The sequence below is a fragment of the Aulonocara sp. 'chitande type north' Nkhata Bay genome, linkage group LG9 (genome assembly GCF_057382095.1).
Source record: "Aulonocara sp. 'chitande type north' Nkhata Bay isolate Kocher_YH1m ecotype deep benthic linkage group LG9, A_spYH_male_GT1.1, whole genome shotgun sequence".
NCBI classification, from domain to species: Eukaryota; Metazoa; Chordata; class Actinopteri; order Cichliformes; family Cichlidae; genus Aulonocara; species Aulonocara sp. 'chitande type north' Nkhata Bay.
Genome location: NC_141352.1, coordinates 32641534 through 32785712, shown reverse-complemented (window position 1 = coordinate 32785712; position 144179 = coordinate 32641534). Strand labels below are relative to the sequence as shown.

The 144179-nt window shown below is 42.2% G+C and overlaps 1 protein-coding gene across 2 annotated transcripts; it reads left to right on the top strand.

Moving 5' to 3' along the window:
* The first annotated feature begins 62212 nt into the window (after positions 1 to 62212).
* mmp16a (matrix metallopeptidase 16a (membrane-inserted)) lies at positions 62213 to 137661 on the top strand. 2 transcript variants are annotated; one of them, XM_086307022.1, is made up of 11 exons: positions 62213 to 62718; positions 83474 to 83622; positions 84825 to 84839; positions 85122 to 85244; positions 92009 to 92313; positions 110792 to 110953; positions 115243 to 115454; positions 126802 to 126940; positions 132097 to 132247; positions 132798 to 132913; positions 135334 to 137661. In XM_086307022.1, the coding sequence occupies exons 1-11, from the start codon at positions 62593 to 62595 to the stop codon at positions 135666 to 135668; spliced, it is 1833 nt and encodes a 610-aa protein (XP_086163148.1). In that variant the 5' UTR covers positions 62213 to 62592; the 3' UTR covers positions 135669 to 137661. The 2 variants fall into 2 exon arrangements, with proteins under 2 accessions (XP_086163148.1, XP_086163150.1); XM_086307024.1 differs by lacking the exon at positions 84825 to 84839.
* The last annotated feature ends 6518 nt before the right edge of the window (positions 137662 to 144179 follow it).

The following is a 144179-nucleotide window of genomic DNA, read 5'->3' as shown; positions in this document are numbered from 1 at the left end:
TTAACGGAGATTTGCCGTGTTGTGGTGTTAAGGTCATTTCAACGAGATTAACCTGAAAGCACTAGTGGGAACACAACGAATATGACTGCACATTTATGCCGACATCATCCTAGTGCAAAGACAAAAACAACAAGCATGCTACTAACTTTAGCCGAGTCATTTAGACAGCTGTTAGCACATGATTCTCCTTATGCTGCTGAGAATATAGCCCAGAAGAAGCGGACAGTATAGCTTTTATTTTGGAAAGAGACATTTCTCTGTAATAAACTCTCTTTTCCAAAGATGAGTGATTCCTCAATCAGATACAGGGCTTGCAATATCGCTAGCCCGACGTCCTGGGGCTAGCGATTTTTTCAGTCGGGCTATCAAAATCTATCTCTTCCCTGCCCGTCGGGCTATTGTAGGAAGGAAAAATATATGTCAGTGCTTTTGCATTCTTTCAGAAATGTAGCTGGGTAATTATGTCATTGGCATCGGTGAGCCACTGTCAATATGTGGCATATTGAAATCGCGTTTGAATTTGCGCTTGTTTTTTTGCTTTCACTTTGCAATCGTGCGAACTGTGTATAGAGAGCGACAGCACTGATCTGTGAGTGATGATAATTTGTGCACCAATTCCTCTGACATCGTCTTATTAATCGTTAGCTTACTATGCAAACATGACAAGTGAAATCTCCCGCAGCAAGCTTAAACATGTGAGAGGTTGATCGCGCAGAGAATCGCTGAGCTTATGTGAGTGCGTGTGTAAAAGCAGCAGGATTTATATTTCAGTTCTGCTGAGCCAAATAAGACAGGTCAAGGTGAAGAAGTGACAGCCAAAGAAAAGCTTACCACAAAACGGAGAAGTTATGACAAATCAGACTATAAGGCAAAAAGAAAGTGCAGCTTTATGGTTTCATGGACAAAATAATTTCTGTGGCTGCAATATGACGAGCTAAATAACCAGGGCTGCACATAAGTGGTCCACAGGTGCGCATTCGCTGTCAAAATAAAAAACACGCACAAGGGTTAGGGTTAAATTTAAAAACTGTACTTTTGAGTTAAAATATATATTTATAATTTTAATAAATGACAAATTAAAAAGGCATGAACATTTTTTTTGTATCGAAAAAATATCGAACCGTGACACCAAAGTATCGAACCGAACCGTAAATTTTGTGTATCGTTGCACCCCTAGTGGTCAGGGCTCATTAATTCACATGGGGTACAAAGGCTGGCCCGTGTGGTTCAGTCCAACAGACGAGCTACTGAAGCTCAAGTTGATGAAAAGGGTTAGTGCTGGTTCTGGTAGAAAGATGTCAGAATGCACAGTGCACAACAGTTTGTTGCATATTGGGCTGTATAGCTGCATACCAGTCAGGCAGCCCATGCTAAACCCTGTCCACTGTTGAAACCATCAACAATGAGGAAGTGAGCATCAGAACTAGACCGTGTACAGACAGTACCAGTGGAAGAAGGTGGTCTGGTCTGATACATCATATGCATGACTGGGTGTGTGTGCAACACTTACCTGAGGAACCCCAGGCACCAGGATGCACTATGGGAAGAAGGTAAGTCGGTGAAGGTATAGTGGACCTTGGGTCCTGCCATCCATGTGGATGCTATTTCACAACTTGGGACTTAAAGGATTTTGGTGCAGATACCACAGCACACTTTCAGGGGTCCAGTGGAGTCCGTGCCTCGATGGGTCGGGGCTGTTTTGGAGGTGGTCATAAAGTTATGTGTAAGCTGTGAAGTTGCACAGGGAATATAGGAACATGGGGGGAGGGGGGGGGGGGGGTTGATACCAGTGATAGAGGAAAATAAAAAAAATCTCAGTCAGTTTTTGACTTTATTAATTTGTGCATGCAACCTTTTTTAAATTTGTCTCACTCACTGATAATCAGTAATAGGGAGGAGGTAAGGGTGGATATGGATGGGTGTGCAGATCTCATCCCTTGTTGCTTTGAACGACTGAGTCTGACAATAAGACTGATGACTTTAAATTACTGAAATGACTCAACAACTCTTTTACAATTATTTGTTTATTTTTGAACATCAGCAAAGACGACCAGTAAACAGATTTTGACGGATTGAGGAGGCGCTCGACTTGGATGACGGCTAAATCTGTGTAAATTTAATAAACCTCAGCTTTAATCGAATGCCCACGCCGTGTCCGTGTTGGTGTGTTGTTCAGCCGTCTCGCGTCCAGTTGTAGCAGCAATGCAAGGCTTGATGCGGCTGATCATCCTAATGCACCCTCCTCTGCAGAGGTCATAAATTAGTCTGAAATACGGAGTGGGCCGCTGCTGCCAACCTCATCTGCAAAGTGAATGAAGTGAAGCAGAAAGAATCAGCCCGAGATGCAGCGTCAGGCTGTTCTCAGCACAGAAGTCTGGTATGTCTGCAGCGCCGGCCCTACTTTTCTGACTGAGAAATGAGATATTACATTCTGCATCTTCAGAGTCCTTGTTTTGCTCCACTGCCTCAACTGCATCTCACTCCTCCTGTTGATTATACTGACTGATTGCCTTCATTTTACAAACCCGGCATTAATTAGAATTTCTGTAAGTAATAAAATGTATTGGATTTCCATTATTATGGAGAGTGCAAGATAAGGACCTCTTTTTGTCTGAGAGGATTTCCTTGGCTTTGCGCTGCTTAAAGCACGGGCGACTCTTACGAACGGAGAGCGAAGAAGAGATACGACATGAAACAGATGTCGCCTTTCTCTCATTTTTGATTGTAATTTCATTTCCCTAACCCTTTCGAGCTATTGTGAAAATTGAAAATCGCACATTCAAAGAAAACACTCATTTCGTTTCAACCCAAGAGGCAACTTTCTATCTGTGTCCTTCTCTTTTGTTCCCAAATGGTTTCTTTGTTTGGTTTGATTGGAAGGTAATTTCACTCTGATTGATGTAAACCCAACAATAAGTTGTTTTATTGTACTTCTGGTCCAAGATGTCTTTTGAAATCTTTTAAAAAAAAATCTTTTTCATCACCGGCTATGGTAATGAACATGCAATTGAACTAAACGAACTCTACATCTGCCCACCACCAGCAGATATCAGTGTTTTAAAACCAATTTAAACAAAATGTTCCCGTCCCCCTGCTCTGCCTTTTACATGATTTGTGAATATTTTCCAGAAGCCTCCACATGTAAATTACGATCTGATCCCAAATCAGCACTTGGTTAGTTTAAAATGATACTCCTCCCATACAAAAGGAAAAAAACACCCCAGAAAACATTGACTGTCTTGGCTCGATGTGACATTTTCTCATCGAGTAGTACAAACAAAACTGATTAGCTTCCTTTTTTGAATAACAGCCCATTCTGATGATGCGCATAAATCAAAAACCTGTTTGGAAGTGTGCATCGCTGCCACATTCAAAGATGTTTGCTTAGAGTGAACAACAATCCTCTTATAAGTACACTCACAGCAATAAACAGTGCATTTTTTCAGGCTACAAAACACTTTCACCTCATTTGACTTTCGCTAATCTTCAGCTACTGCTGTTCTGAAATTTAACTCATATCAGCTGAAGGCTGGAATAAATGAAGAGCAAATTATTTTTCCTTTCCAAGTTAGTGGGTACTTTTACAAATGAACTGTATTGTAAGCATACCTCTCTCTCTCTCTCTCTCTCTCTCTCTCTCTGTCTCTCTACACACATATATATACATATATACACACACACACACACATATATATATATAATTTCCAGCCTGCCTTTTAGGCAACATTAACATTCTGCTGCTCCGCTGTAATTGCTGCTGCCAACATCATAATGTGACTGTGAGATCTTAAAGTTCAGTTCACTTTAGTGTAAATTAATTCAGAAATCGTTATTCATCCTCAGAGGGGTTTCTGTGTGTTAGGCCAAATGTCTGGAAAATAAAACTACGGAAGTGTTTGAACAGAATTGGAAATACACTTGGGCTAATGGTTATTACACACCAGAAAAAGAAACAGCTGAAAAAACGTACCTGCCTGACCTGATCTCTAAAAGTAGTGGAACCCAAACTCAGAGGAACAGGAGGAGGAGTGTTTGTTCCTGCTGGTTCCTAACCTGAGCAGTTTTAAGCTCTGCCTCTCTTCCACAACGTATCTGTTGTCCTGTCTCTCTCCCCTTACCCTAACTCGGTCACGACAGATGGATGCCTCTCCCCGAGCCTGGTTCTCCTGAATATTTTTTCCTATTATTACCATGTGATTTCTTTTAGGGAGTTTTCTGATTGTTGGAGTTTTCTCCCTCCATTACACTAGTATGGCGACTGATGTTATATAAATAAACTTTTCCAAGGCCAATGGGCTGGTACTTATATACAGCATTTCTACCCTTTTATCTTTTAGACTCCAACAGCCACTTGGGCAGTATCCTGTCCAAGGATATGTCAACATGCAGACTGGTGAGACCGAGGGTGGAACCACCAACCTTTCCCTGCACCTCCTCCACAGATTAAAGAGTTATCTGTGAACACTTTCCTGATCAGAATGACTTACCTTCCATTCATCCTGAGGGCTTTCCATTTAACTGTATACAGTTAAATGGAGATCTAATGTCAAATATACAAACCAGAATCAAAGTGGAAATTAATGCCGATGACCAAAAGAACAAAAAAAACTAAAACTTGAATGTAATGAGGGCGTAACATTGATGGATGAGAAGACACACCTAGGCAACAGCAGCCATTTAACATTTATGGCCTTTTAATCAGCAGAAGATGAATGAAGTCTGTTATAAGATTAGTGTAATCAGCTCCGACCTGCTTCTCTTCCTGGCTCATTATACAGTACTAATGGTCCGACACATGTCGAGGTGCATGTCCATAGGTGGGGCTGATCAACCTCAAAGAGCTCTTCATCAAGTCCTATCTAAACCATGACTCAGAGTCTGCTTACTTTCATTTATCCTATCCTGTATAACTTATCCTACAGAATTTAATTTGTACTTAAAGTACAGTAATTAACTGACTTTCAGTGATCACAGAAAACTGAAGCACCCCTTTGACCAAATTATTTATTAGACAAAAAACGAACGAAGCATGAACTGTCCAGCATGGCATGTTCTCGGTGTAGGATATTCGTATCTTTTTCAAGGCGCCACAAAAGATTTCCAGTTTAAGTAGTAGTAAGTAGTGCTGCTTTTCCTTTTCCATCTCTCTACACTCCAATCTGTTGTAGTGAAGGGTGTAAATATTCTCCAGGTCTGGTACTGATGGACCACAAATATCCCCTGGAATTAAAAACAGGAAATTTCTAAAGTAAAATTGAGGCTTTAAAATCAATTAGAGTAAAACGTGACTTTAAAATTCACGATTTAGACATGTCATTCATCTCAGAGGCATCATCACATCCTCTCATTCATTAATAGTGTCCTGTGAGAGCTTCCCTTTTAAAACGCTGCTTGCAGCAGTCCTTCCCATCATGCATTTGAATGTTCGGTGCTCACTGTCTGCAGCAGACACACTTAAGATAATGAATAGCTGGAGGAGGCAGGCGTTCTTTACCGCAGCCCAGTGAAAGGCCACTCTGTCTGGATCCACCAGGCAGAAAAAGAAAAATCTTTCCGGCAGCATCTGGTCGGACTGTGCAAATCAGCACGCTGGAATTCTTTGGATTTCAATGAATTCAGATGGTCGCATTAAAGATGTACTCATGTCATTTTCGGCTGCTGTGAAAGACACATTTAAAGGGCCACCTGAGAGCAGACAAAATGTCTTTATTTGTATTCGCCTTTCAATCAGTTTTCCATATTTCTCCTTCCTGTAACTCATCTGTGACGCACCACAGGAAGGTCACTGGTGTACAGAAGCAGACTGGAGCGGCGTCTGTTCAGTGCCAATAACTAAGATAACTAAAATAAGTAAATGTCAATCCGAGGCAGACCGGGGGTTTGGAGGAACTATAGAAGGGGGGCGATGAAACCGTTGGCTTTTGATTGTCATCATGTTCATCTGCCAACAGTTTTTGGCACCATGTTTAAAATCTGTTTACTAATGAATTCATCTCAGCTGCGCCAGCTAGTGACTACTGGCACTTCAAATTACCATTTGAGCTGCAACAGAAGCAGTCACAAAAATATGTTTATCAAGAGTTGTGTTTGTCTTCTTTGGTCTCATGTAAAGACCAAAGATGACAAACTCTCACAGAGTCATGTTACGTGGCAGCGGATCAGACCGTAACCCCAGAAAACTGAGTCTGAACTAGCTTTAAGCCTTTTTATTATCAATGTCGTCAAACTGTACAGTTTAAGAATTAAAGAAATGTCCTCCAAAAAGAAGTGTTCAAACTTGGGTGAAAATAGGACTCATTGTACATAAAATTGATTAAACTAGACAGTTGCATGTAGTGCGAAAAGTGTGACATATTCACATTGTAAAAGCTAAATATTAAAGGCTTTGACCTTTATCTTCTTTCAGCTGCGTTAAAATCAGCCGTTTATTATTGAAATCATATTAAATCAGTCAAAAGGTCCACAAGACATACAAAGTAACCAGTCACATTCCTACATTGATGCGCATTAAAGCCTTCCAAGACTAGAGAAATAAAAGCTGTGGTTTTGACACATGCATACAGGAGGCCTAACTCATAATTCCTTAAATACAATGATAAATCCTACTTTTTAAATACTAATAACTCAGCAAGTATCAACTTGTCCACACATAATAAAAACAGATTTAAAAATGATTTCAGTTAAGTCATATTTATGAATATGACAGTGTATTTATTTATTTCCCATTTACATTGGTGGTGTTTTTATATTCATTATTCAATAATTCAACTATGTGAGCAGATTTTACACCAATCTGATGCAGAAAAGTCAACATTTTTGGATTTCAGATCAAGGATCCAGGTTTGATTTAAAGCAACTTATTGACTGTCCAGATTTAACAAATTCTAACATTTTTCAGCACTTCGTGTGTCTCGTGTCTTTGTTCAGCTGTTTATTGTGCAGCCTTTCACTTACTGCCACTCTGGCCCTGCAGACATCTTACAGGAATCAGCTTAGCTATGAATATGAACAGTCAAAACGTCAGACGTTGACACAGCAGCTACACACATGAAGGTAAAATACATAAAAGTTTGTATTTGACTTTATTTTGTAGTTTGGGGAGTGGTTTTTTTTGTGGCATTTTAGATCTTTAGATCAGGGAGTCCCCACATCCCAGACCCTGATTGGAAGGCCAACACCTCTGCCCAGCCCCTCCGCCCCGATGGCTAACAGAGAACGGGGGTGTGTGAAGACCCCATACCTCCATTAGGTACACTTGATCGTTTGCTCTTTTTCTTCCCGGTCTGTTTCCCCGGTCATTTCTCTGTGCTGTGTCTCTGTAGTCAGTTATCTATCCATGACTCGAGAAAATAGAATCACCAATTAACCTAACCCCACTAACTGCATGTCTTCGTACTGTGGGAGAGAACCCACACAAAGACAGGGAGAACATGCAAACTCCACACAGAAAGGCTTGTTGGTAGAACTGAATTCAGGACCTTCTTGCTGTGAGTTTTATCACTGTTTATTCTACCATTGTCAAGTATGTGTGTCTCAGTGTTAGTTTCCTGTTTTATTTTGATAGTCTCTTGTCTCATCTGCGTTACGTCCTTTTTTACTTCCTGTGTCTTGTCAGTTAAATTCAGTTCAGTTGTGTTTCCCAGGTGTGTCCTCCCTTCCCTGATTCCCTCTTCTGTATCTATTTTCTGAGCTATTTTCTGAGTTTTTTTCACCTTGTCATCATTTGCTGTGTATTTGTCAAGTAATCTTAGTCTCTCAGCCAGTCAGTTGGTTCCTGCCACGTTGTTCATTTATTAATTCATTTTGTTACCTGCAATAAAGATGCATTTTAAGCCAAATCCTACACTTGTCTCCTCGCTCTGCCACACAACCACCACTTGACCTGCACAAACAAGCTTCATCTCTTTTATTTGCTTAAATTTTAACAGTTATTAAAACGTAACAGTTTTCTTCACATCTCTATAAACACAGTTGGGGCAGATCAACCCCTCAGACTGTTGACATTATTACAGCAACTAGCCCAGACTGCCTTTTATGCAAGACAGTTTAAACTGTCTGCAGCGAAAGCCTGAAGTGGGTCAGGGGATATTTAGGGACAAGATGAAGCGCAGGGAATGAGGAAGGGAAGCTTCTTCGGGATCTGAAGAGCTGTTTGTTGATGCAGAAGGGATTATGGTGCTAGGCTTGCATTTTTTTTTTTTATCACAGTTTTAAGCATTATCGAGTGCGGATGTTTACTATTTCCATCCGAACTGGGCCAAAAGGGCAAAGCGCTGTATAATGCAAGAGATTCTTTTGAGGTTTCCAACTTTCTGTAAGCTATTTACATAATGAGCTGCCTCGATAGTTAGTGTTGCCAGGCTTCTTTGTGCTATCTGGGGCTGCACATATAGACTCCAAAATTCTGTGAGAGGACGAACATACAATAAATATACAGTACAAATGCAAACCCACCTCTTTACTTTATTAAGCTTCTTCTTGGTGTTGTCACGTTTGAACTATAGAAATTGATTCAGTTTCAGTGATCCAATTAGATGAAGTCATTCGGAAAATTAAAAATAAACCAAACTGATTTGTCTGTGTGCAGATGCAGGATTGGTTTCTTAGAAATAGTGAAACAAACAGGTCTTGTTTAAAAGGTTGATGTATGCCTGTGGTCCTCAAATCTGCACATCAGTTTACAAGGCAAATTTCTAAACAACAAAGCTCAAATAATCAAGTTGAAGTTTTTCACCCACTCACTAAGCAGCTCCGGGTGTTTCACGTATCGTCAGAACCACAGATGTGTCCCCATTGACTTGTTTCACTGTATGTATACAGGTCAGGCAATGACACACACTGTAGCGCCAAAGGGCCATGTTCACGTCACACGTGCACACACACACACACTCACACTGAGACTGTATGTATGATTGCATGCACTTGCAATCAAACACAGACAAACAGGCATGTACATGCACAAAAACACACATTCACAGCCTTGCACTTACATACACAAACACATATACTGGGTCAGGTCTCACGCTGGCACTCTTCCACTCTTGCAAACACACACACACAAACTCGCGCACACTCACACGCTGAGCGAGGAGGCCAGATGGAGTCACAGCGTGGGCTGTTGGCCTTTCACACTCTGGAGACTTGATTTCTCACTGTTTCTTCTCCTTCACCGACCCTTATTCCTCTCTTCCCTCATCCCACTTACCCTCTTTCTTCTTCACGCTCTCATCTATGTCAACACACTTCACCTTGTTTTTTCTTTCATTTTGTTCTCAGATTTTAGCCCTTTACATTTCAATAAACAGTAGATGTCAGTTATCGATGCATCTCAGTAGCTTGTTCGGTTTGCCATGCCATTAAATTTCTTTGACGATCCATTCTGCTAAAAGTACAGTGAAGATCACATTATGTCACATTGTGATGCTAATGCTAAAATCCCATTGTCCTGAGCTACAGTGTAACCAGGAAGCATCCTTCCCCTCTAAGCTACAGTTTTAATCAAATCAGAGAGAAGAGGGAGAAACGCTTAGTCCTCCAAGCCTTTAGGTTGCCTGTGCCATAAATATTGATTACAGGTTCAAGTCAATTAGAATAATGGAAAAAAAAAACCCTGTATCCTCTGCCAAAATGTTCTTGGCTTTGGTGGGCATTTTATTGAATGAAGCTGGTAGAGAAAGCTAGCAAGCAGACTGGCTTCTGATTGAAAGAGCTGGAGTGTCTTACCGAAATAAGCCCTTAATACTTCTTACAGAGGATAATGCACATTATACACCGCTGATCAGCATCCTGAGCAAGGGAAATCTCCTGCCAATACCCAAGAGCTGAACTTAAAAGCAAAGGTGTTAAGTCCCAGTAGTCTATATGCAGAAGAAGAGGAAGCCAGATAAAGATAATGTGTAGCGGTTACTGTTTTCTTCGTCTGTACCTTCACAGTGCTATCCAATAAGACTTTAAATCTAATTCTGAATAGCTGTTAGTATTAGTTAACTAATATTTACTTTATTATAAAATACTGTAAAATGCTTTATAGTGTTTTAGATCATCTCTTCAACTACTGTTCACTTAGCTTTGTCGCAATTATTAATTTTCTTTATGCTAACTAGAGATGGACCGATCCGATATTACGTATCGGTATCGGTCCGATACTGACCTAAATTACTGGATCGGATATCGGAGAAAAATAAAAAATGTAATCCGATCCATTAAATATCACGAAAGCACCTCACAAAACTTGCAACACGCCGTAACTCACCTCAGAACGTATGCATCACGTGATAGAGCAGCTGTGGCATGCAGGACCTGTCGGTGGTCTGGATAGCATGTGGAGCTTCGCTAGCAACCTGGCATTTCATCTCCGACAAAGTTATCCCCGAGAGAAGTAAAGCAAGTGTGTAAGTCCATCTCTGAATGTTTGTAAAGCATTCCCACGTTAAGCTTAACGAGCGACTGCCTCTCGCTCTCTGGCTGCTACTTCAATCGTGAAACTGCTTAAATCAGCTGAACGGCTTTTCTGTCGCGAGTCCATCTCTTTTGTTTGTTTTTGGTCCACTTTGCGCCAGAAAGAGGAAACCAGCGGCTGAACAACAGCAGCACGTTTAAGCTTGATAAGCTGTTGTTAGAATTTATTTAATATTAATTTCTACACCAGGATCTTTTTCTACGTAGCTGACGGCTGGTAACTGTGCAGGGGCAGATCTAGCAAAGTTTAGCCAGGGGGGCCGATAGGGCATTAACTGGGAAAAGGGGGCACAAAGACATACTTTTCTTTCTTATTCTCATTTAAAATGTCTAGCTTTTAATAAATAATTATCTGGCACCCAAAGTTTTAATTTGATGTAAAATGAATAGAAGTCAATTACTGTACATAGTGACTATTAAGTCTAATATATATACCCTAGTAAGCTATAGTACTTTTTACTTTGGGAAGGTACCATCTGTGCAGTCTGCAATTTTGTTGACGAAAGATGTTGAATCTATTTAATATTTCTTGAAAAATAATTGATTTCTGTGCATTTTTTTTCACACTGCATCAAATTAAGGTTGATTACGTCGATTAAGCATCATGAGGTGGCGCGTGAGGGGTGGTTCCCTATTTTTTATTTATTTAATTTTGTTGTTGCTGGGAGTTGGAACCCTATTAGTTAGGTTGCTTAATATTTACGCTAAGTACTCTTTAAAATACCAGAATAGGGAGGATGGTGTAGGTCTAAGTTTATTAGATTGATCAGTATTGCTGAACTATGAAATATTTTTTTTGTATACAGGTATAACAGAATAGCTTTAGTGTAGTTGTTGTTTTAAACTTGAGTATGAACTTGCAGACTTGCAAAATGCAGCAAGATATTTTAAAAAACAGTTTTGTTGATTAAAAAACACTATATCGGATTCATATCGGTATCGGCAGATATCCAAATTTATGATATCGGTATCGGACATAAAAAAGTGGTATCGTGCCATCTCTACTAACTAGTGCTTCTGTTAGCTCGCTTGACTATAACTACGAGCTGTTTTACTTTTGTTTCCATCCATCCATCCATCCATCCATCCATCTTCATCCGCTTTATCCGGGGCCGGGTCGCGGGGGCAGCAGCCTAAGCAAAGAGGTCCAGACCTCCCTCTCCCCAGCCACCTCCTCCAGCTTATCCGGGGGAATACCAAGGCGTTCCCAGGCCAGCCGAGAGATATAATCTCTCCAGCGTGTCCTGGGTCTGCCCCGGGGCCTCCTCCTGGTGGGACATGCCTGGAACACCTCACCCAGGAGGCGCCCAGGGGGCATCCTTGTCAGATGCCCGAACCACCTCAGCTGGCTCCTTTCGATGTGGAGCAGCAGCTGCTCTACTCTGAGCCCCTCCCGGATGGCCGAACTTCTCACCCTATCTCTAAGGGAGAGGCCAGCCACCCTTCGGAGGAAGCTCATTTCTGCCGCTTGTATCCGCGATCTCGTTCTTTCGGTCACTACCCACAGCTCGTGGCCATAGGTGAGGGTAGGGACGTAGATCGACTGGTAAATTGAGAGCTTCGCTTTTACACTCAGCTCCCTCTTCACCACGACGGACCGGTGCAGCGTCTGCATTACTGCAGCTGCAGCCCCAATCCGTCTGTCGATCTCCGGCTCCCTTCTCCCATCACTCACGAACAAGACCCCGAGATACTTGAACTCCTCCACTTGGGGCAGGAACTCATCCCCGACCCGGAGTGGGCACTCCACCCTTTTCCGGCTGAGAACCATGGCCTCAGATTTGGAGGTGCTGATCCTCCTTCCCGCTGCTTCACACTCGGCTGCGAACCGTTCCAGTGCGAGCTGGAGGCCCTCACCCGATGAAGCCAACAGAACCACATCATCTGCAAAAATCAGAGATGAGATTCTGAGGCCACCAAAGCGAAAGCCCTCCGCCACTTGGCTGCGCCTAGAAATTCTGTCCATAAAAATTATGAACAGAACCAGAGACAAAGGGCAGCCCTGGCGGAGCCCATCACCCACCGGGAACGAGTCCGACTTATTGCCGGCAATGCGAACCAAGCTCTTGCAACGGTTGTATAGGGATCGAATGGCCCGTAGCAATGGACCAGACACCCCATATTCCCGCAACACCTCCCACAGGACACCCCGAGGGACACGGTCGAATGCCTTCTCCAAGTCCACAAAACACATGTAGACTGGTTGGGCAAACTCCCATGCACCCTCAAGTATCCTGGAGAGGATAAAGAGCTGGTCCAGTGTTCCGCGACCAGGACGAAAACCGCATTGTTCCTCCTGTATCCGAGGTTCGACTAACGGACGAACTCTCCTTTCCAGCACCCTGGCATAGACTTTCCCAGGGAGGCTGAGGAGTGTGATCCCCCTGTAGTTGGAACACACCCTCCGGTCCCCCTTCTTAAAGATGGGGACCACCACCCCTTTTGTTTTTTGTTTCTTCTTTTAAATTTTTTAATTGTATGTTGTTAAACACACCTAGATCACTTAAATTACACAATTGAAAGCATATGTGTATTGTTTGTGTATTTATACACAAGCACTCATATATATTCAAATAATTTAAAAAAAATGTTTATTTACCAGTTGCTACCACACACCAAATCCGGTCGTTGGTACTTGCTGGCTTGTGTAGCCTCTAGGTAACAAAAGCTCAACACTGCGCCCAGCATCCTGAAGCACTTCTGTTGTCTTTTGTACGTGCTTTGTCTGTAGGGGCCACCGTAAATATACTTTTATTTATTCACTCCACATAAAATGTAATAAATAAATTATATAATACAAAAACCAACTATTTAACTACTGTGTAACTACCCCTCCCCCTTCTTCCCAGCGCAAAGCACAAGGCTCGCATGCAGAGTGAAGCAGAAAAAAGGGCGAGAGAGAGGGTGAGAGAAAGAAAAAAAAACCCCACAGCTCCCAATAAGGAGCCGGCTTGCGTCGTTCACTTCAAAGAGCCGGCTCTAAGAGCTGTTTCGTTCGCGAACGACACATCACTGTAAGCATGACGCTGCTTTCACTTCAGTGCTGTGCAGCATTACTGCCGATGTACAAATCTTTGTATATGAAAATCAAACTGACCCTAATCATTCACCTAAAACTAGTGCAACACATTCTCATTCCAACGTGTAACATACCAACTCTCTGTGACAAATAGTCGTTACAGGTTTGGAGGCATGAGAGCCAGTTGGAATGAATCTATACATGTTGTTTTACGTTCTGATCCTGAATCACTTGGAAAAACACTATGTGACAGGGTTAAGGTTCGGGTTAAGGTTCGGGTTTGGGCTGTAATGGACAGATGCTTGAAGCATGTCTTTCGGCAGCGAGCAGCATTCTATTGGATTCACATGGGAACCCAGAGCGTTTCATAAGGACGCAGAAAGGGACCTTTCGCATTACTATGAGACGCATAGGAGCGTGACAAATCGTCGGTACTGCTTAAAGTTTTCCATTATACTACATTCCTGTTAATTAGTCTATGCAGCCAAATAAGGTGTTTATTCACCTGACCTAACTGCATATCCTAGAAGTAAAATATAATCTTTTACTTCATTCACTGTACCTGCTCTCTGGATGTGAATAAAAGTTGCAGTAAAGTACTCACAGCTGTGAGATCTCTTTCTATTTCCGTGCACATTTTGCACTTTGGAAAAATAATTGCATTGGCGGAAAACTAATCTTTTTCCAGTTGTTGATCATTTTCCTGAAGCCATCATTACTCACTCTGTTTGCTCACATGCGATTGGTTAGTGATTTCAGCGTGTGAACTTGATGCTCCGTACACGCTCATTATTATGGATGTTTGAGTTGGTGTGGTACACGTCATGTTAGCAACCACTGCACTGTTTGATCTTGGCCTTCATGCACTCTTTATACTGGAAATTGTGGCGTCTTTTCAGGCGGCTGACTAACTTAGTTGCATTGTTTTCCTCCACAAACACAACTCTGCAGCACTTGTTGCTTTTCTTCTTGGTGATTCTATGTATTATTCTATGTATTAGTGTTTTTATCTCAACTTCATTCATCCACCCATCTACTGTATGCACCCCTGGGTTGGAATAGATGCTGCAGACACTGTTAACGGCACATGCTAGTGTTAAGATGGGACAGGTCATAGCCAGAGATCAGGGTACATACTCAAGGGTGCGTGCTGTCTTCAAAGGAGCAGTAACTGCATCCCCGATGGCGCTTCATGACACAATGTGTATAAAGTATGCATTGATGCCAGGGTGCAGATGGCAGACACCCCAGGGTCCTGAGTCAAAGCAAAGCCTGGCCAGCAGTCCAGTCATGTGTTACTGTGTCCCCACACAGCTCAGGGCAAAGCCTGTATCACCCCTCCGAACACACCGCCTCTTTCGATGCCGGCTTTGTGTCAAATGTCATATAAATATTTAATGTGATCAGGGGACGTTCGGGTGGTCAGAGAGCAGGGGCAAACAGAGATTCTCGAGGGGGAATCTGTCAACTCCCATTCCTACCTCTCAATGCAATCCATTGGGATTGCATTGCATTGCATTGCTACCTCTCAATGCAATCCATTGGGAGGTAGCAATTCTCCACACATTCCCACAGATTTCTAAATGTGACCGGCTCTGACACACTTTTCCATCAGTTTTTATCCAGCCATTCAATCAACAGCACAGCAGGACTGCTCAGTGGAATATTCTTCAAAAACCACATGCGGCTAAAAAAGAAAAGAAAAAAATGTAGTCACTGGAAGTTTTTTTTCTTTTAAACCACTACTTTTTTCTTGTCTTTGGAGCTATCTCTGTAAATTTCATTGTACAGATGTAAGTAAAACAGCCAGGCCCAGAAATCAGCAGGAGAGAAAAACTAACTCTGCTGCTGATTAACTAACAGGCATTCCTCTTCCAGTATGAAGTGTCCTTCTGTGAGTGACTGTAGTAACTCCAGTCACTCACAGAAGGACACTTTTTTCCTGCTGGGACCAAATAAAGAATTTTATAAGAAGATCCGCTCTCTGTGCCCACAAAAGTCCTACAGACCAGCTCACTGGTTATGAAAACAAATCAGTCCTGCTTGTCCATTCAGTCTAAGCAGGAATGTAAACTGAGTGATGTTTTCACCTTAAATAAACATGGAGACCCCTGTGGCCCTTTCAGTGCCTCCCATAACCTTTAGTGCGCCCTGTGCAGAGGTTTTTAAGGATAACCTGATGCATGGTTAGTCTCAAACTGACATGTTTTTGGGGGTGTGCATATTTGCTCTATGTCTATAGAGGCTAATATTTTATGTGCCTACTACAGACACCCTTAAGATGCATCATCCTGAAATGAAAGTTTTCCTTGAAATAAATCTGTTATGCCTTCAAAACTGCCTTAATTATTCGTGGCATAGACTCTGCAAGGTTCTGGAAATATTCCTCAGATAGGAACGATCCATATTAACATGATAGCATTTATGAGCTGCACATCCATAATGCGAAGCTCCTGTTCCACCACATCACTAAAGGTCTTTTAGATTGAGATCTGGTGACTGTAGAGCTCATTTGAGTGCTCAAGAAACCAGTTTGAGATGATTTGATCTTTGTGATGTGCCGTATCACCCTGCTGGATGCAGTAATCATGGTGACAATGGGCATGGTCAGCAACAATATTCAGGTATGCTGCAGTGTTTCAGTGATGCTCAGTTGGTACTAAAGGGACCAACATGTGCCAGGAAAATATCACCTACACAATTATGCAACCAGCAACCTGAACTGCTGGTACAAGATAAGGAGGAATCCATGCTTTAATTATTGCAAATTCTGACCATAACTACCAAAAGTTGCGACATAGATTGAGATTCAGAAGACCAGGAAGTGTTTTCCCAGTCTTATGTTGTCCAATTTTGATGACTCCCATTCTTAGGTGATGGGAGAGGTGTGAGTTTCTGCATACCTTAGTTGTAATGACTAGTCATTTGAGTTACTGTTGCCTTAATTTCAGCCTGATGCAGTCTGGTCATTCTCCCCTGACCTCTGGAGAGAATGACCAACTATCTTACTGATGCCAAGATATTTTTGATGTCTTGGCATCAATAAGATAGTTTGGTCAAGACATTTTTGCTCAGAGAATAACTGCTCGCTGGATATTTTCTCTTTCTCTGTAAACTCTAGAGGTGATTATGTGGGAGTAGATCAGCTTCTGAAATACTTCAACCAGCTTCCCTGGCACCAAAAACCACGCCACATTTAGAGTCTCTTAAATCACCTTCCTTCCCCATACTGACCCTTGTTTTGACCATGTTTTCATGGGATTAAGTTGTTGGCATCTCACTGGCTGAGTAGATACTTGTGTTAATGAGCAGCTGAACCCACCTAACAAAATGAGTGAATGTATATTTGAACATTTTTTGGTGAGGACTTAAGTAAAACACTTTTAGCACAATGGTATGCTAACAACATTATGCTATGAGTCTTCAACTAGCAAGCAATATCATAGCTTAGCATAAAAACTAAACTTAAAAAACAAAAAAACAAAAATGCAAACCATATTCCATTCTTTTAAGAAGCATGTTTCAACTCGTTGTGTTCTGTTTATATAACATTTTATCCCACACTGATTAATCTGCAAAAACAGAAAGTTAAGAATTTAAGCTAGGCCTACTACAAAGCTACTTCTCCCACTGCATACCAACAGAAGCAGACATTTCCAGTTGTCATTCTCTTTATTTAAGCATGCACACTCTGTCACGGGGAGAACACCCGTGTTCTTTCACACACAGCCCTCCCCGGTGCACAGAGTGAAAGTCCATGCTCTTGCAAAACTGGGCTAACAGCATTTCACAAGCAATCAATGAAACAACATGTAGTTATTAAATATTCAGCTTGAGTCCCATCCAGCACTGCCTTACAGAGACCTTGGGAATGAATTTAAAGTAACCAGGTTGCATGCAAACTAGACCACTCTGAAGTGTAATTTTGTATATATTGTTGGTTCATAGAGGTTTTCTTCAGAACAGTTATGACTTACCACTGTAGCTCCTTATATACGTCCCTGTTTGAGAATATACAGAGCACAAAATTGGGATGCTTTTTTTTCAAGCTATGCACAGAGAATCTTCTGGCTTTGTTAAAGTTTTGGATTTGGAAACAAATGCCATGCTATCAATTTTTCATAATAATAATAATATAAATAGTTCCATCTTAACCTGGGTTGTTACATGGACAACTGGCAAACATGTTTGAATTTTTTAAAAGTCCTTGAAGTGGATCTAATTGGAAGGAGTTTGATGTGTCCCTGTAAATATATTGTCATTACATATATACATAGGCTAGGCTTAGGGATGGGCTCACACCTGTATCCAAAAGAAGATGGATGGATGGCTTCTGTGTTTAGTTTTTACCTAACATGGTGCCGTGCATTTTGGCATCTATAGCAGTGTTGTGATTTGTTCAGATGCAACACTGAAAACCTAAGCAGTGTTGTAATGTTCTTTTTAGACAGGAGTGGGGCGGCTGTAGCTTAGGTGATATCTACTAATCATAAGACTGGTGGTTTGATCACTGGCTGCTCCAGTCCGCATGCCAAATATTCCAAGTTGTCCTCCAATGCATCCATCGGACTGTGTGAATGTCATGATCCTGGGTCTTATGACCCAGCGTTTTGAGTTTTAGTTCATTTTGATGTTTATAGTATGTTTAAGCTCATTCGGTCTCCTAGGTTCATTTGCTTAGTTCCCCCTTGTGTTTCCAACCCATGTTAAGTCTCCCCTGCTCTTCATGTGTTTCATGTCTGTGTCTTACGTTGTCAAGTTCTGGTTGTCATGTCTGCGTCTCATTATGTTTCCTATTTTATTTTGAAGAGATCTTGTGTTTTTATATTATGGTTTATGTCTTGAGTCCTTTGTTGTACTGTTTCTTGTTTCCCTAGGTCTGTTATGGTTATCATAGGTTTAGTTCTTTGGCTTTGTCATATGGCTTCCCTGTGTTCCATGTTATGTCCACTGTGACGTTTTTGTACCATGTTTCAGGTTCCTATGTTGTCTCCCCAGTTGCTGTTAAGTTTGCATGTTTAGAATTCAGTCAGTGTTTCCTGTTTTACTTTGAAGGTCCATGTCTCATGTGAGTGTTTCTAGTTTTGCTTCCCTTGTCTCGTCCAGCCTGATTACTCCCAGCTGTGCTCTCCTTCTGTGTCTCATTCCCTCGTTATCCCTCTGTGTATTTAAGCCCTGTGTTTCGCTTTGTCAGTGTCGTAGTCTCCCTCATGCTGTGTGTGATTCTTCCCGTGTCTCCTGGTATACTTTATGATTAGCTTTCCCAGATTAGTTTTGTATTGCCTGTGGTCTATTTTTCCAGCAATTAAAGCTGTGCTTTTGAGTTCAAGTTCTGTCCCCGTGAGTTTGCGTTTGGGTCCTCTCCTGCCTGCCACACAGCCGAAACATGACAGAAGACTACGACCATTACATGGACCCAGCAAACCGCTCTCAGCTGTATGAGCGCCAGGAGGCAGCCCTCGCCCAGCTGGAGGAGGAGCTCCGCTGGAAGCCGTGGCGCACTCCGGATTTTGAGCACATATTCCACGGAACTCGGCTGGCTTTTGGAGGTCCCCGAAGTTGCCAAAAGCCTCCGCCTGTTGCCCCGCTCGCACCCAAGCCTCGGCCGCTTCAGGTGGGAGTGCTCCGCTTTTCTTCCGATGCTCACGCTCCAGCCTCTGCATTGCCGTCCCGCAAGTCAGAGGCTCAGCTGTATGCCCCGTCAGCTTCCTCACCCCAGAGGAAGCGACGCTCACGTTGCCGTCACTTTTCACTTGCTGAGCAACTCCCAGGGGTGAGTTATAGTGACTGCCTTTCACACATCCCACCTGAAGCCATAACTGAAAAGAACAATAAACTCACCCCAGACACTGTTGGAATCTCTCTTTTGGACGATGACATAGACTGGGAAAAGTTTTTTTCATTTTGCTCCCTTTGAACAGGGAGAAATCAAAGACAATAAGCACTCGCCAAAGGCTGTAAATGCTTTTAAAGGAAAAACTGTGAGCAATGTCACCAGGTCTAAAACACTCAGTTCAGGTTTTGTCAAGTCTGGCTCAGTCATCCCCAAGTCAGCTCACTCTAAAACTGTTAACCCGAGGATGTCAAAACCTGCTCTGGTTTCCAGGCCGGCTGAGGCTCTGTCAGTTTCTGCACCCGTACCAGCTCCTCGGGTGAGAAGGGCAGTTGCCCAGCCGTTGCCGGTGCCTGTCCCGGCTTCCAGGGTGAAGGGGGCTGTGAACCAGTCCAACCCTGCACCCATGCCGGTCCCCAGGGTGAGGTCAGCCAGGATACAGCCCGTCTCTGCACCCATACCTACTCCTCGGGTGGGAGCGGCTTGTGTCCGGCAGGTGCCTGCACCCGTTCTTGTTTCTGCTGAAGACTCAGTCAACCCCGCCCAGCAGTCCTCCCTGTGTTCCAGAGGCTCAGGAGAGTACAGTCCACAACCATCACCACCATCACTACTGCATGCTTTTCAGTCTATAGCTCGGTCATTAGCTCTGTTAGCAGCCCAGTCCAGAGTTCATTTTCCTGTGTTTCCGTTAGCTCAGCCCTTAGCCCACTGTGAAGCTCAGCCAGCTCCCCAGTGTTTAGCTCAGTCATTTGTTCCATCACCCGCTCAGCCTTCTGTTCAGCCAGTAGTCTCTGCACCTACTGGTCCTGCCACTGCTTCAGCTGGAGGGCCCGAGGAGCCGGTCCAGCCTCATGCCTCGTCAGCTGGAGGGCCCGAGGAGCCGGTCCAGCCTCATGCCACGTCAGCTGGAGGGCCCGAGGAGCCGGTCCAGCCTCATGCCTCGTCAGCTGGAGGGTCCGAGGGGCCCGTTCAGCCACCTGTCTCCGCTGGAGGGTCCGAGGGGCCCGTTCAGCCACCTGTCTCCGCTGGAGGGTCCGAGGGGCCCGTTCAGCCACCTGTCGCTCCACCAGCAGCCTCATCCACGCAAGCTGCGGCCTCCGTGTCTCTGCCCACGCAGTCGCCTGGTCCGGCCTCGGCCTCTGCTTCTGCCATGCCTGGTCCGGCCTCGGCACCTCGGGATCGCCGGCCACTTTCCGGGCCGCCACCTGGACTTCACCGGCGTCGAGGTCGGCCCCCTGAACTCTTTCTACACCGTTGCCGTCCGCACGGTCAGCCCCCTGAACCGTTTCCATGTCGCCACCGTTGCCGTCCGCATGGCCGGCCCCCGGAACTGTTTGGCTATGAACTCCTGTGCCGTCAGCCTCCGGGCCGGCCCCCTGATCAAGTGGACTATGGATTTCTGGACCGTCACCCTCCGGGTCGGCCCCCTGAGGAGTTGTGAACTGTTCCCTGTGCTCCTGTGCTTTTGATGGACATTTTGTTTTTGTAGCCTTGTTTCTTCCCGTGTCTCCTGGTATACTTTATGATGTTATATCAGTGTTTCCTGTTTTACTTTGAAGGTCCATGTCTCATGTGAGTGTTTCTAGTTTTGCTTCCCTTGTCTCGTCCAGCCTGATTACTCCCAGCTGTGCTCTCCTTCTGTGTCTCATTCCCTCATTATCCCTCTGTGTATTTGAGCCCTGTGTTTCGCTTTGTCAGTGTCGTAGTCTCCCTCATGCTGTGTGTGATTCTTCCCGTGTCTCCTGGTATACTTTATGATTAGCTTTCCCAGTTTAGTTTTGTATTGCCTGTGGTCTATTTTTCCAGCAATTAAAGCTGTGCTTTTGAGTTCAAGTTCTGTCCCCGTGAGTTTGTGTTTGGGTCCTCTCCTGCCTGCCACACAGCCGAAACATGACAGTGAATGTTAGCTAGAAGGTGCTAAAGTGTAGAAAAAAGTGCTTGTATGAATGGGTTTTTTTTGGGTGAACCAGGCATGTTGTATAAAGCGCTTTGTCTGATTGGGTAAAGTGGAAAAGCACTATATATAAGTCAGGCTTTTTTCTTGGTAACACTTCCAAACTGTCAGGGTTCCTGGGTCGTTGACCCAGTGATTTCTGTTTTGTCATGTTCAGTTTATTTTCACATCTATGTTTTCCGTGTCAGCATACCGCCTGCGTATTGTGTTCCAGTTATTTCCATGTATCATTAGTCAGACTAAGTTCAGCTGCGTACTCACCGGTTTCTAATCATTCATCACCCAGCGTGTATTTAAGTCCTCAGTTCCATCCGATCGGTGTCGTGTCATTGATGTTCATGTGATGTTCTGTTGTCGTTTCCGCCTGCGTTCAGCCAGCCATTCAGCCTTCCAGTCAGTTGTCCAGCCAGCCAGCCAGCCATTTTCTCCCTTTGTTCTGTTCATCCACTCCTCACAATAAATCTGCACCTACCTGCGAGTCCTGCGTTTGGGTTCCTTCTTCCTCGCCTCCACACGACGCCTGACAGAATGACACGACCCGTGCCACGAAGACACGATTGGAACCCAGCGGACTCGGACCTCTACGAGCGGCAGGAGGCAGCGCTTTCCCGTTGGGCAAAGGAGCTCAGGGGAAAACAGCGGCTCTTCGCGGAGCGAGAGCACGTCTTCGAGGGCACTCGCTTGGCTCTGGGCGGGCCTCGGAGACGCCGCGTTCCCCCACCTGCTGCCTCACCTGCACCGGAGCATTTGCCGCGGAGAGTGGACGTTTCACGCTGCGTTTCGGCCGCTCCCTCTCTCGCCGCTCCGCTCCTCGCTCACACACCTGCCGCCTCATTCGCCGGACCTCCACCATCGCCACGGCACAACGGCTACGCCTCCCACCTCGGCTCAACGGAGGCTACCGCGCCAGAGGCTCAGCTGTTTATCCCGGCCGCTTCCTCTTCCCGGAGAAAGCGGCGCACACGCCGCCATAAAATGGACTATTTTCAGCAATTCCTGGTGGTGAGTTCCAGCGACTGTTTTCCACCCTCGTTTGACTCTCCACTTCAACCCAATAATAAACCCATCTTTGATTCATGGGACGTTTCCCTCCTAGAGGAGGAAGTGGACTGGGAAGAGTTTTTCTGCTCTGCTCCTCCAAAGACTGTAAATAGTGGTGGCAGGAAAACCCGAACATTCTCCCATACACCTGCCAGTAACACACACACCGTCACTATTTCCACACCCATTATTCAGCCATTTCCCACCAGCATGGGGGCCCAGTCTACGCCCACACCAGTGCCAGCTCCCAGGAGGAGGGCAGCTGCGACCCGGTCTAACTCCACACCCGCTTCTGTTTCTCAGGTGGGGGTGACTGGTGTCCAGCCGCCTCCTGTGCCCGTCCCAGCGCCCAGGCTGAGGGCAGCCAGAACCCAGCCTGACCTCCCTAGAGACTTAGAAGAGCTAACCGGTTCACCTGCTACGTCACCACTTCATCCACTTCCTGACCCAGCCTTTCACGCCCTCGCACTATCCCTAGTTAGATTAGCTGAACTGTCCCCTACCCAGGCACCAGCCCTACTAGCCCAAGCCGTAATTTTATCTCCGTCACTAGCTCAATCTGTAGCTCAGCCAGTAGCCACACCAACCTCAGTTCCGTCGTCAGCCTCACCTACCCCTGTTCATCCCTTAGCATCTCCACTCCAGTCAGTTCCCTCACCTGCAGTTCAGTCTTCTCCTGCCCTCCAGTCCCCTGTAGTCCAGTCTCCTCCTGCCCTCCAGTCCCCTGTAGCTCAGTCTGCTCCTGCCCTCCAGTCACCTGTAGCTCAGTCTGCTCCTGCCCTCCAGTCACCTGTAGCCCAGTCGCCCGTCTACCATCCTGTTCAGTTCCCGGACCTGCAGCCACAGCACCCAGAGCCAGCTGTGAGCTCTCCTGCTCCTCAGCCAGGGGTTTCCGCACCCGCTGGCCCGGCCGCTCCTCAGCCAGGGGTTTCCGCACCCGCTGGCCCGGCCTGTCTCCAGCCAGAGGCTTCAACTTCGCCCGGCCTCTGCCTCAGCTGCACCCACACCCGGCCCGGCCTCTGCCTCGGCTGCACCCACGCCCGGCCCGGCCTCTGCCTCGGCTGCACCCACGCCCGGCCCGGCCTCTGCATCGCCTTCTGCTCCGCCTGATCCGGCTCCAGCCTCAGAGCCTTTGTCCTCGTCTGGCCCAGCCTCAGAGCCTTCGTCCTCGTCTGGCCCAGCCTCAGAGCCTTCGTCCTCGTCTGGCCCAGCCTCGACTTTGGCTTTTATTTCGCCTGCTGCAGCTCCAGCTTGTGCTTCGCCTGGTCCGGCCCCGTCGTCGCCTGGTCCTGCCTCGTCTGGTCCTGTACCCGCCTCGTCTGGTCCTGTGCCCACCGGGCCATGGCCAGCACGCCTAACACTGGACAGCCGCCGTTGCCCTCCGCACGGCCGGCCCCCGGACCGCCTTCGCCGGAGTGGCCGCCGTTGCCTTCCGCACGGCCGGCCTTCCGAACTGTGTCCACGTCGCCGCCGTTGCCTTCCGCACGGTCGGCCCCCGGACCTGCGCTGTCGTCGCCGCCGTTGCCTTCCGCACGGTCGGTCCACCGGAACAGTCTCATCTCTACCGCCGCAGCCGCCCACCGGACCGGCTCAGTGGTCGCTGCTGCCTTCCCCGTGGCCGCCCACCTGAACTGTCTCGTCTCGGCCTCGGGCCACGTGGCCACCCACCTGAACTGTCTCTGTGTGGGCTCCGTCCCTCCGTCCTGGGCCCCCTCCGCCCGCCCTGTTCTGGTTCTTTTTCGTGTGGCCGTCGGGTGCCGGCCTTTGAAGGGGGGGGTACTGTCAGGGTTCCTGGGTCGTTGACCCAGTGATTTCTGTTTTGTCATGTTCAGTTTATTTTCACATCTATGTTTTCCGTGTCAGCATACCGCCTGCGTATTGTGTTCCAGTTATTTCCATGTATCATTAGTCAGACTAAGTTCAGCTGCGTACTCACCGGTTTCTAATCATTCATCACCCAGCGTGTATTTAAGTCCTCAGTTCCATCCGATCGGTGTCGTGTCATTGATGTTCATGTGATGTTCTGTTGTCTTTTCCGCCTGCGTTCAGCCAGCCATTCAGCCTTCCAGTCAGTTGTCCAGCCAGCCAGCCAGCCATTTTCTCCCTTTGTTCTGTTCATCCACTCCTCACAATAAATCTGCACCTACCTGCGAGTCCTGCGTTTGGGTTCCTTCTTCCTCGCCTCCACACGACGCCTGACACAAACAAGTCATACTTGTTAAGTCATCTTCTAACTGTACTGTCATGAACATTTTCTAGGGTGTAAATTTACTACGACGTCCATTCCTGGGTTAGATTGTGTCTAAACTGCCAAAAAATCTGCCTTTGTAAAAAAGCTCACATTTCTCTACAAGCTCCTACTTACCCTGTTAATTTCTATGAAAACAGTAAAGATATACTAAGTTTTCCACATAGTGTCCTGTGGAAACATTCTTTTTTCACGGGACTGCATTTTAGTCTGCAGTTGTGCACTCACTCAAGCCTAAATTTAATCCACATGGTGCAAAATGTCTTAGGCAACATCTTTTATAGTAAATATTCATCTGTCTACTTTGCTTCAGCCACACTGTTTTAAAACACTGGAGTTTTGAAAGTGGGAGTGGTATCAGCTGACCATAATCTTAATGGAAACGGTACAAGTTCATCATCTTATGAGTGGCAGGAGGTCATCTCAGACTTTCAGACATTCTCTAAACCTTCTTCACTTTATTCCTGGATCCTCATCTGGCCTCGTTCTCTATCCAAAAACCATAAATGGGTCTTTAAAACAGAAACATGTCAAGCAGATCAAAGGGAAATCTCGGAGAGCTACAGAGACTATAAAGAAGCAGAAATACTGTATAGGGACCACGTGTGTGTGAGTAGACAGATCTATATATGCGTGTGCAAGTGCATTACAGAGATCCTGTGATATAGGATATGCCTGTGAGCGTAGGGAAAGAGAGAGACAGAGCTGGCCAACCCATTTTGTTAAAATTGCTTCCAGCTTAGACAGAAAAGGGGAAATACCATTCTAGGAGAGGGATCCTCTGCGTCTGTGTTGAACATCATCGCCATTGTTCGTGTCTGCAGCTTTTAAGCTAAAACACCTGCTCAAGCTGAAAAGCTAGTCTGACGGTGTTCGTCACTGAGATTCATCTTTCAGAACGGTTTCGAGTGGAGAGACTTGTCATATTATGTTTTTGGTCAACCTGCCGAGCCAATTTGCATTTAGTTCTGCTCGGGAAGGTCAGAATGTTCCATGCACTGAAACACGCAGGCAGTTTGAGGAGAAACTGACAATGATTTGCTTGTATTGAAGATGTGCTTCAGTCAGAATTCTGCACATTTGGACATTTTTTTCAAGGCTACTAACAACTGTTCTGTTTTTACAACTGGATGTAGAGCAGTGGGCACACAACAAGCTTACATAATCCACAACTGCTGAAGAGTTATTAACCCTTGTGTGGTGTTCGTATTTTTGTTACTCAGCCAGTGTTCATGGGTCTGGTGGACCCGCTAGAGTTTTGGCTTTCCAAATTAACACTATCAAACAATTTTATGTTAAATTACTCAACAGATGTTTACTTCATCCCAATTACAAGACATATGAACAGCAAACATGGTTAATTTTTTCCCTTTACCTTTGTTAGATCACATTTATGAATTAATGTGCTTCTCGTTTTTCTTTTATATAAAATGTTATAAATAAATCAGTTATAATCAAGTGGAGTGAGTGGAAAGACACAACACATTTACACGTGAAAAAATAATTAATTGTTTAATTTTTCTTTTGAAAAAAACTGAACACGGGTCTCACAGACCCGAACACCATACAAGGGTTAAGAGAGCAAAAGACTCATTTGGCACATTTCTGCATAGCACTCGTTCTCTCAGTTATTGATTTCTTACCAAAGTTTGGTGCTCTTATCTGTCACTCAGAAGTGGAAAGCTGGTTGCCCTAGTTTGGAGACACTTGTGTCCACTGGATGTTACTTTTGGCTTGTTATTTCAGCACATGCTGAGTCACTCACAGCTTTCTCTGAACTGAGAAGTTTAAGTATCGTCTGCTAAAACACTGCACTGCTAGTCAGAAACAAAAACAAAAAATAATGCATTCCACATTTAAAAGAAAACCCCCCCTCGTCCGAAGGTACTGTATTTAACTGGGCACAAATATAAAATTCAAAAACCCTGACCGCCCAGCGTTAATTACTCATCTTAACTGACGCTGATTGAAGGGACCCATGAAGGCTCAGCGTTTCACGTGGAACGACTGCTCCAAAGTACAAATGCATTTTTGTGGTGAAGCATATAGAAAGCAATTGAAAGGCAAATTCCATGAAATAGTCCTATGTAGGCCAAGAAAAAAAACAACTCCTAAAACATTTCCTGAAAAGCAGTTTGTTGCTGATATAATCAAACACACATGCTGTGTATACTGCATTGTGCCAAATACCGAGTATAGATGTAAAGCCATCAGACTGAGCTGAAACACTTTGGCCCAAATGTTCTGTTTTTGATGCTCACTGGACAGGCCGTGATGACTTCACCCACCCACCTTGTCTTATGTATGATTCCTCGGCTCTTCGTCTCTCTGTCTCTCCCCGTAGAGTGCACAGTGCAGGCAGTATCTCGTCATCGGCCGTTTGGGCCCAGACTGCAGCACCAGATGGATAAAACAAGAACCTTTCAGGCTGCGAAGGAGAAAAAAAGGAACATTTTCTTGCTGCTGAGATAAGCAGCAGAATGTTTTGACACTTCCAACTACTTTTTTACCAAATGAGCAATTATACAACCAGGAGCGATGATTATCAAAGATGTGCTTTTCCAGAAAATTAAATAGAAACCTTAGGGAACAAGGTCAGTAGAGACATGTGTAAGGTGTAGGTGTGGTGTTTGTTCTGTTTGTTCAATCAAATGATGGATTCATCAAAACGAGTGTGTTAAATAACCATATTTATGAGAAAATGACTAAACACGTATGCTGTCATAACCTTTGACTGCAGTGGGAGTGAAATATTTGAATAACGAACAACGGAGACAAAATGTAATATAGTCACAAAGGGAGCAAAACTCGAGCAAATTGTCTGAGAGAAAATGCACAGAGTATTATTACAGTTTTGAAATTGTCCTAAAATATCTTTATATATGTATTATTATGTAGTATAAGTATTAGTGAAATTACACACCAAAGCCACCACCAGCAACAATGAAAGCTGATCGTTGATTTAACAGCAGCCAGCATTTGCCACCACAAACTATGTGTATATTATTACTGATATAGTAGGTTTAAGCTTTTATTTAGATTGAACCACATTCCTGTTGTCTATCATATCCTGAATTCTTAACCACCCAGAAAGAAAAAACATTAGCAAAACTCTATTGATGTTAGTATTGTTTTTTTATTGCAGTTCTGACGTGCAGACATTTGCTAAACTACTCGTTGAGCACCTTGTGGGTGAATTACAGCTGGATTTGGTATAGCATTAATCAACTACCATCACCTGGTTACTTATGTGCCAGTTATTTGCAGTTAGAATATTTTTATCTGCTGTTTTAGCTGAAAAACAGTGTCAGAAAAATCTATATAATATTTTAAAATATTTTGATATTTTGTATATGTGATGGTATTTTCATAATTTTAAAGATGTTTTGTGAAACAACATTTAAATCCAGTATTTCAACAAGTTCCATACACATGCATCCAACGACAAGAAGCCAAAAATAAGAATAGAACTGGGATGATTTAAATATCTGTTTTTTCTCCAAAAAAAGCAGAACTTTGTAAGACTGTGAAACATCCTGACAGGTAACACTTCCCAACACACAACAGGGACAAAAATGGATTTTAACAACTAGCACCTCGGCATCTGCATCTGAATATCCAGAATCTATTGGTAAGATCCAGGCTTGTTAGTGCAGAAAGCTTCCTGGTTTTCATTTGTAGCCTGTTGGCACTCCAGTACTATTGGTGTTGGATCTACACAGGTAAATGCTCTTTGTACAGAGCATAAGAACTAATTTACTGATATGCACTCTCAAAATCATCAGCTGTCATTTGATAAGCATTTTATCAACATTATAAATGTTTCGTCTTTCCTAAAAAATATGTGCACAGGGCGGTAAGGATGTCTGCTGGCTACAGTGTTGCACATGGAGGCAAATGCATCAGTCACACTGCAGTCAAAACAGGATGGCGACCTCCCTCGCAAAAGGAAAAATCTGTGGTTGTTGGTGTCTGTGACTGATTACAAGTTACTGAGGCGACCACCTAGTTGCCAAGAGTCTTCAACTTTCTATCGCAAGGTGACTGCACAGGTAGTCCTACTCAGAGTGACTGTATCCAGATCGGTCTGTGTACATGACTACAACTCATCTACAATGCGTCGATTTGCGGTAGGTACTCGACTCTGAGCTGGGAGCTACTTATGATCTGGTTATATTCCTATATAAAAGCAAGGTTGCTGAGGTCCTATGCCATGTTGCAGTTAGTCACTATTTGAAGGGTAATTTTGTAATTTCTGAAGTTTTGGCAGGGCTCTGAATGTAAGCCATTAGTATGAATTTCTGTATACACAGACAGCAACATATTGTGAATTTATCACAGTTTGTCACAGTTAATCACCGTATTACCACAAACAGATTGCCAACTTGAGCAAATCGAATCACAAACTGATAGCAGACTGACTGATGACAACAGCAGTCGCAAACCACATCCCCATCTTTGAATCAGCCATTTAAACGGCAACAAGACGGCAAGTTTATTTCACATAATCACAATAATTTTGTTTGTGCTGCTGTTTCTAAACACTGTTTTTGATGTGTGACTGTAACTAAGACATCAAATAAAGTCCTATTCCTCTCCGTAGTAGAAAATACACTTTACAAAACTTGGCAGCATGTAGCTAAAATCCAGTTTCAGTTCTTTGCTCCAATTGCTCCAAAAAAGAACTACTGCCATATTACAGAAAAAAGCTCTATTGAGTGAATCTATAGCCTGACTTCCCTAGAGTGTCGTCCTGTTCACCTCGAGGGGCTTCTGAATAGATGGCATTCTTCACTGTCTCACTGAGCCAGTCACTCACTTGAAGAATAAGCCATTTGAAGGCAGGGTTACCCTTGAGAAAGCCTGGAGTTACAAACAAGGATATAATCAAGAACATGTACAGTAGTCTCTATGGAAGCACTAACCTAAAGAGATTAACCATGAGCACAGATTTAATTTGTGCAATCAGTGAGACATATTATCACCTCCATTTCTTGCATTCTTGTGGAGTTTTGTACACAAAGTTTTGGTACCTTTTCTGCATCACTGTGTAGTAGAAATATAATTATATGTAAATTACACATAACTTGTACTGGAGTGTCATACAGCAAGACTCTGGTATTCTGTATTACTTTTAAATAGTTATTCCGAACTCTTTCTATTTAATAATATCCCTGCCGAGTCAACACTTTTACAAGGCCTGATTTACCATTCTCTCCTCTTTTGTGTTTGCCCGGCTTCAGACATGAAAGTCAGAGCGTAATGAGATGTTTCTGTCTGTCTGACACCAGGATATGTTTGCGTCTTGTGACTAAATCTGCTCATCAGTTTCTGGTCTATCTGCCCACATTTAAGACACTTTTGGTACGTGTCACACATATCTGTGCTTTGGGATTTAAGAGGAGAGTGAGATCAAATGAGATGCTGTCAGTTGGCCGAAGCCCTCTATCAGAGACACGAGGGCTATAACTCAAGTGTAGAGCACAGCTGTGAGTGCCACATACATGTTATTTAGCTCTCCCACGCTTGACAAACCAAGTCCACACTGAAAATTATCAGGAGCTGAGTTTGAGTCTGTTCAGCAAAGTCAACGCGACTACTCCGAGCAAGACTCGTCACTGAAAGAGATTCTGTCCTTTTGGCTCGAGTGCAGTTCATCGCACATATTGAGCTAAATCGTAAACTGTCTCAGTTGACCTCCCCCTGAGACTCAGAGTAGCATTTCCTACCTGGTGAGCGGCATGCTTGTTGAATCAAATTCTACTCAATTACTTGCTCCTATAAGTGCTCCGCGACCCCGCTGAAAATCTACAGTTCTGCAGGACTCACAGAGGAAGATGGGGCTTGTTCTGACAATCTCCGTCAGAGTGTCTGGGGTTGATAACACCCATAACCCCCCAGCGTGTCCAATTTTTCAGGGTTTGGACATAAAAACACTCCCCTAAGGCAATCATACCAGCTTGATTTTTATGCTGCAGCATACTCTGGCTCCATAAAATCTTCATGTTCTCTCATAACTGGCATTGCTACACAAGCAGTGGTGTATAAGGATTTTATTGATGATGATTAGGTGTTTTTCTTTCTTCGAGACACTTTCATGGCTTCTTCCTAAAGCAAGTGACACAAACAGCAGGGGGCTAATGTCCTATTACAGCCCTTCTCTGCATATTAGGATGAGGATTATTATTATTGCTCTCATACTTCAGGTGCACTGTCATCGTAAAAGTTTCCACAATACTGATGCGCAGGCAGCAGTTATGGCTGCAATGCAGGGATTCAGCAAGTTCTGAGTGTACCTTAGACAGTTTGCCTTAGGGCAGAATAAAAAAAATAACTGAACAGCAACCTGTTGTTTTATGATCCTTTTCATATTTGTAAGAAGCTCTGGAAGACTTCCAGTCCTATTGCAATACAACATTTTCCACTGAAGTGTCGCTGGCTACTTGCAAGCACTTTGCATGGTTCACTGGATTTAATGTCTGACTTGTACTTCTGTTGGAAGAGGTCCTGGCTGGAAAAACTCTTGAAAATTGCAAGAAAATTAACATCCTCTTGGAACTACACACTGAAAAGTTTGATGTGTTGTGTTGTGCGTTGTGAAAAATGCAAGGGAACATTTTGAATCATTCTTATTTCTCACCATCACCCGTCAGTCAGGTACATTATTACTGTGCTTATTTTTAGCTGCAAAGGAGAGCTGAAAAAGGTCAGTCCTTCAACATTTGTCTACCAGGAGGCTTCACAAACTACTTCTCTGAGGAGGAACAGCATATGAATCTTCCAAAAGGTTGACAAGGTTGACTTGGCATCGAAAGAAGCTGGACTGGAATACTGGAATACTGGATATCTGCCGGCAATGTGAGACGTTGCTCTGGATTTTCAAACTAATTTAAATGTATTATTGATACTAGATGTAGTGCATGTAATTATGTTCCTTGATTGTATTCTTGATTAATGGGTTAGTAGTTCCATCCATAAAACAACAGGAAGTGATACTAAATCAATTTCTCATTCTAATTTAAACTCACATGTTCAGTGTAGTATAAAGGATGAGTGGTGACAGCCGAGAAGCATTAACTGTTTTAGTGTCTGGATTAAAAAATGTAGCAGTGATTAGTGCTTGATCTAAAGTAAATTACACCTTTGACTAGTCGCAAAAAAATTGCTTGAAATTTGGGGGAATATATTTGTTTGGTTGATGTGAGATAAGACAGAAAAAATATGAAGCTGTGGATAGCAGGTATTTGCTTTATTTAGCATAAATACTTCAATTCAGGAGTAAAAACAACATGGGGGGCTGTTAAAGGGGATTTTTGAACAAGGTCAGACTGGATGTTCGCCTTTTTCAATACTTGGTGCTACAGGCTTTCAAGTCAACCTCTTCAGAGGTGTACTTTCTTATGTACCTATATATAAAGTAAACAAGCTATACTGAAGTTACAGTGCTTGAAATCTCACCTCTAGATAAGATAACCTTTATTAGTCCCACACATGGGAAATTTGTTAATTTGTTAGATGGTACTAGACTGCAGAATCCAGTGAAATGACTTATGCCTTTTAATGCTCCCAGTTTAAGCACATAAACCTAACTACAGCAGGCCGCTGTTCATGTGTAGTGAGTGTGGGCTGTCATTTTAATCTCACTTCTGTCTGATAACAACAGTACTTAGGTAGTTGTTGAGGATATCCTAAGTGTTTCTGTTAGCCACTGTTAGCCTCTGTTAGCTGTGGTTAGTTTGGGTTAATAAAAATAGTGGATCTAAATTTGTTCAACTGAGACACTTAATGAACAATATCTCATATGATTTGAGAGTGTAAAAGTGTTTATAAGATAGAAAGTGTAATTTTTTTCTCAAGCCTTACATTGGCTAACATATTGTTAGCTTATAATCAGCTATTGTTGTTTAGCTAGCTCTTTTAGAGCAGGTTGCATGTCCAAACCGCTGACAATACGTAATTGTGACAACACAGGGAATTTGCAAGTTTTCATGTGTTAGAGCCCTGAGTTAAGTTCAGGAGATTAGACTTGAAGTGAGGAGGGAGAAGATGGTGTTTTATCCAGTTACCAGTTGGTGGCCAGTGGCCAGTCTCTAGCCACATACATAAAATGAGAACAGCAATGTCCATCTCTGCCACTGTATTCAAGATGGCGGAGCGATATAAAAGTGTGACTGTACCTTTAAAGTGGTTGATTTTGTATTCTTTTAGAAAAGCCCTGTTTTTAGAATTGATTCTAAAAGGTCTAACCAGACACTGGTGGTAGGTTCATAGATTATATTTTCTCTTGTGGACATCACTTACCTTAGTGAGTGCTAGTGGGAGGAGCAGTCTAGCTCCCTTTCCCTGGCCATGACTTACCTATGGTCCATGGCCATAGATAAGCATGTGAACATAGATCAACCTGTAATCTGACAGCTTCACTTTTATGCATTCACCTAGTTCACAGAACACATGTTGACTAATTGGGTAAAATCCTACATGAACTTGGGTTTTCTTGGATAAAGAGTTGCTGCACTGTTCCACTGCCAGTATGAAAACTATACTGTTCCTCCTGATTGTAAGGTGCGACCAACAGACAGAAACAGACACAAACGATTGTTTTATTGCTTGAAAATGGCCAAAATATAAATATTTTTGTCAATATGAAGAGCTATAATATGCATTCAGTGCACTAATTGGTCTTTGGAATTGCTAATCTTGTTTTGCCATTGTCCTTCTCCAGGGGAGTGTTGACATTAGAATAGAGTGTAATTCAGGCCAAGACTTTATAAAAGTTTAATGAGAACCTGTCTAAACCAGGTGCTTTGCCAGAGGGCATTAAGAGAATAGTATCCCAAATTTCTTCCTTGATAAAATGAACATTTGGAAGAGCTAGTGTCCATCTACTGACACAGCAGCACGCGGGCTGCCATCCAAGTAGGCCATTAAATCTTCTCGGGAGTCTTCTTTCACTTGGAGTTGAGGAGAGGTTTCTAAGAACCATTAATGACCTGGAGAGAGAATCAGACCCAGAGAGAATAAGAAATAGGTCTCTTACTCTGTTTTTATATGTATTGCATGTACTTGGGCCTCTATCCAGGTTGGTACTATTGCTGAGTTCCTCACTTGCATTGTTGTTTATGTAATAAAAGTGATACTCAACAATGAGCTGTTTCCAACAAAACTAAAAAAAAAAAGTGTAAGGAAGGGTTTATCCAGTCTGTGGGAAAGCTGCAAACATTAATATGTTCAGCTATTCTGCCTATTAACCTAAAGCAAAGAGAGTCAGGGCCACTGGACTATTTTGTGGGCTTTTTCAGCATTTATTTAAGAAAGTACTGTTCACAACAAGCAGAAGCATTTCTTCTCTGTGTGGGATGTGGTTCTGGATGCTATATCAGAATGCAAGACAATGTCCAGCTCTACTGCTGTTTCTCATTCCAACAACTTGAGCCAAAGTTATTATCAAAGATCCGTTTTCAAAAAGAAACATTTACTTGTAACATTAAAAGTGAACCACATAATGTCACATGAATATGACACAGAGTATGTTTGTATGGGCCTGAGCATCCCAGTTCTGACAATGTTTCGGGGGTGTGCATATGCCAAGTTCAAAACTGTGGCACCATATTTATAAAAGTTATCTAGGATTCTGAGTGCTGTCAACTACTGGCACAAGCATTACTCAAGCTGAGCAACATAACAGCATCATGCCATGTATAAATGTTCCAGATAAGGTGTCTTAGACCACAAAAAAATGTTTGTGAGTCCCTGATGACTCACATAATACATGGCATTATTTAAGTACTTTGAGCATACGTGGTGATAAATGATTCTTATTGAAGTGATTTTTAAAGCCATGACTACAAACTCATTTGTCTGAATGTTGATCCAAAGATTTCAGAATTTTAGAGAGAATATTTTCAGTATCATCCTTTTTGTCTGTGTGGTAGTAGCTTATTTAAAGCAAAATGGAAACAATCCAGTTATTTAATAAAAACAACAAAAGAGCACAATACATTCAACTAAATCACAGTATTTATTCTGCAAGCCAGTAGAGAAATTTTCTCATAAAATTGTAAAAAAAAGAAAAGAAGATACTTTACAGTATAAATGTAGCGTTAAATTGCATGTAGTATAAAATTGCATAGCTATTCAGCCATGACACTTTAGAAAGCTTCCTAACAAACAGTTATACAAGTGATATTAAAACAAACTGAGTGTTGGAGTTGTTACTCCAGAAAAGTAATATATTACACATATTACACAGAAAACTTTTCTTAGAAGTATTGCAGCATGTTTGTTAATTACTCCCAGGATAATGTGGTTTGTTATACTACTTGTTACATTACATTCACCTTTCTCCATTAACACCTGCAAAGCCAGGCTTCTACCTTTCTACCTTTAAAACCCGGAGAGCAGCCAAATGGCTGGTAGGCTTTTAGCTAAGCTTTAGCTTCAGCCAAGTGGAAGCTAAATTGGCTAGTCATTCATATGTAAATTAGGTTGTTACCTGGGAATTCTGGAGGGAGGGGAGTGGGGGTGTGTGGATGAGGGGGTGGGCGAGCTGCTAAAAGCTGTGAACTTCCTTTTGTGTTCGTCTTGATGCATTCTCAATCATCCAGGGAAATAAATCTCCAAAAGTCACCAACTTGGAGTGTTTCAGTTTGCCATCTTAGGGAGAAATCAACACACATGGGTGTATGTCCTTTGTTGCTGAGATTTATTGATAAAAACAGTACAAAAAACCAACCATTTGTACACATATTTACAAATGGCCTGCTGAGTGGTGCACGGAGCATGTTCATTGGTTCATGGACCTCCCTGAACTAATGGCATTTATTGCAATTGTCATCTTGCGGGGGGTTAACATTGTGGTCTGCATTTACCACATGTGTATCTGTTGCAGTGAACACATCGCACAGTGGCATGATTGTTCTTGCATTTGTGTTTGACCTGACACATGGCTCTTTTTCCAGGGCTAGGTGTGGAGGGTTGTGTCCAAAGCAACTGTTCTTTTCTTGCCTTCTTCGCAGCTACATGAGAGTGAGCCAACTCTCATTACTACATTTTCAGAAAGTCTCTCCCCAGTGGGATGATTGGGGTCCTTGCCAAGATATGGGAAGACATCGCAAATGTACTTGGATTTTAGGTCGCAAATAAAGTCAAAGACTCAGCGGTCCTGTTGCTCTATTTTCACCTGTAAAGCAGGACTACGGTAGGCGGAGGTTTACCCTGGTGCAGGTGTGCAGCGGTCAGTGGAAGAATCCGCGGGTTTCTCTGTGAGTTTCCCATTAAAGTTTAGGGGTTTTTGTCGCTGTAAAAAGAAGTTTTCTTCCCACGCACAGCGGACACTAATGTTTTTGTCACTTTTTATGGAATTAAACTCAAAGTAAGGTCAGTACTTCCACGCTTTAAACGCTGCACGCTCATACTCTCTCTGCACTCGATATGTGATCCATTGTTGATCTGTACACAGCTGTTGTCACGAACGTCACACTCGCTTACGTCACTGTCGTGAGACACTCTCGCAAAAAAATCACGGTTTTAGTAACGCAGTGTTCCTACGGGAAAGTAACGGTAATCTAATTACTGTTTTTGCAATAGTAATCCCTTACTTTACTCGTTACTTGAAAAAAGTAGTCGGAATACAGTAACGTTACTGCCCATCTCTGCTGATGATGGTATTAATGCAGAATTGAAAGCTCTGATAGGAAGACAGTGTTTACTGTTTCCATTTACTGGAAGAACAAAGCCAATAAGCAGCATATCTGTAATTTTCATGTCCACAACCAAAGGAGAAGACACGAGGATATCGCCTCAGCTGTGATGCTGAACACTGCAACCTTTTCCTCCTTGAGTTAATAATTCCATAAAGTTCTGTGAAGTCAGAACCTACCAAAGCTTACCTGAAAAGACTGAAACAGACTGTATTCGGGTCTTTAGAGCCTCCGGGCCCAACTCTAAAAATGCTCACATCACTGTGAGCCAAAATCTCAACGCTCAGACTAATTTTTCTACTCTTGGATCAGTGTGTCAGGGAGAGTGTAATTCCTTATACATGATGCCTCGGTCACACAGCTTTTGGTTGTCAGTACAGATGCTGTTTGCTCGTTTCGACGCACCTGCTGTCGAAACGAGGGGCAGCAAATCAGAAACAGGTTGACTAGGCGGCTGCGACAGCTCGGTTCAGACAGTAGATGAACTGAGAGGCCGCTCCAAGGTCCAATACAAAATTCATTTTGAACTGAAAATACTGCGTAGATTCTCTGCTACAGTCTCAGAATATGTATTTGTAGCTGGAAACAAACATACTGGGTCCCGTTAAAGACATTAAAAGACCTGAAACACACTGTTTTCTAATTACAATACAAACTTATAGGCTACAGTCCCACACACGAACACAAATCCCTGTCCTAATGCAGACACATATGATCTTTCTCTTACTAGATAGGTATGAAGACAAAGTCAACAAAACAACAAAAACGGAGAAAACTAACCTAAAGAGATTTTAAAGCAATCGCCACGGTGATTCCACTTTAGAAACATGAGCAGGTAGAAATGGAAGCTGCAGCCTGACTGCTCATCAGTTTGTTATCTGTTGAAGTTCAGGCTCTGGTTGCCGGTTTGGGAACAGCATGCACTCAGTTTTAGCATAACTATGGGTTCTTGGCTAGCTTAGCATTAGCATGCTGACTGTGCAGATGGCTGCAAAGAGCCAAAGTTGCATTAGCAGCATAATGTAGTTACGTCTATTTCAGTTTAAACTTCATCATCGTGCTTTCATCATTTTGTGTAATAAAAATCAAATTAATATCCATCTCCACACTGTAGAAATTTGGCTAATAAACGGTGAAGTATTTAGCGTGTTATAATCACTATTTCCTCTGCTTTTTCCAGTTCAGTATCACCAGTGTATTTTCTTTAATAAATACATACATTGCAGGAAACATGTTGAGAAAGTCCAGAGGAACTGCATCCAGGAGTTGACTGAGCAGTGCTCCTTCGAGGCCAGATTCTTGGCCTCGGTTTAAAGTTGCATGTTGTCGAGTGAGACGAAAAAGCTGTGCGGGACTATTTTTCCCTGAGAACCTGGGACGTACAGACTGTGAGGGAGGATACGTTGTGCGGATGACCTGTAATCCAATCCAAGCTCCTCGGTTCCTCCCTGATGGGATTCCTTCGATGGGCCTCTTGTTGTTTTTGTTTCTGACAACATGCTGAAACACATTTCATCTCCACAGTGAGCGACCCCCCTTTACAGGATCATCCAAATCAAATCAAATCTTGTGTGCGAGCCCCACAAGCAACAGAGATGTGCAAACACAACAACACAAACGAGCAAAATACAAGAATGGCCAACCTGAAACTAATAAATATATGTACAATATATAATAGTGTATGCATTTCTGGATGTGTATACTAAATATTTTCCTACGTGTGTGTGTGTGTGTGTGTGTGTGTGTGTGTGTGTGTGTGTGTGTGTGTGTATACACATTTTTACAAATTAAATAGTAAAAAAAAAAAAAAAGAATAATAATAATAATAATAATAATAATAATAAAATATATAAAATATACAGAGTTGAATATGTGCAAAACAAGTGGCATTTATATACAGTGTGGAGTGCATAATGTTGAAGTTCCAGTAGTGAAGGTGAGGTGTCTATGACGTGTTCAGCAGTCTGATGGCCTGATGGAAAAAGCTGTCTCTCAGTCTGCTGGTTCGGGACCGGATGCTGCAGAACCTCCTTCCTGATGGAAGCAGTCTGAACAGTTTATGGCTGGGGTGACTGGAGTCCTTGATGATCCTCCCCGCTTTCCTCAGGCAGCGCTTCCTGTAGATGTCTTGGAGGGAGGGAAGCTCACCTCCAATTATCCGTTCAGAGCACCGCACTACTCGCTGGAGAGCTTTGCAGTTGTAGGCGGTGCTGTTGCCATACCAGGTGGTGATGCATCCAGTGAGGATGCTCTCAATGGCACAGTGATAGAAGGTCCTGAGGATGCGGGGGCTCATGCCGAATCTTTTCAGTCTCCTGAGAAAGAAGAGGCGCTGCTGCGCCTTCTTCACTGTTTTGTTTGTGTGTACTGACCACGTAAGATCCTCAGCCAGGTGTACGCCAAGGAACCGGAAGCTGCTCACTCTCTCCACAGCAGCGCCGTTGATGGTGATGGGGGTGTGTACTTCTCTGCACCTCCGGAAGTCCACTATCAACTCCTTTGTCTTTGCGACGTTGAGGGTGAGATGGTTGTCTTGACACCAGTGGGTCAGGGCGCTGACCTCCTCCCTGTAAGCCGTCTCATCACCGTTGGTGATAAGACCCACCACTGTAGTGTCGTCCGCAAACTTCACAATGATGTTGGAGCTGTTAGTGGCTGTGCAGTCGTAGGTGTAGAGTGAGTACAGGAGAGGGCTCAGTACACACCCCTGTGGAGCACCAGTGTTCAGTGTGATGGGGGATGAGGTGATGCTGCCCAGTCTGACCACCTGGCGTCTGTCAGACAGGAAGCTAAGGATCCAGCTGCAGAGGGAGCTGCTCAGTCCTAGATCCTGCAGTTTCCTGTCCAGCTTCGAGGGAACGATGGTATTGAATGCTGAGCTGTAATCTACAAACAGCATTCTCACATACGTGTCTCTCTTCTCCAGGTGTGACAGGGCAGTGTGTAGTGTCAGGGCTATGGCATCATCAGTGGACCTGTTGTGGCGGTATGCAAACTGTAGAGGGTCCAGTGAGTCGGGTAGTGCAGAGCAGATGAAGTCCCTGACCAGCTTCTCGAAGCATTTGCTTACGATGGGGGTCAGGGCTACAGGTCGCCAGTCGTTCAATGAGGAGATGGTGGAGGATTTGGGTACAGGGACGACGGTGGCCATTTTGAAGCAGGCTGGGACTACAGACGGAGAGAGGGAAAGGTTGAAGATGTGCGTGAACACTCCAGCCAGCTGAGCCGCGCATGACCTGAGGACGCGGCCGGGAATCCCGTCCGGACCAGTAGCTTTGCGCACGTTCACCTTCCTGAAGCACTTCCGCACATCCTCCTCAGACACAGTGTGCGCACTGACGTCATCCGCGGTGCGCACACTGTCCGGTCTCATGGTGTTCGCTGTGTCGAATCTAGCGTAGAATACATTTAGATCCTCACACAGAATGTTGTCGTGATGCTCCAGAGCCAGTTGCCCTTGTTCAAAGGAGAACATGCATTTTCAGCAAAGCTGTCTCATGTGGTGAACAAACCACAGGCTTTACAATAACAAGCTGTATCGACTGAGCTACATGGAGCAAGAGTGTTCGTAGCTGTGTGTTTGATTATACTGTTATTAGCCTTTCACACCATAAATGAACAGAAGTAGAAAAAGGCTCTGATCTTGTATTTAAGGCCAGGAATGAGAATGAAGAATCAGAACAAGATAGAGAGCCTTATGAGATAGCAAAAAGTTAAATATTCCTGGAGCTCTAAATATCTTCCTCGAGCAGCCTCTGTGTTGACATTCTGAAAATGTTCAGTATGAATTGCAGATATTACAGTCATGCATTCACACTTCACAAATTCACCTAGAAGCCTGATTAAACAACCACTCAAACAGTTAGTCATCACATCTAACCTAGAAAATGATATAATGTAATTATACAGTGACACACACCGTGTAACATTTACTCCTCTGTGAGATTTAGTTTGTAGCCTGCTTAGGGAGGAAGGTTTAAAAGTTTAAAACCTTCTCTCATGTATATGGATGAATTATTGTGCAATACTAAGGGCTAAAATTTAATAAAGCACTATTAACACAAACACAAAACCCAGGGAATGAAACGGTAAGTACTAATGCACAGTACTGCATTTCTCTATGTGAAGTCTTGAATATTAAGGTGGAGCGCCATATGACAGATTCGGAATTTCACCATTAATTTATTATAAGCCTGTGGGAAGAACTGTGGCACCAGTTTGAAAAAGTGCATGCAACTCCTTCAGAGCTGTTTGCTGAAACAGGTAAATCTCATAAACTCGATTCTCCGTGTAAACCTAGAGTCTTTTCGTGTGCAAGTAGCGCCTGTAGAAAGCACCGTGTGGCATGTTTATCTTCAAGTTTCTTTGGTAAAACTTTCATTTCAAAAGGACACAGTGGAGGTTCTGAACCTAACTGCTTACCCTACTAGACACAGCACTAAGTTTCTCATTGATGTTGCCCCCCACTGCCCAAACCCACTCTTCTTTGCCTTGCAGCAGATTCTTCATGAAAAAGTAGGATGCACAGCTAAAGCTTTCCTTCGCCTGCAACGTCTCCATCTGGGCGCCAAATGACAAGTGGGTGGAGAGAGGGGGAAAGCGAGAGAGAGAGAGAAAGAGAGAGAGAGAAAGTGTGTAAAGTGACCAGAGGTCCTCCCCGATGTCAGCCCTGTAACAGAGACAGATTGCAGTGGGAGGGACACGTCCCATTTCTGAGTGTGAGTAACACTGAAAGCAGATGACAGCATGATCTCAATCAAAGAGGCTGTCAGGGATGAAGAGATGAGCAGAGAGACTCAGAGCCAAAGATCCCAATGTAACACCAGACACACGGAAAAAACAAAGTGTTTGTTTCTATTTTTTTGGATCCCTGTGAATGTGGTTCATCTGACAGCTCCTTTTGCCTTGACATCGACGTGAAACTCTGTGTACTGTACTGATCTGGCAGCTGTTGCTATCATAGTTCTGTGCTTTTCAAAAGAAGATGCCATTGTTTTTGGACACTTTTCTTTCTTCTTTTCTTTGTGAAAACTGTCTAAACCTTGAACACTTTAAAGATTGTGTTTTCCAAGGCAGCTGTTGACTGACACTTGAGATCTCATGTTGCTAGGTAACATGCTGTTGGCTTGTTAGTGTGCTACTGACTGAAGCGTGTCAGACTCTGTAGCCTGTGAGTGTCACAGGAGCACTAGCTGACAAGTTTAAACTGAGCGGCAGCCTTAAGGACTGGAAAAACGAAGCTGGGGTGGAAGTGCAACATAAACTGCAGTTTCAATATTGACCACACGAGCCTGGCTCCAAAAGTGAGACGATCCATGACAAATTCCATGTGTCCATCTGGCAGGCTTCTCCCCACTTGAGCAGTTTTGAGGATAGTTTCACAGGTTGAAATTATGTTTAGTGGGTGAAATTATTTAGGCTGTTTTGTGATCAATTTGGCATTTTTTAAACATAAATGTAAAAGTGATGTGGAAACCCAAGAATCCATGTTTTACACCCAATTAGACATCATGACCTTAAAGATAGACGCACCCACTCAAAAGTCTGCTTTCCTACGGTTAAGGTTTTATTAGTGAGAAACAGTTTTTAGTGAGTTTTAGTGAGTGAGTTAGTGAGAAACTCAAGTTTAAAGTAAAAACAACACAAATAAAATGAACTCTTCCTGATATAAAAGCAAAAGAATAAAAATGTTTTTTTCAAACGTGTCTAATGTTGGAGAGGTCCTGATGTGAAAGGGCAGTTTATTCCACAATTTGGGAGCACCATCTGCAAACAGCCGATCTGTGTGCTTGAATCTGGACCACGGGACAGCCTTTGCCTTTGCAGAGCTGATCTCAGTAATCTAGAGGAAATGTGCAAACTTAAAAGATCAGAGAGATGAGAAAGCGTTAACTCTTGCGGCATCAAAAAATAAAATAATTACAATTTTAAAATTTTAAAGACTGTCAGCTAGTCAAGTGTAAGCTCACATGGGGCATGTATAGTTTCATACGTGCGTGCCAGTTAATAACCGGGCTGCAGCGGCTATGCTGGTGAAATATGACATAAAAGACCAGGTTACATATGTGGGCAGGGGTACAATTAATATACTGCATTGTTTTTTTATATTGAAGGAAATTACAGATTACATCTTTTTACACCAAAGCCATACAAATTCTGCTACTGCTGCTGATCTGACCACATATGTTGTGGAAATACACACAAAAAATGTGTTCATTTGAAGAAAAACACAGCTTCAATCCTGGATTTTAGTACCTGTGTCCAGTTTGACTCTGTGTTTGCATGTTTTTGAGCTTATGACCTTTTGTATCACAGGCACCCACGCATCCCCTGAAGCACCACTAGAGCAATTATGCTGTTGCCACTTGGAACATACACCCTGCAGCTGGCTAAAGAGCTCACCAGCCGCCTAGACAAATTGCAAACGACCCAATCAGATAATCCAATTGCACCTGGCTGTCCAAACGACTGGCTGGGCTGGCTGAACGGTTATTAGCCATTGATTACAGCTCACACAGATTGGCAATCATAGCTTCAGATAAAACTTTAAGCTGTCATGTGCTGGAAGCCCATACTGGGGTGACGTGGATAATAATGCAGACAGCAATGTGGGGCAAAGATAGTATGATAGCAAGCTGATGGCAGCAGCTGCTTGGCTCCGCATCAGGCCACCAGTGGCGGATGACATGGACTGGATTAAAAGAAAACAGAATGGGAGCTATTGAGCATTGTTTGCTCTTGTAATGGGGATTAATGATGATGGCGATCTCAGCGGGCCTTATAAGTCCATCAAGTGTGCACACAGAAAAGTCCAGACTCACACAGATTTGCAATATCCTCACATGCCTCAACAAAGAGGCCAATAGGAGATGCATATTGCTTAAATGAGAACTATTCCTGCTCTCATTAGGAAGTAAATAATAAAAATCTAAAAACCACAGTGTTGGATCGGGACATGGCATCCCCAGGGGTGGATCAGCCCTCTTCAAAAACAGACAGTAGCTGTGGTTGTCTGCAGATGTTTCCATACATTCTAATCTCCAGAGGTGGGACCAAGTCATTGTTTTGCAAGTCTCAAGTAAGTCTCAAGTCTTTATCCTCAAGTCTCAAGTCAAGTCTCAAGTAATGTCAGGCAAGTCAGAGTCGAGTCTCAAGTCACTGGTGTAAAAGTCCGAGTCAAGTCACAAGTCTGAAACTTTGAATTTCAAGTCCTTTCGAGTCTTTAAAAAAACGAAAAAATAATGTTGCAGTTATGCTAAATGTAAATATTAGACCATGTAATTTTTAAATCTGTGTTTTTCTCAACACATGACAAAATAGTGAACTTAGAAAATATACACAAATTGTGAAATTGCACCTCTTTAAAATGCAGCTCAATTAAACCTAGCTCCAAGAATAATTTTCACCGACAGTTCTGAGATAAGCTGCATGTTATTCTTGGATGCGGTTGTAGGACCAGCTTTAAAATCGCATGACAAAAATATCATACACATTAAAAAAAAACTGCATCACCAACGTAGCCTGGACAACATTTGCTAGTTAGATGAAGTCAGCTATCTCATTGTAGCATATTTATATGCATATTTATAATCATACGGTTCTTGGAGTGAGTGCATACACTCGTGAAGTTTAGTAACTTCCGGTCACTGCAACAAGCCCAGGTACAGTTTACCGACGGATGGGTACAGGACCTTGAAATGCACCGTGTAGAAAGTAAAGACCATCGTACCTATCATAAGTTTACCAGTCTCACAAATTGTCGTCATAAATACACATTCATTAACCGTTTATTAATAGGACCTTTGAGCTCAACGGTAATTAATTAGTAGTGGAAATAATTTCTGGTACCCATCACAGAAATGTAGCAGTGACAATAATATTGTATGCTGTAATCGTACTGGGCAATTAGTGATACAAAACAACTGTTTTACCCTGTGAATAAAAGTATATGTTTTTGTCAATGTACCATAATAACAGAAGCGAAACGCAATATTGTGTCAGGACAATTCACTATTTATGCACAATAAACAAAGGAGCATAGCGCCACAATTTCTGTTCAGCGCCAGACTTGCTTGTAACCTATATCACTAATTATGTTATGAAAATGACGCATTAACTACAACAGCAGACTGACCTTCGTGTAAATGCTTGGAGCAGACTAACCTGTGAGCTGGAGGGTTCTGGGACGTTATATTTGATCTTTGAATGGCTGCAATCCAGGCCATCCGTCGCCTGTTTGTTACTTCGGAAACATGGCTCGAACAATTTCTCTTCAACGACGTAATCCGATAACAACCGATCTCTTTACCCGTCGGCTTCCTGTGGCTGTCATGCGACCGGCTATTGCAGTTAATAATACAACAGCTTCTTGCCATTTTTGTGTTTCTTTTTATCGCTGTGTGACTGATTTCAATTGAAAGCCTGCGTGCGCTAGTACCTCTTGCCACGAGTTCCCAGAATCCTTTGCGGTTCTACCCGTGAATGACGTCACATTTTCAATCTCTATATAATATGTATGTTAAATTTTATATTTGGGGTGAAATATCAAGTCTTTTCAAGTAAACCGGTTCAAGTCCAATTCAAGTCCCAGGTCATTGGTGTAAAAGTCCAAGTCAAGTCACAAGTCTTAGAACATTTTTTCAAGTCAAGTCTAAAGTCATAAAATTAATGACTCGAGTCTGACTCGAGTCCAAGTCATGTGACTCGAGTCCACACCTCTGCTAATCTCCCTTTTCCTTTCTGTGGACTTAAATAAGAAACAGCTCAAACTTCGAGCCTCCGTCTGCATGCAGAGGCCCACCGCTCGATCGGTTGACTGCACATTTGTTTATCCAGCGGACACCTTCCAGCATCAAGCGTTTCAATACATGGATAATGTAATATTTGCAGATATCTTCAGCTGCCTGCTTCAGACAGGTCTGACCTTTAAAATTAATATATCTTCTTATCGTGAATATGTTTTCGATAGATTTGTTTGCTGCTACAGAGAACACAAACAAGAAGCCTGAATTTATTTGCGGTGGCATTTTGATGTGCCCCTGCCTCCACGCTGCGAGCTGCCCATCAAGGGGAGCTCATTATCCTCCAGGGGAAGATTGCTGACCCACACCACGCATTTGAGACAACCCAAACTGAGAGTTAAAAGTCTGCTTTCCCACCTGTGGTAAACCTCTATGGAGTTACATAATGAAAGATTTACAGTGTGAAATCGACTGTCTGTCTGCGTGTAAACACATGGTTTAGCCCAACACCAGCATCTCTCCTATCTGCCCTTCAAAAACAATCCTGTTATTTATCCATATCTAGTGAAAGGGAATGACGTTGAAACTCTACTTTTCGGAGTCTGTGGAGTTGCGTAATTAAACACCGGAGATGTGTTTCATCTTAAAATTTCATCCTCTTCTCCCGGATGATTGTGTTAATGAGCTCTCTTAAGCGTTTACAGCAATTAGCCTTAATGTATCATACTCATGTGTATGCAGCACCTGAAGATCACACTAGCTGTATATGACTTAGAATTAAAGGTCAATTTATTGCAAATATCAAAGGATGTGACCTATAACAGCCTTGGTGCAGGAATCCAACTGGTGCAGCACACACATACGGAGGTTGTACATCATCCTCACCCCAGTTGGCAGTTTGGTTTATGGTTCTGGTTTATGAGTCAGGGTCAAAAGCAGCAGGTGAGCTTCCTGTGATGCCGTCACATGTGTGTGTAGGAAGGGTTGCCAGGAAATGACATGTTGTCCGGGGGGTGAGGCTGCCAGGTTGTTCCCTGACAAGCACGTACACTTTGTCAGTTTGTTTGTGCATGTATCTGTAAAGCTCCCATATGTTTCTTAATACGATCCCTGCCCTTCTTTTTATTCATGTCCGCTCCATATGGACCCTGATCTCAGGTACTTAAATGTTGTGGAGGCCATTGAAGGGCGTTTAAATTAATAGTGAGTTTTTGTCTATGCAGAGACCAACTGGCACATGATTTTTGATGATTTACCGCAGTTAATTGCTGTATTATCAGAAACAGGTTGCATGCAATTACCATCCTCTTCCCATTCAATTGCAGACTGGTATCAACCTGGCTCCGTCTTATGACAACAGGTATTCATGACAGTGTTGGTGTGCTTGACAATGATAACTTTTTCTTATTGGATCAAACCGATATAAACAGTGTGAACTATGAGTACATCATTCGCAGTTGAAATGTGATAAACGACAATATTGTATATGTCATTGCAATAGTCTGCAATGCAATAGTCAGTTATCATGCTTTCTTATTTTTACTTCAGATGCTAACAGATAAAATTCATTTCCAGCTTGAAGTGATTTGAAACAGCTGTAGATTGGCAGTCTTATGTCCAGTTTAATGTCTGAGCTGCAGGTGCACTCTTTAAAAGAGGCATTTTTTAACGAGGTTACATTATTTGGTGTTAACAAGCGCAGCAAGCCCACCTCTTTTCCTCTGAACGCTCCCAGTTGTGTTTCGTGCTGCACCGTACAAAAGACGGAAACGTTCTTGCATTTGCTGCCCAGTGAAACATGATTCCTCTGTCTGCTCACCAGAACTCCCAGTTCACTCAGCCTAATAGCAAGACTCGTTTCCCTTAATGATCGCAATCTGAAAGTCCTTCTGTCTTCAGTTCATATCAGCTATACTGTACGTCTGTGGCCTTCCTCATGAAGAGTTTGTTAACCGCTGAAGCAGATGTGCGTTTAGAAGCCCAGGGCTTTTTTTTGCTTGCAATTAACATTTTTAAAGGCCTCTAATGTCATAACCCTTTTGTTTAAATATGGTCATTCATCTGAGAAGCATCTGCGGGATAATGGTTTACCCCACGGCATATTTCAGCTCATGCTTATTCTTGGCCTAGGGCTAATTTACCCTATCATGTTTTTTGGTTGTTGTTGTTTTTTTTGTTTTGCTTTTTTCATTTACATACATTAGATGTACTGTTAAAACTTGTACCTGCAGCTGTGCACAGTGTCCACTGAAGCAGGGTTAAATTGTAAGAAAACCAACAGTATCAGCAGCAAATTAATTGTAGGCACTGAATACGACTGTCATTTTTATAATACTATTGATAAAACTTGTTGCCTCAGGATTGAGCTTAACAATAGCTAGATCAAAGCTGCTATGATCACAATTTTTTTTATATTACATAAACAATTTTTCACTCAGTGCTGTAGGTCCCATCACCATTTTAGCTCCTTTCAGCCTCTTATTCTGTTCTGCAGATGGAAAATTCCAGACTACCTGTAGGCCTCAAAGGAAAGACATACTGCACAGTTTTAGTGACAGAGGTAAAGCAGTTAATTGACTGATGTAGGAACAACACAGACATAGAATTTCTCCTTGGAAGCTGGTGGAAATGAGGCTATAAGAACGTAAATGTTAGACTTGAAACACAATTCAAAAGAAATAACATTGTAGCTCTGTGTCAGCAAGCTGTTTAAAATGGACACCTAGCTAAATCTATAAGTAATATACAACAACAAGTTGATGTTATTGCTGTTAATTGCTTGTTGTGCCTGCTGCAGTTCGGGTTAAAATGGTTATTGATTCAGTTGAGGCAGTTCTAAAGAAACAGCTTGCACTGATGGATTTTCAGAGGCAAAAAACTCCAAATGATGCAGAAATTAACACGAAATTTGTTGAGAATCTCAGCAAAATTGTAACTTGCGGTAAAGTACAGTGGATACCGATGAAGAACACTTTTGTTGTAGACAAATGTCTAGGATGCTCTGAGGCTGCTCTTTTCTGTGCAGCCTCCAGGATTCTACTGACGCATCAAAACAAAAAAAGGTGTTTTACGGGAAAATGTCAAAATATAACTTGTGCATGAAATGACTGACATTATTTGAAAAGTCATTTCTCCACTAAGGCAAGAGCTAATACGGAATAAGTGATTGTAGTGTGATCGTAGTCATTTGTCTGTTAATCAGCAAGTCAAGACTCGGTGAAGATGTGGAGGATGTGCAAAGGAACAAACTATTCAATTTTAGGGACATTAGCTGTGGTGTAGAACGCGCTTTCTGAGTTATCTTTATTAAGTTTAATGCAGACTGGAGCAGACAAAGCTGGTTCAAACTTTCAGTGTGAGTAGTACTGTTAAAAATAAAGTCATTTTTTTCCCTCCCTTGAGCTGAATGGACAAAAAAACTTGCTGACTGTTAAGTCTTGTACTTCACACTTCACGACCCCAGCCAGTCTGAGCCAACAACTGAAACATTCGAAAAATCTTATGGGGCCCAGACTGGCCCCAAGCTTAATCAGCAGTCCGAAGGGTCTAGGTGTTCACTGTTCAGCCTGTTCAGTCCACAGACCACAGTCACACTTAGAATAAGAATAAAGCTCATCTAACATAACGTAGCAATAATTCATATGCTAACTGCGAATGCTCTGGGCTTACCCAGTTCTGTAGGCTACAGTCACTCCTAAAGTGGCCCTGTGTGACATGCTGCTTTGCCCAGAGCAAAAACCCAATTTAGTGCTTGGAGATGACCGACACAAGGACCGCTTTAGGAAACTATAATCAATCATAATTACTCACAGTAGCGTGGTGAGTGCCTTGCTCAACTTTCATGCAGTCACAGTTCTCTAACTGCTGAACTTGCTTTAATCCAGAAGTTGTTTTGTGCTGGACAACAGGCTGGGAATATCATCCAAAGTCACAGCCAGCATATATACTGTATTAACTGGAAATGAAGAATGTAGTGACCAGTGTTGTGCAATCCACATTATGTCTTGTGCAGTGCAAATATGCTTAAAGTGATTTAAGTGATGAAGTGAAAACAATGTCCAGAATGTCCAGTGTGTGTGTAAGAACTATATGTGTGGGTCAGTACTGTGTGGTGGTGTGATTGAGAGACCGTATTGCCTGCGGGAAGAAGCTCCTCCTCAGTCTCTCTGTGTTGGTCTTCAGGGAGCGGAATCGCTTTCCTGACCTCAGCAGAGAGAACAGTCTGTTGTTGGGATGGCTGAGGTCCTTCACAATCTTCCTGGCCTTGGTCCAGCACCGCCTGCTGTAGATTGAGTGCAGGTCAGGGAGCTCGGAGCGGATGGTGCGCTCAGCTGACCGCACAACCCTCTGTAGAGCTCGTCTGTCCTGCATGGTGCTGTTCCCGAACCAGGTTAAGATGTTCCCCGTCAGGATGCTCTCTATGGTGCACGAGTAAAAGTTCCTGAGCACCTTGGAGGGTAGTTGGAAGTCTCTCAAGCGTCTGAGGTGGTAGAGACGCTGACGGGCCTTTTTCACCACGGTGTTGATGTGACAGGACCATGACAGGTCCTGCGTGATGTGAACTCCGAGGTATTTGAAGCTGTCCACTCTCTCCACTGGGCACTCGTTGATGACGGGGGTCTGGTAGTTCCTCTCCTGCTTAGTGCTGAAGTCCACTATCAGCTCCTTTGTCTTACTGACGTTTAGAAGGAGGTTGTTCCTCTGGCACCAGTTCTCCAGATTCCTAATCTCCTTCACGTAGGCCGTCTCGTTGTTATCAGAGATCAGGCCCACCACGACGGTGTCGTCAGCAAACTTGATGATGGTGGTGGAGCTGGTAGTGGCCACACAGTCATATGTGTACAAAGAGTACAGCAGGGGGCTCAGAACACACCCCTGGGGGGCTCCAGTGCTGAGAGTGGTGGAGGCTGAGACATGTCCGCCCATCCTTACTGCCTGTGGTCTGCCAGTTAGGAAGTTGGAGATCCACTGACACATAGATGAGCTGAGTCCCAGATGCTCCAGCTTGGTGGTGAGTGTGGAGGGAATTATGGTATTAAATGCAGAGCTGTAGTCTATGAAGAGCATTTTAACATAATTCCCCCTTCTAGTGTCCAAGTGAGTGAGTGATGTGTGGAGGAGATGAGAGATGGCATCGTCTGTGGAACGATTTGGACGGTAAGCGAACTGTAGTGGGTCCAGTGTGTCTGGTAGTGAAGAAATGATGAAGTCTCTGACCAGGCGTTCAAAGCACTTCATCACTACTGAGGTGAGGGCTACAGGGCGATAGTCATTGAGAGAAGCAGGGTGGAGTTTCTTCGGGACAGGAACAATGATGGACTCTTTGAAGCATGTGGGGATCACCGACTGAGATAAAGAGATGTTGAATATCTCAGTGAACACAGGAGCTAGCTGGTATGCGCAGTCTCTGAGGATACGACCTGGGATGCCGTCTGGTCCTGCTGCTTTCCTGGTGTTCACTCTCTTGAAGGCTCTCCTTACTTCATGCTCGGAGATGACGAGCACGTTTCCGGTGCTGGCAGTATCTTCCTGTCTGCAGCCGTTAGCACCGCTAGCACTAGCATTGTTGGAGTCCTTAGCTGCAGCCTCGAAGCGAGCATAGAAAGTGTTCAGCTCGTCTGCCAGAGTCACGGCCGCGTTCGTCATACCGGTTGTTTGACGTTTTTCTTGGTTTGACCTGCAGACAGAAACGGGCTAAAAAGGAGAACAATCTGTACTACTTTTACAACACATTTTATAACGTTTTATAATACGGCAACAAATAAACAACTACAACATTCTCTGGGGGGTGGATACCTCATACATACTACATACTCTAACTCCCCCACCTAAACTGTTGAAGCTGGAGGGTGGTCTCTGAAAGTATAACTAACCACACCTAGTTCTCTTTTCATATTTGCAATAATAATTGTCAGTTTATTTCAAGACAGCCTTACTAGTCTTGAAATATTACTACTTTAAGTACTAAGCTAAAGTTAGCTGCTAAGCTACTGTTAGCTACTCTGACAGTAGCATAAGCTAACAGCATGTAGTTTAGGTTAATAACTTCAACAGGTCCTAAATATAACTTATTAAGGGGAAAAAATGTTTTACTTTCCTTGCAGTCCTACAGCAGTAGAGCCTGAAAAATGTAAATATTTTCTACACTCATTTGGTTCATTTTATTTATTTCAAATATTCTGATTTCCTGTCCTCACCGAACCCTTATTTTTAAAAAAAATCCTCGAACCCTGGTGGAAACACAGCACTCTTGTTTAATTTTCTGGGGCATTTTTCTCTGCTTCTTCATTATAACATATCAAAAGTAAACAAAAAACTCTATCAATAAATAATGTATACAATTCTTTTTTGTTGTGTCTATACAAAACACATTCATTGGTGCTGTTTGCAATATTAATGGCTCAGTATGAGAATAAATATATTAACATTTTTTTGTAGCAATGATGAGAAGCAATACAACTCTGGCCATTTATGACAACACTACGCCAATAACTGGTTACAGTTAACATTCAAGCTGGAAACATTGGGAAACACCCCGGTTCTGTTCACAGTTAATAAAATCTACCGACAATAACAGAGGCTTAATCTGTTAGATGTTGTTCTTGTTCCATATGTTCCCATTAGTGTCAAAAAAGATGTTAAAGCAGGGCTTCCTTGTAATTTATAGGGCAGGCTTGGCCATCTCCAGGCCTCGAGGTGTCCTGCAGGTTTTAGATCAGAGGTGGGACCAAGTCATTGTTTTGCAAGTCTCAAGTAAGTCTCAAGTCTTTATCCTCAAGTCTCAAGTCAAGTCTCAAGTAATGTCAGGCAAGTCAGAGTCGAGTCTCAAGTCACTGGTGTAAAAGTCCGAGTCAAGTCACAAGTCTGAAACTTTGAATTTCAAGTCCTTTCGAGTCTTTAAAAAAAAAACGAAAAAATAATGTTGCAGTTATGCTAAATGTAAATATTAGACCATGTAATTTTAAAATCTGTGTTTTTCTCAACACATGACAAAATAGTGAACTTAGAAAATATACACAAATTGTGAAATTGCACCTCTTTAAAATGCAGCTCAATTAAACCTAGCTCCAAGAATAATTTTCACCGACAGTTCTGAGATAAGCTGCATGTTATTCTTGGATGCGCTTGTAGGACCGGCTTTAAAATTGCATGACAAAAATATCATACACATTAAAACCAAACAGTATCATCAATGTAGCCTGGACAACATTTGCTAGTTAGATGAAGTCAGCTATCTCATCGTAGCATATTTATATGCATATTTATAATTATACGGTTCTTGGAGTGAGTGCATACACTCATGAAGTTTAGTAACTTCAGGTCACTGCAACAAGCCCAGGTACAGTTTACTGACGGATGGGTGCAGGACCTTGAAATGCACCGTGTAGAACGAAAGACCATCGTACGTATCATAAGTTTACCAGTCTCACAAATTGTCGTCATAAATACACATTCCTTAACCGTTTATTAATAGGACCTTTGAGCTCAAGGGTAATTAATTAGTAGTGGAAATAATTTCTGGTAGCATCACAGAAATGTAGCAGTGACAATAATACTGTATGCTGTAATCGTACTGGGCAATTAGTGATACAAAAAACCTGTTTTATCCTGTGAATAAAAGTATATGTTTTTGTCAATGTACCATAATAACAGAGGCGAAACGCAATATTGTGTCAGGACAATTCACTATTTATGCACAATAAATAAAGGAGCATAGCGCGACAATTTCTGTTCAGCGCCAGACTTGCTTGTAACCTATATCACTAATTATGTTATGAAAATGACGTATTAACTACTAAAAAACACTGACCTTCGTGTAAATGCTTGGAGCAGACTAACCTGTGAGCTGGAGTGTTCTGGGACGTTATATTTGATCTTTGAATGACTGCAATCCAGGCCATCCGTCGCCTCTTTGTTACTTCGGAAACATGGCTCGAACAATTTCTCTTCAACGACGTAATCCGATAACAACCGATCTCTTTACCCGTCGGCTTCCCGTGGCTGTCATGCGACCGGCTATTGCAGTTAATAATACAACGGCTTCTTGACATTTTTGTGTTTCTTTTTATCGCTGTATAACTGATTTTAATTGAAAGCCTGCGTGCGCTACTACCGCTTGCCACGAGTTCCCAGAATCCTTTGCGGTTCTACCCGTGAATGACGTCACATTTTCAATCTCTATATAATATGCATGTTAAATTTTATATTTTGGGTAAAATATCAAGTCTTTTCAAGTAAACCGGTTCAAGTCCAATTCAAGTCCCAAGTCATTGGTGTAAAAGTCCAAGTCAAGTCACAAGTCTTAGAACATTTTTTCAAGTCAAGTCTAAAGTCATAAAATTAATGACTCGAGTCTGACTCGAGTCCAAGTCATGTGACTCGAGTCCACACCTCTGTTTTAGATCTCACACCTGAATCAAATGATTAGTTCATTACCAGCCTTTGGAGAACGTCAAGACATGAGGAGGTCATTTAGCCATTTAAATCAGCTGTGATGATCAAGGACACATCTAAAACCTGCAGGACACCAGCCCTCCAAGCCTGGGTTTGGACACCACTGTTATAGGGTTTTACCATATGAACATGCAGTTTTCTTTGGTCTTCAGTCAAACCTCATTATATCCACTTTCAAAACAACAAGATGGCAACAGCTAAAAGGCTCAGCTCAAGGCTTTACAAGGTCCATCTTACTGTCGCCAAATTTACAGTCATCTTTTAAAATTTACTGACCACAGAACACAAACTAAATATGTTTTTCATATACCACCATTACGTTAATCCAGGAAATATGAAGTGGCCTTTGCCTTCTTGAGTGTTATGCTTCTGTTCCAGTTTTTGACACTGAACTTATTAACAGCTCTGTTATGACGTAAGTCTGCCTCAGTCCCAAAAGAGCACGTTTGACAAAGACATTTTGGCTACTCAGAGCATGTTTGCCAACTGCACCAACTGACCCACTTCCAATTTTATGGTGAAAATAGGTTTGAGGTTTTTGGCCCATGGGTGGCTGCGCAGTTGGAATTATTGCCCCATAGAAGAATTATGAAAACACTCGGTGCAGGGCAGGTACAGGATTTCAGAGCTGCTGTAACCACAACCAATCACAAGGGAAAATCTCCCCAAAGCCATTTTTGTGCTGTGTGTGCATTGTAAGCTTCCAGTGCTGGGACTTTGAAGATTACAGTGTCTAGCCTTATCAGATCCAAAAATAATTTTTTAAGTACTGTTTAAAGTTAGTCTTCAAGGACAATTTAAAGTGGGAACCCCAAGGTTAGGTGCAGTAAGAGCCTACTACATTTTACAATATTTAGACCCTTGTTACATTTGCCATTACTGGAAGTGGAAATTGGCAAATGTTACTAAAGAACATGATGCACTTAAATTCAAACTCATGACTGTTTCTAGAAGTAAGACGTGCTACATCTGAGCACTAACATTTGCACCAATTTCACTGTCACTTAGCGAGTAGTTTGCAAGTATTTACCCTCTGTGCCAACTACTGGTCACTATGACAACCCTACTATCATCCCTGTATATGACTGTTAGCATCCTCCAGCAGCCACTCACCATCTGATCATGAAATATAAATGTTATTATTTTTTCTGGTATGTTTTTCCAACATTTTTCCATGGTGAGGTTGCTAGCCCCACGCCCAATCCTCCTTTCTCATCCTGGACTTCGAACCAGGCAATGGCGGTATGGGAGTGTACATCAGTGAAAACATTCTAGATTAAAGGTATGGATGTCCTGTGTCCATTTTTTGGTAAACTGGATAAATATAATGTATAGATGTGCTGTCTGTACTTCACAGATTAAAAGGTAATTTGAAAGTTCTTAGATAATGGCAATGAAGTCACAGCCCCAACTTGCGTTGAAACATTAAGTCCACACACAGCGTGCAGTGTGTGCTATCCCATGCTTTGATTTTCACAGCCCTCCTCCACACCTTCTCTTTCTGTCTCTCTCTCACTCTCTCTTCTATCTCCATGTCCCTTTCACTGGGGTTTATGCTTTTATCAGTTTAGACTGCCAGGATTCAAAGCCAAAAAAATCATTGTCCTCCCAACTGACTCACTGCCAAATCTACTGACCACCCTACGACTAAATAGTTGATCTCATTCATAGATATCCATCAGGTTATGGTTTTTGAGTCAACTGGTGAAGCATGCTGCACACATGCACATATTTCATATGTCTTAATACAGATCGCTGGAGCCCTATCATTTCTTGGTGGTGTGAAGCTGACTGCATGACTACATTTATTATGCAAATATCCAGTCTGTTTTAGCGATGGCAATGTGTGGGCTGTAATCGGGTTATTTTTATACCAAGCTGACCCATTTCTACTGTTTGCCTGTGTCCAAAGTTTAAACAAGCCAGTGCCCAGCTCTGATGGAGCCACATGGCACGGATAGTAACATCACGGCTGGGTTAATGGAGATCAGCTGTCTGCCTTATGTCAAAACTTCCTAGAAGGAGGTGCAATCACATCATTGATGGGCTACGACTGGAGCCAAGGACCCAGATGTACTGCTTTCCTGTGTCATTTGCTCTTGAATGTCGATCTAGGCCATAATTTGCAATGGTAAAATTAGAGGTTTGGTGAGCATAATGTGCAATGTTCTGTGCAACTTCCTATGTAGGCATGCTGCCTACGTTTGTCTCACCAGAAATTTCTAACTGTATCTTTTTTTCACGGGGGCGGGGGAATTATTGCTCATAAAACTAAGCTTTCAAGTAAATTAAGGCTCTTTGTGGATTTCGAAATATCTATCTATCTATCTATCTATCTATCTATCTATCTATCTATCTATCTATCTATCTATCTATATATATACACACACATATACACTAGGGGTGCAACGATACACAAAATTCACGGTTTGGTTCAGTTCGATACTTTGGTGTCACGGTTCAATATTTTTTCGATACAAAAAAATGTTCATGCCTTTTTAATTTGTCATTTATTAAAATTATAAATATATATATTGACTCAAAAGTACAGTTTTTAAATTTAATGTTGCTGAAACAAGAAAATAATGAAAAAAATAAATCTATCTGATCGAGAAATCACTCATCTCTGGAAAAGAGAATTTAATTTCGTTTAGCGTTGAGGCAGTTGCCATGTTGCAACGAGCTCTCACTTGCGCTGCGCTTAGTGGATCTGCGCTCGACAGTGCAGCCTAGGCGGAGTAGTCGAACGCAGATCCACTGAGCGCTCAACACAGACAGCATCGTCAGAAGAAAAGTTGATCAAATAAATTTAAAATTTTGTATTGTTCGATATATATGCATACCAAACCGAAAACACTGTATCGAACGGTTCAATACCGATACGAGTATTGTTGCACCCCATATCTCTGCTAATTAATGCTAAGTAACAGCCTAATAAAATACAAGCCTTTCACTCAAAACTGAGTTTATAAAAAAATCACCATACACTTGTTATGCTTCATTGTGCTTAGGCCTCAGTCATGACATCAGAATCAGAATACTTTATTGATCCCTAGGGGAAATAATTTCAGTCAGGAACCCCCTGGAAACTTCCAGTCTCTAGGGAAAAATAAATGTTCCCGATGGAACTGGGTCGTGGTCGCTGGAATTTGTTGGCAGTCGCTGAATGCAATCAGTTGGTTGTGGGTGTTGCACCAAAAACCTGTTTATGATTGCTTTGGCCACTGGAAAATTGCAACATTTGACCATGGTTTACATGGAAGATGCTGATTTGTCTACGAACACTTTCTAGCTAATCACCAAGTACGAGCATCCTAGAATATTTCCTTTGATTGTTGGGTTTTCGCTGGGCTTTACATAAAGGTGACAAAACCAATGTACAGTTAACATGCATTTATTCACACACCTGCCACAACTATAAGGCAACACAGCAGCTTAGACAAAAACAGCAGCTGTATTTTATGGTTGTAATGTGAGATGCATGAGATACTCTAAGATTAAATGAAGTAATGCTGACATTTGTTTATGAGTCGGATCAGTTTTCATTCAAAAGAAAAGTAACTGTGAGAAACACCCCAAAATGATTCTGGGTTCAGACACTAGTAAATTGGTCCAACTGTGAAATAGACTGTTGTTGGAACACATGAGTTATTTCTCACTGGAGAAGTTTTCCTTCTACTTGGCTTCAGTACCATATGATAACATAGTAATCAATTTGAGAACTTGTTGAAGAGTCGAGTCCACGCTGTGCTAGGCTGACCCAGAGTTTCATCTGGAGAGGGGATAGGAGCCAGTGTGATCCCACCCAACATCAGGAAGCACATCACAAATTAAACATGTCATGAATCCCAACAAAGTGAGGGAAATACCTGTTTCAAATTACATTTTGCTGATGAACTGTGGTCTATTTAACGTCTTGGCCAATTATCCAATGTGGAAGTGTAATGGGATTACTTATCCCCAAAGGAGATTAGAAACTCTTTAATTACCAACTACTGCTCTCTCTTCATCATATCTCTTTAAAAATTATTATTATTGTTATTTTGTTCCTTGAAAAAGGGAGACAGACGGGCAGCTTTAAATTCATGCTGCCAGGAGATCCAGGAGGTCTGACTGGGAGCAGATGCAGCAGTTATGAGACATAGTCGTGTTTGCATAGGGAGGCTTTGAGGAGCCTGGCAGGGCTTTGCGCTGGTGGGAGGACCAGTTGGAAAGGGCCAGAACCTTTCAAATAGGGTATTCAGGATTATTGAGTGAGAGAGGAAGTCATTAAGGAGTGGAGAGGAAGAGAGACGTGAGTGCGAAAGAGTTAGCCAAAAGAGAGAGGAAGTGTGGATGAGCGAATGATTTCAACCATCCAACAAACTTCTAGATGAGCACAAGGAGGACAAAGAAAAGACTTCATATTTTTAACACGGTAAAAATCATTGTAAATTTGCATCGTTACAAAGTGAGCATGAAATGAGGAAGTTATTTAACTCCCACAAAGAATGAGTGACAGAGCAGTTCAGCAGGGTTGTGCTTGTGCAGTTTATTCAGCATCGACTATCACATGCAATAAAAATTACACGTCTTCACTGATTACACGAGTGGTTTTGAGTTGTGGAACATACAGTCAATATATTCTAGGAAAAACATGTATTCATACTGTTAGTAAATGACACCACAATGGCCAACGAGAGAAGTTGTTTTTGTGCTAATAACTGCACAGTGGATTTATGAATGGAAAATGTTCAAATTGAGTTCAGTTGAACTCATAATTTGCCATTCATCTTTAGCAATTTTGTCACAGCCCTGGATTTTCAAAAAGAGGTGGATCCTATATGAACAGAAAAAGATAAACACATGTCTGCTACCCAAGAAAGGACCCAGATACTGTGGAAAGCCACTGAGTTCAAGTTCCACTGTCTGTGCTCTAAAGATCGCTTGTATTAGTTTAAAGCCTCGGTAAAAGAAGCCTCGACTGGTTACTTTGCAGACATAATCTCTTCCTCAAAAATGAATCCCAAGAACGCCTTTGTTATTATCAACAACTGCATTTTGACACCTCTTTCTTCTTTACTGTATTTTTCTGTCAGAGGCAGTGATTACTGCCTTCATTACTAAATGAAGTTAAATGAAGTTAACCTCTAGCCCACTGAATGCAATACCATATTATACTATAACTATAACTATACGTATACTATAGTAGTAACTATGGTTTTTGGTGATGCCAGGGTGTGCTGTGATCTTATTCTAGAGAGGTTTTTACCAAACAACAAACTGAAAAAAAGAAAAAGAATATGGGAAGGAATAAAATAACGACACGTTTAAGTCAGAGTTTGGGAGGTCGTCTTCTGAGGGTTTGCAAGATAGATCATCACCTTAATTAATTTCATTGACTGAGGTTTCTTCTTTTGTTCTGTAGGGTTTTCATCAGATTCCTCTCCGCTGTCCTGTGGTGTCCAACAAGGCTCAGTTCTTGGGCCTTTGCTGTCCTGTATATGTCATGATAAAAAGAAGGCACATCTTCTGTCAGTTCTAAGGTTTCTAACATTGTTGTGGATTAATTTTTAGCCCACTCTACAGCTTTGGTTTGGTTTGCAGGACATTATTTTTGCACAGTTCTAACAAGGTCCTTCCACAGCATTTAAGTCAGAATGAGGTCTGGATTTTGACTGGGCCTTTGCAACAACTTCATCCTTTTTTTTTGGGTAATTCTGTTTTATCTTTGCTGATGATCATTTTCCAGTTGCACCTTCAAGTTTGGACAAAGCTTTAACTGTCAGATTTAGCTAGGATGTTGGCTCTACATTCGACTTTATAATACTGTGGTGAACAGAGGAGCCTCTGGAGTGAGAACGGGCTGTCTGAGGAGTTCATGGCTGACTCAATAACTGCAAGGTGCCTAGGTGGCCTTTTTCTGTTGCCTTTGAAGTACTCATTATCAAAAATTTAGATAGATATTTAGCTTTATTTTTCATCAAAGTCATTGCAGCTTATCTCCTATCTTGGCTTCTAGAATGCCTTAATTTTATGATTTACCATTTTTTATGGCCTACCGCTGAAAAGACGGAGGTTCAGATGAACATAACAAACCTCAGAAAACTGAGACTAGAGCTTTAAATGTGCAGCTAAAGATGCTCGTGTATGCCTTCATATTGTTGTTTATCAACAATCGTAGTATGCTTTTACTCTCTTAGGCAGTCTTGTGGGTTATTTTAAATACTTCCTCACGTTCAGGATCCAGTTTAATATTTTTATTCATGCACACAGAGCATTGTAGTATTGTCTTTTACCCTCAGACAAATATGCTAAATTTGCTGTTTGTCCCACACACCTGCTAAAAGACTTGGTTTCATGGATTCTTTTAAATGGAAGATAAAAACATATCTGTTTAGACATGGGACAGCCTGGTGGCATAGTGGTTGATACTGTTAGTACTGCCTTAAAGCGAGAAGGTTCTGGGTTAGAATCCACTCTGTCTTTTGTGTGGCGTTCTGGTGTCCTTCCACAGTCCAAACACATGAATTAAGTGGGGTTAGGTTAACTGCTGATTCTAAATTGGCCCTGAATGGTTGTTTGTCTCTCTGTGTTAGTCCTGTGACAGATTAGCGACCTATCCACTTTGTAACCCGCCTCTCACCCTGTGACAACTGGGCTACACTCCAGTCCCCTCATCACACTGAATTGGATAAATGGAAGAAAATGGATGGATGGATGTTTAGACACGTGTGGCAGATTTGTTTTTTTTGGGGGGTTTTTCCATGTATTTATGTACTTTGTGTACTGTTTTGAAATAAAATGTTACATTTAAGTGTTTTTCAATGCATATTTTTTCATCTCTGGATTGATTTTTATTACATTTTATGCTTTGTAATCACACTGTAACATCTGGCCAAATGTGCTCTACATAATTATGATTACATAAATATATTATGTTATCTTTATCTAAATTGGAGCTATGCTTTTTATGATTTTATGCGACCTGTAGAGACTTTAAGTACTCTGAGTCAGCTCGTCTTTTTTTTAACATTCTCTTTTTTATTGCCACTAGCTAATTCTTCCTGGAATTTGTGAGTCACATTAGGCATCTACCATAACTGTGCATCTAATTTTATCTTTACCTGGTAATTTCACTGCTTTCCAGGAAGCTGCTTTTTTTAAAATTTCATAATATACATGCATGCTTTCATGATGTTTCTACAAGTTATTAAACAAGACGTCTGTCTGTAAATTAATAATCGTCATCTCTAAAGTTTGCAAATTAAAGCTTGTTACATTAATTTTAAAATACTCTACTGGGTGTCTACATTCTCATCACTGACGAGGCATCCTAACCACTTCAGAACAGAGCTGTGCAAAAGAAGAATCAATAATTCATGAGTCCGAGCTTCACCTTGTTAGACACACAATAAATTTTACCCTTTCCTATGAGCTGACACAGTGCTCCAAAGTGTTTGTCATTTCCTGTCCAGATACAATAAACTTACATCTGCAAACTATAATTAATACTTCCTCCATGAAGTGTAATAAGCAAGATGATGTTTTTTTTTAAGAGTTAGCGTGACATGATGCCCTGCAGAACTCACGTGGATCACACGGGGTTCAAGCCAAACTGTGCCTGTTCTGACGCTCCTAGTGTTTTAGTGTTTTTCAAAACTTTAAATGGAGTTTTATCCATTTAGTGTGAGAATTTGTCCCAGGATAAAGCTGGAGTGTGTGTGCAAAGTCAACTCTCATTAATAGCCTAATAGTGTGGCTCACCTACCTTTTGCTGTGGCACACATGCTGCTTGTTCCTCGTCCCCTGGTGTTAGTTTAAGTAGAAAATCATTGACCTGGGTCATTATGCCTGCCCCTTCTTTATTATACGAGGAGATTAAACAGAGGCTCTTTAATGTGGCACTTTTTGTGTATTAGTGAGGACCCAAGTGCCATTGCAAAAGCAATATAACTCTGTTTACCAATAATAAATGACACAGATTTGTCACAGTCTTTTATTAATGCAAAGATGAGACTTTGATGAAAGGTTTCTTTGTAAAAGGAGCGCTCTTAAACCGTGAACACATCACTTTCTCTACGGTGACAACACTCCTGATGGCATCATTACCTTATACTGGAAGCCAAGTTGACACACAGGAGATATCGGAGTAGGATTACACACCCACACTGAGGGTGGTGGTTGAACATTGAGCCTGTCATCGCCCTCTATTGGCAAAGGAGGGTTTAAAACATGGATACAGAAATCCCATACGCATGGGCACAGGAGCACATTACATGTAGCTTGGCTGTGGCTGATAGAAATCATAAAAATAAGAATGTAAATCTAAATATACATAGCAGTATAGGGAGAAGGTATTAAAAACGATATAAAAACCATGTAAACATTTTATTATTTTTAAAATATATTTAACTTGCACTTTTATGCTACTCAGTTTAATATTTACATCATAAAAGCTTATGGGGCATTTATGAACAGTCACAATTTTCTACTCGTCTCAAGTTATGAAATAAAGTTGGTTATATTAGCACAATAATAAGCTGTCCCTGCTTGTTGCCATGTGAAAAATGCCATGGAGCCAAATACGGAAGCCTGCGTGTTTATTTACCCAAAGAGAAGAACAATAGCAGAATACGCTGAGTGGGAAAATAGCGCTTCTTACGTTTGTGTCAAACTGCACTGGCAGGATGAGGACTGTTATGTTTTTATCTGGGATTTTGATGAGGATGGGGATGGGAGGGGGCGCTCGTGCCAGTGTGCACATGCGCATTCGGTGGGAAACACGATTGAAAACGGGCAGCTATGCCGCGCGGTGCAGAAAACGGGCTGGACGCGTCCGCTTGGAACAACGGCCGGTGTACCGGAGGACTGACCCGGGGACTGTGGGACCAGGAGGCGCCTGAGAGGCGTTAACAGCGATTCTTTCCCCGGGGATAACCTCCTCCCGAAACCGCGGCGAAAGCAGCGGGTGCAAGGGCTCGACGAATCCGCTCCTTCGCCCATTTCACTCCCCCGTCCTCTGCTTTCGGCACCGCAAGAGAGACAGCGAGACATCAGCGATGTTGCTGCCAAATGTGTAGGATTTATTCCCGCTGCCCATTTCTCTGTGTCGCCTGTAAATAAAACTGAGCGCAGACAATAAGCTCCAACAGCGGGTGTCACTATGGTTTTATTGGCGCTCCGCAGTAGGAGATGTCTTAATAGCTGCTGTATGGGGACGTTATGCTTGCAGTTGTTGCTGTGGATTTTATGTGCCGTGAACGGAGAGGAGCAGTCTTTCAGTGTAGAGGTAAGAGGACTGATTTGTTGACATCCAAGAGATTTTCCCGCACAACAACAGCTTCACGGTTTTTGTTAAATTAAACTGTGTTATTTTTATCCTCATTTAAAAGAATGATAATAATAATAAAGTGTTAGAGTTGCTCTGTAACTCCAGTCCCTTGTGCTGATGTTTCACCGACCACAACAACAGAGCCTTTGTGAGATGCCCAGCTGGGTTGTAGTTCTACCCAGTTCGTTAGCCGCTTTTAGACAGTTTCCCAAGGAATGTGCATTTCTGAATGGAAGTGCAGGTATTGTTAGAGGGTTTCAAAGCTTTATTTCCCTCCCCAGCTTGTGCTTGTTTGTGTTCTCAGAGTGCTGAAACATTGAATTTTGGATTGAAACAAAATGTGGGCTACCTTAATGTAAAAAAACAAACAAAAAAAACCACACACAAACAAAATAACATTTCCACTCTTATCTAGGTATGTAAACAATGCATAACCCTATGATTTTAAAAACTGAGCCAGCATGAGCAACGATGTCAGAAGTCAATGGGCAGACATTCAGAGTGGGTATGTGCGAGATTATTGTGTTTTAGTGGTTTTACTGCATTCGCATACCCCGTGTCTGCAAAAACAAACAAAAAAACAAACAAACTCAGGTCTAAGGCTTCACTCTGCAGGAAGGAGATCTTATGGGGTCACAGAGAACAATGTGGGCAGCCAGATGAGAATTTAACAAAGCAGGGAAGGTTCCTTCACAAAGGCAGCTTGTATTCTGAAACGACCGCCCGGCTTAATGGGTAGTTGAACGTCTTCAGGCTACAAGTGTTGTGCCAATGAACTCTGAGACTCAGACTTTTAAAAAGAATCTCTCCAACTTCTGCTAGTGTTTCTTTCAAGATGGTGTGCAACTTAATCTGTGGCTTTTGCCGTGCACGTCTGCCCCTTTTACATCCAGAGAAGGCTGTGACACTGCGCTCAGCAGCCCCTTTCCTGTCTGTCTCTCTCACACATGCACACACATGCAAACAGGAGCCGCTGCACAGGATCATCCTGGCATGTGTACTGACAGTGACTCGAGTCCCACATCCACATTTCCACATGATTTGCAAGCTGGGCATGCCAGAGGCAGAGAGGCAGCACTGACCTGATCTCTGGTAAAAAAATAAAAATAATAATAATAACCCGTGCTGCTCGGTACCATTTAACCTGGTGAAAAACGCATTATTAGCGTTAACATCATCGTTCTCTCGCAGAGCGTTCCCTTCTCCCACGTCGTCCACCTCCACTTGAATCTTATTATCCACCTCCAGCCCTTGCATCTGTTGTTTCTTTGTGTCACTGAATTGTGAATGTGCTCAGCGGTCGTGGCTCTCTTTTTCTTTTTTGTCTTTTTTCAAAGTCTCTCAACTTTAATAAGTCATTCTCAGGAAGCCAAATGGTCTGGAGCTGATTAACTTTGACAACCTACAAATAAATGCAACAGCACCAGTGTGCATATTAATGCAAAGTACCTCAAGATGAGCCCCTGCTGTGCCTGTCAGGTAAAGATGCCAGCGAGCTCACAAGCGTGCTTACAGTAGTTTGATATCTATGATTTCTGTGTTTTCATGCACGTGTGGAGGACTGAAAAAGCCTCCACACGTTCTCATTCATTTGCTAGTGAAAAGTGGGCTTTCTGCTGTAATGCGAGACATTTTCTGGTCCCTAATTTAGCTGTCGTCTTTGTCACAAATGAGACGAGAGAGGCGTCGAGGCTGCCGAAAGTTGCACTCTGCTATGCACAACAACAACAAGTTTGATTTAAGCATCAGGTGGGCTTTAAACTGACAAGTTGCTTCAATTGGGAATGCCCGGCATGGGAGAAAAGAGCAATGAATGAGGCTTAAAGAAAAACCCCCAAAAGAAAGTGTTTAATTTGATCCTAAGGGGTATTCAAAGAAAAGCAAAGTCACAGTAAAGCACATGCTGTGCAGTCCCACTCCAGGCTGGTAGAATTTGGCTGCAGTTTCGCAATCTTTCTAAACAGTTTCTGTTTGGAGACTGCTGCTTTCACTGGAGCCACTCGCTCAGCTGTTAGGGCTGTGTTTACTCCTACACCAAGTGTTCTAGAGAGTAGACACAGATGAGTATTTCCTCTAATTAACAGGTGTGGTTTGAGGTGGGAGGTCATCCTGAGCCTGCCCTGTGATTACTGGTCAGACTGCGGTCTTTTAGAAAACCTCACCCTTTTGGATGGAGCCTTTGCTGCCGACCTTCCTGGATTTGTCTTCACAGACAAAGTGGCTGTAATGCTGTCATTCCCCCACTTGTTTCTCCTGTTTCCTCTTGCTTTGGATGACATTTTCACAGGAAGGACAGCCTGTCACTCGGTGATAAGAGTAATTAATAGGAACGTGTAACACCTCACTTCAGCACTATACATGGCTACTGCAGAAAGATTTCTGAAAGCTCTTCAGCTTTCGTCCATTCGATTGTCTCCCCTGAAGTAATTCTCTCTGCAAATTGGACAGCGCCATTAACAATGGCTCAGGCTCGACTTAATTTTGTTTATCTCCTTGTGAGTATTATTTTCTGTTTCAGTCCAGATTGATTTTACATGGATGAGCCAACGTTTTTTGTGCGACAGCCAATAAAGTAAGTGCTTTCTCTGCGAGGCGTCATGCTGTAGGTGGGCCTTGCAGGCAGTTGATTTATCTCAGGTTATTTTTATCATTAGCTCTTACATAATTCAGAGTAATTAAAACAGAGAGATTTCCCCCCTATCCCTGTTTGACAATATCAGACAGTTAGAGGGAGAAATGTAACTTAATATTTTATAAGCGTTTTCTCCACTTAGTGTCACAAATGCAGAGACATGCCGAGCTGTGCTCGGCCACGCTCCAAGTTTGTCTGAAGTAGAGATGCACAGATCGATGGGCCAGTCGGCTGTTTTCAGCTGATTGGCCATGATGGATGACTGGCTGATCAGCCTCTGGTGTATCTGAGTTCATGCTGATCTTCTAACACACATACCAAAATGTAACTACACTGGAGATACTCATTTCAAGGAAATGTATGATTCCATTTTACACTGTTATACTTCCAAGATCACCTCCTACCCTTAAACCCCCCTTAAATGACTATGTATAGTTGTGGTACTCTTGTCTTCTGCTAGCTGTACCTGACACAGTTTGGCCTTGAAATAATTTTCCTTCCTTTTCTTTCCTAAAGTTGAAAGTAGCTGTCTGTATAGTCTCACAGATGTTTCATCAATCTGTCACTTCGCAGTTAATCGTGTATTCTTCTTCTGTTCTGTTGTTTAATAGTGGTCGGTAAATAAAGCCTCTATATGCTTTACCACTACCTTTTAGTGGCAGTGCTTAGCATGCTACCAGGTAAAGTAAATGTATATCATTTAAACAAAAAATAGTTGCATAAAGTAGCTAGTTTTCTTACAACTCGATGCTTATTCAGATAATCAAAAATCATCTTAGCTAGGGATACACCAATACCGATACTGGTATCGGGTATCGGGGCCGATACTGTAAAATGTGTGTGTACTCATACTCGTAAAAGTTAACCGATACCATGAACCGATACTAACTTATTTCGTTAATCAGAGGGTGGCTTGTCATTTTTGTTGTAGTTTTCTAGATTGGCCACTAGGGGGACATCCTGCATTAAACAGGCACAGGGTTAGACGAGTCAGACTGGCAGCTCCAGATAAAAAAAGAGAAACTGGAGGCTGCTGTAGCTAGGCTAAACAAAATGTCAGCAGTGTGGACTGGGAACAGCCAACTTTAACTCAGGTTTTGGAAAAGCGATGAAAAATGTCAAGAGAAAATCCACGGGCAGTTAAAATAACAGAGGCTCTGACTCATTTTATCGCTCTGGATGACCAGCCAATGCCAGTCGTGGAAAACATAGGATTCTTCTCAGCATACCCGAGCTGCGATATGAAATTCCCAGCCGCCCACACATCAGGGAGATAATGGTGCCAAAACTTTCTAAAGAGGTAAAGACAAGCAGTGTGTGCGCGATGTCAGTCCTCGGTTTAACGGCAGAGTGGACTGATGATCCACGGGCAGATGGGGAGTTCGTCAATGCCAAATACTTTCGTTATTTTGTTTGTTTGTTTACAATATGGACACTCTGCAACAACTTTAAAGTTTATTTTATTCTCAAACCTAATTTGTATTTATTTTATTCCAAACAGAAGTGTTTATTTATTATTCCGAAAGCTCGAGACAGTGCCAATAGTTCAGTGATATTTTGTTAAATTTCAATTTGGAGACTCTGCAATAATTTAACAGAAGTGCTTATTTGTCACTTGAAATTTTTTTGTGGTCATTTTTATTAATATATTATTTATCGGCAGAGAATAAAATAAAACCTGTCTTCCAATTCATTGCATTTGTGTGTGTGTGTGTGTGTGTGTGGTAGAAGTATCGGTTTTTGTACTCTGTATTGGCAAGTACTCAGATCCAAGTATCGGTATTGTATTGGTTTGAAAAAATTGGTATCGTTGCATCCCTAATGTTAGCAACATGGCATGCAAGCCCCTGAGCCAACTTTAACATGGTATGCTGGAAGATATATCCATGACACAAAGTGCAGTATCTAAAAGGACTTTGTCTGGGTTCCTTATAATGCTAATGCTAACGTTGAAGCCAGAAGTTTGCCAGTGTAGCATGTGTTGATTCCTAATTTTCTTTGCTAATCTACATATTTTTGTTATTTAACCACTGTGAGATTAATAATCTGTTTAGTTTCACAGTACATTTTCAGTTGAATTATACTGTACAATAAAGCTGTAATATGGAGCACTACAAATAGTCACTCATTTATTATGTACATAACATAAGTTTCCACTGGAGAAGCCTTACAAAGATGATTATGTGTCCTGTCAGTTACAGGAAGAAAAGCAGAATTTTGCCGAAACACTGGAACAACTTTAAGAGAAAAGTGTGTCTGAAACATTTCCTAAGTGTTTGTTTTTCCTCTGGAATTTGAATACTTTGAATATGTTTATATGAATATAAATATGTTATTATGTTATAAAAACATGACCATATATATTTCCATCTGTGTCCAAAGATGGCCGAATCACTCAAAATGTTAATTGTATTGCTTGCAGGTATTTCTGTGATCTGTGATTTACATTTGAGATTCTCTTGGAGCACAACAACACCGATGTGCACCCACTAAAGCCTCGTGAGCGTCACGCTGCCTTGGTTACACTCAGTGTTTCACTGGGAGGCATCAGGTGCAGAGCTGCGCTCTGAGTGTTTGAAGTGTTTGAATCATGCCACTGTGCAACTAGAGACAAAGACAAGTTGCTTAGTCAAAGATAATCTACTGTAAAACAAAGACAGCGCAAAGTTGTACTCCCATCTGTTAACACATCCTTTCTCAGATGGATGAATGAATTAATAAAAGGTGGTTTGGCTAGACTCTGCTGACTGTCGGCTGTGATTATTAACTCCAACCAAGAGTTCTGTCAGCTCGCTCTGTTTGCTCACCTGTTAGTGAGGAATCGCGAAAGAGCCGATCATCATCAATCATAAGGCAGAACCGAACTTTGATCTTTTGTTGCACAGTAATGGACCGGCCATAAGTGTAAAACAGAAGCATACACTTTACATCTTTGTAACAAATATAAACGCTTGTTAGCTTAGCATAATTGAAAAATGAAGATGGCTTGCTTTGTTCTGTCCAAAACTATAAATGCATCAATCAGCATCAATAAACATCTGTATTTACATGTATATTAATTATCCTACAAACTTGAACTGGAATGTATTGTTATACCTAGAGCTGGGCGATATAAGATTTTTTCATATCACGATATGTTTTTTTCATTTCAGGCGATAACGATATCTATCACGATATAAGCCAAATAACTATATTTGTAAGATTTAAATGTGCCGTTGCTCACAAGTAAAATGTGAAATAATCAGCAGCTTGTTTTTATTTAAATATTTATTTCCCATAATAAGTTCAACAGGGTAGATGTACTTAAGGAACATGAGACTTTTTCAGATAAATAAAGGCAAATATTGCAAACTACACAAAAGGCAGCCGCTAAAGCGTTTAAGTTTCAAAATAGAACAAACGAAACAGACTAAATTGTCAATTCCACTTAGAAACAAAATATTAATTCTAAAAATAAATCTTAGTTCGTTTTACAGAAGAACAGACAAAATTGACTAACTTTTGTCAATATCAAATAAACTGAGAACTAAAAGGAAATTCTCAATCTCTCCTTGTTGTATAGCTGAGCTTTTCAAACAGTTTTAACAGTTACTTTAGTCTGACAAAAGCCGAATGACGAATTAGCGCTTCCAGTCAGAGACTGAGGCTACGTCCACACGTACACGGGTATTTTTGAAAACGGAGATTTTCCGTTTTAAAAAATAATCCCGTCCACACATAAAGGGAGAAATGAAGGAAAACGCTGCTATGAACATGCCAAAGCAGCAGGTGGCGCTAGATTCCTAACCGTGGGAAAAAGTAAACAAAGCTGGGGCATAGAAGCAGAACAGAGTCGTATGTGTGGACGGACAGTAACTGTGTGTATATGTAAGCATTTAAACACTGCAGAGAGTAGAATTAACAGTAACAGTATTGTAGAAATTCATTTCACTGAAACAATAACGTGGCGCACAGTGTGACGTCAAAAAATGCGCACACCTTTGACGCTGCGTTTTCTCCGTTTTTCTGGTCCACACGTAAATGCAAAAACTGAGTTTTCAAAAATCTTCGTTTTCAGTGACCAAAAACGCAGTTTACGTGTGGACGAAAGGTGCAAACGCATAGAAAAATCTGCGTTTTCAAAAATACCCGGGTACGTGTGGACGTAGCGCATGCACCAGTTTATTGTATTTCCAGACTTGCTTTCGGCACAATTTACAGTGCACGCTACTGTTTTTTGTCAGACTTGAAATAGCCGAAATACCTTCACACTACGGAACTTCTATGGCTCTTCCGTTCGACAATCTCTCCGGCATTGGAATCATCATCAGTTTTCTCTTCGGTCACGCTCGGTTGATTTTTCTAGTCGGCGCACTCATTTCCTCCATTACCCGGGCGGTACGGTGGCTGGCTGCTTCCCAAACAAATACACATGTGCGGCTTGGCACTTGTGCTGTACGTAACAAGTCACGTGACGTGACGCTGCGGCTGTGATTGGTTCGGCTCTGCGCTACGTAATTTGGATTGGCTGTTCTTTTTTTTTTTTAAGTGGACAAGAGCGGCGAGGTCTATCGCGATAGTTAAATTTTTCTATGGAGAAAAAGTTATATCGCGATACATATCGTTATCGTTCTATCGCCCAGCTCTAGTTATACCTATGCAGTGATTAAATTTTTTTTAATACCAACTTGCTAGTTTAACATTTAACTACATGGCTGTTCTGAATCAGCTTCAAATTCAGGTCAGACTACATGAATTGAGCCTGATTATGACCTGCAACAAACAAAGTAGGGTGTTGCTTTGCATCAGGAATGAAAGTGCAACTTGATCATTTTGTATTTCATAGTGTGTCACAGCAACTGAAAGTCAGAGCTGCAATCAGAGGAAGTAGCTTCTTACAAGTTTTCAGAGTCTTCGATGGCAGTTCCTTCAAGTCTGTGACTGAACTGACCGATGTGGTGATTGGCATTGGTGTTGGAGCTGAAATTGAGCACATCCAGTGTCACTTTGTTTTCTGCAAATCTCTAGCTAGAGTCTCCTCCCTGATGACCATCGCACGTGTCCTCAAAGACAGCGCGCACAGAAGGTCACAGAAAGGAAAGATTTTCAGATACACATCCCCCCCCCCTAATTATAAAGGGCAAAAATGTTGTGCAGTCTGGGCTAGGCATTATGCTAATCAAAGCTTATTGTCTTCTGTATTTAGCGTAATTTTTAAATGGTCACAAAACAAGAATGGGATGAGAAGTTCTCATCCAACTGTGGCAACAAAATCATGCTTGACAAACTATCCCTTGAGTAAGTTTACAATAATTAAATAAACTATTACTGTGTTATATTCTTTACATAGCTATGTAGGCAGTGTAGCTGCTTTCAGCACTGGGCTAAAGCCAAGCTCAAGTGCTGCCCAGTGCAAACTACTCAGTGCTGTTGTCACTGTGTGAGGAATGGGAGAGCTTCATCCCCACATCTCAGCTCATGTTACCAGTTGGCATGCTCAGCCCCTGAGTGGCATCTGAATAATGGAAAACAATTGATGCGAACGTGTGTGGATGACACACCATGTGCCTGTGTGTCCTGCAGGTCATAGAGAGAATTTATGTTTTAATATAACACCATACACTAGAAAACAGTGTTAACAGACCTCATTTGCTATTTTTGGTGATAATCGTTCACTGTGTGTTTTTTTTTTTTTTCTTTTTTTATTTCCCAGAAATTGCTTGGCACTCAAACAGTGTGCTTAGTACTTTGGTGTGTTTTTCCTTGAATTTACAGTTAATGAAGACTGAATGTTTCTATACTTTCCCTGCGCCACGGTGGTTATCAGCACTGATATTAACAACTTAACTACACAGTTCTCCAAAATAGCCCCCAATTGAAAATGCATCACGTCCTTTTGCGGCACAGGCTTCGTGTTCCATCAGTGACTGGGCTGGCTATTCCTTAACAATTTATCTTTAACAAAGTCAATATTAAATTGTTGCTTTTGTTTCCCTGCAGCCGTATTTTCCTCCTACATACAGTACACTTAGTGTGCATGAGCTCACCTCCTGTGTCTGAGTGCACGCAGGCATATTTATGAGTGTATTTATATTGGTGCGCTTCGCCCTCGTTTCTCACTGAGGAATCATATGGATTACACACACACACACACACACACACACACACACACACACACACACACACACACACACACACACACACACCATTTCTTGACGTCATTTGGCTTTGGTAAGAGAGCAGATTTGTGAGCCACTGGGGTGTCTGTGTCAGTCTGTTCACCCAATCCTGGAGAAATACAACAACACCTGCACAGACGTAAATGATTCATAATCATGCACACGTACACAAGCAGACACACACACACACGCACGCACACCTGACTTTCTCTGAGCAGCCACTTGTTATTATATTTTGTTCAGAATTTTTCCCTGCATGTCAGTCTCCTTCTTTCTAAGACACGTCTTTGGTCACAGCTTACTGAGCTGTTAAATCTTTAATGTCACTAACAACAGCAACATTAGATGATGCCAATGGGGCATCACGTGTAAGTCTGTCAATTAGGCTTTTGACAAACGCTCAGGGGTGTGTTGGGGTGTGTGTGTACATATAAACGTACGCATAGTTTTGTGAGTCATGACAACTGTTTCAATCTGTTCCTGCGTGCATGTAATCACATTTCACTGTGTTTAAATTAGCGATTGGGCTTCATCGCAGAAATTAATGTACTTTGAAACCTGAATATCAAACAGCCTCATGGAGGTTTTTGTCTTTTAGGATTGATGTCATACTGCAGCTCCTGTCACATGCCATAATCTTGATGTTTCTTGCTGTCATTTTTCATTATCTTAAGTCATTAAAATACTTTGACAAGCTCCCAAAAGATTATCCACTTAAAGCCCGCTGTTCTGATCAGTATGTATGATCAGACTCTGACATTTTTCCATGACATTTTTGTGACATTTCATCCTAATGGGGCCACTGAGAGGGTGGACATGGCATGCATAAAGCCATTGTGTGTTTGTGTGCGTGTGTGTGTAGGCACTAGGGGCTAAATGTGCTGCAGCGCCCTGCTAAGCCTCTGCAGTCATCGCATCGCATTGGGGTCATGAGGTGCAGACGATGGTTTTGGTTTCATTAAAAGTCAGGTTGATTCTTTTTTCCCTCGTTTAAATTTTACAGTATGAATTTCAGTACGGCACTTTGAATCATGTGGGTATGTGGTTATTTGTGTGGGCAGGAAAAGGCTGCGGTTGCCTTGACGACCCTGGCATACTCGCAGTGGTCCGGCATGTAACCGATGAATAATTCAGGGCGGTCAGAGGTGGCAGGCTTCCCCAGAAGGCTGGGATCTTGTTCCCACAAGTCACCTGTGCTGAGAGATGATCACTTCTAGCAGCTCTGCTCCAACTTGCAGCACAGATTGAGCCACTTCATACCATCATCACTGGGTATACTCACAGGACATTTTGATGTAATGTCTCTACTCTGCTAAATGTTTATTAATGAATCAAGTGGCTGGATGTGCTCAACAGTAATGCTTGGGCACAGGCTTTCTTAACAGTTGCAGCTGAAATCATTTTTAAAAAAGTACATTCATTCTCCTTTTTAAAGTGTAGAGTAATTGGTCAGCGTGTTATTTGTAGTGTAGAAAAGGCTCTGGGCAAGGTCTTCCAATACTGTTTTTCTGTCCTAGCAGGGAGCTAATTGTATTCTGTCAGCATGCCGGGGTGTAAATCATTCACATTAGACGAGCAGAATAGAAAATAGAAGGGCTTTCAGTGTCTGAGGCCACAACTGACAGGTGCTGCCCTTTAACAGGTTGTATTTCTGTCTCGGCAACAATTTAACTGACACACAGAGTTCCATTCTGCTAATGCAGCTACCTATTTGTGAAAAGGCGGGTTGGCCATTTCTTGACAGCTAGATCTCAGTTTGATCACAGTTTCGACATGTGGACCTCCTGAATAATTAAAGACTAGTTCAGCCACCAGAAAAATTGTTTAATTATAAAATCTAATTTAAAAATAGCACTACCACATTTTAAAAAGTATCTTCAAGCTGAGGCATACTCTGTGTCTATCCATGGGCCAGACAGAGGTGAAGGCTTTTAAGTTCTGTTCACACAGACTGGTTGGAGACTAGCTGACGACCACTGGTTGCAACAAGAGAAAAATGAATATTCTCTCACTAGTTGCAAATGGTTCATGGCAGCTGCTGTGAATTTGACTGCTAGAGCCTCGATTATGCAGGCCTAGAGATTGGTCAGCAATGCTATGGTAACCACCTGTCGCTAGGAAAAAAAAAAGTGACTGATTGACAAGTGGTTGGTGAAGGTTGCTGCCAGCCGCTAGCAGGAAATTAGTGGCAAAGCGATATTGGGTGTAATACCTAAATTCTCCTTACAGTTTCTTTGACTGTTAGCAGGTGGCTACGATTGCCATTTCTTTGCATAGAAGACTGCAGACTGAAAACTATAACCCCAAACTGGAAACCGAGACCACTTGTCTTCAAAGTAAAAGTTGCACTTTTTGAAATGTGTTGATTGTGTTGATGTGTTGACCTCCAGAGTAAAGTTGTGCCTCAGAGATCTGAGGCACAACTTTACTCTGGAGGTAGATATTCTCCATTGGCAGGAGGGTGCAGACCGGTCTCTAGGCCTGTGTAATGAAGGCTAAACACATAATCAGAGAACAGTAGTTATATCCAGTAACAGCTGTTTTCCACGAGTAACTTTTAGTAACCATTTCTCTGCAACTCTCACTCCCATGTGGACACACTTGATGAGCACAATCACTCAGCTAAATTCTAATGCGCTTGTGCACTTTATTAATGCTTAATAACAACATTTTCACAGCTACTGATCATAAAATAAAATTACTAAATGTTTCTTCGTGGTATGTTCTAGATGGATGTCATGCTTGTATCACCAAATAGTAAAAGTAAGTGACCAAGGAAATGCGTTACTTAGCCTACAGAAAAAAAGATAAAATTAATATAAGTGATGTCCCACCGCATTGTAAGAAATGCTCAGCACTTTCTTGCTTCGATTAACATATTCTGGCTCTATCACTGTCTGTATATAATAGAATATCATTTCTTATAAATCTCCAGCAACAGCATGTGCGCTCAGCCTGACAAAGTTCAATTAAAATATGATGAACAGTTGATCTCTTCTGTTCCATCATGCCTGTGAAATTTCTCACAAGCTTGTAAACAAACTCTCTGGCGTTCGCTGAGGGTCTGTTACAAGCCTGCTCCAAGTAGGAGTGTAATTCAGAGATTTGCAGACAGGCTGAGAAAATGTTGCTGTCCCTTTATCACAGGGACTAAGGTTGAGAAGCAGAAAAACCTACAGAAAGTTAGAATACCATGAAATCCACGTGGGCCATATCTGTAAATTGTTCATGAGACAAAATCAACAACAACAAAAACAATTGTATTGCACACTAACTGTAGCTATTCTACAGCCCTCATCCTCTGACTGAAGCTCACAGTGAACAGCTAATGCAAATGTGGTCTCCAACATAGGTCACATGCCGTCTCTGTAACCTGAGGGGACCAAGCCCCTATCAGTTGATCAGTCACAAATGCCAACATCAGCAGCTGCTGTGTGATGGCGGTGTGTTGCCATGACGACCGGGCTTCCTGAGCCACATCTCATCCATAATGGAGTGATCCCGTCGCCTTACAAGGTGGCCTTTTGATGGCACCCATCGGCTAATTAGCCCGCCTTCTGCTCGTTAAGTCACAGGCCAAGTCAGCTCGTTGGAAGGTGGTCTGATGAGACGAAGTTCACCTCAGTTCAGCACTCGTGTCGAACATCTGGATGTCTGAGCCTCTCCTGAATGCTGCCCAAATTCACCTGAGATGGCTTTACTAATGATAATACAAGTTTTAGTCTCTGTTTGAGACAATTCTCTAACTGAAAAGTGTAGTTGAAAGTAGTTGAATGAGAGGCGTAGAGAAACAGGTAAAGGTGTAAAATGGGACAGAAGAGGCTTTTTAGGGCAACTTTGAGGATGGAAATTTGAAACCGTGAGATGTGTGTGTGTGTGTGTGTGTGGATTTCTTTTCCTCATAATGTGACAAGGGTGAAAAAGAAATGCACTTACCGTGAAGAAGTGTGCAGGCAGGTTAGGGGAGGCCAGGTTCTTCTCACATCTGAAGCATGAGAGAAATCTACTTCAAAGTAAAGTGAAATCAAGTGTGGAGAACCCAAAAATAGACACTGATGCATTTCAGAGATTTTAGCCTCTGTCAGGGCACTGCTGGTTGACTCCTTATCCTTCCACTTCAAGAGGGACTTGATTTGTGAAGAAGTTTAACCTCATTATAGCGCTTTTGCTGCCTTCTGCTTTCAGGGTGCGCTCAGTTAGAGCGGCACGATTAATCGTTAGAAAATCGCGATCTCAATTCATACTTATGTCCGATCTCATTTCCAAATGACAACGATTTAAAAAAAAGAAAGAAAAAAGACGATGACAATTGTACCACATTTTGATCTGGGACGTAATCTGCATGAAAACAAGCGCTCACAAATGACAAGGGCGGAGCCTTATACCACGTGATAAAGAAGCTGGCTGCTAAAATTGGCAGGGAAAAAAACAACGGAGAGCACGTCAGGGATGACGAGAAAGTGACAGGAGAAAATCCGTCCGGTCAACCACCCAAACATCAATAACGGGAACCGTATACAGCGCTTCCCTATGCACGTCGAACTTCCGCAGGCACAAAGAAATTACGGAGGCTATCACTTATCACCTGACTAAAGATATGGCTCCCATCAACACTGTGCAAAATGAAGGATTTAGGAAAATGATCAATACCCTAGACAAACGCTACACAGTGCCGTCCCGCAACTATTTTTCTATTGTTGCGCTACCTGCTCTATACACGCAGTGTCGAGCAACGATGGAGACGGAATTTCAAGCAGTTCAACATTTTGCGGCAACAACAAAATGTGAGACATTTGTTGTTTTTATGTTTATTTATTGTTTTTATGTTTAGTTTCAACTGTTACGAAGTTGATGTGCAGTTAATAAGTGCAATAAATATTTATACTGGAAAAGAAAATCGTGAGAGAATCGTGATCTCAATTCTAAGCCAAAAAATCGTGATTCTCATTTTATGCAAAATCGTGCAGCCCTACGCTCAGTACTTAAAGAACAATGCTTGGCTGGTTTGGAGTGAGTGCTCAAATTGATCGACCAGGTATGATGATTAATTCCAGTTAGTTTGTGGTGAAAACTGTGAAATTATCACCACAGTGCACCTCTTGAGCTTTGTAACTTGGAGCTGTCACAGCTGGGGCACGAGTGTACGATCGTGCTGGTTTTACATTGTACATACCGGTACATTGGCACCTTAAAGCTGCCAAATCAAACATGCCGAGCTAGCCGTGACGGTGTCCCCTTGTTAAGGGGAGCAGCCATAAGTGGCTTGTTTGCTAAAAGTATCATCTTTTGCCAGGATAAACTTGACTCTGATCAGTCACGAGGTCCAGTCCAATAACCTAAATTAGCTGATTAGCACAGAGTTGTAATAGAGGTGGTAATTAGCTGTACACACCACTTTAAACAGTTTAGTTTAAGACATTTTAACATAGGGATCTAATATGAGAATTGACTTTGTGTTTACGCCCCCTTTGCGCTGATTCTAAAACTGTTAGTTTGATCTCTCTCCAAACAATATTGACCGAACCAGCAGCAAAAGAAGATCCAAACTAAGCTTCACATAAACATTGTCATGGACTCCCTCTTACTTTTGCTGTTTTGCTTCCACCACAATAAAATCACACTTCATGCACAGCTCTCTCTCTCTTTCTCAGTGTACTTCAAGAACAGTTTCCCGTCTATCCCCGAAATATGTTTTCTGCATTATTCGCTTGCTTGTTACGCACAAGACTACCGTTGTTTACAGCGCTGTCGGCCAATGTTTTTTTTTTCCTTTTACTTACTTCCGAAATGAAAACCTAATTTCTGCCGTTCAATAAACTTCTGAACAAATTTAAACTTTTTAAAATTATACAAAATGCAAAACGCTTAGCCGTGTCTCTAATAAAACCTCTGTAACTTCAGAGGTAATGTTCATAAGTTGATTAATGATTTTCTTTCGTTTTTGATGTACTGCAGAATATTTTTATAAAATTCCAGGCCAGGAAAATCACCATGTTTTTCTGTGATTTATCTTCAGCTACTTTGACACAAAGGCATCTGCTGTGATGCTCACACCTTTGATAAAGTCTCGAAAGTGTCAGCTTCCTTTTTATAGATACAAAAATATGTAAATGTCCTGATCTGAATTATAATATTTCTGACTGTCTGAGGCAAAATTTCCCAGATTCAAATCGAATTGAATCAAATCGAATCATGGATCGAATCGATTCAGGATCTCGTGAATCTGAATCGAATTGATTCTAGAAATCAGTGACGATACCCAGCCCTACTCCTGAGCTCAGAAGGTAGGGCATGTCAGCTCCTGATCGGAAAGTTGGTGGTCTGATTCCTGGCTCCCCAAGTCTGCATGCCTGGGAAGTTACTAACCCCAAGTTTCTAACCGATGCATCCATTGGATGTGAATGTGTGTGAATGGCAGATAGAAAGCACTTAAAGCATAGAAGAAAGTGCTTGTGTGAATGGGTGAGTGTGGCATGTTGGAGAGTAGGAAAGCTCTATATAAGAATCAATCCATTTACCATTTACTCTCTTTTGGAGACGGCAACAACAGACCTCTAGGGGAACTGGGCTCCTTTTCTTTTTATTAGCTATTTGGACATTTTTAGTCGTAAAAGATATCTTGCAAAAAATAACAAAAAAATCCAAGTTGAAAGGTGTATTTATCACAATTCAGAACTGTTCCATCAGTGCTCCAAATATTTCTTTGGATTCTTTGTAGCTGCCCTTTCTTGAGCTCCCTTTGCAAACACTAAAAGCGTATGAAGTAAAAAGTGTTGATGCTTTGATCTGGGAGCTGAATTACTGATGTGTTCATGGTTTTACCATCTCCTGCTCATTTGTCCTGGGCTCTATTTCTATCTGCAATCCCTGTGACTACAGAAAGTACGGTTACTGTTCTGTGTCCCTGTTATTACACTGACAAGAAATCCAAATTGCAACTTTATTGAACCAAACCATCTAGGTTCACAAGCTCCCTCGTTATCCATTTTGCAGAGAGCAGGACGGGGAAGAATTTCTGTCTTATTGAATAAAGGATGCTGTCGAAGTGGAGCCTCCTGCTCTCAGGAACCCTTGCATCGGCAGAACCCCGGGAACCATAGATCACAAAGGGAAAGAGTAAATCGATGAGGATGAGAAGTGGGCAGCAGCAGAGAGGGAGGATAATGAAAGAAAACAGAAAGAGATAAGGACAGATGGGAGAGTGAAATGTAGAAAAAGTAAAGTGCTCGGCACTGATTCAGCAGAACACGTCTTTAGATCTTCAGTTTTTTCTCTCTCTGATTATAAGATCTCCATCGTGAAGGTTGTAAAAGTCAACTCTGAATGAACGAATGGACATAATACTCACGGTTTATTATAGCTTCAAATTCTGCAATATTGGAAATACTGGAAATAATTTATACTTGTGCTTCCTCCATCTTTAACCTCTCTCCCAACGGAGTCACATAAAGTTTGGCACGATGACGGAATTAAAGATCAAAGCCTTGGATTGAATCTTTGAACGTGTGCAGTTTTAATAAATGTGAGCCTTGAGCTCGTGCTTCTCTTTGATTCCTGCGTTGCAGCGTGTGGATTTTGGTCCTGAAACTGCAACTGTCGCAACTTTTTTTGTTTGACTGTGGAAGTTTCTGGTTTTCCGCGTGAACGACGACACGAGGAAATGCGAGCAAAAGCGGCGGTTTGAGGAAAAGCTTTGAAGTAATCTGAGCTTTTTTTTAAAAACTACAACAAACACAGTTTGGAGTGTTTTTAGCTTAATGAATGAGACTGTATGAAAACCATCCTGGTGATGTCAAAGCGACGTATCAAGAGTATAAGTTCTAAAAAGAAGTGAGGCTGCGTTTTGAAGCGGATGTCCAGAGATTAGAGGAAGTGGACATGAACCAATAGCCCTTATTTTGGTTATTCTGCCAAACGTTGCAGTAGCAGAGACACAATGACCGAAATGACTCAGCTGACTGTTTTTGCTGTCAATGCGGAAATTTTCATTGGAATTACCGGCCGCCCTCTGCTGCTATATTCATCCTTTTGTGCTGTCGTGCTGTTTCCCCACGGTGGTGTACATAAAGAACCGGTATGACAGCTACACCCTCCACATCCTGCCACCATGTTTCATTCTCATATGGGACGTCGAACAACCCTTCACCCCTCCTGCGCGCTCGAACTGGCACCATCCAATATCCCCTCAATGTTTGAGTGGTAGACAGCGACAGCCGCAATAACTCAAAGCACAAACACATCACTTAGTTCTTGCATCCCAAAAAAAAAGCGAGTTTTCTTTGCAGCCTTTAATTTACATAATCGTCACGTAGCTCTGTAAACATCGATGACATCCGCACACCAAGTGTTGGTCACAAATTGACAGTTTCTTTAAGTTCATGAACATCTCAGTTTCAGAAGTAAATATTTCCTCTGGGAAAACGAATACACTGGCCTCCCTAGCCTCTTTTTATCTCAGGAGGAAATATATGCCCAAACTTTTTCAAAACCCATCCAGCCAATTGAAGCTGGCGTCGAATTAAAATATCTCTCTGCTGATGAAATCAGGTTTTACAGTAGTCTCTTAGAACTGCAGAAGAAAAAGAAAAAGCGTTCTGCTACAAATATGCAGTGCCACGTCTGAACTTGTGTGCTTTTCATCTGTATCGTCTATTTTTTCCCTTTCCTCTCTCCCTTTTCCCTCTGAAAGCACTAGGGCAGTGGTTATAGGACAGAGCCAAAGTTTGGTTACCAAAGGGAAAAAAAAAAAGAGGAGATGAGAGGGAGGCATAGAGATGATTACAGGACAAGAAGAATTAAAGCAGACATTGGAAGGAAAAGAGAGTGCCATGAGGTGGAGAAGATGTGGGCATAGAAAGAGAAGAGAAGAGAAGATCTTACAGTGTTTGGTACTCGTGAAGTCTGCTGGGAAACGCAATGGAGTAACTGTAACAAGTGGCTTGATGTGTAGTCAGATTTGCAGATTTATTTATTCATTTATTTTAACTAAAGTTGAATCTAGTAAATCTGACACACATTGTAATGTTATCACCCACCCACTCACAGCGAGAGGGGGACGAGGAGAGTGCGGCTGCAGGATGGGCACGAAAAGCACCAAAGCGTGCAGTAAAGAAAGGGAAGAAAGAAAATACACAAAGAGAGGTTTGGGGTTTACAGGCAGGTACTTGGAAGTGTGAATCATGACACAGGTGTAACATTTTGGCATCTGCCAAAGTGATGAGAGTGGAGTTTGATACTGTAAGTCATTGATGCAGAGTTTGAGTCTCTTCATGAAGGTCTCAGTAGATGTGCCAGTCACAACACAAACTACAGAGAGAAAGTCTCGCTTATTCTAGAGTTAAGACTTCAATGAGAAGCCGCTTTTTTAAATGTTATTTATATTCCAATGTAATATAGACATATTAGTAACTGGGTTTGTCATTGGCACTGTTAATATTTTCCTTTCATCAAACAATTTCAGGGTAGAGAAAGTAGAAAGTTTAGAAATGCTGTTTTGCTGGCTAGTTCTGATCTTACTGAAAGAATGTGTCTTTATCTCAAGTGTAATTAACAATGTATGAAGTTACTTTAATAATTAAATAGAAAACATAATTTCCACATATTTTGTCAATATAATTCTTAGCTTTATTCTCATAAATTACTAAAGGAAAAGTCTGGGATTCAGAATAACTGGCTGTGTGGAAAGAAAAGAAAGTTATTTTTCCAGGTCACCTTTTTATGAAAGAACTTAATCCTGTGTTGCGAGAAACAGTATGGTATATATAGTAAGGCTGGTAATTAAGTTGGCAGCAGTTAGCTTAGCTTAGCATAAAGACTAGCAGGTTTAGAAGTCTGGCTTTGCCTGAAAGGATCAAGCTGCCTTAAAACAAAGCAGGTTATATATAAAATGTTAAAGAGTGAGCTTTAGGCAGGCTGGTGGACATGTATTGTTAAATACAGCAGGGCTCCAACCAGCTCATTAGAAATGAAAAAACAATAAAGAAATCACTTAAAAATTGGCTGAAAGTTCAGTACAGATCTCCTGTCTCCACAAACATATCAGACTCATAATCAGCATACTTTATTATTCTATAAGAAAATTATGTGGGTTAGAGTTGCTCATATATTAAAAAGATGTAGCTGCCCTGTTACACTGGCATGCACCACCCTTTAGCTTCGCCCTTGCTTTGGACTGGAGTGGGCATTAATTTTCCCAAAAGGTGGGACTGTTTGGAGGGCCACACTGATAAGCTAATATAAGTTAATTATTATTTATTGGTGCAGCCACTCACAGCAGTCCCAATTTCTCATGTGGCCCTTTGGGATAATTAATTGCCCACCCCTAGAGTCTGGACAAACATGGGCATTATCTGGATCTGAAGTCAAGCTAGGCTAATCACCCTTCAGTTGCACAATCACCTAATGGAGAAGCTTTATGTAGTTCTTTAAAAGAAATGTATTTCAATGATCTTGCTCGTTCTTCCTGCTCATAAGATGCTTTGTTAATTACCAGTAGGAATCCCCATGTTTGCATGAACTATTTATGAGATCACTCACATTCTCAGCTAGGATCTGCTTTGTGCAGTTGCCACCACACTTACCCACAATGCTCAGGCACCTGGGCATCCTCCCGGTGTCATGATTTTTTTATTTAGTGTCCTCATTTGCACATTAGCTGAGTGACATGTTCAGTTCTTCTCACCTTCTGAACAGTCATACATATCAGCTTGTTTGCACCGCTGCTACAAACAGCATATACAATAAGTTTCAAAAGAGCTCATTGTTACTGCTTGGATGTGGAGCGCAGTCACCGTAAACGAAGCTATAGACTCGCATTTCTTGCTTTTTATTGCATTCTCCTCTCGCTCTCGCACTCTGGGCTTTCCTCCCTGTTTAGTAAATTTCATTCTCAGTGTGTATGCTATCCTGAGCAGCGGGCCTGAAGCAGCTTGAAAACACTGTGCACGAGAACGGCGCTCAGGTTTCACAGCACAGAGTTGCTGAAAGAGAAATAAGAAGGTCTGAGGCAAACACGCGGCAGTTCTGAGTTCACTGGATATTTGAGATTCCGGGCCAACGTTGTGTTGTTTCACTTTCCCCGCTCTTCAAGCAAAACAATTTAACCCTCGTTTTGCTGTTGGCTTTGTGTTCCGATATGCAGCAGTTAGCTAATCCCACATTTGGCATTTTTACGATGAGGACTGAGTGTATACAGAGAGGCTGAGACTATCCAAATCCCTAAAGCCTCTTCTGTGGGGACGCCCGGCCGATTCCTGCTTCTCCTGCTTGGTCCAAAGATCTGAGCAATGATTCCCTCTGGCTGGATTTTATAGGGACACTCAAAGCTTTATTACACCAAAGCCCTTTCCAGACAAGTAAAATGACATGATAACGGATGACATTCTGCACTATAGACTGGTATGGAGATTTCTCTCTCTCTCTACTTATGCCCTTTTACAAATGTCTTTTCAGATGTGTCCTTAGACCGGTTACTAGCTGATCTTTGCTCTGTGTAGCTTAATGCGGAGTTTTATCTTGATGACATTTAAATGTTGTTCTAGGTCGTATGGAGTGTGCTTTCTGCTTAAAATGCTTCTCATGCACAGGAAAAAAAACAAACTACACCATAAATTTACTTGTAGGAACTCTGGACTCGCACTTCAGCACTAGCAGCTCTGCGCTGCTCAGCTGGACAGGGTGCGGGTGAAGTGTCTTGCCACAGCGGAGGCGGTTAATGAGCTTTATAGCTGTTGGAAGAGCCAAGCTGGATATTTCCCCACCTTTTCAAACTTTATACTCAAGCTAAGCTGCCTCCTGTCTTCAAATGTCTATTTATGATTTTGAGATCATGTTTAGCTCCTGTCCAAAAATCAGTCTTTGCAGATTATTCCTTGGAGTTTACAGTGATGTCTAACCTTTTTCCTCCTTGTTTCCTTGTTTATAGGCATGGCTCCAGAGGTATGGCTACCTCCCTCCTGCAGACCCCAGAATGTCAGTGCTGCGTTCTGCCCGAGTCATGCAGTCTGCTATCGCTGCCATGCAGCGCCGCTACGGCCTAAATGTCACAGGCACGCTGGACAGCAACACTATAGAGTGAGTCACACACACCTTTAAAAATACCCTTAAAGACACCACAGTATGAATTATGCACAAGGTTCACGATGGGTTTATTCCCAAAATAAGAAAACACGGGTAAGAATACAACAGGAAGCGGCTGAGTGTGAAATTACAGCTACAGAGAAACCGTGGTGTTTGCTTTGGTCATTTTTTGTATTCGCCTGAATACAAGTAATTACTTGGGATATGTTGAATTGCTCATGTGGCTTTTAAAAAGAGAGAGATGTGGATCTCAGATTGATTTTTATGATTTGATGAACAGTCTCAGACTAAAAATCTAAATTCGCTGAGGGCCTCGGGCATACTGTAGGTAGATGTTTTATTAATTTGAGGAGGGAAAACACACTGCGAACTGTGTTGCTTGTGTTTCTTTTTTGTAGGACTCACAGTTCAAGTGAACTAGACATTTTCAAAAATGGAGGTACAGGCTGTTTGTGTTTCTTTTCGCCCCGTCTTACATTTTTAAGGCGACCAGAGTCGTTTTGCCAGACGCAAAGTTGGCGTAACGTAGGTTAAGTGGGGCTTATTAATGTGATCAAAGAGGGTTTTTGCAAGAGTACACCTCCGATGTCAGATCAAAGACTTCACAATGTTTTAGTATTAATAGACAGTGGAAGAAACAGAAGAGCTGCGACTCTGGTTGGCTTTGTCCTCATTTGAACAGTCCAACCTCAGCCCAGCAGCTACAAGCAATCAAGCAGGTCATGTTGGTTTGGATTTTCTTTCTTTTTAATGGAAAGACTCATTGTTATATTATATTTTGTCTGCACACAGGAGTGTAGTGGAGTGAAAACCCACCTGGGGCTCTCATAAGTCTTTAAAGAGATGTTTTTAAATTATTCATCTGTATGAGAGCGGCAGTGGCGAGAGGACACAGATCATCTGTGTTTTTAAAGCAGCCCTGGATTTACCCGGGTTTAACCTCGCCGCATTATACCTGCAAATCACTAAAACAGTGCTCGCTGACATTTGTGCGCACCAACAGCGAAATACCATCCATGCCACACGCAGCAAAAGAGCTCACATTGGTCACTGAACTGTGATGTGGCGATGTGGTGGCCAGCTATGTGAATGCAGACTAACAGCTATCCAACCGCTGGGCTGAAACAGAGTGAAATGTGATGAGCTAACAGTGCCTGTTTCTTTTTCCCCCCTTCTGCTTCTCTCGATTAATGTAGGGATAACACGATAAGGTGAGGCACCTTTTTTTTGTACATTTAAATACATGTAGTTTTACACTGTGTGGGTGTTACGATGAAGTACGTGTGTTCTGTTATCAACACGTTGTCATCTTTGCATTTCGTTTACATATAAATGTTCAAAAATTACATCATATTGAATTATTTTGCACATCTGTTCTGTGTGACACTGGCTCAGAGTTGGCTCCTGTGAGCCAGTGACATCACTGTGTCAGGGTGGGGGAGGTAATGTGCTGCTGCCGATATAACTTTTTTCCTCCCCGCCTCTCTCCACAGGTGGATGAAGAAGCCCCGATGCGGGGTTCCTGACCAAATAGGGGGTGTGTCCAGATTAAGTGTCAGGAAACGACGGTACGCCCTCACGGGACAGAAGTGGCAACACAAACATATCACATACAGGTGGGTGGATTCAGCTTTTCTTTTGTTTTCAAGGCATTTCAGTGCTACCTAGCACTACAGCATGTTCAGAAAACCCCAGAAACACACCCCAAACTGCGAGGAGACCCCAATCACCCGAGCAGCCGTGTGGGAGACATAGAGATAGGAAGAAAGAATACTTTTTTCTTGAGTAGCTCCTTTATTTCCGAGTCGTTTGAGCTTTTGACCTGTCCCTGCCTGTAAGCTTTATAGCAGGGCTGTCAAACATAAGGCCTGTGGGCCAGAATCATTCTAGCAAAGACTCCAATCCAGCCCATAAGATTTTCCCTCTGCTAAAGACTTCCCACATGCCCATTCATGGTACATCAATGTAATTAAGTGACAGATTATTAACTGACAGATGTTTTTTCACTAACTACCAAAGAAATTTCTGTGTTTTGGGTTTTTGTTTTGTTTTTCTTTTAGAAAAGCCTACAGAAAAAAAGGGGACATTTTCTTTGGATTAACCAAAATCTGTGTAATAATTACAGGACAGTCTGGGCAATGAGCTGCCAGATCCTTCTTACACATTCATTTCTTGCAGTTAAAGCCCAAAGAGTCACGCTGACAGATGTCTTACCCCTACTCTAGCAGCTTCTTTATCATGTGCAAAAACTGTTTCTTGTATTGAGACAGGCTGTATGTGGCCAACCAAGTAAAATCACTTTGACATCCCTGATTTCACTTCCTCATTTCCACTGAAAGAAGCACAATATTTGAACTTGCGTAATGGACGCGAACCTACAAAAGCAAAGGTCAAGTAAAGTTCCACGTCACTCAGAGCCTTAAACATCACATTAACAGCAGCACAGGCCGTGTCCATCAAACCTCTCACTGCCGGAGCCGTCTCGCTCCTGACAGAACATGTAGCACAAATGCAAAAAGAGTGTACGCGCACTGGTGACCTCACCGATTTCATAATTCACCAGCGCCTTTTCTGACATCCCGCTACATGAGTAATAATGTATAGGACAGCTTTCTGTGGTTATATAATTTTTCTCTGCTAAGATGTAGTGAGTAGCCCAGATTCTGTAATATTTCATGTGTGTTATACTGTTGCTTGCCTCAGTTTCGTGTTTTATGGACAATCCTCAAGTGCTGTTCTTGTTTTTTCAGTTATTATTCTAGATTTTTAAAAATGTTTTGCATAAGCGGTAATTCCTACTAAATATAATGTATGGCTCAGTGGCCTCGAATAACCTTTTCTTTTTTTGAGATTGAGTTGAAATTGAGCACGTGGTTCATTTGCAGCACCACTGATAAGAAACCAAACCAATGAGGCGGATCGATGCAGAGTGGAGGAGGAGAAGGGTGGAAATGAGGAGAGAGGAAAGAGAAGAGAACAGGAGAAGCAGATTCAGAGAGAAAGACATGAGCTGAGAGGAGGAGGAGGAAACCCTGGTGGAAGGCAGAGGGTACTCTCTGACAGATTAGGGTTATGTAAATGAATGGGAGCATTTTGAGTGTGTGTATTTGTGTGTGCATATATATTTATATATATGTGTGTGTGTGTGTGTGTGTGTGTGCGTGTGTGTGTGTGTGATGTGTACATAGATGTGGCCTCTAGTCAGTTGTCAGATGTGCCTTCAGCTGCTCCTTTTATGTCAGATTGCAATGGAGGTAGTTGGAGAATGCAATCGTCTAACGACTCTTTTAATCTGCTTAAATGTTCTTTATGTAGTGTTAGAACGGGTCACCTCATTTAAATCTGATTCAAGTATCAAAATCTTGTCAGTAATTTAAGAAATGCTGCTATGCATTCGTGTCAGAATAAGAAGCAACATCTTTCCTTCTCAGTTTGAAGAAAAAACGTTTTCAAGTATAACTGAGGTTCACCGATGGACGGTGGTAAACATAAAATTGTGCTAACTGCAAGGGAACTTGTAAGGTTAGGTGCTGAAAGCTATGAGTCACAGTGACGGTAACGGTTATCCAAAGCACCTTATGCCCATAAATTATTAGGATGCTGACTTTTAGGAATATTGTACCTCAGTCATAAAACATGTTCTCAGAGTTCTCAAGAGTCGCAGATCTTTAAAATTCAAATCAAAGTAAACACAAAAATTAGCCAGTAGACTTAAACTGTTTTTATGTTTCGTATGACGATGGTAAAGAAAGTAAAAGCATACATGAAAATGTGATTAGCATTAGCTAGCTAGAACACTTCTGAGTGTTTGATACAGAGGTTTTGTCTATATATATAAAATGCTGGAATAAACATTTCCCCACTTATAAAACATAATATAACATAATATGTTATAACCTCGAATCTTTTTGCGAATCTTTACCATTCTTCTCTGCACGCCTTCCAGAGCTTTGTCAAGTTGGGCCAGTATTCGCACAGTATTTATACTTCCTGAAATATTTGATAGGTTCAAGCCAGAGCTGTGACTTGGCCACTTTATGTTTATGTTAACCGTTGGCCCAAAGATATTATGCAGTGCCATCTGACTGTGGTAATGCCTGGAAGTGTAAAAGCTGAATATGAAATTGGGTCATCTAACAGCTGTCAAAGGCTGCACATGTGCCGTCATTGTTAATTACCCAATGATTTGTTGAGTAAAAAGAAATGTAAAATTAGACTGACTAACAAGGAAGTTAGTAAGAACATCCCTAGTCACTAAGCCCCTTAGTCAATGTCTTGACTGTGTGTTGAGGGTCATTGCCTTGATGGAAGAACTTTCTGCTCAGTCTAAGATCATGAGTGCTCAGGTGACATAATGAATTTTAAAAACACACACCCAACAACATGATGCTGCCACCGCCGTGCTGCACTGCACGGATGGTACTGTGCAGAGGATGAGCGCTGGCTTAATTCATCATATATAATATCAAACTTAAAACTGCATCTAAACCATTCAATCCCAGATCAGGTGCTCTTGTTGCACACAGTCACTGGACTCCCAGGTGTCTTTTGCGAAAGGAACAGGCGCTACCTCAAAACAAACACTATCTCTACAGACACTACAGTTAAACTGTAGCAATCTAACTAAAAAGTGGATATCTTGTTCTTGTTTCTCCCCGAAGAACCTCTGCCTTTCTGTTACAGGCTTCAAGCATTTAAAATAGTCCTGAAAAAAATAACACTGACATTTGGAAAGTATAACAAATGCATGCAAGCCCCAGGTGTGTGCTGGTCTCGGTGTAGCCACATACAGTACTTTCTGTGGGGAGGCACTAATTAGCTTTGGCATCCCTACTGTTTTCCCTGCATGCAGGTACTATTACAGCACATGAGTTGCATTCGGAGTCATTATCACCTCGCAGTATGGAGTTTAATATGTGGTGTGGCCTCAGAGCAGGCAGGGATTATTTCCATTTGTTATTGTGCAGCTTCGCCCTGCATGTGTTACCCTCTTTATCTGGCTTGTCCTTAAAATAGGACACACATACAGAGGGTTGGGTCACAGGCTCGTATGAAAACCATCTTTTTTTTATTCCTTGAGTGGCCTCAGTTGTTGATAAGGCCTTTCAGAGAGAACAGGACAAGGGCATGTATTCACACAGAACCCTGGTGGTGCTACAGTGTTTATGTGTTACTTTTAATAACAGGGAAGACGTTTGTACCTTTGTGACTCTCTCTGGGTCAGCTGATATTGATTCAAAAGACGGACTGTTTCCCTGTCTTTATCACGTTTGTACTTCAGTCTGCTTTACATAAGCCCTTTAAAAGACAAAGTGGCTATTCATGATGCCACTTTAAGTGGTCTCAATTAGGTAGGAATAGTTAGCTAATGCCACTTCTAGATGATGTTCAAGATTATCTCTGGAATTTAAGGCTTTGTCAGCTCCCAGGTTAAGATAACAGCATTTAGTACCTGCACTTTAAACTGTAGAACAGTTCAAAATTTACACAGTTTTAAGCTCAACTTAATATTAGTATATACTCAATACTTGAAATGTGCAATTCACTTGTATTTTTATTTTTTATTCCTATTTATTCTATTTATCCCCTTTGTATATTTTATTTATATTTGTCTCTGTATTTATATATGTGTGTGTGTGTGTGTGTGTGTGTGTGTGTGTGTGTGTGTGTGTGTGTGTGTGTGTGTGTATATATATATATAACAGTTCTGTAACTGTAACTTCGGTCGTTGCTGTGCTTTTTTTGGAAGTCGAATTTCCCAGAGGAACCCACCCGAGGGATTAATAAAGTTCTATCTTATCTTATCTTATCTTATCTTATCTTATCTTATCTTATCTTATCTTATCTTATCTTATCTTATCTTATCTTATCTTATATCAGCTTCAAAGACATTATTGTATATCTTTGAAGCTCATATCATTAAGAAATGGGGGGGGAAAGAAATCCAGCAGAGGCCTGAGAGATGCATCAGTGAAGCCTCATCAGGAATGGTCTCAGTGGAACGTGGCTGTCAAGAAGCCATTCTTAAAGAAGATTACACAAGAACTGCACTGAAAATCAGTCGGGTTGTGATGCTGCCTCGCTTTTCGCTTTTTAGCCAAGATATTGAGCGTAGGGGGAGAAAAGTGTATCGCGTTCCACAGTCAACTTTTTGACCAGTGTGACTGCATCGTCTGGACGCTTGTAGAGTTTTGTGGCTGTACTCGACAGTGTGAGACGCGACAGTTGATGTGAAAATAACAAACAGAATGGCGGTATTATCAGTTAAAGATATATTAGAGACTTGTAATTTGAAGAGCTACTGGGAAGCTGAAAGGAGGTTGAATGTTCTTTTTTTTCCTTTTTTAGGTGGACAAAAACACTGCTCTGGCTGCTGATTCTTCTCAGTCTCGGTTCAGTGCATGCACCAGCTGCTGTTTGCCTGACAGTGGAGGTCTAAATGTAGGCTAACAGGAAGGATGCTAGGATATCAAAAATAAGACATAGCTCTAAAAAAAAGAATTAAAAGCATCCCTGCTTCTTCGTCTTTTATCATGACGTATGTTCTGTTACTTTCTTACTTTCGCTCTGTGTGTGTGTGTGTGTGTGTGTGTGTGTGTGTGTGTGTGTGTGTGTGTGTCTGCAGGCCTCAGTTCTGAAATCATTATCAGAAAGAGAAAGTTTTACAAGACTTTTGAGAGTGCAATTAAAGCGAACACGTCTCTGGCAGAGTGGTGGTCGGCCGCCTGCGAGTCAGTCTTGAAGCGGCCGACAGAGAAAGAAAAGCAGATTGTGTTTTGCTATAAGTGATTAAGAGCAATTCAAAGGAATGTAGCAGGTGATTCAATAGCAGAGTATTTATAATTCACGACCAGCCTTTGTGCTTCCCTCTTCACCAAATGTGATTCAATAATGAATCGGAGCTTACGTGTGGTATCAATTTGCAGTGTATATAAATGTGCCTCGCAGTGGTAAAATGGTAAATGGTAAATGGCCTGCATTTGTATAGCGCTTTTCTAGTCCCTAAGGACCCCAAAGCGCTTCACACTACATTCAGTCATTCACCCATTCACACACACACTGGCGATGGCAGCTACATTGTAGCCACAGCTGCCCTGGGGCGCACTGACAGAGGCGAGGCTGCCGGACACTGGCGCCACCGGGCCCTCTGACCACCACCAGTAGGCAAACATGGGGTTAGTATCTTGCCCAAGGATATTTGGCATGCAGCCAGGAGGCAGCCTGGGATCGAACCACCGACCTTCTGATTAGTGGCTGACCTGCTCTGCCACCTAAGCTACAGCCACCCCATGGTAGACAAAGGCGTTCTGATAATATTTATTCCTATTATGGAAAACGACAGCGCTGACAGCCAAACACAGAAACTGTGAAGAACTCAAACAAAAACGGGAACAAAGGTGACGAGGTGATGGAGGGTACACAAATGAGACGGGGTGGATGCGAGGCGATAACAGGGAAGTTTCGAATAAACCTGAAGCAGTTGAACAAGAAAACAAAGAAACTGACGCGGAGCTGTTTTGACTCCCACTTTTTTTACGCACTTAAATTAAACATCATCGTTCCTCCCAAATCAGACGCAGCAGCAGAAGAACACACAGAGCGGCTTGTGTTTACAAGTGTCTTAAGTTGACTGATGTAAGCTACACCTATCTGTCTATCCCTGGAGACGAACCAGATTTTAATAGAGCGTGACACTGAGATATTGTCAGACTAGAATAAAGCGGAGAGAGGTTTTTCCTGATTGCCCGAACCAGACTGTGGCTCTCAGCAGGCAGTGGACTGTTGATAATCCTTAATTAGAAAATAAATTCCAGAGGCAGGAAATTGTCCCATCCTCTCCACACCTGCACCGACTCAAAGCCGGCGGGGGAGGACTCAGCTGTTTTCTCTCACAAATCGCTCCATTTAGCTCTCTGTTGGCGAGCAGGACGAGCGTGAAATGGCAGCGTGCAGGGAAAAGCGGTGATAGTTGGGTTTTTTCCTCTTCTTGTTTGGCGTAGTGAGATCACATAGATTGACATGCAGCGATGTTCGCCTCTTTCAGCCGTTGTGCTTGAACTCACTGTCAGTTTCTGCCTTGCCATGTCTCAGATTCACAGGACTTTATTTTCGTCCCTGATTTGATTCTGTTCTTTAATTTTGTCTTTTTTCTTTTTCCTCTGAGTGGTCATCCAGCACAATAAGCCACTCTTCAGTGTGTTTATTTTACCCAGTGCTGTGAGCTCCTTATTAGACCAATTTACAGTGGATTTGCTCATCTTGACAGCTGAAAGAGAAATCCAGATTTGAGGCTTGATGATAAAAAGAAAATGATCTGGCCTGCGTGCATTTCTCCAGTCTAACTTCTTTACCCCCTGTCTTTTATCTCACATCTCTGCAGCATAAAGAACGTGACACCCAAAGTGGGTGCTGAGGAGACCCACGACGCCATTCGGCGAGCCTTCGACGTGTGGCAAAGCGTGACGCCACTGCGCTTTGAGGCTGTGCCCTACAGTGAGCTGGAGAGGAGCAAGAAAGACGTGGACATCACCATCATCTTTGCTTCAGGTTTCCACGGAGACAGCTCACCCTTCGATGGCGAGGGGGGCTTCCTGGCCCATGCCTACTTTCCAGGGCCGGGAATAGGAGGCGACACACACTTTGACTCAGACGAGCCTTGGACGCTGGGCAACCCCAACCACGATGGTAAGGATGGTAAATACACTGTTGACCTTCATGGTTTCATCAGCTTGTCGCAAAAATACAACAAAACCAGACGTCAGTCATAAAACAGTGGCTTTTATTGAGTATTTACAACAAAATAGTCCCAGCAGCTCGACCAGAAGCCAAACTGCTGACCTAACGCATAATAAGCTCCTGCTGCTAATTCGTTTTCTGCAGAGACATGGCAGCCAATAAGGTTTAAAACGAGTTTAATTCACACACAGAATGTCCATAAAACACAAACTCGTCACACTGTTAATTAGTCCTTGGCTGTGCGTTCATTTTTAGTTAACGTTAAACAATGTGTAATGCTCAGAAGTTGCTATCGATTTCAGGTAACCTGCAATGACGTTAAACACACATCCTTACTGTGGAGTATTCTGCCCTTTTTTTTTCACTCGCCTGTTTTATTTCACCAAAAGTGGACAGAAATGATCGACACAGGATATCGTGATCCCTGAGGTGCGACACAGGATTTCCCGCGGCCTCGCATCCAAAACAGTAAAACAGGAAATTGTTTTCCAACCTGTCAATGTGGCTTTACAGATATAGTTACAGGTTTAATACTTTTATCACATTTACTACATATTTACTGTGGTAATTGTAAAGGTAAAAGTGTATTTTATGTTCAGTACGTCTGCACGGAGCCATGCGTCGTGATGCTGTTGGTTTTGCGGGGTCAGGTCACTACTCATTCCTTGCTCTGCTGTGATTTACAACTGTGATTTGCTGAGGCTTGTTGCTTCATCTCGCTTTCTCAAAGCAAATACCACCCTCATTGAACAACAGTAATCATATCCCCTCTCACTCTGCGCCGATCTCAAGCCCGTGCCCTTGCTGAGTACCTGCCCTTGGAGCCTTGCAGCCCGCCTTTAGCGGGGTCTGCATGCCATGTGTTCTGCATGGTGCAGTCTGAGCAGGCGCGTTGCCGTCCAAGTCGTTGTGCTGATATGCAACAGGTCTCCACTTGTGTTTTTTGTGTATTAGTGGCAGACAGTCCTAGGTGAAACTCTGAACTCTGTGCACCCTTAAGCGAGAGTCAATGAAGAGCGAGAGAGGGTGGAAAGAAAGGTCTGCAAAGATGATCCAATCACAATAAGATTTGTCCGAGTTTGCAAAAGATGGACGTACCTCTGCTTGAATCCCTCATTAAATTCTAGGAGCTGATCCGCCCTGCTGTCAGCGAGTCATGAGCCAAAAAACAATAGCAGTGGTAACCGATGCAGCGCCAAGGATGAGGGACACAGGGACACTTAAGAATGAGGGACACAGATGAAAAAAAAATATAGATACATAAAAACAGATGAGATTCCTAGCGGGAAGGCAGCGGAGATAACAGCAAGCAAAAGAGAGGATAACAGAGAGAAACACAGTGTCATTAGACAAATATTGGAAGTTCAAGCGCTCATAAGAGAGACAGAAGGAGAGGGAAAGACTGAATGAGCAGCGTAGTGAGGAGTAAAGAAAACATTTGAAGAGGAAAGGCAAGAGAGGGAGACGAGTGGGAGCTGGTGAACACTACTTTGGAAATCAGAGTAAGTAACTTGCTGTTGAAGACAGAATTTTAAGTTGGAGCGGAGGGGCATTGGCAGGTTCAGACAGAACAGAGTGAACAGCTTTTCTTTAAGCTTTGATTGATCAGTGTGACTCTCTATTTAGGATAACGATAACCTCTAGTAACCTTCGACAATGCTGGTTGTTCATTCTGCTCCACTCTTTGACATGATACATATGTATTAACACGCACATGAGCACACGCGAAGGTAAAGACCCGCACGTTACCCACGCACTCACGCGCACGCTGACAAGCAGCTGTCACTGAAGGCCACGATTCTAGCAGACACGTTCTGTTCCTCCCCTCAGTGCAGTATTAATACAGCCCTGCTGTGGCCCACACTTCTGTGAAAACATCCCATAATGCAGGCACTTCTATTACGCTCTCTCCAGCTTTTTTTTTTCTTTTTCAAATGGGAGTGTTTACTGGCTGAGTCCTGACTGCTCGCCGTGGCGGGGGCTGCCCTTATTCCTGTATGACGGCTGGTGTTACATTTAGATGAGTTTTGAAGAAGCACACAGCTCAAAGCTTTTTTCTTTCTTATCCTGAAATGTAACAATCCCTATGCCAAAAACTATTGCAAATATCAGGCTCTGTATCGCTCTGCCAGATTGTTTTTCTCGTCTTGGCACGGTCGCGAGGCTTTGAGCCATAGTGTAGCTTTTGGCAGACGAACACTTAAAAACTGTAAGATAATAGTACCGCAAGCAATAACGCTACAACTTCAGTACTAATAATTAAACATAGTCCTGTTTCATTGCACCGCGTACTGTTGCAGCCAGTGTAGCTGTGATCAGATTAATGTATCATGACACAATCTCTGCAGTATTGCTTCAGTTAGTGGTGTTTTTATTTCATCTCGTAAACACATAAAGTCTGAACTCTTTTGTTCTGGCCATTTATTTGCTCAGCTTCCCAGAGATGAAAACAAAAAAAAAGAAAAAGTAAAAGAGAGCATGTACTGTATTTTAAGGCATTTACAGTTACTCCCGTGTTTTTGCATCCTTATACAGTAGATGGATGGTAATGGATTATAAAGTGTCACGTAAGTGCAAGGTCCTTGCTGTCAAATAAAGGCAAAGAAATGATAAAATGTGTTTGTGCTAACAGCTCAATGAGACTGAAAGCTCCTCAGATGCCAGAAAAACTGCACAGAGGTTCTAATGATGGAGACTAGAGAGACGAGGCTCTGTGGAGAGTTGTCATAATCTTGCTTTTACATGGATTTTATTGGCCAGTGCAGTACATTTCTGAGCTTTCTGCACTGGCACTGCTGCTGTGTCGATATTCCTCCTCAAACAATAGGCAGACAGGTGGTCTTACGCTGAAGTGATGCTTCCTAGATTATGACTAATGTGTAAAATGGAAACGATGCAATGCATTTACAAAGAAATATCTCCAGAAGCATTTTTTTTTCATGTCATGTCATCGTAAGTCAGCCTGTTGGCTGACTTACGATTTAAGAGCCAAAGATGCGAAACTCAGCTCGCTTTTGTTTATCTGGAATCGGCGGCAGTAAAATCACGCACGCAGATGTTCATTTTAATCTAGATGTTGTGGCGGCGGGGATGGATAATTCCATATATTTCCAGTGCATGCTATTTCAAGGATTCATCCCACACTTTGTAAGAACAGCTGGGAATGATGTAATGTTTGCTCAGACCAGCACATGATTTTTAGCTTTTCAGTTCCTTTTTTCATCCTATTTTCTTTCTTTCAGTCTCCTCTCCCTCCTTCTTTGTTGTGTTTCAAAGTTACAATCCCACACAGGCACACAGCAGAGATGAGCTGCTGTCTGGTAAGCTGTCATACCTAATCCTCCCCCTGCACTGTTGTCGAGAGAAAAGAAAAATATCAGTCATCAGGGCGACTGTTGCCAGCGTCACACCGTCAGTGTTATTGTTGTTGTTTTGGACAATGGTGTCACAGATGCACGCTGAAGGATTAATCCCTGTTTGCGCTGAGACAAACACTTGCATACATGTGTGTTTAAGTACTCACATGTACAGTTCCACTCACACTCCAGCACAGGTGTTGATGGAAAAGTTTCATTCAGTGTGATTTTTAGCACATGTTGGAGAGTGATTTATTCAAGACTAGACACTGATTGGTTGCTGTCTGACAACCACTGGTTGCTAGGAAAAATTGGTATTCCCTACCCAGTAGGTGCGTGTTTGCTGGAGGTCACTTTCTGTTGCTACTGAGGTATGTGGTGCAACACCGAAAACCTCCTTGTGATTGCTTTGGTCTCAAGCACACTTGCCAACTTTTTGCTAAGTGGTAGAGAAACTGCAAAAAATGTGATGCAAACTGGAAACAGAGACCATTTGCTTTCAATGTAAAAGCTGTGCCTTTGAGGGATGTTGGTTAAATCATTAAGACACAACTTTAAAGGCGAACAACTGCATCCCTACCGCTCCGTGGTTATAGCAAGGGTTAGAGTTATCAGTCATAGCATATACATTTTATGTGCCGACTTGTCACTAAGTCTTTGTAAAGTATTTTGTGTTTGGACATTGGTTGTTGTTTTTGTGATCAAGAAATGTGTTCAAGTTTAGCTAGCGTTAGGCTACCATGACCAAGAGTTCTTACAATAATCTGATGATCAAATTTGTGTTATAAGTACTACACCATAAATGCTTTGGTCTATATATTAGTATATGGTCTATATGGTAGAGTGCCATAACAACAGTTCAGTGTAATCTTTGAGGGAGTCTTGATATACAGTAGCTAACATGCAGCTGTTATGTGTGTTTGATTTTGGTACATTTATCACAAAGGAGAGAAGGTGGCGACTCTAAATTAAAACACACTAGAAAAGCTACAACCACGGCAGTTGCGCTGCTTAAGAAAGGAGGAGCCAAACGGTGGAAATTACTGATGCAGTTACACGGTGGCAAAATGAGGGCTTTAAGCAGCTGGATAAAGAGCTCGAGACAACATACAACATCCCTGATTTGCTTACATTTATTAATGTTTCTGCCTGAAAGCTGCAATCCCTGCTAAATATTGTATTTTATTTTTCTACATCATCATAAATGTCAGTACCACAAATTTCCTTTGATGCTGGATCACCCATTCCTGCTTTATAGTATTAGCATGGCCGCAACATTTTTATAGTGTTATGTTTGTAACTTCACGCTGACCTGTGTCGACTGATGAAAGAGTTCTTGCAAGACTTAAATGAATTTGTTTCCCTTTTTAATTTTTCATCCTTATAAAGGTGCTATGTCACAACACATGAATTGTTAGCATACAGATATTTGGAAATTAGACTGTGTTTGCTTGTAGCGGGATTCATGTCATTGATTCAACTCTGGAGAAGTTACTCTCATCCGGCCGGTGTTATCGCTTTTTTGCTTCACCCTAAACCCTCTCCTCTTCCTTGCAGCGAGCAGACTCAGACACAGATCATATCGCACCTTTACGTGCAGGGTGTCGTGCCTTAAAAGAGCGCGTGAAGGTTGTTTGACACGGCGCTTTGGTGAGATCGCTTTCCTAGAAGCCTGTGTTTAAAGGGCGTGTCTGTCTCTTGTGCTGCTTTCAAACAAACATTGCTTGATTTCTTTAAACAACTCTGGTTAAAACACCTTAACAATCACCTCTAACAGGGACAAACGGTAAATTGGACATATGCAGCCTGATGATTTGTGTATGATTTGATTAGTGTATCCATCCTGGAGTGCGGCTAGCAATGCTGTTATGTAATTTTACCTTAAAGTGGGATACTGGAGATCTCTTTCTCTCAATTGGTGTTGTTACTATCTCTGCTCTGCTTTGCAAAAACCCCGTGGCCAAAAACAGAGAGAAGTGCTCCTGGAGTTCCTGCAGCTGCTGTACACTCCCCAAATGCCTGGCTTAAGAGCCCGATGGATGGATGAATGGCTGTAAGAGATCGATAGATGCAGGGATAGATGGAGGCATAAGAGAACGGGCTAAAGATGTCATAGGGTACAATCGAAAGGAGAGTGGAGGGTGGATGTGAAAATTATGCCGGGAGGATAAGAGGATTGCGTGAGACATCATGGAAAAATAAATAAATTTAAAAAAAGGGGGGGGGGGGGGAGTGCTGGAGGGCAAAGAGGAGAAGATTGGAGGGATTTGGTATGAACACATGATAAGGAGTAAAGAACTAGAACTGGAGATGGAGATGATTAGATTGTCTCTTCAGCAGATCTCAACATGCCGTGACCACATTTGCAAAAGTTGTTTTATTTACTTATTTATTTATTTTTTGACAGTTTTTCCATTTGTGCACCAGGAAAAAAGAAAGATGAGGCAAATAAGCATCAACACTCATCTGTGCTTTATCACGAGGTCATCGTCGTGGGCTGAGGCCGCTGTGTTTTCCTTTGTGGAAAAACCAAAAGCGATTGATGCAGGAACAGATAAGATGTATTCCATTTAGACTTTAAGTCGCAGAGAGGCTGACTGGATTTGAGGGGAAAAAACCAACAAAAAAAACCAGCCTGGCACTAAAGAAACATTTCATCACCTTCACTGCATACCATGACTGTACACAAACACCCAGTTTCACCCGAGGGTGACTTATAAGGCCTGGTATGTCTTCAAGGACCTCCAGCCTTCGCTAATATCAGGGGAAACTATGTAACAACACAGCATGAAGGCTAGACCTACACACAGGAAATGAGAGATTCCAGCGCATTATTATGTTCTTCACCCTTACCCCCCAAAAATGAACCGGAGGTTAGAAAAACACACCCTGGCCAAGGAAAAATACACCAAGAATTTACATTTCCAGGTAGGAGGATTAGAAAATTTGGGGTGTTAGTGGGGCACTTGATAACCGAGTGAAGGTTGGTTGATGGAGTGGACGTCGGGATCGACACATTTGATTGATGGTCTTGGAAGAAAGCTCAGATCCCCGATGACATTCGCCAAAACAGTTTATCATCGACGTCTGGTCCTTGTTATCCAGTGGTGCATTCAAAGCAGATGCCATTTTGGGTTTTTTTTATTTGTTGTTGTTGTTGTTTTTACCAGCTGACGATGAAAGGCGATAGATTTTTAGGCGTCTCCACGGCAGGCAGAGCTGGCATTGTTATGTGCAGCAGCCCCTGTTGAGTCAGGGTACCGTAACGAATGAGAAAACAGAAGAATACACACACACACACATAGAAAAAAAAAAAGAGATGTTAGAGCAGGTAGAGTACAAGAGAGAGAAAAGGAAGAGTAGTTGAGGAACTGAAGAACATATGGTGTCCTTGCAGGTTTATTTTTAGGCTACTCCTACTGGGTGATGAGGAGGAAGCGGTGCGCTCTGTCTTTTCCACCCCGTTTCTCTTGTTCTCCTGTTCCTCGCTTTCATTCTTGCACTGGCTCTGTCCATTAGGTTCAGTGGGTTTGGCTGGCGTAGCACTTGATGTGTTTCCAAAGCACTGTTATAAAGCTGTTAAAATAGTAATGGCTACAATACAAATCAATCCAACAACAAAAATAAAAAGCAGTTATGATTCAGATATATGGGTGATTGCGTATCCCGAAGCCAGAACCCGAGGAACCCAGTTTATTTGCTTGATTGACTCGCTGATATTTCCTTCTGGCTGTGGCGGCAGAAACATGCTTAATGGGCAGCACTTGCCGGGATTGAAGAGTCATTTTGCCTCGTTGTCCAGACATTAAAATGACAATATATATTTTTCCAAATGGGGAAGTTCTCTGCATGTTGTTTGGACAACGTTTTGGGAAGGTTGGCCTGTCTGCTGTCAGGCTACGGTCTTTCAGTCTGTACGCTCCTATGGTCTTATTTTAGATTTCTTATCGGGTTTTTATTTATTTATTCTTTTTAAGTCTCCTGCAGCATGTTTGGATTTGTCATTCCACTCCAGCAAGTGATGTATTTCTATTTTTCTTCCCTCGTAATTTGGTCTAATTTCCAAAGTGGCGTCTCCTCTGTGTTTTGTGGCTGGCTCAGGTTTGTGATGTCAGGAGCTGGCTCGGGGATTCCTTTGCCTGTTTACTTCAGAGCAGGAAAGGGCGTAAAGTCATTCATTTGATAAATAACTTTGTTAGTTAAAAGTGACATGTAGTGGCTTTCTTCCCTAAAAGCGAAGTGTGAGTTTGACACTCGAAAAAATATTTAAGTCCGAAATGCTGACTTTATGTCCTTAAAACATGCAATAATTTCCAGAATATTTCAGCAAAAATTCCAAAAAACTATTTGAGAATGGAGTGTTTATTGAACCTTTTGTCAAAAAAGAAACAAAATGAAATAGTAATTTGCACATATGAGTTTTAATTTGGTATGTGTGGTAAAGTATTGTGCAGATTATTCAGATTGTTTTAGAGGAGGGTGAAAAATGATGCCGTAGAAGTCTCAGAAAGTCACAAAAACACAAACACTACCGTATCCCATATGATACATTTGGTCTTATAGGGTCAAGGTTTTAACTTTTTTTCCATGTAATTTTGTCATATAAGTACAATCTAAAAAATTACAGCCGTCAGATTAAGGAATCTGATCAAATGAAATGTACATAATTGGTTTACATTCATTTTACACCGAGCATCTTTTCCATAATTATTGATAAATCAAAAAGTTGATTGACCAAATACCCAACACTTAAAATGCTAGGCCTAAAGCAAGTAAACCAGTTCTGACCAACTAATTGATTGAATATCAAATCACTTGACCAATCATTAACACTTAGTGCTGTAGGCCCCACCCCCCAAGGTTGCTTAACTCTGGTTCCTGATGGATCTTCTGCGGAGGCGGGGTAAGCCTGCACAGATTTCCAGCATTTTCTCAGCTGTTTTATTTCTTCTAAATCTGAAATGAAATGAGGTATGATCTGAAACCTGTTCTTCATTTTCTCTCCCTTGAGCAGCTGCTTTTTTTTTTTAAAGGGTCAAATTATTTACCTGGATCTTATTTTACCTCCCGTTCCTGGTTCCAGGCCAAACTCACCGGGTTCCTCCAGAGGTTCCTCGTCCTCCAGAGACGAAACATTGATTAAGCCTTTGGATGCTTTGATTTGTGTCCCACTGACTTCACCGGATAGACTAGAGGCTCGTTGCTGACTAAAACACGGAGCACTGTACGCCGAAGCAAAGGACAGTGGCTTTCACAGTCCATTTCCAGCATGAATCAGAGTCTGTTCTCGTTGGGCTCTGGTGCTCTGCAGTGCATCGTTCAAGTAAACGAGTAAATTAATTGGCAGCATACTCCTGTACTGGAACCAGACGCAGCTCTGAAAGTCTCAGGAAAAAAAAGTGTTGTTTCCTCAGGATCGCTAATAATGTGAAATACTGTGAAAGCCATTAACTCGCAAGTGCAATTTGAATTAGCGTTGAAGCCCTAATGGTGTAAAATGACCATTTTAGCCTTTCTCAGCAATATTTAGTTAAATGAAAATTCATCAGTTTATTTTTTTCCTTCTGTATTGTTTTGTTTTGTTAATAGGGGCTGTTTCTTTTTAATTACACAACTTATGTCTGATATTTACAGGATAGTCCAGAAAAGTTCTTTCAAGGTTGTCCCACTCACAAAACTGCACTTCATCATCTGCCAGTTTCTATAAAGAATTGTAATCTTTCCTGTGCCCTTCAGTCTCTGTCTTTGTCCTATCTCCCCTGCTCTCCTGCTGCCGCTCTCTATTTCCCAGATGGAGAAAATAAATGGGGAGATTCAGATGTGGGTTCTTTTTTTCTTACCCGAGGAATAGATCTTTATCTTTTTACTGGAAACACGTGTACTCGTGAATCTCGAGGACATCAAACAGGGCTGTTTGGGCAGGTGGTAGGAACTGTATCGATGGCTGGGTTGCTAGGTTTGTGGGAGGACACATGCTGTAAAACAGAAGAACAGAAATGTCCACACACATATACAAACCCAGTGCAGTGGTGCTACATATGAGGCAGTTTGTCTCTTGCATCTTGGACGGAAGTATTTGACAGTATGGTTTGAAACGGTTGCCTGGGAGCACGATGAATAATATATAACCGAATACATGCATATACACAACACTGTGCGAGGCATATCTGTGAAATGTGATGTAATACATACAGATGAGTATGTTAAAAGAAAAAAGTAAGAGGTTAATGGGGTTTTATGCCCCCGGCTTTGGCTCTCAGGCAACAATAAAGCTGGAAGGAAGTTGGCACTGGGTGAATGTGGCACACAGGAGCTAATAATGCAGCGAAATCTCAAGTTAATTGTCTTGTTTTACAAAAGCGTGTCACTTATATAAGCGGAGTTAAGTGCAGAAAATAACGTTTGCAAATTAAAGCATTTGTCTTCATTTTGTCCAGCCCACTTCTGAATTTAAAGTCAGGCCACCGGAGACATCAATATGACAGAAAGGACTGGGATCCTGTATCTGTTTTAGTCTGACAGATTAATGTACAGCAAGTAATTAAAGAATGCCATGAAAGCTGCACTGCACTGTTACAACCATGGGCTGTAATACAGGCGTTAGATTATGTAGCCACCTCGTCTCTGGATCTTCTTTTTACTAGTTCTTGAATTTGCCAGGTGCAGTATCTTTAGCACACCGAATATTATGTATCTGTTTGAAGAGGGAAAAAAAGCATTCACCGAATAGTTTTTCCACTTTTTCCCAAAGAAAATGAAATAGAAAGACAAAGACAGCAGAGAGATCACCATGTGTTCCTGCCCACTATGGCTGCCACTAGAAATAGACGGCTGCCTACTGACAGCAGGATAAACTTCTACGTGGGTGGCTGTGCTCTCTTCTGCCCCCACACATGAATACGCTCACGCACACACTTAACACTCTCAGAGGCAAACAAATCGCACACCTCGGGAGGCTCGCCCTCCCACAAGTCAGTCAGATGCTGTCATAACCTCATACCCATAATCCTCGGTAAACAAAAAGTGTAAACAAACCTGGCCGGGGTTCGTTTTGTTCTGAAGACACTCTTGAAACAGTACCTCTTGCGTCTGCTCTGATGTGCTGTGCACATTTTCTTTGTATTTTAAGGATGGGAGTAGCCGTGTCGCCATCAGGGTTTCTCAGGGGAGGTTTTTTTGTAATGTGTGGGTATGGCTCGTGCATCAGTGCATCTCAGGCTTTGTTACCAAACTTTTGAAGAAGGTAAAATGCTGCAGCAGGTGAACTGAAAGTGCTGAAGTGTTAGGCCTGACTGAGTTGGAAGGGAGGTGCCAAGCTGAAGTGTAAGGCATTAAATAAATGATGGGGATTTCAGTGTTTGCCACAGAGTTAGTCCTTGTTTGTGGTAATAGTCAGCTGGGTGTACCTTTGCTTTCACAATTGAATTAATCATTTATTATAAACTACATGACAACTTCCTCTCCAGCCAGTTCCTGGTCCTGTGGACGGGCTCCACCGTCTTGACGTGCAACTGTTGATTTAAGACCTTGTTCTGGTCTGCAGCCTCGGTGAGCTCAGCGCTGTGGCACCGGCTCTCCATCTGCCTCAGGTTCTGGATGGAGTGGCCCTCAGCTCGCAGCAGACCTCCAGAGCAGAGCAAGGACTAGTCTCCAGCTGCAGTCCAAGATGGTGGTGCTGGAGTCTGTCCAGCTGCTGGACGACAGATACAAAACAGTTAGATGACACTGAGGACCACCACAACAGCTACTTGGAAAAAAAAGTTAGAAAATGCACTCGGGCATGTGTAAAAGTGTGTAAAATAAGACAAAGAAGAGCGTCAGGTGAATATGCAGAGGGATGGCAAAAGCGACTATTGTGCCTTCTTCTTCTTTAATCAGGAATTGTGATTACCTGCAAGGCTACAAGAAGGGCATGTTTAAAACACTGTAGGCATGCTGATGCAGCCAGTATTTTTCTAGTGTTTTTTAGCTTTATTTCAAATTGCAAAGCGAGGTCTGAAACTTGTTTGCACCATTTTCATGGCTGTTTGCCGCCTGCAGTGTCTATAGGAACAGACCGCCAAAGGATGTGCAAACACACACATGCATACACCATCGCTGCACTTACCATGGCAAATGCATTATTAATGATTAATGATCACAATGAAAATACACACGCATCCCCGTCTCACTCACAGGTGCTGCACAGAGATAAACATGACACGAATAAAAGATGTTTTTCTTTGGCAGCGTTTTTGTTTTTTTCTTCCTCCTTTCAGCTGGTTTATTTATCTTGAGTCCACTGGAACGGCCAATTTTTTGGATCCCTGGCAATGTTCCCAACACCGAATTTCAGTCTGTAGCAGTCTGTAAATAAATAATTACTCTAGTTACATATGTTGCTCACGTCAGCTGGGCTTTGTTCTCTGACACGCTTGTGAGAATTAAGGGTAATAGATTCAAAAGCACAAGTGTTGCTCAGCCAGGGTGTCTACAACCTAGAGAGAGAGGACAGACAAAGAGAAAGGCTAGACTATAGGAGTGTTTGAATAACCCAACAACACTAACACGGAGGTTAATCAGTTTCCACTGCTCTTTGCAGTGTTTTTTAAATATGAAAGCAGCTCATCTCATCATTACGAACAGTATTCAGATTGTGTTGTGGCTACTTTGGCTACTAAACAGTCTCTTTCTGTTATATAATTGAGTACTGGAAGAGTGGTGTTACATTTTATTTGTAAATTGTACCCACAAGAAACCAGCATGGGGCAAAAGTTTCAGTCTGACGCTTTGAAATCTTGTTTTCAAGTGTTTGTATTTGCAATACTTGTGAGCTGATTTGGTGAAATGCACAGAGTGGCGCACAGCGTGTTTCTGTATTGTCCTGCGAGGGTGTGTTGGAAGTATTGAGGGTGTGAATGTGAAGTGAGCAGAATGCAGCTATTGTATTTTGGCTGCATTCTTCACAATGGTCACTCTGTCAAATCAGGCGCACAGCTCTGGCTTGACAGCCAGCAGAGGTCTGCGTGCCCCAGGCCCTCTGAGCCAGGCACTGAATCACTGGGCTGAGATCCTCTGGCAGCTTGTCAGCACAGCATAGTACTCCTGGACAGCCAGTGCTCTCATTGACTCACACTCGGTTTTACTTTCTCTGCTGCCTCTGTGGACTCGCATATCTCCAGCTTGGTTCCCTGTCAGGGCTTCTCTTGTTTCCAATGACGTACTGAGTTGGACAAACAGCATCCTGTGTCGGTATCGTGAACTTCACCCCAGCTGGAGGACAACAGCTGATTTCTGTTTTTTTTCCTCCTTTCAGACAGTAAACTGTACCTGTTCTAGTCAAGCACTTTTTAAAAGGCTAAGGTTTTTTAATAAACCTTATTAGGTTAGCATCTTTAAGGGTCTGCATGACTAGTATTTTGACACAAACGCAATTTTGTTAGTACAGCTACTTGACAATGCGATTGTATCCTCTCTCTACCTTACATGTTCATGAAGGCTGATGACACAGTACACCCTGCATCAGTACCTCATTGGGTCTCCATTGCAGTTGTTGAAAGTATATGTAGCTCTGTTTGAGTCTTTATGGATGGGAGAAATGATTAAATGGTTAAAGTCTTGTCTGATAATGTCACCTTACACATGAAACATGTAGTAACCACTACATCACATAGCTACTGATTTTATTGTAAGAAATTGATAAATAAATAGTTCTAACAATTCTTAGTTAAAGTATAAAGTCATAAACTTATGGGTTAAAATTTAATGGAGAAACAAAAAAATGATGGATAAACAATTGAAATAGTCAACTAAAGGTCACGTAACAGCTAGTTGATGGAAATGCATAAATCGTTAAAACACCTAAAGGTGATGCTTAAACTGTTGAATACTAATATATAGTTAAAATTAGCAAATAATTAGCTAAGAATTAATGACTAACGAGCTGAATAAACACATAAACGCATAAACAACAGAAGTAATGAACTGCAACAGCACTGAATAAACAGTTGACACGTTTTGCTAAAATAATGCACAGACAGTTAAAATAATAATAAGCTAAAGTCATGCACAAATAGCTGAACTATTAAAATAGCTAATAATTAACTAACAGTACAGTAGTGCTTAAGGAACTGAAGTAGTTAGCTAAAAGTCATAGCTAAACACTGATGAATAGTTTGACTGTAATGTAAAAACAGTTAAAGTCAGTAGAAAAAAGCAAAGGAACCAGAAGGGATTATGCAGCCAAGAGATGGCAGCTAGGATGAGCTAACGTACGCTTAGCTTCTTTTGTTTAAAACAGTGTTTTTCTTACTTCATAATTGCGCAGGTTCAGTGTCACACTTCCTTGGTTAACTTCTTAGACCTGGACCTACAATTTAGGCTTAGACAAGGCTTTAAAAAAAACTGGTGAGGGCTGCTTTAGGTTCTGCTGAGACTTCCGTATGAAACCAAGGAACCAGTGTCCTTGCTCTTGTTTCTTGTGCTCTGTCAATCCACCAGAGACGCTCCTGAGGTGGCAATTAACATCCTTTTGCATTTACTTTACTGTGCAGTGCTGCTTCTTCGAACACCACTCTTGAAATCATAGTGTCAGCCATTCAGGGCGCTGTGGGAGCTGAACAATAGGAAACATTTGTGATCCCCTGAGACAAAGAGAGTGCTTATGCTTGCTTACACTCGGACGGCACAATAACAGCTGTGTTTTCTAAAGAAAGGGTGGGGGAGTTAGAATTTTGTTCATCTCTGCTGGGTGCCCTCTTCACTGTAATAAAACAAGTGAGAGTTGTAATTGCTTTGTTTGACACCTTTCACTAGCTTGATGTTGATGTGTAGTTAGGAGTCACAGGGGATGCTGTGTTTTTGAAAACTTGGTCCTTTGGTGGCGTTTGGGATTTGTACAGTAAAAAAGAAGCACAAGAATGTGATAACGTGAGAGCTGGGAGGGATAAAGAACAAGGTACACTTACAAGTGGGCTGACTGCTGGTCACCCAGGCTTGTAGCTTACATCAGATGTCATGTATTGAGTGAACCACGGGCACTTAGTTAAGCAGTAAGCAGGCAGGAAGGGTTATGGGCCCCTGGAGGCTTTTGCTGACAACCTGAGCTATTACTGCAATTGAACAGTGGTGACCATAGTGTGTGTTCATCTCCAACCCTACGCAGTCTCTCTGCACTCCTCGCGGTAAGTTCAGGGAGAGCAGGTAGAGGTTTCTGCGTTTTAATCAAAGCCCCTGCTTACTGCACATCCTGTGGGCAAAGATTGTAAATCTCCACTTTCATTCCAATTTCAATTTTTTTAATTTCATTTTTCTTTTCTTTCTCCTCGACCCTCATTAGCAGCAACCTTGACCCTATCCTGAGCAGTGTGGGCAACACTGCAGCTGCCGCTTGATCGTTGCCCACTTAACAGGACAAAAAACCAAAAAACCTGCTGAATCATTTAACACAAGCAGATTTTTATTACTTAAAACTCATTCATGTGCTAAATAAATACTTGTCTTTTTTTGTGCTGAAATCTTGCTCAAATACGCAAACGGCACACATCATAACGATGACTCACCGCACAATGAAAATACAGGACTCAAATCCCCCCAATCCAAAAACTGTGACCCTCTGTGGATTATCGCACAAACCCTGCACAGATTTGTAATGCATTTCATCTCCTGGCATTGTTTTCTTCAACTGCATCCTCTATTTTCTGCGTTATTATTTTGTGTTTGGGGTTGCGATTGGGCCACTGACAGTAGAGCGATGTTATAAATGCCAAGGTCAGAGGTTGGAGTCGTGTAATTCATCATTTTCGTCTTCTGTGATTGAACGAATACTGGAGCACTCTTACACGATAGTACACTGTCCCGAACCTTATCGTTTTCCTCGCCTCAGGTTTTTTCTATTTCTTTTTATCATCCTTCTCCCCCCAGTTTCCCTCATGTAGCTATCACTCCAAACGCCCTTTCTCCTTGGTTTACTTCACCTTTTTTATCTCTCTATGTATCCACTATATCAAATCTTTGTCTCCCCCCCTCTGTTTCCCCATTCTATAACTTTTTCTCTCACCTTCATCTCGCTTGGTTTCCCTCCTTGTGCACTGCTCTTTGTTTCTTTCATCTGGCTCCATCCTCTTCATCTACCCACGTCTGTCTAGGCGTCACCATTTTCTCTCTGGGCTCTCTGTAACTTCCAGCTGATAATTAGCCAGGCGGTACAAACTGCCTTAGCTTTGTTTGTGGCCCCGGGGTCGACAGGACATCCCCATCTAACACAACGTGACTTACATAAGCAGCCGAGTCAAAGCGACGACACTGACCTCAGAGGGACCCGGGAGGCAGGAAGGCTGACTCAAGATTGAGCGATGGAACGAGATGGAGACGGAAAACGACAGAGACAGTTCTTCACTTAAGTCGTGCAACTGATGACCTGAGCATCTGTAGTGTCAGAACTCGTTGTGCAATAGCTCTCATATACTGTATTTCTCAATAAAACAGTCTATGATACATATATATATATATATATATATGTATATATATATATATATATATATGTATTTCTCAATAAAACAGTCTATGATACATATATATATATATATATATATATATATATATATATATATATACATATATATACATATATATATATATATATATATATATATATGTATATATATATATATACATATATATATATATATATATATATATATATATATATATATATATGTATATATATATATACATACATACATACTGGGACAACTTACTACAGTCAATATTTTTTACTTTGTGACTGCCTAGTCTGTGAAAAGTTCCACATAAATAAACCTTTACTTGTTTACTAATAACCTTCTGGGTACTAAGGATCAGGTACGATGAGGTGACAGAGATCTGGTGTAAATGTAGTCGCATTAATATTACATATACAGTCAATAATTCCACTTTACTCACATATGATGTCAAAACGTGCTACACACATTTTTTTAACACTCCTCTGAGCTTCAAGTCTTTTTTGGTAAGAAAAGAAAAAGAGGTCAGTGAGTCAGTGAGTGCTGATGCGGTCAGTGAGTTATTAATATGATTTATGAAGTCAGAAATGATGCCAGTTAGTGTGGGTAAATCAAGCAAGCACGTGTACAGCTACACTAAGATCAAAATCTCTTCACAGACCACCATCACATTTGTGTGCTGTAACTCTACCGGCTATTTTCATAGAATTAATTTGATTTTTTCATTTTTTTTTAGACTTAATTGTTCACTCTTACCCTTCTGCTTCCGCTGCTATCCCAGGAAACAACTCGGGCGGGGGGTGGAAGATCTTCAGCTGCAGAGCTGGCTCGCCCGATTTCCTCCTCAAATAATTCCTGAATCACTTAGCTGTATCTCTCTCCTCTTTATCTCCTTTCTTTCTCTCTGCCTCTCTTTATTTGCTATAAACCACATCTTCAGACACTTGTTCAATATTACAAGCTTGCATAAATTTTGCCTCAATTTCTACACTTCTCTAACTTTTACAAGCCATCTATTTTCATTGGACGACTTGGACTGAAACCCGAAGCTGTTTCAGCGAAAACCTGGGTATTAACGCAAGAGCTTTCCATCACGCCTATAAAGACCTGCTGACATTTATACAGTCAAATATCATTCATGAGGTCCCGATTAATCCGTTTCTCTGTTGTAGCCTTGTCCGTAAATTCCTAAGTATCGCACTGTACCTGCGATGAAGAGATATAAATCTCAGTCTCTGTATCTGCTGAAGCGTTATTCATGTGACAGATTTGCAACAGATAAGTGCCTCACTTTCGTAGGAACACCAATGAATAAGTGATGCTTATCCCCACTGAGTCTTGTTGCGATAAGGGGGGAGAAGAAAAAAAAAGCAAAGGTAAAACTGAAGAGAGATGGCAGCTTGGAGAGTGCAAAAGAAACCCCCCTCAAAACACATTAAATCCTTTTTGTTTTTTTCTTCCAGCCATTTTCTTCCACTAATCCAGGTTAGCATCGCAGGACGAGAGGCAGGGCACACCCTGGCCAGTCTGTCGCAGGGTTAACACAGACAGACAAGCTCAATTTAGAGTCACGAGTTGGCCTAACCCCATCTTTGTCTTTGGACTGTGGGAAGAAGCCAGAGTATCCAGAGCATACCCTTTTTGCTGCGAGGTGATGGTGCTCACCCCATATTTTTTTGTTTTTGACCAGTTTGACTCTAAACTCCAGCCGACCTTTGTCTAACTGCTATTACATTTTCATGCATAACGGTAAACCATAACTTTTTGTGTCTGACAGCTAGGAAAAAAAGCTTTCCTTTGAAGTTCAGCAATAACATATTGCAGCGTAAGACATCTCATTGGAATCAGGTTAATAGTTTCCCACAGACAGCCCGTGTATAGCCACAAATAATAGAAGACGTAGCAGTCTAACCCTAATTGTATGATGATGAGCTTCTTTATGGGTCAGATTCAAAACGCTGGCAGAACATCAGAGAAGAGGATGAGGAGGACTGGTTTTTGTTGTTGTTTTGGTTGCCAGTGACGTAAGTTGAGGAATAGGAGGCTTTCAATCCCAAATATCTCAGCTTTAATACAGCTAGGGTTGGGCTGGGGTTTGGCTGTTAGCCACAGAGAGTTTCTGAGTCGAGAGGTCAAGAACCCAGTGTAGTCTTCAGCTTACCGCAGCTAGAGACTAATTACAGTTCGCAGGGTTGCCTGTGCTCTTTGAAGTGCACTTGTATTTATTACACGTGTATGTGTACGAGCCTGTGTTTCTGTCTGAAGATGGACTGATTAGGAGCGCAGATGGTGGATTATCTGTGCTCATGCATAGACCCTTATATATGTATGGATGCATATTGTAAGACACAGTCAGCTTTTCCCCTGTAGGGCTGCTGCTTATTTAAACATGACTGTACAAACTTTCAAAACTTGGCCTTATTTTGAGGGAACCTCTCTGGCACTAGAACAGGTGGACCATGACAAGCCACAATAACCCGGGGCTGACAAAGTTTTCTCTTTTCTTTTTCTTTTCGAATTCGCTTGTTTTCGTTTACGTCCAACAGCACTGACAGAGCTGCTCTCTCCTTCACTCTCTCTTCGTGTTTCTAGGTAACGATTTGTTCCTGGTAGCCGTCCATGAGCTTGGTCACGCACTGGGCCTCGAACACTCCAACGACCCCACAGCTATCATGGCTCCTTTCTATCAGTACATGGACACGGATGACTTCAAACTACCAATGGATGACCTGCTAGGCATCCAGAAAATTTATGGTAAGCCTTCTTTTTTTCTTTTTTTTATTTAAATTCAGCAATTTGTTAAGCAAACGCAGGACACAGCCAAGTATTAGAGTTTATCAGTGTGGTCTGAGGAGTTAGTCTTCAGGCTTTAGCTGTCATACAAGCAAGCCAATAACATACTAAGCATTCATAGTCATCTTCCTGTGACATATCAAGTCAGTAGACCATGTAAGAGCTCAACTATAAGTACACTGCCCAACACACCTAACCATATGAAGCTGGCATAGCTAAAGTAAGTCATCTTCCTTCACCTGGAGCTCTTGTTTTCTGCGTTATTGTAACAAACTTTCACAGTTACAGAAATAAGATTAAGACCAAGATTCAAATTAAGGCTCAAATACTTAAATTGAATTCAATTAAGACCTACATTTCCGATCATACTTCATCATCAGAGCGCCTACAGCACGCATCCCTCATCGACACACATTTGGAGTTGACAGACGCTGATTGCACAGTGCTTTGTCTTCTCATAAAGCTGATATAGCTCTGGGGCGGCAGTGTGAAATTCAATTTGACGGCAAAGGATTTATGGAAGCACCCACAGAGTTTGCTTCTTCGGTTTTTTCACTCGTAGTTGAATTAGTAGATTGCAGTGACAAAAATCAGTTATCAGTCTGGATACTTGTAATGATAATTCAGACGAGGCTGGCTTGTGGAGGCGGAAGCCTTAATGTTTAAATGTGTTATCGGGAGTGCCGATGCTGTCGTCTCAACCTCAGCTTGACATCTAAGTTCGGAAACGACTCGTTGGCGAATGACAGCATCGTTCCTTACTGCTGTCGACACTGTACACCAGTCACACTCTGCTGAATGGCTGCATGCGCGCACACACATAGAACCTGCCATCTGCTTACATGGTCAGGGCACGTCCCTCTGGGAGTGACAGACCTGGGCAAGCGATCAAATCTCTCTTCATCCCTCTCGTGTTTTATTCCTCTGCATTGCCCCTCCCTCCCTCTCCTCTGTGTCGTACCAAGAGTTGAAGGGCAGGACGACTGATGACAGCTCTGCTCTCAGCTTCGTACCCCCCACCCCCCTCGCAGTAATTGGCCTCCATGTTTTTTTCCACATGCCAGTGCCGGTGCTAGATGTGGTACTAAACAGGAGAAGAGGTGGGAGGTACACAGCTTACATCGAGTACAAGGTGATGCACTTAAGGTTGAGTAGGAAAAAAGTGCGACTTGGTTCTGTGTGAAGGTGAAGCGGTATAAGGAGATGTGAAGGAAATGCGAGTGAATTGGCGTTCATTTACAGCTGTTGGCTTGCAGTCTGGGAGAGTCGGGCACAATCATACGAGGAACTGTGGGAAGCTAAGAGCTGCTGAGGATCAGTTGACCTCTAGAGTTTTTGGACGTTTTGGCTTTGCTGCTTCTGTTTATTCCTTCAACTCTTTGAACCGTAGTCACAAAAAACACTGTAAAGTGCATTCGATATGTATTGACTTATGTGAATAAAAAGTTTGGCAGCTTGAAACTGTAAAGAATGAAGTACAGATCACATTCAAACCTATAGATGTGGCATTTCTGTCATGTAATCTTTTTTTCTTCCTGGACAAATCCAAATGTTCCCACTGGGCTTTGAACTTAATGACTTCCTGCGTTCTCAGAGCCCACTTCCTTTTTACAGAAGCAGCAGAGCTCAGGCACCATGATGTCGATGACTGGGATGACAGAAACAAAAATCATTAATGTTATTCAGGCCATAATTGTATTGAAATTCAGCTGAAGCCCTCAAACAGTAAACATGATTTAAAAGTTGGGCTGGAGTTTATATTTTTAGGACCTTTTAAAGAAAACAAAATGAGCTAAATCTAATTTTACATAAATAACTAAAGGGTAAATCTGCCTTAAACTTCTAAATGGCCGGATGCCCAACAAGAGCTGCATTAAATTTTAAAAGTCTCACATGTCTTATCTTTTAGGCCTCGTTAAATCTTTGTTTGATATTTTTCCTTTAAACCATGACCATTAGCCTGTGTCATAATTCCATTATGAACAATAAAACACTCCAATATTGATATTCTCATTTTCTGTATATGTTCACTCTTTGCACATTTATATCTTTAACCACACTAGCATGCTAAAAACAGGCGTCAGCATATCCACATTGCTAGTTGGTATGTCCACATAGATTGGCTAACATATCAGTAGTGACCCTGGAGTCAGCTACAGCAATAACACTATCCTTTACTACTCCACCATGACTGTCACGTAATACTTCTGAAGTTTCTCTGTCACACAGGCCTCCTGTTTCTGCACTTACATCTCTTCACATCCTGCTAATGGCTTTAGTAGTAGGGATGAGAGGTCAGCAGCAGCTGAGGTAGTGGTCAGGGAATTGCAACATGAGAAGGTGAAACCATGATGCAAATCAAGCCAAATATCAATAGTATCGATACTCATGCTGGTATCAGTATCGGATCGATACTAGTGTGATAGGATTGATTTTTTTTTCTTTCTGTGCTCTAAATTCAGTATGTAGCCCACTAAAAATAAAATAAGTACCTCAAACATGCACTATGAAAAATGTCTGAACTTTTTGTGTTGAGTGTTTTACATAATACACAGTATTTATTTAAATCCAAACAGATCAGCAATATGAACGTGAACTACGAGTGGTTCATGAATGAATTCTGTGGTTATAAAGGCTCTCCAGCTCCTTTGTTCTTAGGCTGCATTGCTGGTTTTCATCTGTGTTCCACTAATATCTGTAAGTGTGGGAAGTTTGTCTCCCACTCCCACCCACAGAGTTCGCTGATTAGATTCCTGTTTCAAGTGCACAGATCGGTGGAATTAGCTGATTGGTCCAGCCAGTCACCACAGTACTGGTGTAACACGTGGGCCACCTGGACATCTCCAGTAAATTAACAACAGCCAGATGCTGAAATTACAGGGTGACCAAAAGAGCCAAAATCTGCCCCCAAAAAAAGCTGTGTTAATCTTTTCTTGTCGTCGGTTTACCACAATGTAGCTGCAAGTACACATTTGCCTGTTTGTTTACACGTCCATCTGACTGTGAATCTCCCCCATGCTTACATAACTTCAGAGTACTTTGGCTCCACTAATCTGGGATGTATTTCAGGGGATTAACTTCAGTCAGTGAATGGAATCACTCTCGTGTAGACCCGCTGATCAGTTTTGTGGACTGGGTGATGGCTTAATCCTGCGATTGTCTGGTTTGTCAACTACAGATGGATGACACATTAAAGGAAGAGCCAACGTAAAATGTCTAAGTAGCCACTATATGTTGCCAGGACAGCTTCAGTGGGCCTTGGCATTGATTCTGCAAGTCTGTGAACGTCTGCTGAAAGAATGGAAGGCCATTAAAATCATACATTTTATCTGATTAAGGTGAGGTCTTTCTGTCACGTTATGGGCTGAATATTGGTCTCTGTTGGCAGACTGTAGGGATGTACGGATCGAAACGTCTACCTGCAGAAAGCGTCTGCTGCCAGATAGAGGCTAGCGTGCCAAGTATGTGGTGTTATTGTTGGTCCAATCAGTCAGCAAAATTATAAGCACAAAGAGCTGACGTGAAATGAGCGTCTGTACTTTTAAGACTGCAATTTTCTATCTTTGGAAGTCTGCACGGGATCTCGTTAGCACAGGTTGAAAACAACTCTAGAAAGCTCTGCGCAGGCAAATACCTGCGCAAACGTGACACAGGCGCAGTACCATGGAACAAGCGTTAGTCTTGTCACAGTCTTGTCTTCCTCAGTCTGTCTGCACCTCATCCCCTTACAGTCACAGAGTGCGTTAATCATGCAGCGTCATGCGTTATTCATAGGCAACGCCCATTTGTTATTAGCCACTGCCTCAGTGTGCATAACTCCTTTCCCTTTATCACGTACAGTAATTCATGAATTTGGCATGAAATCACATGATCTACATTTATTAAACCTAATTCTGCTCTGATGTTTTTTTGTGTCTTTATAGCGTATGATATTATGCTTTGCTAAGCTGAATCTCTAAACTTGGCAGCGTTAACATCTACCCACTGATTTCTACCCACTGACCTCATCTTGTTTATCCGTGGACTCCTTTCTCTCTCATATCTTTGTTGAGTCCTCGTTGGCAGCCTTCATCACTTCTTACCTTTGTTTGTTTGTTGTTGTTTTTCCAAGTGGCACCACCAAACTTGGCTTGAACATTCGTTTCTCCTGCAAGATCAGAGTGCTGGTTAGCTTCAACTGGTGAAGTAATGAAAAAGCAAAACAACATGTTGCGGAGACGTATAAGATGTATTTCTCTGACTCCCCGCAGGGCCGCCCGATAAACTCCCCCAGCCCACCAAGCCTTTGCCAACGGCGCCCTCTCCTCGCTCCCATCCTCCTTCGGACCCTCGTAAACAAGACAGGCAGACGCAACTCCCAATGCTGCCTACGCGACCGTCGCAGCCCAATGCTAAACCCAACATCTGCGATGGAGGCTTCAACACCCTGGCCATACTGAGAAGGGAGATGTTCGTCTTCAAGGTAAAACAACAGCATGTGATATCACAACAAAGCTAGGGGCTCTTCACGTTTGGTTTGTTTCCAGCAATCTCAAGTTTTTAACCCAAGAGCTGTTTTTTTCTTTTACCAATAGCCTGGATCTCTTAGCTGTGTGGGAGCACAGAAATCATTGTTCCCAGTCCAAATCACCACTGAGCTAGAAGAGACTTCATCCCTGCACCATACGTCTGGGTGTAATACATAACTTGACTAGCTAATAACACCAACACAAGAACAACCTGGCCCTACAGTCCATCTCTGTTAGTCTTAATTAAGACCAACAGAGAAAAATTGTGATAAATATTTTATTAAATATATGAAAACACAATTAATAATAAATACATGAAAATACACTGGGAATCCTACTAACAAGAGGGCTCAATTTCAGACTGATAGCAGCCCGGCTCGGTCTTATGGTAGGATTCATGACAGGTCATAAGGTCAGTGTTAGCATGCTCAACAATCTCATTTTGCAGCACGAAATAACTGAAGTAGAAAACTTTATCTAATCGGATTAAACAGATATTGACAAAGTTTAGCTTTGAGGATATAATCTCCATTTGAAACAACAATATTGTAAATATGTATTATAAATCTGTGTAATATAAAATGTGTAATCGTTTAATACACAATAGTACATATAATAGGATCTAATATATACATGATTTTAAATTGATTGCATCCTGCTTGTTATCATCAGCTACTTTTTTGGTTTTGTTTTTTAAAGTTGGGTTGTAGTTACATGCAGAATAAATTGCTGTAAGTTTGGAGGATTATCTAAATATTATTACCTAAATAAGAGCTTTTTCTGTTATTCTGCTTCATGTTTGGCATGTGCATAGTGTGGAAAAACTTCACTTGATGGTAATATAAGTTATTTCACAGTTTCACAGTGCGGTTCTAGCTTGTGGAAATACTGTGGAACCTGTTCTGTTCTCTTGAAGCTGTTGCCTCTGTATTTTATCCCATTATTAAAGAGGCTATTATGTCTGAAGGAAGACTTCCTAGTTAACTTGGGGTCTATTGAACTAGAATTTACAAAGAAGGAAAGGCATGCAGTGCACAGTAGAATACAGTTTCTCCTTCTCTAGAGAAGCTCAGCTTGGTTTTCATTCCAGTACAAGAGAAAAAACACACATCTTTATCCTTGGTCTTAGCTTGTGAGAGCGAGACCTTGGCAACATGCAGTAAGGAACAGAGAAAAACCCTGGGGCTGCACAAAGCTGTCCTGTGTTCTCCACAGAAAGGAGAAAGAGTGCCTCTAATGCTTTATGTGAGTGTGACTGTATTTTCTGTGGATATAAGTAGACAGTATTCATTGGTTAAATAAGAGACTTGTGGAGCCAGAGTAAAACCAGTTTTCGTCCTCTCTGCACCCCTCGCTGCAACTTTCTTCTTGTTGACTCAAAAAATAAATTTTAAAAAAAAGGACTCGTGGAGCTGAAGCTGCTGCCTGTAAGGATATTTACCCAAAATTAGACTGGAAGCCCACACTGAGCCTGGTTTGGCTGTGGAAACAATACCTGCTTGTCACAGTAGTCTAGTCCAGCCTCTCTCTTTCACATGGTGCCTGCAGCAGCAGCTACTGTCAGCCTTCATTACTCCCAGGGCAACAGCCTGTCCTGATGGAGTGATGAGGATCATGGGATGTCTACAGAGCTCAGAGGTAGTGCTGAGATAAAAAAGATGTTCAGCAATCAGCCAAATGTTTTATGACTTTAGGAAGTGAAGGAGAAAGGCTCTAAATATCTGTCCCAGTGATCCCAGCGTCTGAAATTAAAATGTGGTTCACTGCTGCAGAAGTTTCCTGGTCTTAATTTATCACATTGGTCTTCTCAAGCATGACTTTGATATTGTTTATATCTAATCTGTTTAAATATCCAAGCATTGTTTTTTCTCAGTTGTTAAGGTTCAAAATTGGGGATGGAAACAAGAGAAAAAACCACAATAACAACACTGGTCCGGTCGGGTTGAGTCAAACGATGATTTTAATGAACACACGCTAATCTACATAATAATTCACAATCTTTAATTCGGGGTATAACATGGCATAAAATAACACTACAATCCAACACAGTCTACATGAATATTTCGGGGTTTTTTTTAAATTTATGGCTACCTATATATTTACCTTTGCCAAAGAGGTTATGTGATTGGTTTAGTTTGTTTGCAGGATTCAGGATTATTGAAAAATTATTATTCAGAAACAACAGTTTTGCAGAGGTGGGGCTTGACCCACAGACTATATTTATTTATTACAATTAAATATCAATTAAAATGGGAAAAAAACAGTGAGGTGAGAAATCATCCTTATATTCACAAGAAGGTTTCAGACACAAACCTGGATTCTTCTGGATCAAGAGACTCTATTGATGCTCGGTGTTGAGTGAATTTTCAGCCTTGGTGGAAGGATGCTGTGTATGTGCTCCGCTGCTTTACTGTGAGGACCTAAAACAAGGGATGTCATGATTTTATTGTTATGAGCCAACCATTTCATATAACTCACACCTTACAATTGTAGGATATTGTTGATCTCAGCACTGTGCTGAAGATGTGTAAAGCACAAAAGAATCTGCTTCTAGAGGCTGTTTAAAATTAGACACTAGTATGTTTAAAAGGCAGGGGTCAGTGTAAATATTGGAAAGATGTATTTCTGTAAAAGGGGTAAACGTCCTTGGCAGTTGTGATGAGGACACACGATAGCTCCGAACATTGTGAATGAATTCTGCTAGAACTTTGTAGGGGTGTAGAGGGGGTCATGCTAAAATTTGGCTTCCATCCACCGACATCTTCAAGCTCATCCTCACGATTTATTGGTGGAAAACTGACAAAAAGGCTCGTAACTTAGAAAGTACGATTCTTAGTGTGGTGTATATTGTCAGCATATAGTAAGTACTGTTGACAGATTTAAAATAGCATGTCACATTTGACCTCTGACATCTCCTTTAAAGCCAATAGATTAATCTGAAGGTCAAAGTGATAATAATGCTATTTGGAACTATTGAAACCTGCCATTGTTTGCATTGACAACATACAGGTGATGATCTATGCTGATTCTAAATGCCATGTCACCTTGGACCTCTGACCTCTTCTTCAAGGTCAAATAAGGTCAAACTTTTGTAAAAATGGCTTTTATCTTTAAATGAGGCTAAAATTTTACTGCCTTTGTTTATGCTGGCAACATTTAGGAAATGATATTGTCGATGCCTTCTGCTAAGGTGATCCCAAAATGTGTTATATCTTTAAAGTATCGTCAAGAGAAGGAGAATGAGCTTCCTAGTTATATAGATAATAATAACAATAAGCTGAAGTTAATAATGTCCAGTTATTTATAAATGAATACCTGTTATAAAAGGCTGTAAGTGTAATAAGCTAAAGTTTTAGCCTAAACCCTTTGCTCAGTAATTTTTTGTATTGATTTCATTTTTGTGTATTGCTAGGATTTATTTACTTATATTTACACTTTCAAAATAAAAGAATCATTTTTATTATTGTATGTTCCAATAGTTCTCCAGGATGCAATGGACCTGCAGAGATGTGATGGTTTGTGGGGAGAGAGCCCATTTTAGCAAACAGATATTAAAACGATAAGGAGCATTTTGATGAAGTCATATTTCAGCTGTTTCTTTTGTGTCGCACTTGCTGCTCATCTGTACACTGCAGCCTTGTTTTGTTACGCATCATTTGGCTTAGTCCCGTCACTTTTCTATTAAGCACTGTATTATCAATTGTTTCATAATTCACAAACTCTGTAACATAAAGCTGTGATGTATGATAGCTTATGTGCACAGTGCTTGAAAAACAACCCGTATGCAAAAGACATCATGTTTGCAATTTGTCTTAGTTAATGATAGTGTGATAAATAAGCAGGGGAACCTGTAATTGCTCGGCTTAAGTGGGCATCCACTTATGTTAAATTGGCATGGTGCTTCCATTATTTTGTTGGCTTTCAGCGTTTCGCTGGCACCGCCTCACATTTTCCTAAACATCCCGGGGAGCGAAGGGGAAAGATTTGCAGAACACATGTAAGCGTAGCTGTAAATCCACTGTGTTCACATCGTTAAGACCACCAGCAATATCAGAGTCATGATGATTTGTTCTCCCCTTAGAGTAATCTGCGTCTCAGCCCGTGAATCAAGTGTGTTTAGTGAAGTGAAATGAATAAGGGAGCACGGGTTTGACTTGGATTCCATCTCCAAGTGTGCTTTTCTGGAGGAGCAGGTGGTCCTAATATTTCTTGATTCTCAGTGAGTATTTTGCCAACTTTCTGCGAGCAGACTGACGTATCGTGTTAACGCCTCTTTCCTCCTGGTAGATGAAGCTGCCCAACTGTAAAACAGTTTATCTGGAATCATAATTAGAGATGTTTGGATTACTCCGGACTCTGATAAATTCCCTTCAGAACCAGCCAATGTACACGCACGAGTTTACAGACTGGCTGCAGCGATGGCTCGCTGAGTTTTCAGGGGGTTTTTAACTTCACAAGGCTGATTTGTTCTTTACTTGATTGTTCGATTGATTCCTTGCTTGGTTACTTTGCTCTGCGGGTCCATTTGGCCCCGCATAACTGGGTTGTATTCACCATCCCAGCTTGATTGTTTTGGAAAACCAAAGGCCAGTCGATGCCAAGTCATTATAGCAGAGATCTCAGCCCCTGACAGGTGGTCCAGCAATGTAAAGTAGGGAGCTTTAAAGTGAAGGTGATCTGGTGAAATTCACTGGGAGCAGTGGGGTTTTCAGTGCAATTTCATTGTTGATATGCATCATAGTAGGCTTTTGCAGCTCATTGTTAGAGCAATTCAGAGCTTGGATTTCTTTTCACATGGACCCGCTGCTCTGCAAAAGGAAAAATAGGCTGCAGGAAAAAGTATTGTTGTATTTAAAATGATCATTCAGGGCAGAACTCTGATGAGGATGTATGTCGAAACTTTGGATATCGCAAGTATTCTGTTTTAAAACATATAGGAGGCTACAGGTTTGTATACGGAACATCTCTTATCAAACCAGGATATTTGGATGATTGCTGTCGGATACTCATCAAATATTTTTGCTGTTCTAGACCTTCAGATGCTCACAGAACAGGTATTCTTAACGAGTGGCACTAAAACAGCAGCAGAAAACAGTGAATCAAGAGCGACAACGTTGCCGTGCAGAGACAGAGGTTTCTGTTTTTAGAAAATATTCACATGTTCCACCTGTGAATTTAAAACGGAGAGCAGATTATCAAAGACTCGCTGGGAAAAATGTTCCACTTTCACGTAACGTTACAGATTCAGGATCGATGAGTAACATTCAGGGCTGAGACGCCCTGATTGTGGCTCTTTATGACGCAGAAGTCCTTGTTATAAAGAATGCTGGGATAGACTAGTCTTTCAAGCAGTGCTGAAAGATGTCTGATTTATACGGGTTAACATTAATCTGCACAGCCAGGCCAGGAGTCATGCTTGTTAAAGGTGGTTTTTTTACGGTGGCTCATTTTTCTTTCCTAGTGAGGTGACACGGGGTCACCCGGGGTTCACCGATGACTTCACAGATCCAGTGTCAACGGTAAATGCCCCGTAAAGCTACAAAGTTACTGTTGTTTTATGGTCGCAGCCACTTCAGGTTCAACTTTCTGTGAACCCGCAGGCCATATGCTCTCCCACCGGAGCTGGAAGCAGCACACACATTCATGTATATGCATGCGTACACTGGTGAAGAGTGCTTTCTCGGGCTTTAATTGCAACCAGTTTTTTCCCGCTGTACCGCAAACGTGCCCGCGTGTGACGCTTATGCTGTCTGACAACAAGCAGACCAAAAAAAAGTTTCCAGGAGTTCATTCAATTCCCATCAGGCTTGGATTGTAGTAAAATATGGATGGAGTCTCAGACATCATAATTAAAGTTTGGATTTGGGTTTATGGCTCACTGCTGTCTTGTCAGTTTTTAGAGGCAGAAAATCCAAACAGGGATTTGAGGATTTTAACTAAACATTCCCTACAACATGCTTTTCTTATAGCTGCAGTATTGCCTTTATGGAGCAAGAATTCAAAACAAGGATGCAAGGATTACAAAAAGGGAAATTACTGTGCTCATGCTTTTCTTTGTGCTATAAGGTTTCTTTTTTTCCCAAAGTAGTTTTTATCCCTAAAGCTAATTTTTTTTATTAAAGCTCACTGTTCAGTAAAACCTCTCTGTGAAAGCGGTGCTATAGAAATTGTTGTAGCTCTTGTTAGGTGATAGTTTAAATCTCCAAATTCATTTCACCCACTATGTCTCTGCTGTCGTTTAACAGTGACTCATTATGTTCGGACACTTGTAGCTGCATTACACGGACAGGATTAGAGCCTTTTGTTGTGCCCACATGCAGGTATACGTTTTTTCCCCTACAGGTCTATATATAAGCTTCCACCCAACACTCGACACACTAATGCTTTCATCTACTCTAGCTTCCATTATTGGTGCGTTGCCCGTTATATAGACATATAATAAATGGAAACTACCACCCCTCTCGCCCACTCACTGAGGGACACTTCCTTCCTTCGTGTGGACAGATATAGAGCAGGGGATTCTGCCGCGGGGCGCCTCGCTGTTCAGGATTGCCGATGCCGGAGCCACGCTCCTTGACTATGACATCCATTAATGAGAAAGCAGTTGCCAAATGGGCAGTAAGCTGTCGTGTCTTCTTAATATCTTTTTGAGCAGTGGAATGAAAAGCAAGAGAGAGAGAGAGTCCAAAAATAGCGCGCGTCTGGAGTGGATTTTTAATGCCACCAATTCAGTTTTTGGACAATTGTAAGACTTCTTTTTCAGGTGTCCTGAGAATTCAAAGAGAAAGAGAGATGAAAAGCTGAACACCACTCTCGTGTCTAATTTTAATCTAAAGCCTCTGGGTGATTAGCTTAGCTTAGTTTAACTGAGCAGAAAGATGAGAAGCAGGGGGGAAGCAGCCAGCTTGGGCATGCTCAAAGGTAACAAACCCCCTACCAGCACCTCTGAATTTCACTTAATAATGTGTTATGTGTTATCATTTGTTTTAATCTGTACCCACATTCCAGTTTGAAATGTGCCGGCCGCTTGCCCATTTTCTAATCTTTATGTTAAGCTAAGCTAACTCTCTGATCCTTTTCTCTTACCATATGTTTAATGTCCTCCTGTGAGATTGGTACCTAAGTGCTTCAGAGCAGGAATGTCAAACTTATTTTATATCAAGGGGCCACGTACAGCCCACTTTGATCTCAGGTTGGACAAGAGGAGTGAAACTTGACTTTCTGTCAACCTACAGACATTTAACTACTAATTTAATCCCTGTGATATCTTAATATAAGATGAAGAAGTGTAATTTTAACAGCACATCTCAGCTTTTTTGCATAAAATTATAGAAAAAGTTCTGCTCACTAAGCAGAAAGTCATTCTGTGGTTTATCTATTCTATCTTTGGTGTAGCAAATACAGGTACAAATTTATGCCATCCATCGTATTTTCCATTATAGCCATTGCTCGGCCAATTCTAGTCCCTGGGCCTTATGTTTGACACCCCTGCTTTTTAGCCTTTTTAGCAGCGGCAAATTTCCCCATGATGACATAGTTTTTCCCGAAACATAAACACACCTAGTTAAAATAAACAGTTGCAATTGTTGTTTCCCATGAAATCACTTTTTGTTCTCTAAAAAATACGACTGAAGTTTATTTCAGAGTATAAAATTGCAGAAACTGATAACACAGCCAGTCATTTTGGCAGTTTGATGCCGGAGCTGCTAAACACCGTTCTGCACTCTTGACTTTGGGGATGGAGGCTTACATCGTGCACAGAGCGCCACGCTGACATTTATTGGATTGGAAAATGTCCCCACAAAGATGAACTGTAAAGCTGGCGTATTAGAATTAAAATCTAACGGAAAGAAAGAGCTGCAGGTTGAGAAGTGAAAGCTGCCGTGTTTTGTTGCGCTGATGAAGGTCGCGCTTCATTATTTACAGCAGTTACAGTTACGTCCCTGCAGTCTTGCTTCTTGGCATGAAACAGCTTTTATTTGTCACTAGCAGGTTGCCCTGCAGCGAGATGGAAACCTCCCCATTTCCATTTCCATGTAGAAGGCGTACAAAATGCATCAGCGCACATGTATTTAAGAAAAATCTTCTAGAGTTCAGTTCCTCAGCGAACAGAGTAGACTTCAGCAGATAGATAACTGTGACCTTAATCCTCATCCGTCTGAAATATTTGCACCCGTGCTCTGCTGACGACTCAAGCCGAGTGCGTGCGTCATGTTAGACGAGTGAGAGGTCAACGCGGCTGTCATCCAGATATCACTGCCTGTCATATTCTCACCTCTTCTCTCAGCACATAAACACAAAAGGCGGCAGCAGATGCTTACCCGGGGCTGACGTGGGTGTCGAGGTTTTTAGGTTTAACCTCATTTTTACACAACAAATTCAAAAAAGCGTTGATCTCTCGGAATAGCTTCATTGTCTCCACTTGTTGTTCTTTGCTAATAACAGGGCGGTCTACTTGCTCTTTTGTCCTTTGCAGAAAGATTTCACGCCGGTTCTTTTCATTTTCATTGATTGATAAGTATTTATGCAGTGTTCAACGATTTGAGTCACTTCTTAAATGTGCCGTGTTCTTGTTTTTCATTCCTGTGTTGGCGCTTTACGTCGGGGCAAAGTCTGTAAGTCATCAGCCTCGAACTTTCTAAGAGTCTGATTGAGTCATGTACCCAGCATGCCGCTGTGAAGGGTCGGCATGTGAACGCGTAGTGTAATTCACACCAGTGTGTTTCAGCTCGGCTCACAAAGATTAGTGATGCTGAGTTGTTTTGAATCTCTGTAATCGTTTTTTTGCCCCTCGCTTTCTAATCGTCTCGTGTCACTTGGTTACCATTTTATGTTGTGATTTTATGGTCGTTTGCATCGCTGGTCTTTTTATGATTTTCTGGATCTCTGTACACGTCTGACGCCACTTTGCTGTTGTTGTTGTTGTTGTTGTGTTCTCTTTGTGGTCATTTTGTGTCACTTGGTTGTCATTTTATGGCTGTTTTGCATCTTTTTGTGTAACTTTGTTCACTTGCACGCTTTACTAATCATTTTGCCTACATATGCAATTGTCTTGGATTTCTGTACATGTTATTGCATTTTTTTGTTCTTTTGCATTTCTTTCTCATTTTTTGGTGTCACTTTTATGATTTTTTTGCATCTCTTTGTAGTCATTTCGAGTTTTTTTGGCTGTCTGGGCACATTTGGCTTCACTCTGTTGTTGTTTCGCCTCTTTGTAGTCATTCAGTGTAATGTTATGGCTGATTTGCGCCTCATTTTAGTATTTTGCGCCACTTTAAATCTCAAGTGATACTTGAGGCTGTTTTGTTTGTTGAATCTATCAGTCATCAATAATCTTCCCCACCCCTACTAGTAGCAGACACCAAAAGATATTCCCACAGGTCAGGTGTCAATGCTGCGGTGGTTCAGAGCTGTTAAGGTGGAACGAGGAGGATCCGAGCATTAATTAGGCACACGGTTTTAGTCGGGATTGCTGATTGGTGTCTCTGTGTAATGATTATTTGCCAGTCATCTTGCGGCAGAATCCTCATGAATTAATGCGCTAAACAGATACCTGTTCATTTCAGAATTAATGAAGTGCAAAGTGCTCTCCATCGTGTGTGTGTGTGTGTGTGTGTGTGTTTTGTTGATTTGTCAGCTCAGCAGGTCAGGTACTTCATGCAGTACACCAGTGTGTTGTGCAGTATTGATTTTGCCAACAAAACACTCGGTTCAGCTGTCGGCGAGGCAGTTTGGGATCCGCTTCGCAAACTTTCCTCAGCACAAAAACTCATCGGTAGAACCAGATTTTTTTTATTTATCCAGGAGGGCAGAATTTATATTCCTGTAGAAACCAGATTTGAATTCAGCCTCATCGCTCTGAATGCATCGTCATGTGCCACGAGACTGTATACTTGATAAACTCGGTACCGCCCTTTTCCTCAAAGCGGAGAGCGGTGTGATATTTCCATCTTTCGCTAAGACTGAACTCGCTCTGATTATTCTGAACGTTCCTGTAATTGAGAAGCGCCTGCTGAAATTTTCTACAAGTCGCCCGAGCTTTGTTTTCAGAGTGGGAGTGGGAAGTTGGGGCAGGCGGGAGAAAGAACATTTTCCCTTTTTATAAAGTCAAAAGGACTCAAATGGCTCGGATTTCACAGTTTTGATCTGTTTTCAATTACTCGGCCGGGCCGCGTACAGAAGAAAATGCTGAACAACTGAAATCTATGGAGGCAGTAGGTGTGGAGCGAGAGTGGGAGAGGAGAGGAAAAAGCAGAGGAACTGGAATGAGAGACAAGGGGAAAATGAAAAGAAAGAGGAGGACGAGTCCAGGGAGAGTGCAGAGTCCCAGAGAAACAATTGGATTAGACAAAGAGAGAGAAAGAGAGCTGTGCAGAGAGTCTTTGATAAATTGGCTGTTTATTTAGCTTTCGCTGTGAATGAGGCAGGGTGCGATGATGTGCTGTCTCCCCTGCATCCCTCGCTACGAGGTCGGGCTTTTTTGGCCCGAGCGCCCAGCGTGTTAAGGAGGTGCAATTGGCCATTCATTGCCAAAGGGTGGGACATCTTTCTGAGTCCTAATGGCTTTTGCAGCTGTGTCTCTCCCCGGCTCCCTCTGTCATCAAGTTTCATCCAACATCAAAAAGACACACCTTCCACTTGTCCCCCCCGCCCCAAAAAAAAAAGAAGTCAGCCCCTTGGGTCCTCATAAAGCTCCTGACTATCACTTTTGCCCCTGTTACTTGATGGTTTTCCCAGCAGGAAAGGCTCTGCATGTGTAGCGACAGTCGCCGAGGCTTTCCAGACAACCTGAGAAAGCACATGTGTGTCTTAAAAGCATCACGGCTGTCACCAGCAGGCTTTGTTGCATGAGCAGCAAAGCAAGGCGCTGGCCTGAATTCAGCGTATCAGATAGATTCACTGCCAGCTGTGTCACTATATGCAGAAATTCCTTATAGCTGTAGTTTGTTTCTGTTCTTAGATCAGGGCAGCGTGTTGTTTGGGATCTTAGAAACATTCATGTGCATTTTTTCCTACTTGATCTTCTGATGATGTTTTTCACACATGCGTGCGTCTTATTCTCTAGAACACACTGGATTCTTCCTGTGATTGCTGCTGCACTGAAAGAGGAAAGCTAAATCTTCGCTAAGCGGGCTTTTTGTTGGGTTTTTTGTTGGGGTTTTTTGCCAAAAAGGCCTTTATAGGATGACGGCAGACATCATGCTTTCAACTTCTAAGGGTATATTCTACCTCTGACAATCTGTGTGTCAGACCTTTAAAGGTTCTCATTTATTCCTAACATAGTCCTCTGTTCCCTTTCAGGACCACTGGTTTTGGCGGGTGAAAGATAACTCTGTAATGCAGGGATACCCCATGCCCATCCGAATGTTCTGGAGAGGCCTGCCGCCCAAGATAGACGCAGTCTATGAGAACAGCGAGGGCAAGTTTGTCTTCTTCAAAGGTGAGTCCTTTACACTCCACCACCATCACTGTTTAGTAAAGCTGTTTTTCATTACAGGCAAAGCATCATAAAGCTTTTTATCTGATCCTGCAGTGCTGTAGCCCAGTTGCCTCCGTGCAGTCCCGGCTTACAGTAGCTCCATGTCTGCTCTGTTATCCCTACAAGTCATCGTCTTGTATAAGCTGGACGCTCATTCCTCCTATATTCAATTTCCATGTGTGTATGTTGAAAATAGAGGGATTTTTTTATGCTATCATGCTCCCTCTGAGCACTGCAGAGTTTAGTGCAAGTCTGGGGAGGATTAAAGCAGTTGTTTTGCTTTGGTAGGAAAGTTTACCACAAACAGTTTTGCCTTTTAATAATGCATGTGTTGCATTTTTCTGCTCCAGTGATATATTTTCATATAAAATCGTCCACTGCAGTTAAACACAATCTGTATGCACAGGTCTAGGAAATCACTGGAACAGCATGTGCAAGGAGAGCCTCGCCGCTTGATGAGACGTGATTTTAATTGTTCTTCTTTCTTTTTTTTTTGCTTTGCTGAAAGATTTGTCTTCACATTCAAATCTAGACTGAGCCCCCAAAACACAGCTTTACGACTAATTATGTCTGAAGCTGCAAAGCCACTTAAAAGAAGCAGCAAACAAACACGGCCCTCGTATTTGCATACACACAGAGAGGACGGGAGGCAGGGAAAGGCGGGGAAGGAAGGGTGTTGATGAAAGGAGACGTAGGTAACAACGAAACTCTGCTGGGATGATAAAAAAAAAACTACAAATCTTCTCTCAAACTCGTTTCTATTTCCAACACCAAACAATTCCTGGAAATGCAGACTGCTGGTCCCGGGTGTGCCACGAGCTCTGCAAGTTTGATTTCGCTGCCTTCTCCTCCACCCTGCTCTTTACTGGGCAGCGGTGGAGTTAGAAAATTCATACTAACAGAATGCCTTTTTTCATTTGAACACATGCAGCTGATTTCCCAGAAGGCCTTGTTCTGACTGTCACCATTTGGAAGAAAAATTAGGAAGAAAGTCGGTCAGAAAGCAGAAGGCGGCACGTTAACTCCTCGTCTAACCAGGCGTTTTGAATATACTCTGAACAGCTCTCGTCTGATGAATTCTCTTAAAATACATCCACAGATGGGGACGTTGGAGTCTGCTTTGGCTGTCATGGCTGAGACACTGATTAGCTTAGTGCTTTTTGGGCAGGTCTGGAAACAGACACAGTATACATTAAGAGTGTGCTCTTCGTTCCTACGCCAATGTCAGTGTATTAGTTGTTTCCCTCGCTGAATTCTTCAGAGACGCAAGAAGTTCATGAATTTTAAACGCATCAGTCGAACCGGGCCTGCTGTGTGGATTGCTAATCAGGCTATATGCCCTTACAGAATTACCATTCACAGTTTGGCAACACCATGCAGGCAGATTTAGAAGAAGAGCGTTTTACATGGAGAAATGTTGATTAATAAGAAGCTGTGTTGTGAATTGAAATTAAATTAATCAGATTAGCATGGGCTTTTGCAGCTTTACTCGGAGGCGCCCTGCATATGCACAGCACACATATAGGGGTATGTATCTTCCTCCTGGGAGGCAGGATCCAATCAGAGCTTGATTGAGGCTTTTGTGTCAGAGGACAGACAAAGCTACTCCCTACATCTAAATTATGCAGACATGGCTTATATTGTTTTATTTCAGATTAAGAGCAGAACAATACGCAGGCTCGGCTAATGTGGTAGGTTAAACTTGCATTTTTTCTAATGACCAGCAGGGGGCAACTTTTATCGTTGCAGAAAGAATAAAGGTTTGTAGAAATCTATGGGAAAATTATGACTTTGATTGATAGTTTCAAGTCTTTCTAAATATAACCTGATTTTCATTTGGCAACCCTATGGTCCCCTCCAGAGTCATAAAAGATCAGTGACACTCACCACTCGCTCATCACGTCCAATTTTAATCACTTAGAGATGATCAAAACTCTCACATTGAACTCGAGCTGTAGGCTGGACCAGTATTGGCGTGTACATTGAATTTTAAATTAAAAATGTCATTGAATTCACTCCCAACCAGTTTTGCCTGGTTCTGCTTTGTTCTTGTTTCTTCCTGTTAAAAGGGAGTTTTTTCCTCCCACTGTTTCCAAATGCTTGCTCAGAGGTTTTCTCCGTATTCTTGTAGGGTCTTATTTCAAGTTTGAGGTCATGGTGCTGGTTACAGTTATACACAGCCACAGGTATTTGGTATCCTGCTTATGTCTGGCTCTCTTCCTGTGTGGTATATTGTGTCAGTGCAGATATTCACGGTGGCCATGAGAGGTCAAATGCTCTGCAATTTAAGAAAACACCGGCAAATATAAACATGCTGCAAAAACACTCAAAACTTAACAGAAGTTTAATAAAGCAAAACAAAAGTAGAAAAAGTGTTTTTTTTATATAATACTCTACAGTAACGTATGTTTTCTATTAGCCACTTACTGTTAGCCACTTACTGTTAGCCACTTACTGTTAGCCACTTACTGTTAGCTTGTCACTTCTGCATCAGAGCTAGCTACCAAGTGTTGCAGCTAATGTTAACTCCATGAATTATATAAAGTTTTTATTAACATTTTTACTGTTTTTGGCTGTTCTTTGTAAAACTGTTGCCCCATGAAGAGGTTTTTGTATGTACTCGATAGCTAAATGCAGGATAAAATGTCTCAAACAAAGATATTTTCAGCAGCAGATTCTAATCTGAAACATTAAGTAGAGAAGAGGGGGCGGTATAATGAATTTAGGTATGAATGCTCATTGCCCCAGACGAAATAAAACATTTAGGACAGAGCATCTAATTTTAGCCAAAACATTAATACCCTGGCATTTTGGCTCTGAAAGGGTGAATGCTCGGGTCCTGAGCAGGAACTCTTCTAACACAGTGTAACCTTTTAGTACATTTACTGTTCCCTACCTTATAACACAGGGTTACAGATGGAGGTATCATGCAAAATAGCAGTCAGTTTACACTTCTGTTTTTTGTGAGAAATGGGGGTCATGTTTGGTTTATGTTCAGTAGTAGCAGTCAGCACGGTTCGTGCTCCATCGGCGCAGTTGTAGCAGTTTTTAGTTTTATGGGAGAATATCTGACAAACTTAGAATCTCCATAGGCTGTTTGTTGTACGTGGAAAAGCCTGCGATGATTTTTGCTTAAACGCCGTGTCGAAGAATACATTTCCAGATCTGAACGCGATGATTTCAAGCAGACATTAAAGCCACGGGGTCACACTGGACGTGCGTATGCATAATAAGTTAAGTACTCACAGGCGCATGTGTGGTTCCTGGTTTTCCCGTTTTTGTGTGTGGCCTGTGTAAAGAGGAGGCGTCTCCTTTTTGGAACAAATCTTCATCCTATATAACACTTTTCATACACTGTTGAGGCAGGCGGGGGGGGGGATTAGTCGCTGCAGTGCAGCAGATGCCAGAGCCACCACTACATCAAAGCAGCCCTCACAGCTCTGAAGATGAAGCTCGACTTTTATGTGGAGGCCGATGCAAGTCGACTCCAATTTAAAAAAGAAAGCGAGAACGGAGAATCCCATTCTATGTGGGATTGGGGGGAAAAAAGAGTGAGAGAAGGGAAAGTTTGGGAGTTTTTTTATGAATCAATTTGAACTCATTCTTTCTGGGGACGGGTCACTATTAACCTCAGGGTGTGGCGTGTTAGCGTGGCGTATCAAGGCCGGGAGGAAGCGTGACCCACGGTGAGCGGAGCGCTGAGAGAGAATGACTTGAAATGACAGGAATTTCCTTTTGAGAAAAAAAGAGGCCGTTGCAGGTTTCGCCTTCCCATTTAACATTCAGCCAACACCCTGTCCTACTGTTCCTTCCACCTTTCCATCTCTAAGGTATCCGTATTGTTTAAATACTTTAGGGTGAAATGTCAGACATGGGGAATTTGTGAAGAAAATGAATGAGGCCAGATATTGCTGGGATTTTGCCTCCCTTATTTGACATCCATTTCCTGCATTTGTTAAAAAAAAGAAAGAAAGAAGTTGTGTGGTCATCTGTAAAGCTGACCCTGCAGAAATTCCATGTAGTGTTTCAGGCTGATTGGTGTTTAGTTAGACACCAGGGAGACGCGAGGATCCGGCTCTTTAAACACAGCCAGTTAATCGGATTCTGCAAACACGGTTTGAATCTTTGATTCTCTGTTTTTGTCTTAAAAACAAGCTTTAAAAAACTTCAATTTACTTATATTCAATGTCTTGAATGTTACAGAGTTTCAGAGGCGACTGAAGCGTACTGTGTGTGTGTCTGACATCTGCACATGTCACACACTCCTCCTTGTCAGCCCTTTTTTATGTTTTCCTCCAAACCCTGATTTATTTTTGTCAGCGCCGCGATTATTGAAAGAAATACTGTAAGTATTTTGCAGATATTAAACCGATGATTGCTCTTTTCCCGCTCATAAAACAGCAAACATTCATAGCCTCAGGCTCCGTTTCATTTGATTTAATCATAAAAAGGGAATAATAAAAACGCCATCTGCTCTGCCTTTGTCATTCCTACTCCTTCTTTCCCTTTTTCTTTTCTGCCACGTACCTCCCCCCACACACCCCAACACACATTTCCTCTTGACCCACCCTACGCCTCCACCATTGATGAAGAAATGCACTTCCTGGGGTCACGCGGTGTCAGAAATGTGCTGTTTAACCTAATTACTCCACAGGAAGGAGGCTGTAGAGAGGAAAAAATGGAGGCGAGGAACAAAGCAGAAAAAGATATATGGTTTTTAATATTTCAGCAACAATATCACAACCCAAGTATTTTCTTGGCTTCATGGATCCAGGAAACTTTTAAAAAATAAAGGTTTTAATTTGACTGTTTGGTTGCCAGTTTTCCCACAAGCTTTGCAGCTTTTTTCCTTTTATCACAGCTGAGCAGTTACCAGCTCAGTTTGCCAGCGCCAAAAAGTTCCCAGAGCACCTCTAAGCAAGGGCAAGGGGAGCTTGTCACCATTTCTGTTCCCTCTTTCAACAGTATCAGCATCAAATACAGTAATACAACGCAACAGGTTATTGCCTGCCGTGTGTTCAGTGCGTTTTGGGGTCTTTTGCCCCCCTGTATGGTAATCCCCACGGTTACTCGTCCTCCTTCTAATTTGTTTTCTCACTCTCTTTCTCGATATGCAGGAAAGCAGTTCTGGGTGTTTAAGGACACGGTGTTGCAGTCCGGATACCCCAAGGACATCTCCCAGTTTGCCCATGGCATGCCCTCACAGAGCATCGACACCGCCCTGTGGTGGGAGGATGTGGCCAAAACCTACTTCTTTAAAGGGGACAGGTGGGTACGAGTGGAGGTCTTAGATCAGTTCTGGACTTTCTTCCTTGAAAGCCGTGTGCAAATTTAGCCTGCAAAGGTCTCTTAAAAGCGAAGCGTATGATCTTAAATTGGTGGATATTTAGTATAACTAAACAAGAACGGGAAGAATGTTTTAAAGTAGCGTTTCTGATCTGACACAGAGTCGCTCTCAACCTGATTTCATTTGACACTTGTGCTAAAGAACCATCTGTAATATGTTGCTACAAAATCAGGTCAGCGACTCCTCTTAGAGGACGGTTCATTAGTTTTCTTTGTTTGTCTGCTGTCCCACATCATCAGGGTGAAAAAGGTTCAGGGAAAATGTGGGATAGAGTTAGATTTTCCCCATGCCTCTCACACCTGCTATGATAGGTATTATTTGAATTAACTCACTAGAGGAAGCTGACAGTGTGATAGTAAGATACTAGGTATACACATAAAATACCATCTGTTTCCATTTTCAGCCCTGTGTTCCTCTAGCCTTATAGTACCTGCTTTGTCTTCCCGTGGCTCATCGTTTGTTCCTGTTTAGGTACTGGCGCTACAATGAGGAAATGAGAATCATGGACCTTGGCTATCCTAAGCCTATCACAGTGTGGAGAGGTGTGCCTGAATCGCCACAGGGGGCCTTCGTGGACAAAGCCAATGGTACGATTTGTCCTGCACAATACTCTGGTTTGGCAAGCAAGTTGCAGTTCGTTTGCCAGGCTGCATTGATTTCAGATGGTCACTGGCAGGGTAGCATTGATTGAAATTTGCCCCACTTATTAAACTGAGTCTCAGTGTGTGGCACGCTTCCATACATGCAATACAGAGGGAAATGTTTTTTGCGTATTCCAAACAAAAAGCAGGTCAGATCATCCAGAAATACATTTTGTCCCTGTTTTTTATGAATTGTTTCACAAGAAAATATTGCGTAATCGGTCCATCCTGCCCTGAATGCCATAAGACCCAGTCGGAGCCGGACTGTGGAAAGCAGAAAGGACAAGACCACCGCTGGGTGCTCATTCCGGTTTTAAGCCAACTGACTCTCTTCAGGCTTGGGTAGGCGGGATTAAAATCTCGCCGGGAGCTCAACGATAGGCCGCTCAGATGGCAAGGCTACAAAAATAATCTTTTCCCATTGGATGCACCGTGCCAGGTGGGTTTGGGGTCTGGTCTTGGCTGCAAGTCGTTTGGAAAAAACAGAGCAGGTGGTGTTGAAAGCTCGTGCCATCTGTGCCGAAGATCCCCCGCCAGACCTGTAGCTGGGCATTTCTGCCGGTGAGGCCAGGTGGAGCGGGCATCAATCAGAGCATGAAGGATGGACTGATATCCAAGCGGATGATGGCTGTTTGTGTATGTTTCTGCACGTAAATGTGTCGGCCTTCGTTTATTGAGAGAGCCGGCTGTTTGCCGAGACAGCGTGCCAAGTGGACCGCTCATAACACTGACCCAGATCGCCAGGCGTAATTGAGCACGCCACTGTAGCCCACGACAGTGTGTATGAGGCGGCACGTTTCGGAGCGGGGAGCCCAGGGCGACGTTGACCTGGTTCTAACCCACACAAGCTCAGCCTGTCTGACCTCTCATCTGCTCTCCCCCTCTGTGTCTCTCAGTGAATAGTTCTACTTGTTATGGAGCTGTATAGTTAGTCTTCATGTGGATCTTTCTATTTCTAACAAAAAACCCTTTTTCGTTTAATTTGGGTTAAATGTAGGAGAAAAGTGTGACAGAACCTGCCGCCAGATCAGAAAGAGGAGCATCCCAACAGTGGCTGTAATTCATCAGCTAATCACAATACTCAGCTGAGCTCTAAATACTAATTCAAAGAGCATTGTGTGGTTTGGCCTGTCTCACTATACGCGGCCAGATTGTGAAGACAGAGCTCTGCCCGACAAGGTGATCAAGTCTCCCACTCGGCCAGGCCGGCCCCTCTTTCATCTAAAATCCCACCTTACGCTGTTTCATTTCCTCGCTCATACCATCTCCAACCGACACGTTGTTTAAAAAGCGCTGGCCTTCCTCGCCTGGAAACTTAGAACATTTCTTTCCTCATCTTCTCAGAGAGGAGTGCGCATAAATAACAAATGGGGAAACACAAAGTGTGAAAGGAGGCCAACGAGGGAGAGGAGAGCTCGAGGATTCAGCCAGGCTGTCCGGACCAGTTTTACACGGCACATTTTCCCAGTGAGCATTTGAGCGACGGTGGAGGCAAAGTTTGAAATGAACATATTGTGGGCATGGAACAACAAAAAAATAGTTTCTTTGTGTTTCATGATTTTTTTTTTCCATCGCTGGAGCCGTTGTGGAGAGGAGGGGTAAATTCTCACCTGAATGCACGGCGGCCGACTGCATTAGCGGATCTGTGCATCTTTGGGGGACGCTGGGACAGTCGCCCTCACGTCCCGTCACAAAATCGACCGTCGCTCTCGTGGCTTAGAAAGCGCCTTGTTTGCCAGTGACATTTGCTGCGCTTTTGTGTGAGCGTAGCTACGGGGCCTGACTCCCGCTCGGGTGTGTTTTCTCTTTCATGACCGGTATAATTAGTCCTGAGGGACAGGCACAGATATCCCAGCAGAACAACTGAACTGAAACCGAAACTGTGGCTCAGCATCAGAGCAGCACACACACTACTGGCTGGTTATCTTCATTTTGACTTCGCTTGAATAATTTTTTTCCTTTAAGATAAAAGGTGATTTCTTTTTTAAAGATTCAATTAGTAATAAATTCTTTGAACAGTTCGTGACTTTATTAAATACATGAAAGAGCTTCCTCCAAAGCAACAGTTGTGCCCGGTTACTTCAGTATATGTTAGCAGTAAAAATGATGCCTGACGTGTATCGATGAGGATCTAACAGCAAATGGCTTATAAGCTAGTAATGTGACGTATTCCTCACGTTTTAGCACTCGCCCTAGCTGGTGACCTTTCCGTCAGCTGAATGAAATTGTTATCATTATATCCAGTTTGATGGCTTTTCGGTGACAGCTTAATGCACATTTTGACAGTACTGACAGAGCTGAGCATTAGCTGAAAACGTGCTAAATCACTCTTTAACAACTTTTGTGTGCGTGTGTCCTTGCTTCAGGTTTCACCTACTTCTACAAGGGGAAGGAGTACTGGAAGTTTAGCAACCAGTTCCTCAGAGTGGAACCGGGCTACCCGCGCTCCATCCTCAAGGACTTCATGGGCTGCGAGCTGACGCCCATCGACCCCGGCCGCCCACCGGCCGACGACGGCAACTCGGATGTGGTGATCGAGCTGGACAACGAGGCCAACACGGTGAAGGCCATCGCCATAGTGATCCCCTGCGTGCTCGCGCTGTGCCTGCTGGTGCTGGTCTACACCGTGGTGCAGTTCAAGAGGAAGGGCACGCCTCGCCACATACTGTACTGCAAACGCTCCATGCAGGAATGGGTTTGAATTTTTTTGGAGGGGGGTGGGGTTAAGAGACGAGAGGGCAGAGCTAGGGTGGGAGTTAAGAGGATTGTGGAAAAACAGTACAACAGCCCCCCACTTTTCACAGAGAGGAGGACGGTGGACACTGGACAGCTTTATGGGAAAAACAACAAGCCACGCCTCCTCCTCTTCGGCGATCGAAACTTTCGTGCAGACCTGCAGAACCAGCCGAGAAGTCTGACGGTGATCCCGCGTTTAAAAAAAGGCGACTCCCAGGACTTTAAGCTGACTTTCTCCAGCCCCCAGCCTTTTTAACAAACGGGGCCCAGAGGGACAGTTTGTGGAGGGGGATCTTTGTCGGATGTGACCTTCGATCCCGGTCCAAAAATAATGAGAAAAAAAAAAATCAACAAGAGGGTCAGCATCACTTTGTATCTCAGAAACTCGACTTCCTATCCCCGTCCTCTTTGTTTCTTTGCCCGACTGCTTTTCAGACGGAGGACTTTCAGGGGAACAAACTCTTCCCACAGGGCACTGCATTGTCAACTGTGTCATATCAGGTTGTTGATAAACAGCTTTCTATTTTCTGATCCGCGTGCCCCTCCCCTCCTCCAGCTTCAGACTGGGCTCAGAAAAATAAAAAATAAAAAAATAAGTCTCAGATAAACACAACTTTATTACGTAACCAATCATTCATCTGTTTTTTTGTTTGTTTTTTCTTTTTTTCTTCTTTTTTTTATTGGAATTCATGTGAGAAAAGAGGTCCTCACTGTTCCCTTTAAGACATCCCTGAAGAAGAGACCAAACAAAACCAAATAAAATCCATCTCTCTCCAAAGAGGATCACATTTTTCTTTCTTTCTTTCTTTAGTTCCTTCTTTCCCTTCTCTGGATCCTTGCAGCGATTACGAGTTGGGGGGAGCTCTGACTGTTGTGGCAGTCTGTTTGAGACACAGGGGCCAAATTATTCTGCAATATTTTAACTCGCCTTAATTATACATCATACTACTTGTGCTTGGTTTTGCTGTTCTTGGTGTTTTTCTTTTTTTTTTTTTATTATTTTAATTTGTATACCGCTATTATTTCTTTTTGTTTCTTCTTCCTTTTTTTAAAGAAGCTGCTTAATTGCTTCTTGTGGTTGGTATTTTATGAATTTTATTACGTTACTCAGAATCCTCAGCACTGGCTTGCTGAGCCATTCTGGACAGATTAATACAGTAGGTCCAGCCTGTACTGAAAGTAATGTATTGTATACTAAAAAAAAAAGATGTTGGAAGGTTCTGGAGTAAAGCCACTATTTTTGTGTGTTAAGGTATTTGTTACTGTTAGTTTTGATATTTCCATAAGACAGGCTGACAGGAGTCTTGTTTCTGGATTTGTCCTTGGCCCATATTCCTCTGTTTTTGTTTGTTTGGGTTTTTTTATTTCTTTTTTGTGAATGGACTTAATTAAAAATAATGATAATAATAAAATCCTGTTGACTGCCTTGTTTGAGAGAGCTCACAGTTCCCAGAATGCTCTTGTCTGAAGACTGAAGTGAGACAGCAAGTCAAGATCAGTGCCTGTGTCAACGTGCATGCAAGCATTTACTGTACGACCCTATCGGTTCTGCTCAACATGGCTTTGACCCCCTTCCCTCCCATCGAGCCGAGGAGGAAGTTTTCTCTTAAAAATACTGTTTATGTTCACTTTTGTATCTTTTAAGTGTACCCCGGTCCCACCGCCTGCCTTCCTCCAGCTACAATTAAATCCGAGACAAACAAACTGTAAAAGATTTAAGTGGTACATTTGGGTGATTGGCAAGTCAAATTGGCCTGAACCAAACACGTAGTGTCATGGAGACATGACGGGTAGTCTTTGAATGTGTGTTTGTTTTCATGATCACATACTGTTTTTTTTTTCTTTCTTTCCTGTTTTCTGGTCAAAACAACTTGGACATGTCACGATGACTTGTTTGTGTAAGACTTTGGGACAAGAGAAAAACATGTCCCGATTGAATGAATAAACTGATCAATATACATTGAAGAACCGCCTTCAAACTTTCTACTCGTTTTTTTAAACTCAGCAGGTAGACTGCATTTTGAAACCGTGTTAATTTTCATTCAGGCATCTAAATCCTTTTAGCTTTAGTGTTTTTTTTTTATAGGGTTAAATATCATAAGATTATTGCAGACTCAATCTAAAGTGTGAAAGCTTCTTATGTTTTCTTGGTGAGCAAACGTAAAATATACAGTTTCAAAGTTTAATTAAATGTTTTGAAGGTTCAAGTTACACAGCGCTGTGGACCTGTCAAACACCCGCCCACACTATTGAATGAACTTCTTATTGTATCACACAAATAAGATGTGTGTATGGTTGGTTAAAAAGTTGGAAAGGAGATGCAGTTTGTAGGGAAACTTGGCTTTCCCAATTTGGCACTTGGTCTGGTAGCTGGTTCATCTTACATCTTAACACCAGTCAGGCATCTTCTCCCTGTGAAGAGAAACAAAACTCCATCGTACCCACACACACCTCAGACTCTATGCCCTGTCCTTTGTGTCCAGTAATTTTCCACTACAGCCTTGTGATGTATGGGTGTGGCGTTTTCCTTCAACACTCTATATTATCCTGCAAAACATAAATGTGTGATAAAAGATTTTTAAAAAGGTAAATTGCCATCTTTAATGAAAGTTTCAGTACATTTAATCATAGTTTTTGTCCTCATGCATTCGCTTTTATTTTTATTTTCACCCTGCTTGAAACATTAAGTAAAAGGTATAGTGAGCATCGATTCTTGACACATACTGTTAATGAGGACATTTTTATTTATTTATTCGATATCCATCACAACAGAACGTCCTCTGTTTAAACCAGATATTAACGGCTTTCTGTTGCAATGTGATGAGTTAGTTTTTCATTACATTCATAGATCATTCACTTTGCCTCTGTACACCACTACAGTGGATTGTAAATCAGTCAGGTGTAGAAACAAAAGTTTTGTGACAGAATTATTTCCACGGTTAGGAAAAGCAACTTCACAACATCTTACCAACTCAGCAAAGCACTCAAAGAGGCAGGCTTCATTAATTTAAATACACAGAGTTTAAAACAAGCAGCAAAATGGTATTTGTGTTCAAGATTAATTTTAAAAAGTCTTCAGGTAAGAGAGCATGTTATAGCATGCATGGCTACCAGTGGAAACAGGTTACTAGTGTTTAACGATGAGACTGCTGATAGAAGTAGGAGGCTGGATATATGAAGTGAAGGGCTATACTCTGCTCAGATTCAGCTAAATGCTGCAAAACTGATCGGACAAGTCACAGTGCAGGTGAATGGTCCAAAGCATGCTACAAAAACAAATTCTTCAATGGCCAACAGAGCAGGCTTTTCTTCCACTTAATCGGTCAGTCTTACAATTCAGGATCACAAAAATGGTAAATGGACTTGTTCTTGTACAGTGCTTTTCTACTCTACATGACCACTCAAAGTGCTTTATGCAACATAAAGCACTTTGATATTTGGTATGCAGACTGGAGCAGCCAGGAATCAAACCACAAAACCTCCGACCTGCCCCAGGCTGGAGCCTATCCCAGCTGCCATAGAGCAAGAGGCAGGGTCAGCCCAGGACAGGTTGCCACTTTGTTGCAGAACATAAAGAACAGTCACAGTCCCAACTATGGGTAATCTACTAACCTAATGTCTTTGGACTGTGGAAGAAAGGCGGAGTAACCGAGGGGAACATGCAAACTCCACACCAAACGACTCAAACTCACGACCTTCGGTGCATATCGCCGAGCTGCTTTTCAGTTGCTAAATAGAAAACTATTAATTAAGTGCAGACCCACATGCAAGAAGCAACATAAGGTGGCAGAACATCTAAGGATGGAAACACAGGACTATGGGTCCTAGACCTTAGGCCATCATTGCCTGCAGAGGATTTTAATCCAAGTATTATGAATAATGCTTATATTTAAACTAATGTTAGTTTGTCTGATTATTTTTAAGCCTCTCAAAATGGTAAACAATGCATATAAAGGGTTGTAATTCCTAAACAGTCCAATTCAGTCTCTGCTTCAGAGTGTTACACCCTTGGACTTGTGTAACAAGCCACAGGGTGAAATTATCAGTTATGGTTTTACACTTCCTCTACACTTAAGTTTTTTATGGATTAAACAGGAAGATACAACTTATCTGCCGAGCTCTAAAAGTGCTTGGTTTTCTTAACGTTGGAGCACATAGTTGCCATCCCCAGTGTGTGTATCCTAAGCTAAACTAATCAGCTGCTGGTTAGAGCGGCATGATTGCGGACGCGAGGGCGATATCGAGCTCATCAAACTGACATGAAATATGACTGGGAGCGTTCACTGTGCCCTCCCACACGGTGCAGTCAGAGGGCTGACATACAGTAAATACAGGTATTGGCTCAGCCCACGGTGCACTCTACACTCCAGAGATTAAACTTAGCCATCGGCAGGAAAGATATACAAAAAGAAATAAAAAATAACACGCTCAGAGAAATGTGTGTGCGTGCTGATCTGGGCTCAGCAGGCCTCTGGTATTGTGCGCTGCTGTATTTTTATGTGGCATGATTAAAATCGGCTCTTTGGATGTGCAGTCCCAGAGGTGCAGCATTGGCATTTATTGCGGACTGAATGTGAAACAGGAGCCGCGTATGCCTCGATACTGTTTATTCTAGCTTCGCTGGGACACATTTGACATATAGTTACTGACAACAAAGTGGGTGAGGTCACGCCAGTTTACTGACTGTGGTCACGACTCCGAGTGTGGGTGTGTTTGATGAAATTACACTCTTAGGGAAAACCCTTCATCGGTTCTCGTCATAGGCCTGTGCAATGGTGAAATTGCCTCTGCTGTTAGACAAAGGCATTATATGCTCAGCTATGTTTAGATCGGTGCTGTTTTTCTTTTCCGGAGGCTTTTAGTCATTGTCTCTGTAAATACAGACTTGGAGTATGTGTCCACGTCCCTGTTTGTGTTCTCCCTCAGATGGCCTGGGGTGTATTTAGTGTATGTACTTTCCTCTAGCAGCAATATAAGCTGTTCAGTCAGTCAGAAAGCTTCAAAGAAGTCTGTATGTGCAACACTACACACAGAGTGCTTCGTGTGCATTAAACATGTTGCATCTGTGCCTAGATCCCTCTCTGGTCTCCATGCTTGGTGTACAATGCAAGAGAGAGTGAATATGTGTTTGAGGGCATTTAGTCTCACAACTGGAGCCTGGACGAAACCCCGTGGGCTCACCAGGCTCCACTGCTCCTGCCAGGCTGAAACACGGGTGCTAAACTGACCTACGCTGGACCCAGCGTTTTTTTCAACAGTTCCATTTTTGGCAGCACTGCTTCTCCTCCTGCTGTCGGATTATTATAATGGGAACTGAATTCATGCTTTAACCCAAGTGCTTGTAATTCACCTCTTGATGGTTCATTCTAGGTTAAGGACCATATTTCCTAGTATTAGTGCAGAACAGGCAGCAGCTGAACGGAGCTTCTTGAAGGTCAGTCAGGATCAAGCTGTTGCTTTTAGCTGGATGAAAAAGGTTAAAACACATAACTGCACACATGCACACGCAGATCAATGGCTGTTTACTTGTACTGTCTTGCAGCAGAAAGGCCAGCGCATCATCTATATTGAGAGAAAGCAAAAAACAAACATTGTGTGACTCTCCCTGTTTTCTGTTACGTGCTCGTTGGGTCTTTATGGGAGTTTGATGACATTTCCTCTATTTGTGTCTGTGAGACTTGTCAGCACCACCACTTCCTCCTCGACTCTCAGCTCACTCATTGTCAAAACCCACCGTTTGTTGAACCTCCCCCAAAATAAATGTACCAAACAGGCTTGTCAAGCATTGCAGTTTTATGTGTGTGGAGCCACTCCAGATAATTTGACGCCCTTTATTGAAAACCTTTTCGAGACCAGAAACACAGAAACAGCGAACGTGTAAACAGTGTTTATCAGGCCTAGTGGAAGCTGTCATCATTAGCATGCGTATATAATTAGCTCGGTTATGAGGAGTTACTACCAGAGACAGGCATTCATATTTAGGGTTATAGATTACATACAAAAACAAACAAACTTGACTTCTACTGCCACACATACACAAACACACGTAAAACGCTTGATCGTGGGTGGATGATTGGCCGTAAGGATGCTACCTGACACGATGTAGTGTTAATTCTGTTTTTTAAGCAAAAGATAAATACAGTGATGTGAAAGTATTTGCCTCTTCCTGAGTTTTGTGTATATTTGTCACACTTTTGAACAAATTTTAAGTAGACAATAACCAGAGTAAATGCAAAATGCAGATGAGAATTTTATTTATTATGGGTAAAAAAGTGATCCAAATCTCCCTTGCCCTTCAAACTCCAAACCAATAACTGCCGATAACCGGCAACGAGTCTTTCACATCACTGGGGACGAATTGTGACCCATTCTTTGCAGCCTTCTTAGAGAGTTTTGAGGGTTTTGCTTTGGCATCACCTTAAATAAGACGATGAATGACCTGTTTAAGGTCATGCCAAAGCATCTCAGTTGGATTCCAATGTGGAATTTGACTAGATCTTTCCAACGCCTCATTATTTTATTATTTTATTTTGTTGTTTGTTTGTTTAGTCATTCAGTGTTGGACTTGCTTGTGTGTGCAAGTGCACTTGAGCTTCAGGACACGAACTGATGGCCGAGCCTTCTTAGAGAGTCAACCAGGTCCCGAAGTAGCAAAGCAGCCCCGACTCCACACACTATCACCACTGTGTTTGACTGTTGCTGTGCTGTTCTTTCTGCGAACTGCTGTGTTAGTTTGAGATCAGCAGCAACGGGAATTTTCATCTCATCAGTCCACAGAGTATTTTCCCAAAAGTCTCGGGATCATCAAGATGTGTTTTGGCAAATGTGAGACGAGGCTTTGTGTTTGTTGTGGTCAGCAGGGGTTTTCTTCTTGCGACTCTCCCATGGATGCCATTTTTGCCCCGTCTCTTTCTTATTGTTGAATTCTGACCTTAACTGAGACACGTGAGGCCTGGAGGTCTTTAGATGATTCTGAGTTGTTTTGTAACCTCCTCTTGTGCTCTTGGAGTAATTTTAGCAGGTCGGCCACTGTTCCAGGTTTTCTCCATTAGTGGATAATGGCTCTCACTGTGGTTCATGAGTTACAAAGCCTTAGAACTGGCTTTTTTGGACCTTTTTCTCTACTGGTTCTTTGGACTGTGGCATGATCTGACTTTGTTATTTGGGTTACTGTTATTACCTTATCTAATCTAATCTAAGTCACTCTACATGGACAGCAACTAAAGGCACAAGTGCCATAAATCAGTTGCTCAGTAGGAATGAGAAGCCTGCTTTGGTCTACCAATGTGTAAAATCAGGCACTTGCTGTTTCAAATGTTATCACGAATATAAAGTGGTGATTCTGCTGCTGCAAGGACTGTAAGGTTGATACAGGAACAGGGAGCTTAACAGGCAAACACAGGAAGAAAGGTGATTTCTTAACAAACCATAAACTGTCCGTCGCTTCATCATCTTTGAGGAGGCCCTGTGATAGCAACCATTAAAAAAAACCCTGTAGGCTCTTTTATGAACTCCCCCCCCCCAGCGCCTGTCTCTCTGAACATCTTTCTTCCTCTTTCCTCTGTTCTTGCCCGTCTTTCAACGCAGTGCTCTGTCGATCAATAAATACATTTGTTCAGACGTTTACATGCATCCCTGTCTTGTTGGTGCCTGTGTTCATCCATGCGTAGTCCTCGCCCGCCACCATTCCTTGCAGTATTAAAGTCGCGCTCGCGCAGTCGTGACACTACAGGTTGACGCTGGGAAAATTTTAAAGATGGAACTTTTTTTTTTTAAACTTTAATCTATCTGCATTTGACTATGAATCAGACATACCTGTGAGATCTATAATGCATCCTTTTTGGCAATTTCACCCCCTCCAGTGCTGCATATGGAGTTTGATCATATGCCTGCCTTTCATGCCATTCCTCCCACATCCATTTAGAGATCCTTCATCACTCCTTCAGAGTGATGAACGGAGCCATTTTCACTTTTCTCTTTGTAAAGAAATAGAATAGTTACTGTCAGCATGTGGAGTGTGACAGATGAAAACCATCTTCCAATCTCCCTCAGGTCTATTCAGGGGGCATAGAGCCTTTCTCCTCATACCACAGAATAGACCATCTTCATATTTCTGCAGCTATAAACCACCTCGGAAAGGACAGGAGAATTTCAAACACAGCACCATGTAGAATGAGATTGAATGAACCAATCACCGGCACCTCTCGGCCGCAGCACGCTCAGCTCTGCATCTGCACAGAAGTGCCCATTTGGTGTCGGCTAGCTGTGCACGGACTGCTCAGACCAGACGGGCTCGTAATCTGTTTTCAATTTCTATCATTTCCATCATTGGTTCCAAATGGGATTTTTTTCCTCCATGGTGTACCTTCTCACTGAAATCTGCTTAGAATAACACCTACATGCATATGAAAACATACCCACGGCATAGTGTACATTCCAGACACTCAAATGAGACACATTAGGCCTTTGTTGAAAG

Coding starts and splice junctions, on each gene's coding strand:
- mmp16a (XM_086307022.1), top strand. CDS start 62,593: ATGGTTTTATTGGCGCTCCGCAGTAGGAGATGTCTTAATAGCTGCTGT. Junction 62,719..83,473: donor AGCAGTCTTTCAGTGTAGAG/GTAAGAGGACTG, acceptor CCTTGTTTATAG/GCATGGCTCCAGAGGTATGG. Junction 110,954..115,242: donor AGGCATCCAGAAAATTTATG/GTAAGCCTTCTT, acceptor GACTCCCCGCAG/GGCCGCCCGATAAACTCCCC.